The 140800-nt window shown below is 38.9% G+C and overlaps 1 protein-coding gene across 2 annotated transcripts; it reads left to right on the forward strand.

Moving 5' to 3' along the window:
• Window positions 1-3666: 3666 nt before the first annotated feature.
• On the forward strand, window positions 3667-109161 carry SPHKAP (SPHK1 interactor, AKAP domain containing; the record flags this gene model as incomplete). Of its 2 annotated transcripts, XM_082657677.1 has the most annotated exons (12): window positions 3667-3698; window positions 16503-16608; window positions 35185-35292; window positions 68709-68768; window positions 70742-70876; window positions 74988-75243; window positions 77185-80953; window positions 95444-95629; window positions 97453-97539; window positions 99796-99848; window positions 99936-100120; window positions 109018-109161. In XM_082657677.1, the coding sequence occupies 12 exons, from the start codon at window positions 3667-3669 to the stop codon at window positions 109159-109161; spliced, it is 5121 nt and encodes a 1706-aa protein (XP_082513803.1). The 2 variants fall into 2 exon arrangements, with proteins under 2 accessions (XP_082513803.1, XP_082513804.1); XM_082657678.1 differs by lacking the exon at window positions 97453-97539.
• Between the last annotated feature and the right edge of the window lie 31639 nt (window positions 109162-140800).

The following is a 140800-nucleotide window of genomic DNA, read 5'->3' on the forward strand; positions in this document are numbered from 1 at the left end:
CTCTTTGAGCCATGGATTATTTAAAAGTATCCTGTTTAGTTTCCAAAGGTTTGGATGTTTTCCTTTTATCTTTCTGTTCTTGATATCTTTGTTTCCATTTTGGTTGGGGAACGCTCTGTGTGTGATTTCAATTCTTTTACATTTGTTGAGGTTTGCTTTGTGCTTCAGATCTATCTTGGTATATGTTTAATGAACACTTGAAAAAAATATATATTCTGCTGCTTTTAGGTGGAGTGTTCTATAAATGTTCATTAGATCCTGTTGGTTTATGGTGTTGTTAAGTCATTCTATATCCTTTATGGTTTTCTGTCTAGTTGTTTTATCAGTTGTTGAGACAAAGTGGTTAAAGTCTGCAACTATAACTGTAGATTTGTCTATTTCTCCAGTCTGTTCTATGAGTTTGTTTCTTCACAGGTTTTGAAGCTGTTTTTTGTCATGTACACATTTAGAGTACCTATGTCATCTTGGTAGATTGACCTTTTTATCACTGTGTAAACTCCCTCTCTGTCTCTAGTAATTTTCTTTGCTCTGAGGTCTACTGTATCTGATATTAATATAGCCACTCATGATTTCTTTTGAATAGTACTAGCATGATATATCCTTTTCTAACTTTCTTATATAGCTATATTTGAAATGAATTTATTATATACAGCATATAATTGAGTCATGTTTTTAATCCACTCTGCCTATTTTTGTCTCTTAACTGTTGTATTTAGACCATTTAAATTTAATGTAATCATTGATATATTAGAACTTAAAACTGACTTTTTTTGTTTTTTATTTGTTTTATCTTTTTTGTTTCTATTTCCTTTCTCCCTGCCCTACCATGTGTTACTTAACATTATTTATTTCAATTTGATTTATCTATAATATTTTGAGCATATCTATTTGTATAGCTTTTCTTAGTGATTTCTCTACATATTGCATTAAATACATGTAACTTATCAAAGTCTTCTGGTGGTATTAATTTACCAGTTTGAGCAAAGTGCAGAAACTTCATGTCTCTTATGTCCCTGTATCTTCTGTCCTTTATAATACAACTGTCTTAAATGTTTCCTCTACATATATTTAGAAGTACATCAGACAATGTTATAATTTTTACTTTAACTGTCAAATATGATTTAGAAAACTCAAGAGGAGAAAGGAAACCTATTGTTTTATCATATTACTGCTCATCGTGTTTTGTTTTGTTTTGTTCCTGATATTCCAAGATTCCTTCCTTATAGTTTCTTTTCTGTTTGGAGAACCACCTTTAGCCATTCTTTTAGGGTAAGTCTACTGACGACAAATTTTCTTACTTTCCCTTCATCTGAGAATGTCTTGATTTCACCTCCATTTCTGAACAATATTCTCGCTGGATACTTGATGCTGTGTTGATAGTTCTTTTCCTCAGCAATGTAAAAATGTTACATCACTTCTTGCCTCGATGGTTTCTGATGAGAAATCTGCTATTATTTGTACTGCTTTCCCTTATAGGTAAGGTGATGTTTCTCTACAATTGCTTTCAGCATTTTGTCTTTGTCTTTAATTTTTAGACGTTTGACTATGATATGTCTTTGTGTGGATTTCTTTGGGTTTATTATGTTGGGATTTTGCTCAGCTTCTTGAACCTATAGCTTTAAGTCTTTTGCCGAATTTGGAGATTTTTTTCAGCCATTTTTCTTCACATGTTCTTGGGACTTTGTTCTTTTCCTTTCCTTCTCTTTTTTTTCTTTCTAGCATATATTCTCTCCTTTGTTCATATTGGATTATCTATATTGCTTATATTCCAGTTCACTGATTTTTCTTCTCTGTTCACTTTATTATGCTATTGAAATCATCCATTAGTGTTGTATTTTGATTACTGTATTTTCCAGTTCTAAAATTTCCATTTTTTTCTTTATGCATTCTATTTACTTGTTAAGACTTTTTTCTTCCTTTTTTCCTTCTTCCCTTTCTTTCTTTCTTTTTCTATTTCACATTTGTTTCAAGTGTGCTTTTAATTGCTCATTGAAGCATTTTTATTATGACTACTTCAAAATCTTTGTCAGAAATTTGTGACATCTTTGTCATCTTAGTTTATTGATTTTTTAAAAATTCCATTTGAAATCTTCCTTGTTCTTGGTAGGATAAGTAATTTTCTGTAAAACCTGCACATTTAGGGTACTATGTTAGGAGACTGTGAATCTCATTTGTTTTTGTTGGCTTTGGTGACACCAAGGTAGGGAGGGAAGGCTGATACTTCCTGCTGGAGTTTTCACCAATACCACCTGGGCTGGGGGTTTGGGATACCTCCTAAGAGCCTAGAAATGGTATTAATAGAATGAATCTAGGTACCTCACTTGGCCTTTGATGGCATGGGTTGAGTGGGGCCACAGGACATTTTTATTTGATGTTCTGCCAGACTGAAGCTGTTATTTTCTGCAGAGTGTCTATCTTTCTGAGCTGTCCCTTTCCTGGTCCTTTGGCTAAAGAGAAGAGGCTTTTTTTGTCTGCATTCTCAGACATTTCTGGTTTTGTCAGCTCCGAGTCTGGGACATCTGAGGCCAAAAGAAAACCCCAGGAACTCACTATCTTGTCACTCTTGGGTCCCAAGGTCTCTAGCTTGCCCACCTTCTTCTGTCCATCCTTCTGTCTTCTTATGCTTGTTTTACAATCTCCAGAGCTTTTATTTGTGATTACCAGGAGGAATAGGGCCAAGTGCATGTCCTCCATCTTCCCATTTGTGGAAGTCCCATAGTTTTCTTTAAATTTTATTTTTATTGAATAAAAAAGATCATAATCAACAGCACCCTCATCTTAACAGTCATTTGCTATTATCAATGTCTTCCTTCTAAAAACAATTGTCATTTTTGCTCAAGGAGACACTGAAGCAGAAAATACAGATTTTTTTGTGACAGCCCTTCCTTCCAGGGCCTGGTGCTGGCCTCTGATGGATGACCACTGTCATAGGTTCTGAAATCTCTGTGCACACAGGCTTCTAACAGATGAGGTATGAGTGAGTCACAATTAAGCAAAATGAGTTTATTGCAGAATTGTGAGAACAGAATCTAGTCCAAGCAAAGGCAAAATAGTTGGCAGATCAAAGAGCATTGCTCTGAGTGATGAACCATTACATGGTAGAAGACAAATAAAAATAAAATTGAGAGAGGCAGCCAAAGGGGTGGTGCACGACCAGTGGGGAATGTAGGCATTGCCAGGAGTAGAGCCTGAATGTGGGAAAGTGGGTAAAAAACTTCAGGGTTCAAACTGCTTTCCCAGAGAGAGAGACAGAGATAGAGAGAAGGGGACGAGACTTTGAGGCGGGGAGAGAGAAATTCTGTCGGAGTCACCTCTGCTGGGCACCGGGAGAAGCAAGGAAAACTCAGAAGGGGCCACTGGCAACGAAGACTGGAGTTGCCTTGGAGGAGGGCAGGAGCCGGGTAGAAGGGTTGGAGCTTTGGCCAAGCGCACTCGTAAGATCAGAGCGGACGCCTGGGAGGAGACTATCTGGCGGTCGCAGGGTGCAACGCTTCCCCGCCCGGGAGGAGCGAGGCTCAGACAGCACCTTGCCGCGGTGGTCCCAGCCTGCGCGCCTCCGTGCCCGCGCGCGTCTGTCTCTGCGCTCTGGGAACCGGGTCCTAGCACCGAAGACTTCCCATCCCTCGCCCGCACTTTCAGTCTTTCTTCTCAACGCGCCCATAGACAATGGATGGCAACTCCCTGCTCTCCACACCCAGGTAAGACCTGCTTCCCCCTCTGCCCAACCCAATGCCCATCAATCTCCGTTCTCTGCTCTCAGTCGCTCGCGAACTTGCCCTGCGGGCGCCGCGGTCTGTGCGGGGCTCGCAAGGAAACCGAGGACTCTGAACTTACAATTAAGTCCGGCCGCGGCTGTGCGAGGAGCTCTAGGGAGATCGAGGGCCCTGTCAACTGGCCCACAGGGAGCGGTGCTGGGTGAGCCTGCGAGCCAGAGCAGCACAGGGTGGGAGAGAGCTCGTGTCGGTCTCTAGGGCGGGAGTGCTGGGGAAGCCTGGAGCTTGGACTTTCTGTGGACCCAGCCTGGAGAGGTTTCGCGCCTTGTAGAGAGACAGGTTCCAAGGTAGAGATGAAAATAGGAGGGAGCAGGACCAGGGTAAAGTACCCCTACATCCCGTCCCTCTGGACCCGGGCGAGTGTCTGCGGTTGCTGGGCTGGGGAGACAGAGATGGGAGCGATTGCCCCTAACGCCCTACCGACCGGAGACCCTGGATAGAAAAGACCTCTGTCTGCCCCAGTCCCACCCGCCTCAGCTGCCCCCAACCTCCTGCCAGGCTGCGAGTTCCTCCTTAGCATCTCTGGCCTCCAGCGTTCCCTGACCACACCAGCCCTGGGGTCCGCACACGGGGGAGTCAGGCCCGCCACCTTAGACGCTGCCAGGGGGCAGCAACATGTTTTCCCTGATTTGCGTTTCGTCCTGTCTCCTCTCCCTTTGCCTCTACTCCGCGGTCCTTCCAACTCAGTCCTTTGCGAATTGAAGAAACAGATTTTAATATTTCTACCCGCATAAACCTCAGGGGTGAATTGAGGCGATCACTGGTTGGGTTCCGCCAGCCGGGCAGGTGGCTTTTGTGCCCTTTGTGCTCCGCGCGGAGCGTGCGCACCTGAGAGCACAGGATGCTGCTGCCCAGGGGTGAAGGTGTCTCACTGCCGCCTGCACAGCCCCACCTTTCCTAGGCAAAAGGGACTTCGTGTTGGCCATTCTTTTCCCCAAGCAAACGTTTAGGCAGCTTCCAGCCGCGTATCAGGCACTGGGATAAACATATGAAGCTCGAATTCTTGGAGAGCACTTAAATCCAACATCCACAGGCTGAAGCACACACGGAGCTGATACTATTCTGCCGAGTAGTCGAGCTGGCGGTGGGACTGAAGTGGGGAGTGGTAGAGGAGGATGGACACCGCTTTTCAACCCTGTTAAAGACTGCCATCTAGAGGCTTGAAGTATTTATATTCCGTAAGGAAATAGAGCTTTCCCAACTCCACAGGCATTTCCTCTTTGAGCATCCCTTCCCTGGCGGGCTAGCAAAGGGCTCTAAAAAGATTTCTAAGCATGGCCTGAAGCTGCTCAAATCTCTGTGAAGCCAAACACGGTCAAACTACCACTAAGTCATTCCATTCCATCCTAATGTATGAAAAGGACAATAAGAACCACCGGAATACTTCTTAAAACTTCAGATAGATGGATAGATAGATGATAGATAGATAGATAGATAGATAGATGGATAGATAGATAGATAGATAGATAGATAGACAGTCATTATTTTTAGTTTAAAGTGTGAGGCATTTGAAAGTCAAGCAAACTGGCGGTTCACTTTCTGCACTGTCTGTTCTACAGCCTGAGGTCTTTAGTATTGAAATGGTGAGCTGTGTGGTTCCAACATCCCAACAGAGACATTTTCGATAGGAGAGTGCTTGCTCTAAATCCAGTTTTGCTGATCAATACTGTCGTGCTCGAATCGGGATTATATATCTATTCAAATGCTGAGACATTTTCTAAAATATTAGAAACACATTATGCCAATAACTCCTTAAAATTATTTCTATTGCAGTACTTTAAAATGACCTTCTAAGGAGAAAACCAACGACAATGAAATTGCTCCGTATCTTGGAGTAGCCTGTAAAAATGTTAATATAGAATTAACATCAGCTGCAGCCAATTAAACCTTTTGAATATTACTATTTATTCACCAAGACACGTCACATTTCTACAGCTCAGTGTAATAATTCAGCTACTTTATTAGGGTCCTTATTCATATAAAACGATTCAGATCATTTTATTGCCTATTTCATTGACTACAAGAAATCCAATTTTCTTTCTATAATATTTAATTGATATGCCAAAAATGAACTAGAATTTTAAAAAAGTAGAAATATTATATTCATTGTACCACTTGTCCACAAAACTTTGAAATTTAGATAATTGATGACGATACTTTATACAAACTTTTCAAGAAAATGGCAGTCAAGGGGAAAATCAAATTGTTATAAATCAATATCTGTGCTGTCTAAATCTGAAATGTTTTCAGTGTCTAATAAAATTAAGCTGGTGATTATAGATCACTGTTTCTCTTAAGAATTATAAAATAATTTGACACTCTAACAATTGGGCAGATATGACAAAATGATTTTGTAATATATCAAGTTAATTATGGAATATATTTTTGTGTTGGATTTTAGATTTTAAATTTTTTAATGAATCAAAGATATAAATTACTGAAATTTTAATCACAGTATTCTGTGGAGATTGATCTTATAATTTTATTTGATTCATATACTTTAGAAATTTTCAAGGATGGTTTTTTAAAAAGGAATTATTTATGTTTTTTTGAGTTATCCCACTATATTACCTTACCTCTGTGAAGGCTCCAATGAGGTTTTACTTTGAATATTTTCATCTTTAAATGTGCAATGTTATGTGGATTACATTACAGATTTCTTAAAACCACTGTTTATCAAAGCTGGAAGGTGTCTCAAAGAAGGAAGCTGAGCTGTGGAAGGATGAAATTTTCCTGTGTTAGTTGCATTGTAGACCCAGAACCCAAATGTTTTCTGACTAGTAGTCTAGTTCAAGGAAGAAAAAAAAAGAGGGATGTTTTTGTTTTGTTTTGTTTTTTTAGATCTAAAAGTTTGGGTAAAGATTCTTTAGTCATCTCTTTTACAAAAAGTTTATTTGATTTGCTAAGGTTACATAACTGGGAATTGTGAAAATAAAACAGAATCCAGGATTCTCACCCAGTGTGTTCTATTGCTGTAGTACATTTTACTACAATACCTAGTTACCTCTTACAAAAGGAAAGTCGATCTCACTTACATTGGTAACTAGTGTGTGGATAGTAAAGTTGGTATTTTATTAAGTGTTATACAGTATATTAAATTATTTGATCATCACATCCCTGTGAGTTAATTATGACAGACATAATTGTCTCCACTTCCTTGTTGAAAAAACTTAAGTAAGAGGAAATTAAATGAAGAAAATAATTAGATTTTAAATCTACACAGTAGTATGCAGCAGAGCTAGGTTGTCTACAAAGTTCTTCTGACTTCAAGTTCAGTTTTCTTTTTTGTATTGATTGAAAATCCACACTTTATTTTAAATGGGGGTAGAGGGGAAGAGATCCTGGTGCAGTTTGGACAAACACTGATATCATTAGAACACATGGGGGCAGTCTAAAAGCCAGATCTTCCTTTAAAGCCAGCAAATGCTGAAAATACCATTTTTGCAAACAGAAATAATTTGTCACCTTGACCATATCTAAGCTTGAATTTGAAATTTAAGAAAGAAGTGATTTATTTTCTAAATCACTTGCATTTTTTATAATTTAGTTTTGTTCTTTTTATTCTGTTTGGCTTACTGGATTCTATTTCAGTAATAATGTCAGGTTTTTTATTGGAGTATAGGTGATTTACAACATTGTGTTAGTTTCAGGTGTACAGCAAAGTGATTCAGTTATACATATACATATATCCATTCTTTTTCAGATACTTTTCCCACTTAGGTTATTGCAGAATATTGAGTAGAATTCCCTGTGCTATACAGTAAGTCCTTGTTGATTATCTATTTTATATATAGTAGTGTGTATATATTCTAATCCCAAACACCTAATTTCCCTCCTCCATGGCACTCTGAATGAAAAACACATTAAAGACAGACTTTTGAAAAATAGCTATTTTGATTTAAATTTCCCATCAGTTGATTTTAACCAAGCCTAAGTTTAACCTGGCAATAAAGCTAAAGCCCATCAGAATCAAAATTTTGTCTCTAAGAATGTTAGTTTTATGGGAAAATAACAAACAATTTTTTTAATGAGGCAAGCAACCCAATGCTATAAACTAGAATAAAGTCCTCCATCAACAACTTTTTATTGAAAGATTATCTGTTTTCAAGTTTAAATAAACAGAGAAATTCAAGAGTACATTTACATTTCTATTTATCAGAAACTCTCAGAAAAAAATTAATCTATCACTCTTAGCAAGTTGGGGATCAGGGACAAATATCAGATTCTGTCTTAAATCTAAACTTGAGATTATTCTCTATCTTGGAATGCATGTTCTTTACAAACTCAGGGCTGATGTGGCCACATTCCCCAATTTCTAATTCTCAAGGCAACACTGCCCAGGAGATGCTATCTATTATAGAGAAAGAAACTAGAAATTAGAAAGTCCTGGTGCTCAGGACTCTGAGATCCTACATTGCTGAAGGGTAATAAACATCTGAAGAAGAGATGGAAACTGTAAAGGCAGTTTCCCATAGAAACATTATAAGAAGTCTTGAAACCCACCATGTATGCTACTTTTCACACCCTGACACTTTTAGGGGCCCCTGATCTCCATCCCTGTGGTTCCTTTAGTAAAATGTGTATCTGCTGCCAGACACTCAATTTGCAAATGAACTATTAGAACTCATCTCATTCACAAAGGGCACCTTCATCTCGTATTATTCATTTGAAGGGAGTTTTACTCTGTGATTGAAGGTTACGGCTATAAGGAATTGTAAAGAGGGGAAGAGGAAAAACTGGTGTGTTGGATATTCGGAGACCATTGGGAGATGTAGTGCTTAATTCTGTTCTGAACTTAACGGTTGTGACTGTGGAATTAATTGCTTGACTTGTTGATTCTCCACCTCCTCCTGTTTACAGTAACGTATGCCCTACACATACTGACCTTCCGGGTCCCTTTCACTTCTAACCGTCTAGAATGCCATGACCTTTATTGTGGCAGTGACTCTCAACTGGGCATGATACGGATGAGCATCTCATTCTCCTGAAATATACAGGGAAAATCAAGGTATCAAAAAAAACAAAAACAAAAACAAAACACGGGGCTTCCCTGGTGGCGCAGTGGTTGAGAGTCCGCCTGCCGATGCAGGGGACAGGGGTTCGTGCCCCGGTCTGGGAAGATCCCACATGCCACGGAGCGTCGGGGCCCGTGAGCCATGGCTGCTGAGCCTGCGCGTCCGGAGCCTGTGCTCCGCAGCGGGAGAGGCCACAACAGTGAGAGGCCCGCGTACCGCATAAAAAAAAAAAAAAAAAAAAAAAAAAAAAAAAAAAAAATTCTTGAGACCATTATTTGTTGTCACCTATTTACTCAGAGATAATATATGAATTTGCAAAGCACAGTATTCTGACCCACAGAATATTGTTCAGTTGAGCCCCTTGTTTTATGATTAATAATAAATGATCTGTTTATACTCTTTTTATTGTCATTTTTTAATAGTACCTCACAAAAAGTACACAAACTCAGGTCTGCCACATTTTCACTGATCTGAGGACAAAAAAATTATAGTGAAGTTTGTCAACCATCTTTTCTTAAAAAGAAATATTCTTCATTCTTAGATAATGTATCATAGTATCGTTACATTGTTTAAATGTCCCTTCTTTGAAGAATGAATGTGAGAGAGAGGTAGTAAAGGATTTTCTTTAAAGGTCCTTATTTGGGAAAATAAAAGCTTGGTTGCTTTATAATATTATTGTTGTTGTTATTGTTATTTTACTGGTCCAGGAGATCAAAAAAGTCTGGAATTCACCATTCTACAGTTCTTTGGTCACCTTTAAAAATTAAAACAGGGCATAATGGTGGTTTAAAAATATTTTCAGGGTTGAATAGTCATTTCCTGTAATACTTTTAGTAAAATCCTACAAAATTAATGAGGAGTTTGTAGGTCTGCTAGTCACTGATAAGTTGGTGACATATTTAATTCTCATGGATGACATGATGAGAAAGCCATGCTCTGATGTCTCCAACCCAGAAAAGAAAAACATGAGTACAGAAGGAAAAACATGTGAATTTCTTACCAGAGATGGAACAGAAGGTTACATGGTGTAGAAGAAAAACCTTGCACCAGACACTTGTTAGAAATGCAAGACATTTTATTTGAGCTACTGCAGTAGGGGAGAGAGATAACTCTTTATAGAACTGAGCTCAGCTCCAAATACAATGGGGACAATTGGGGATTTATAACCATTGGGCAGGGTGGGGGTTCAGTGGATAGAAAATTACTAAGAGGAGATATCAAGGGGAGGGGGATCCTTGCTAAAATGGCCTGGGATTCTTGCTAGAGTCTGACCAAGGACTTAGATATTAAGGGTGAAGGATGAGGAACTTAAGTAGATATCAAGGGTGGAGAATTTTACTAAACTGACTTAGCAGAATTCTTTGCTAAAACTGGGCTCAGCAGACTAAGGTCAAAATCTAGTTGAATAGATGGTTCAGAGGAACTTGACTAGAGTTTGGTCAAGGAGGGAGTGTTTGTCAATAGATTGGTCAGAAGATGAAGGTAAAAGAAACTAACATATCATGTGATTTTTAATACAAATCATTTTTAAATTAAATTTATTTAAAATTTAAAAAACAAAACAAAAACAGTTCACCTATTTCTCCCACCTACCTCTCCCTCTTGTTTTATAGATAAAGATATAAATATAGATATATAGATATACACGCACATATGTATATGTTTTTAGATTCCACATATAAGAGAGATTGTACAGTATTTGTCTTTCTTTGTCTCACTTATTTCACTTAGTATAATGCCCTCAAGGTCCAGCCATGTTGTTGCAAATGGCAAGATTTCATTCATTTCTATGGCTGAATAATATTCCAGTGTGTGTGTGTGTGTGAGTGTGTGTATCCACCCATCCATTGATGGACATTTAGGAAGTTTCTATGTCTTAGCTATTGTAAATAATGCTGCATTGAACATGGGGTGCACATATCTTTTCAAACGAGTGGTTTTGGTTTCTTTGGAGAAATACTCAGAAGTGGAATTGCTGGATTGTATGATAGTTGTATTTTTAATTTTTGAGGAGCCACCAAACTGTTTTCCATAGTGACTGCACTAATTTACATTCCCACCAACAGTGCACAAGTGTTCCCTTTTCTCCACATCCTCTCCAACACTTGTTATTTTGTCTTTTTACTAATAGTCATTCTAACAGGCATGTGGTTATAGCTCATCATTGTTTTGATTTGCATTTCCCTGATGATTAATGATGCAGCACATCTTTTCATGTACCATCTTTTCATTGGCCATCAGTATTCAGATCTTCTGCCCACTTTTTAATTGGGTTGTTCAGTTTCTTACTATTGAGTTGTATGGGTTCTTTGCATACTTAGGATATTAGCCCCTTATCAGATACATGATTTGAAAATATTTTCTCGCATTCAGTAGTTTGTCTTTCCATTCTGTTGATGGTTTCCTTTGCTGTGCAGAATCATTTTAGTTTGACGCAGTCCCATTTGTTTGTTTTTGCTTTTTTTTTTGCTTTTGTTTTCGGTGTCAGATTTTTAAAATTATCTGTGAGCTTACTGCCTATATTTTCTTCTAGGAGTTTTATGGTTTCAGGTCTTATGCTCAAGCCTTTAATCTATTTTGAGTTAATTTTTGTGTATGGTGGAAGGTTGTGGTCCAGTTTCATTCTTTGGCATGTGGCTGCTCAATTTTCCCAACACCATTTACTGAAGAGACTGTCTTTTCCCCATTGTATATTCTTGGCTCCTTTGTCATAAATTAATTGACCCTATATGTGTGCATTTATTTCTGACTCTATTCTATTCCAATGATCTATGTGTCTGTTTTTATGCCAGTATCACACGATTTTGTAGGTTTGTAATATAGTTTGAAATCAGGGAGTGTGATGCCTCCAGCTTTGTTCTTCTTTCTCAAGATTCTTGTGGGTTTTCAGAGTTCTTTTATGTTTCCAAAAACAAATCAGTTTTTGAAAGACTAACCTAAACCCCTGAGCTTCATCTAACAAGTTAATCCCTTTAGCTGAAGGTAAAAGAAGGACATTCACTTTAGCAAATTTTCATTTTGAACCACACAAATGTGTATTTTAAAATCCTCTAAATTCTAGGTTGTGACACATTGTTAAACCGGCTTTAACAAGAGCAACTTGATTCTTTGCTCTAAATTCCTTCTGATAGATGCGAGCTTTTATTTTTTTTCCGAGTGTCGCAATTAGAGGATTTAGTATTAAAGCTCAAGAGTGGATATCCTTAACAGAACTGAGACAGTCAAACCATTTACTATATTTCACTGAAAGCATTCTTTAACTGGGGAAGAAGATAAGAAATCTTGCCTTTTAGAATCTTAAAATTGTCTAACTTTCACTGTGTTTACTAGACTCTCGCAACAATAGCAGCAGGACCCCTTTTCGTTAGAATTATCCTGGGAAATACTTTAGGTTATCTTCTCAGATGTGGCTTATCTCACCATATGTCACCACTGCAGAAAATTAAGCATTGAATTCAAACACTGTTTTGTGCATAATCTTTTGAGGTCAAACAGGATGCTCAGAAAGATAAGAAAAAACAACATTAATAAATACTAATTGAGCATCCATCACTGCACCAGACACTTGTTAGAAATGCAAGACATTTGCACCGTCCTAGGTTGTAAGGGGTCCCTAATCCTTCAGTATTTACAGCCTAAAGGGGGATACAGACAAACATTACATAATTATATATCATTTTGACAAAGGCTAAAACAGGATAAGGTTCAGGGTGCTGTTGGGACACACAAGAAGAGTATCGATCTCATTTCTTGGGTTGGGTTGAGTGTTGGGAAGAGGGTGGGAAGAGGTGAGAGTGTATGTTTGTGTTTGTGCATTGGACAATGGAGGTTGGAGAGGAGTAGTGGCCTCTTTGGCAGAAAGAGGGAAGGGAGAAAGTGCAAGAAGTGATTTATAGACTGAGACTCAAATGATAGAGAAGGAATTATCCAGGAAGAAGAAAGGGGACTGAGAAGAGTGTTTCTAAAAGAAGTAATATCATATGCAACGGCTCAAGGGCAAAAAAGAATGTATATTTAACTTAATACATTAGATAAATGCTTCTCAAGCTTTAATGAGAATACGAATCACCTGAGTTTAATGTCAAAATACAGATCTTATTCAGAAGTTCTAGGGCAGGACCTGAGCTCCTGGGTATCTAACAAGTTTCCAAGAGATATCAATGCTGCTGGTTCATAGACCAAACTTTGAGTAGCAGCATATAAACAACGCAGTTTCCAGTAACTGGACACTTCACTCTGGTGAAATAACTGAATATTCCTTAAGCTATTTTCTGATGTGACCTACTTATTCACACTGCATGAATCATTAATGATTGCAGTGTGGTGACAGCTCAGGACTCGGGCAATTCATATATAACATTGCTCTACAAAGGAGTCTGCTTCTCTTCCTATAATATTTTTAAAGTCACTACTTTAAATTCTGCTTTTGTACCTTCTTTCCTACCTTCGTCTTCCTCCTCATTGAAATGTATTTAGCAGTTTCAGCACGAAACCAGTCTGAAAGGATGTGCTTAATAAATACTGTCAACACTTGTCAAAATCAAATGAAAATGTCCCAGGAAAGTATTTGCAGCCATACCCATTAGGAGCAAGTTATAAGGCTGTACTGTATCTTGATAGCAGTTCTTTTAATGTCAGTTTGAACTCATTTTAATAAATGCATGAGTTTCATGTTCTTGCCATCTCTGTCTCATCCTGTAGCAGCAAATGTTCTGCTTCTCTAGAGACAACATTTTTGCAAATACTCTAAAAATTCCATTTCCATTCCAAAGACGTGGGAACAGATTGGGCTGTGTTGTAGCCACCTACTGGAAATTTACATCCATGTCACATGATTTAAAAGATATGCCTCTCTAGATATATTTTGGATATAGGTGTCAATAAATTGATTCATAATGTGTTTCAGGAGAGTGAAAGATTCATTGGCTTTGGTGCAAGGAGTTGCCTCACAGTTATTGTGAAGTAATGCACAGATTTTAGTCCCACTATGTGACTCTATTGCCTCATTTAATTCTTATAACAATAAACAAATATATATATATATATATATTTTTTTTAATGCTATACATGCTTAGCCTTAGAACAAATGGAGTGAACCCTACAGGCAAGCAACAGTTTCAAATTCCCTTCTTCACCTTCATCTCAGACCAGGATCTCACAATCATCTTAAAGGCAGAAGGGCTTTCAGGATACATGTGGGTAGACTTGTCATTTCTTCTTCCCATTAGACTAGATCAGCAGTTAAACTTTTATGTACATAGTAATTACTATAGCACCCGCGGCTACTTGCAGTCATATACATTGTGCTTCATGGGAAAACAAGGAACTTCCATGGGTGATCTTTCACTTTTCCCGATGTTCCCATTACTCCCTGATTTTGGAGCTACTCTCCCTAAGTTAGATGTGATCCCCCTTTAGAACGATCACAGATTGTTGAAGCTCTGTTTCTACTCTGTTTTATATCAGGCTTGTCTCCACCTTACTTCTCAGTCTGCCTACTTCCCACTCTCAGGACCGATAACCCTGCAAAGAGACATGGGAGGTGTCCTAACAGTGAACCTAAGTCCTTTGGTGGCCTGGATGGAAGTGATCCACCAGCTCACCAGAGTTGCCTAAGGGACACAGTAGCAAACAGGACATGTAGCTTTGTAGATTCTTCAGCCTGAACTCCTGCACATGGAGCTTTGGCTCCTAGAAGAAATACAATTTCTCTGACTTATGGGCCAAGTTATTACAGCCCAAAGTTAGCTTGGTCTGTGGTCCTGTCTTCCACGTGAAAATGATTTGGAACCTCACCTGTTTGGTGTTTGTGTAAAAGCCAAACTTTCCTGTGGCCAAGAAAGCATTCAGAGGGACATCTGCAGTTGCGTTTGAGGGAGAATCACACTTAATAGCGTAAAAAGCTATAACCTCACGTGTGGGAAGCCTGTAAAAATACGGCTGAAAACTCAGACTCTCTATGATATTTTGAAAGTGATGTCCATAGCTAGCAGGGACCACAGACTTTACTCCAAACATGTCATCTATAAAAGAAGAGACAGACCCTGAAAAGCTAGGCAGTATCCTGGCTAAGAAGTTATAGCCAGTATCGGGAGCCAGTTAGCTTTCGCATCCTTTCCCCTTCCCTCCCTCCCCTCACCTTCCTTCCTTTCCTTCCTTCCTTTTGCAACCTTTCACCAGTTCAACAAAAATAACATGGGTGCTATCTTTTCATTTAAATTATACTCATTCTATTCCTCAAGGTGGCAATTTCTCAGAAAATAATACATAAAGTTTAAAATAAAGCAGATCTTACTTGAATTATTCTTTGAAATTTTTACCCAAATTTCTGATCTGTTACATAGCACCATCAGCAGTCATGTAAAAATGTTATAATTAATAATAGAAATACAAACAGACTACATACATGCAATATTTGACTTACGGTTAATTGCAATGCAGTGAAAGTTGACTAATTCAGAACTTAAAGCATGAGGGTTATATGTTATTCAGAAATACATTGTTTATTTAACTGATTTTCTATTGTGCTTCTCTTAAGAAAAAAATTCTATATTTTGGGTTGATAATTGCATAAAGAATCATTAGACAGTATTCCAAAAAATGTATTGCAATGAATTGTATATATTCTATGTGGCAAACAACCATGAAAATAAAACGTGTAGACTTGAGATAACAGTACATTTTTTTAAAAACCCAAATTTGCATATTTTCAGAAGAAAAATATTTAGCCTAATTTAAATACAAAACAACCCTCTGAATCTTAATATTTATAACTATTCTAAAAATATTTTCTAAAAATAATTTCAATTTATATCACATCTTGAGGCTGCAGAAATAATTTCAAATCTTTTAAAATATTTATACAGCCCCGTATATAGTCAAGCCCACCAAGATTTGACAGAAATAGGGGAAAAGGATATAAGTCTAGAATAATGGAGACAGAGAAGTTAAGATACCATCCCCAGCCACAGAGATTATAAAGAGATGACCTGTGTTTTCTAAAGCTCATGTTCGTTTCATAGTACCACCCTGCCTCCCAGTTAAAATTATGTTTTTCCCTCATTTTAAAAAATAAAATGAGTTGGGTTTGTGTTTTGTTTTGTTTTGTTTTGTTTGTTTTGGTTTTGGTTTTTTTTGCGGTGCGTGGGCCTCTCACTGTTGTGGCCTCTCCCGTTGCGGATCACAGGCTCCGGACGCACAGGCTCAGTGGCCATGGCTCACGGGCCCAGACGCTCCACGGCATGTGGGATCTTCCCGGACCGGGGCACGAACCCGTGTCCCCTGCATCGGCAGGCGGACTCTCAACCGCTGCACCACCAGGGAAGCCCAAAATAAGTAATTTTTATGTGTCCATTTTGGCCGAGCAGAATTAATGTGAAAATTGAAAGGATATTACTTGGGTTTTAAAACTGCTTGCTTAAGAAAAGATGTCAACCCTACTAGAAGTCATGCAGATGCACTGTGTCCATCCACCTACACTGGAAGGTGATGGGTCGCAATTTTATATTCACAATGGAATAGGTCATAGTGCTTCCACCAATTACAAAAGTGAAACCAACAAAGAGGCAAGCATCAATGTCAGCCGGAGGGTTTGCAGTGTTCAGCACAATCTGAAAAGATGATTTTCCATAAAACCACATCATGCTTCTTTCTTTCTGAATATGGAGATGATTCACCAGAATGTGTTCTCTTTTGTGTTTTGGGGCACAAACAGCGAGTTGGAGTCACCCCTGATGTATGAGGTTCCGGAACTGCAGCAGGGCAGCGCCAGCGGCAGCTCGGGAAGTAGCTTGGGTAGCTCCATCACTGCGTGTAAGAAGGTAACACCACTCTCCTCTCACCGATTGAACTTGAACACTACTTTAGTTTGACTTTTCAAGCACTTCTTCTAAAGCAGGAACAGCAACAAAAACACACCACAAAATCACCCACAATTTGCTCCCCAGGACAACCCCCTGATGACATTCAAAAATCTAATTCATGGAAATGATCGGAAAACTCAAGCATTTCAGAAACGTCTGATTTAAAAATTCTAAGCCTCCAGTGCTTCACCACGCCTCCAACTTTTTCTAGTAACTCTTTCCAAACATAGCCATGATTGACGGCTTCTTGGATCTCCTTGTAGAAAAATCTTCACAGGTTTTGAATGGCCCAACTTATTATATTAAGCTCCTAAGTCTATATCTAAGAAAAATTCATGGCTCCTCTCTTTTTGCTATTTTCTTAAAGGGAAGGGTATGTCTGATTATTTTATTAGGAACAGAATTGCATTTCCTGGAGTATAGATTTTAGAACTGATAAACAAGTCTTGCTTTAAGACACTTGCAGAAAGTTGTCATTTGAACAACATAAAATCATCTAATTTAATTGTCCGATTTTTCCAGCCAATCCAACTTCAGGCCCAGAAATTTAAAGCCAAATGCCCACTTCCTCATCTAATGCTTTTATCACTATTTGATGCTGAATTCCAGAGAAAAGTGTGTTCCTTTTCATGAAAACTTAGAGGAAATTACACTGGATTAGTTCATTTATTGTTAAAACAAAGTTCAATTATAAAAAGTACTTATAGCTATAAATTAAGATAAATTCTTTTACTAATCATATTGTATAAGTATATATAATTACGTATACATAATGTGCATTATATATGTATATATATTTCAATTTATTGATTACTGTACCCAGTTAAGCAGCCTTATGTATTCTCTGCTTGTGTGATTTTGTATAGTTTTTAAGTACCAAAGAAAACAAATATCTTCATTAGAAAACATATATTGATTATAAAAAATGTAGCATTAAACATAATTTTACAAAATATTTTTATGCATATATTCATAACCAAATATAAAAATATACCTGCCTGATTAATTAAGGATTCTTATTATCATGTGTTATATGATCCTCATAAAATTCTTATAGAGGATTCCGTACTATGAATTCCAGTTTTTAATGTAGAAAACTGAGGCACTACAATTCAAAATGACTTTGAATTACTTATGAAAGAACTAAAGCAGCAGGTTTTCAAGCCCTAGGTATGGTCTATTCAACTCTGTAACTCTAAATTATAAAGTCTTCACTGGATGCTATGTCTTTCATAAGGCTAAATGATTTTTAATTTATTCTAATTTTTAAATAACTCTATTTCTATTGATTAGAATTCCAGCGGCATTTAAAAGAAAGATTGAAGCCAGACTGCCTGAATTTGACTCCCAGTTCTATAATTATTAGTTGTGTGATTTCAAGCAAATTACCTCTTCATGACTCAATTTGCTCATCTGAAAAAAGATAATATTACCCACTTCACAGAGTTGAGGTGCAGATTCAATGAGTTTATAGACGTGAAATGTTTAGAACAGTGCCTGGCATATTGTAAGCACTCAAAATAATGATTACCTACAACTAATATTATTCTAAAGAATGATTTTATCAACAAGTAAGCAGTGCCAGAAAAAAAATTCAATATTGGCATTACTGTGCTGAGAGAGTTAGTACTTTATTATCTGTTATCTCAATTATGCTTATTTCCCTAGAAAATAGGTAGTCATATTCATTTTTTAAAAATCTTGTCTGGAAGTTAATGAACTAATAGAACTGTTTGGGACTGGACAGCTACTAGAAAAAGTAAAATAAAAATTCAGTCATCTATTCTAAATGATTTCATATATATATATATATATATATATATGAATTTAAAGTTTTAAATATAATTCTACTCATTCCACAATTATTTCTAGAACAACTAGTATTAGGTTGAACCATATGAAACTGACTTTTTTATGGATCAAAAATGATCAAATGGGGGCTTCCCTGGTGGCACAGTGGTTGAGAGTCCGCCTGCCGATGCAGGGGACACGGGTTCGTGCCCCGGTCCGGGAAGATCCCACATGCCGCGGAGCGGCTGGACCCGTGAGCCATGGCCGCTGAGCCTGTGCGTCCGGAGCCTGTGCTCCACAACAGAAGAGGCCACAACAGTGAGAGGCCCGCGTACCACAAAGAAAAAAAAAATCAAATATGGGTAATTCCATACAGTCCAAGCCAAATACTTTTAAAACTTTGTTACATCCTGAGGAAAGATACAAGATCACAAATGGCCCCTGGTCTGGAAGAATTTACAGTCTAGTGTGGGAGATAATACTGGTTTCTCATGTGAAAAGTCAAACAGTAATTAATAAGTTAAATAATTATGTGAGGTAACTACACAGGCATATCTCAAGATAGACGAGTGCATCTTAATTTGGACTTTGAGGTATGATTAAGATTTGAATGAGTAAAGACATTATCCAACTAAATTTAGGAAGGATTGTTACAGATTAATGCAGAAGTCAATACTTTTGAGTACTGGCAATATTTTTCTAATATTCATAGCACATTCCTTTCATTTTAAATATTCTCTTAAGCTTACATACTAATTGCATTTTAAGACAATTTAGTAGCCACATATGCCACGTGTCATACACCATGTGGGCTATAGCTGTTTTCCTTGCCTTCAAAAAAGTAGCTCACCTGTGTTTCTTCTCTTCTTTGTATCAGGAACATGGGCCCTCAGTGAAAGGCATGAATATTGAGACTTAATTCCTTTATTTTATTATTATATATTACTGCAAGCTGATTTAAGTGATCATGATTATATTTTTAATTGCATTAATCACAGATAATGGGATTGGGGAAGTGAGGATCTATATGTTCACAAATGCACTATACAAAAGTGACAAAAAGAATAAGGGCAGCTCTGTCTTAGAAGTAGCAAGGCTGTCCAGCTGAATCACCACTCTTCACAGTCAGTCAACCTTCTATAAGAGTAATATGGATAATTGAAGTATATTGGTAATTCCCCAAACTCATTTCATGTAATAGCTTCATCTTCTTCCCCATCAAACCTTCTTATCAGAACTGATATATTGTTAAATTAATCAGTGGAAGAAATGAAACAAGGCTCCAGAAGAAAATGCATTAGTTGAATAATCAGCCTCTGAAAAATTGCAAATTGACCGAATGTATTTCATGTGCCGTGTGCTTCACAGTGAATCTCTAAGGTTTTTGGGAATCCTACCCAGGTGCAATTTTCTTGTTAGGGAAAAATGGTCACTGGACACCATAGCAGTGAAAAAGCCATATCATCAGGAAAAAGACTTTGGTGGTCTTATTTGAAGGACTTATTAACTCCTTAATATATGTTTTTATCAGTAAGTCTTTCCCCAGAGCTAAGATTACCATATCATCTAGTCACAGTCTATATATACTCTCCTGGAATTTTGTGGATAGACTCCCCTTTTGCTCTCAAAAGTTCCCTGGTATGCACAATGTTATACCATTATCCCAGCTCTAGCTTCAGAATTATTCTTTCTCTTCCTTCTCCCCTTCCTCTAAGCGCTAAGAAAGTTATCAGATAAATTCACACTGAGGTGTTAGTGATTGCTTAAAATAAAGCAAAAAAATTGCAATCACAATAAAATAGTGACTGCAAAAATAAAATCTATTTTTATTTAACTACTACTACTGCTAAACTAGTTCGATTGCCCCCTCCCTTAACTGACATTGACAACTGAGCTCATTGAGCCTGGACATGATTTCAGAATTCCATTCATCACAAAGCATCAATCCATCCAAGTTGGGATGTAAGCTAACCCCTATGTCACCCTAATTTAATGAGCACCAAGACCCAGGGGAAGTTTTAATATATGTAAAATAATGCATTTAAATGATAGTATTCCAAATATTGCCAGAAAAAAATTGAGAGAAAGAAAGAGAGCTGCTGGTGGAGAGAGAATACTGGAGCTCTCCGTGGCATCTCTTAAAATTGTATCTCACACGGACATTCCCTGATGTTTCCTCCTCTCATAGGACAATTCTTCCTTACAAGACAAATGCAACCACCTTTGTGAAACTGAATCATAGGGACTTTCCATTAAATGAGCTAAATTATTATAAATGTTATCCTTTTATGTCTGTTAAACACTAAGTGAAAGGTCCCTATATTGTCTCTATAATAAATCAAAATCTGTTATCTAAAGGGAGGTAGTGAAATGTTGTGTAACAAAGCTGGACTTGGAATCCAAAGTCCTGAGTTAAATTCCAGGTTTCTCTTTTTACTGTGTGATCTTAGGCCAGTGATGTAACTTCTCTGAGTCAGATGTCTTAGGGTTGGTGTGACGTTTATATACAGAAAGTTTTGTGTAAGTCCTTGGCACATAGTTGGTGCTCAATAATTACTAGTTCCAAGTAAATAATCTTTATACAAGGGCAAAATTTATGTAAGTAAAATTTAAAAACGAATCTGGACGTAGCATGCATTGTGCCTTCATTGTGTTGAGTATCTGTTAGACTTTCCTCTAGTTTGAAAGCATTATAGTCAATGCCGTATTTCCACAATAGCTGACATTTTCAATGCATGCTTTACTTGATGGGCTGAAGATTTGTAACTTGGGATATAGTGGAACCAAGTCTCTGAATAGGATTCATGTGAGGAAAGAATTGTTGGAGAAGAATCAATACCTCAAAAGCCTTCTCTTTTTATGTCATGTTAATTAAATCCACCTTAAACTTTGACTTATCAAAGGCAGCAGGCTGATAACATTTCAGTTTCCCAGAGGCAAAGTTTGATCTTAATATGACATCTGATCAGCTCTCTGAAGTTTCAAGAGCATTCTTTGGTGTGACTGACCTCCTTTAAACTGACTTAAATTTGCTGTCAACAGTGGCACAGATACAACTGAAGAACAAAATGGAAGCTCCTTGATGTTTCATCCTACTCTGTAATATACATTTTCATCTAAGCCCATATCATTTTGATGACATGTAATTAACAAAAGCAATTCAATTAATGTGTGCAGGCGTGAGCGTACAAACTGAGAAGCTTTTTCAGAATCTGATCCGTATCTCTAAAGACCTTTTTATTAGTCAGAATTATACTGTTCTTGGCCAAAAGGTTCAGTATTAATTCTAGGAAGTACATGATGGAAAATAGCTATAATATTCTGTATTTGTAGAAACTCTTTCTTTTTTTTTTTTTTTTTTTGCGGTACACGGGCCTCACTGTCGTGGCCTCTCCCGTTGCGGAGCACAGGCTCCAGACGTGCAGGCTCAGCAGCCATGGCTCATGGGCCCAGCTGCTCCGCAGCATGTGGGATCTTCCCGGACCGGGGCACGAGCCCGTGTCCCCTGCATCGGCAGGCGGACTCTCAACCACTGCACCACCAGGGAAGCCCTAGAAAGTGTTTCTTTAAAGGAAGGAAGGGCTTTTAAAAATATATAACTAAATAAATAAAATTTAATACAAAGCCAGCATAATTGAGCCATAGCCACCTTTCTATAGAAGGAAGACACAAGGTTTTTCCCTCTGAAATGTAAATTACTCAGAGCTCTATAAATACTCTCTTCTGATCAAGCAACCTGGTAGTGATTTTCAGGCTCAGATTTTGATACCAGAGAATGGCCTATCCAAATTTTGTTAAACTGCTAGGTGTCTTGTTGTATTGCCCTCCTGCAGGAGTAATCAGGGGCATTAAAGAAACAGGGAGATTTTTAAGAAAAGAATTAGACAGTATGGACTCCCCTGGAGGTCCAGTGGTTAAGACTCTGCACTTCCAATGCAGGGATCACGGGTTCGATTCCTGGTCACAGAACTAGGATCCCACATGCTGTGTGGTGCTGGGGAAAAAAAAATATGTATCTATTATATAATATGTATATATAATACATATACATAAATTTTTTAAAAAGAAAAGTGTGTATTGTCCAGCAATAAAACGACCTTTAAAAAAAAAAAAGAAATAGTTGTCTTACTAAAAGTGGTATTTGAAGATGGTTAATATAGTAGTTCTAAAGATAATTCCTTAGAGCAAAGGGAGAGTGGAGTCTGGGATGCCAGGGGAAGCATAGCTGAAATGGATAGGGAAGCAGGGAAAAGAGAGGCAGAATCTGTATACAGGCAGTGGGAGGAGGGAAAAACGAACTCTGATGAGACACATTTGGAAGTCAAGGTCAATAGGTCTCCATGACATTGAGAGTTGAACAGAACCACGAACTCTGACTGTTTGAACCAAGACGTCCATGAGTGGTGGTGTCATTGAGGTCATTAGGAAGAAGAGCTAGGAGACAAGGTAGCGAGTTCACAGGTTCAGATTCAGCCAAGCTGCATCTAAAGAGCCAGCCACAGAATTCCCTCTGGGGGCCATTTCGCTGACTGCCTAAGGAAACTTCCTCATGTGCTGAGCCACACTGACATCCCAGAGGCTTCAAGGTTGCACTGAGGCCAGAACAAAGATGATGCGGGCTCTGGTGGAGACTAATTTCCTCTGCCTTCACCAAAAGCATGTTGAAATGATGAATGTCTTCTCTTGCCTTTAAAGCAGGCTGGTCCACACTGAACTTTAGAGAGGTGGGGCTATATGTGCTACATGGCGAGTTTATTCATTGGAAAATGTCAATTCAGTAATCTTACGTGGGAAACTTTGTTGCAAACCAGCAATTATGGCTCACTTTGCAGTTTGAATATGATTCAGCTTCTTACTTCAAAAGTCAAGACTTCTATTCAGGACTCCACACCACCTCTCCTTCCTGCCAACAATTGCTATATAGAGTACTTGAGACTCCAATATGCTAGTCTTATTCTGTTCTCTACAGCTCCGTTCCTTGAGCGTCCTTTTTGCTGTGTGTGAAGAACTCCTGGAAGGATTTTGCAGTGCCTTTCCTTTTCTTTCTTTTTTTTTTTTTTAACCAAAAATTAGGACTCTGAAAACTCAGAATAGCTTAAAACATTTTGTGGAATTGAGAGTGATGTTGCACTATTGAAACTAGGCAAGTGATCTTTTTTCCTGAATTATTGCAATTACACCAAACCTTTATATTAGGTATTCAATATCTCTATCGAAAACTGAGAGGGGGTCTAAATTTTTTTAAATATCTAATCTGGCATTCAAAACTCTCTTTTCTCTCTGTGGGCCTTTAGAATATCTTACCATCCCAGGGTTCCCCATCACTAGCCTTAAGGTTCTCATCTCTTTCCCTTCAGTCCTCCATGTAAACAACACTCTCAGCCTTGTAGCCGGCAGTAAACACCATGTTCCCCACCAGTCCTAACAGCATCCACCTTCCCTGTATCTGGCCAGGCTCACCCTTCTGATAAAAGTGCCCACTTTTCAATTCTGCCAGAATGGGACAGAAAGATTTGGCTCAGATAAACTTGAAGAGTCTTCCATAGGGGCCTTCTGGCTCATGAATCTCTGAAAATGAGCCCTGTCATGTGCATGACCACATTTACCAGGCTTGTCTCTACATGTTGAGAAGGAGACCTGCCCTAAAAGGTCCAGATGAGGGCTCACACTCTCCAGAATGAGGACTATCCAAGAAGCAGGTGTGAACCTTAGCAAATCATGTGTCCATATGCTGACATCTTAGAAGGTAGTTGTTCCCAGCAGCTTCTTCCAAGGAAGAGTCAAGAAATGAGAAATGCCACTTTCTTATAATTGCCAAAGGCCAAAGGTACACATCAGTACTCAAGGGATAGGTGGCCAAATCCACTGTCCCTTTGATGAACAGCAAAATCCGTGCTACTTACACTTTGCAGAAAAATCATACAAAGTCAATGGTAGGTCTAGATACACATCATGTGTTTTCCTACACATGCGTTTTTTCTTATCTTTTGCTTCTCCTAACATTAAAAATCACATTTCCATCACTGGTCATATCAACATGACAACATTATACTGCATCTAAATAGCAATTAAATAGCAATTAATCAGCTGTCCTCCATGTATGTCTAATTTGACTCTCTTTAAATCAGACCATTCATAAATTATACTATAATAGCATTTCCTGAGTATATCTGTGTTTGAAACTCTTGTATTTTATACTTGAGACTCAAACTTGGTTTTCCTTTTCATGTGGAGAAAGCGCTGATCAACTTTCAAAGCATTCTTCAGCCAGCCAACTGGCTGAAGTGTGATGTGGCAGAAGTAAACAAGCATGGCTTGATACTGCTGAATTGCCCTCTGTGCTCTTATACCTTTCTTGTGATTGCATTGATATACAATGTAGCTTCCAGGACAGAGTAATTGTGTGGCACAAGAAAAGCAGGGAGAGATCTGAAACTGTCTACCTAGTTCATTTCTTGCCACATTAGGATAAACTCTGTGCCTGGTTAATATACAAAGTCTTCAGATTACATACATGGGGACATTAATTTCAAAGAAGAGAGCCCTTTTGTTCGTGAAACATTTCCATTTTATACTCAGTTACTTGCATGTGTGATATTTGTCAGAAATATTTATAAATCAGTATATTTCATATTTATTTCCCAGAGGCAAGCTTAGTTCGACCAGGATTGCTAAGAGCATCCCATAGATAAGGACTCTCTCGCTATAAGAGTACAGTTTATCTTGAGGTTAGTATGTTTATAACGAGATATGAGAATGTCACCTTCTTTCTTCTCTGGGGGTATTCCCTCCCACCATTCTCCACAGTAAAGAGAGAAAGAATTGCAGATCCGCTGCTAAGCATTTCCTTCCCAAACTTCCAAACCATCTATGCCTTTGATCTGCTCCTTGACAGTGGAGAATTGCTAGTTCCAAGGCCTTAAAAGAACTCCATTGTTTTCCAATACTTTTGTAATAATCAATTACAAGATTTCCAAACTGTACTGGGTGTCATTCGTGTAATGCAAGAATGTTTCACATCCAACCAGATGATCATTGCAGAATATGTCCTATGAATAATCAAACATGATTATTCATACTTTGGAAACAGTTTCCCCCTTTTGTCAAAGGAGGCTAAATACATAAAACGTCAGGCAGTCAGCCAGAAGAATCATCATTAAAAGGAAAATGTTATCTTAACATTTAATTCAACCTTCTGAGAAACTGAGACGAAACCACTGAGTTTTCTATGCCACTTTTTTCCCTCCACACAATAATTTAATTTCCAGTTTGTTTCCTTGCCTCTTTTTAGGAGTTCAGTTTGCTTTAAATAAGCAATAGAGTTTCGCTGTGAGGTAGTGAAAAGGTATCATATCCCAGAGTGGAAAACAAAAGATTACAGAGTTCTCCAAAAAGTTCGCTAAGGCACAGATTAACTCAACATAAAATAAGTGTGTAAAATTACACAAAATGATCCTTTCTATTTCTGCAGTGTCCATTGTTACTTTTGAAAATGAAATGAAAAGTTACTTTTTCATTTCTAATTCTGTTGATTTGAGTGTTCTCCCTTTTTTTCTTGATGAGTCTGGCTAATGGTTTGTCAATTTTGTTTACCTTCTCAAAGAACCAGCTTTTAGTTTTATTGATCTTTGTTATTGTTTCTTTCATTTTTTTTCATTTATTTCTGATCTGATTTTTATGATTTCTTTCCTTCTGCTAACTTTGGGGGTTTTTTGTTCTTCTTTCTCTGATTGCTTTACATGTAAGGTTAGGTTGTTTATTTGAGATATTTCTTGTTTCTTGAGGTAGGATTGTATTGCTATAAACTTCCTTCTCAGAACTGCTTTGCTGCATCCCATAGATTTTGGGTCATCGTATTTTCATTGTCATTTGTGTCTAGGTATTTTCTGATTTCCTCTTTGATTTCTTCAGTGATCTCTTGGTTATTTAGTAGCGTATTATTTAGCCTCCATGTGTTTGTATTTTTTACAGATTTTTTCCTGTAATTGATAAAAGGGTGAATTTTATAGGGATGTGATATCTCTATGAAGAAAATGTTACCAGCAGTAGAGATGCCACTGTTTATTGCAGAGCAAATAGGTAATAATGTCTGATGAATAGCTGCCTTCGTTCTTCCCTAACATCATTCTTATCAACTCTCTGCCATCTTTACCACTCACTATGCAAATCTAATTGCCCTGCTCACATTACAATCTCTTTGTGTAAGAAAAATTTAATTGAGTTTCCTAGAAAACGGCTAGAACAGCAATAGGGGCCTGGAGATTCTTCTCTGAGGGTTGCTCAGAACTCTATTAATGCACTTTTCTGGCTTCCTTCATTTTATCGCTCCTCTTGCTTTTTCCTTCCTCATCTCCAGCACACATTCATGAAAATGAAGTGCAACATTTGAAAGGATGATTTCTTTAGACGGTGTTTCCAAATCTTTTCCACATTATTATACGTATTTTTAAAAATAATATTTGTTTGGAACTCTTGAATAAGCAGATGGCCAGAGGCGCTTGCCCTGGAATGGACAACCCAGGTTCTCTCCAGCCTCCAGACAGCTGAGAGAGTCAATGTCTCAAAATCCCAACACATCTTAACTTCTCTGAGTCTACCTGTTTGGGGTTGGGGGAACAAAAAATCTCTGCTTTTGAAGAATGAGTTCATTGTTCTGATGACATTATTCAATTAATTTTAAGCACCATTCCATCATTAATCATGATACATACATTAGGCAAATGTAGCATTTTGTGTTTGAAATTTTTCTCTTTAAGGGCTTTGATGCTTCTTAACATCGTTATACTTACAATTATCAGAAAATAAAATCTGACAATATTTGATAGTACAGAAGTAGAAAATGGGAATTTGCTCAACATAAAAATTCTTTGTAACCTTTCCATAAAATCTCTGAGGAAAACAAAAGCCTTGCAGAAATAATACTCATATCATCTAATGGGAAGGACAAGACATGCATGCACATTCCAAAATTCTGAGATAAAAAATTGTTTTCATCATGAAGAAGAAACATTTGATAGGGAAAAGGGGTTGGTTTCAATTATATCTTGATAGCTGGGAAGGAACTTCTGGGAAAAAGTTCAGGGAGCTGGTGGAAAGATATGAGGAAAAGCATGTGCATTATAAAGTCTAGAAGTTGGAGCTCTTTTAGTAAGTGGGAGATTCTAGCAGAGGGTGTGTGCAGAGAAAGTATTGGCGACAAAGCCGGGAAAACACCTAAACTGGGCATAGTTCAGTATCCTGAACATTGGAGCTTAATACCTATTCATGAAATGACTAACAGGTGGGAGCTGAATTAGGTTCTGTCTTGAATACTAGGCCATAGTTTGACAATAAGCCCATAAAATTTGGGGCTCACTGAGCAAATATGTCCTTCCTTGTTCCCCAGGGCCTGGTTTGGTTTCCAGTAGGAATAGATGGTACAATGCTAATGTTTATTGGGTCAATTAATCAATTGAGGTTAAGGGCTTGGGAGAGAATTACATAACATCAGTAATCATATTTGTGATAATAATAGCTATTTATTATTCACTATTCACTGTTTGTGAACACCTAAAGTAGTCAGATACTGTGTGTGTTTCGTATTTTTTTTTTTTTTTTTTTTTTTTTTGCGGTACGCGGGCCTCTCACTGTTGTGGCCTCTCCCATTGCGGAGCACAGGCTCCGGACGCGCAGGCTCAGCGGCCATGGCTCACGGGCCCAGCCGCTCCGCGGCACGTGGGCTCCTCCCGGACCGGGGCACGAACCCGTGTCCCCTGCATCAGCAGGCGGACTCTTAACCACTGCGCCACCAGGGAAGCCCTGTTTCGTATTTTTAATGTCTACTAAAAAAATTCCTCATTGTGAGTGCAACACCGACCTCATTTTGTAGGTGGAAAAACTGAGTCTCAAAGAGGTTAAGTGACCGCCTTAGGTTGCACAGTTAATTAATGGAAAAACCGGAATTTGAAACCAGGTTTGTCTTCAAAGCCTAGAACTTATCTCTGATTCTGGTTTCAGTAAGCTAGATGGATTTGAGAGGCAAGGGGTGAAGGAGATAGAAGAGACAGACCATTATAACGTTAACAATTGTAATTGTTAAGGACCCTGTGGGTGTCCAGCCTTCCCTAATTGCCCTTCCCAAGTATCATCCCATCTCTTTTATTCTCTATCGCTGCACCATGTTGAATTTCTTTATACTACCTACCACGATTTATAATTAAAAGTGTATGAAGTGTATTTCAGTGCTCCTTTATTTACTGCTGGGTTTCCATGCCAGATTTTAAGTTCCATAAATGTGGAGATCGGGTCTGCATTATTCACTATTGTATTACCCAGAGACTAGTCTATAGCATGTACTTAAATGTTAAGTGAATTAAAGAAAAAATTAGAGCAAAATATAAGACTAGAAACAGATAAAGAGGCGTTCCAGATGGCACAGACGTTTCAAGCCAGGGTAGGAGAGAATTGTTCTTCCATTAACTGCAAATACAGAAGTCAGGGAGTCGGGTTTCTTTTAAGGGCTGGAATTGGGGTTTAGACACAAAGAGTCCAAGGTGACAGCAGGAGATCCAAGAAAAATAACTAACAGCTAGAACTGTGAAAAGCCAAGCTCTAGAGAAAGGTCAAAGATGAAGTCGTAGACCAGTGAGTCATCCCCCCAGGCGGGAATTAGTACCCAGAGAGTCAATAAGATCTCCGAGGAAAAGGGTTGTGAGGGGTGGAACGAGCAACACGCTGAGGCCCTATGCAGAGGGGATACTCCCTTTTAGGGCATCAGAGAGGAAAGCTAGTTAGAAAGAGAGATATGTTCTCCCAACCTTCTCCAACATCCCCAGACAACTCAGACGCATCTTTCAACTTGACATGAGGGTCAAGTGCACAGTCTCAACCTTCCACAGGTTGAACTGGCTACTCCATCCTGGGTGATCTCTGACACGGATCGTCCTGATCATAGCACCTGCTTTCTCTATCACGGGCCAGTCAGCGCTTGTTCTCCCCTCTTAGAGTTTAATTCCCAAGGCACAGCAGTCATTTCGTTCATCTTAATATTCCCAGTGTCAAACATCAAAAGAGTTCAATGAACCTCTGTTGACCGAATATTGAGTGAAGGAGGAGATGAGAGAAGCGAGAGGGGTAAAATACAAATGCAGCCCCACAAATACAAATGAAGAGAAACCGCCAGGTGCTGTGCGGAGATCAAGAAAATGCTAAGATGGAAAATGTGTTTTCTAAACTTTATTGCATTCTCATAATAAAAGCCATCCCCTATCAATTGCCTACTCGGGTAAGAGGGTAGATCCTTCATGAACCTTCTCTTATTTGAGACTGGGAATAACTTTTTGAAGTGCCTGTAATCATCCTCCTGTAATAAATGCAAAAACTAAGTCCTGCAGAAGCTAAATGACTTGCCCAAGATCACTCAGTAAGTGATGAGATGGAAGAGAATATCAGCTCTGCCTCCAAACCTCTGTGACTAACCTTAAATTACTGTCTTCTCCAATCTAATTACTATTATTTTTTTCTGCCCAGCAATGTTTAGAGCTGTGTCCAGGTTACCAGGAGTCCATTTTCCCCTCCCCATGCCATATCAATACTAAATTCCTACAACTTGCTTCTCTAGATAAAAGAGGAAAGTCACTGTAGAAGAGAGCAGAACACTCTTTCTCCATCGCTTAGGACACTCATGAAATTTTAAGAGAAAATGTGCCCTTGTTATTTCAAACTATTGAACGCACAGCTTGTTTGTTATTAGCTCTTCATCTGAAATAATTGAACCTGCAGCTAAAAATAGCAGATAAATGAATGAGCCATTGAGAGCCTGGTGAGTTTTTCTCTTTCCCTCCCCGCCATCAGAAAGTGACTGTCTCAGCAGGGAGATAATATTCATAAAGTTTCAAAATCATTAAATTCTCAAGCACATATTCTTCTTTCAAGCATTCCTCTTTTTCTAATGGCTTGGCTAAACCATTACACCGAAAGCTTTTCACAGGTTAAAATTGCTTAACGTATGATTCTAAGTGGTTTATTGAAACCTGCATTTTTATTTTCTTTGCTTATTTGGCTCTTAATGTATTTGGGAGTTGGAACAGCAGAAGGAATGAAAGGAGTATGAAGGCAGAGAATTACTGAAGTTCCATGTAGAATATGGCCCTTCAGATCACAGGATTTAATTGTATACAAAGGACAAACGGAGGCTGGGAGCTGCTGGGTAGCCTGACCACACAGACAGTAGGGTCAGGCTGGAGCTCAAAGCTCCTGACCACCCAGACCAGGCCCGTGAGGGAGAGGTGGATAAATGCATAGACATGTTTGGTAGAATCCAAGGATGAGAAATTATGTGATTTTACCAGCTTGCAATGGAGCCATGCCTAATGGGGGCTTTGGGACCAGAGAGCCTGGCTCAAATGCTAGCTCTCCACTAACAAGAAAATTATTGACCCCTCTAAGTCTGAGCAAACAGAATAATAATTTTTATAATAGCAAATGTTTATTGAACACTCGCTATATGCCAAGCACTGTTTTAAGTGCATTTCACATATTAGCCCTCAAATTCTACCTCGTAAGTCTAGCAGTTTAATTCAGATAACATCTATTAGGGCCTTAGCCCAGAGAGTTCTCAATTAAATGTATTATTTTTTGGTCAATCATGAACGAATATAAGTATTAAATAATTAATAATCTCTAAATATCAATGAAATGTATTTTAATTATTGATAAGATCAAATAAACTATTTTTTAAATTATGATGAATAAAATTCACATTTTAAAATTACACCGTGAATGAATATTCTCATGAAAGATGTTCTCCTCAAAACATTTGTTCTTAAGCAATTGAAAGATTTAGGTGGCACTTTAAATTTCACTTCCTCACTCTGACATTTCTGTTTCCTCTAAAGCAAAGATGGACCTTTGAGAAGACACTTAGGATCCAAAGGATATGGAATAGCCAAGTGGGAAGTCTTTCTAGCATTTTCCACTGAGTAAGCAGGTCCATAAAGCTGTCGACTTTTTCCCCCCTCTTAGGATAGGGCAGAACAAGATCTTTGTATATGTTTAGTTATTATTTATGTTTAAAATAGGTGCAAAAAATGCCCTTATAGTAGAAGACTCAACATATTAATCTTTCTGTGCTATTTCCCTATATCAGAGAAGTTCAACACGGGAGAAATCTGTTAGGTAGCTGACAATTCTCTCAGTCAGCCTCACCATGAGACAGTCTTTTTCATGGCCTTGGGAATCTTGCAGTGTGGAAGTGTCAGGGTGATGCCTTTCGGCATTTGCATCTCTGACTCTCTGCGTTTCACCTGGAAAATATGCCAGTCCAGCCCACCACTTTTCTGGAAGACCTAAGTGAATTGTGTCTGAACTCTGCCCCCACTTAGGGCTGACTTAAGACAGGAATAATTCATAAGTTCCAATCAGTGGCCGTTGTTTTCTCCTGTTGACACACAGTTTGTTGCAACCATGATACATGTGCCTTGAATATGTTAGAATACAGAAAAGGTCCAGGGCCTAATTTCTGTGGAGTGAGCTTTGAAATGGCTAAGAAGGGATTTTTAGTCAGAGGAGTTATTAAACTGCATTGCAAAGTATTCTTAACTGGTATGTTCATTTGATGCTTCCATTTAAAACCTCTAACATTATTATGATGCAGAGTAAACGTAGTTATGTTTACAAAAATTAGAGGCACATGACGCTTCAGAAACATACCCCAAATCACACCCATCTGCAGGGGTTATGCAAGGCAGCATTGTTAAATGATTTCACTCACAGACTTGGTACCTTCAAAACCGAATTCAAAGTCCAGCTCTGAGCAGCTTGGGGCAGGAACTCAAATCTCTCTGAACCTCAAGGTCTTCATCTGCAAAATGACGATTGCCATGAAGATCCTTCTCTTTAATTCCTACCTTATAGTACTGCACTAAGGACTAAATTTAAAAGTAATAAATAAATATATGAAAAATTTAACACATTTCCCAGCACATTCTAAGCACGCAAAAAACAGTAGCTGCAACCAGTAATACTACAAAATGTTGAACTGAAGTTACACCTTAGGTCAGAATATTTGCTGAAGAAAATTTGTCTTCATCCATCTGAAATGCTTTCAATCCACTAATTTCAGGCAAAGGCTTCCAATTTTCTATTTTCCTTTGAAGTTCGTATCAAATAGTAACACTGAGAACCATGTATTGAGAGGATGACTTGTCATCTTGCATGCTGAAGTGTTTGACACTTGTCATCTCACTGAATACCCCAATGATCCCACCACCAGGTGGGTGTTACTCTCTCCATTCACGGGTGTAGAAACCTAGACTCAGGACTTTAGGCAACCACCCAAGGTCTTCCTCCTACTAATGACCAGGTTTAGATTTCAATGCAGTTAGATCACTAATGTCCAGTCTCTTAAATTCTATTCTAAATATGCTGAAAGTAAAAGTGAATGGCAGTGGAGGAGGTGGACTGAGAAGCTTTTTCTTCTTTAAATAAAGTTAGTCTAGATCAATGGTTCTCAATTTTATCTTTTTGGAATCAAAATTCCTTTGCACTCTAAAAATGTTGGGGGACCTCATGAAGCTTCTGATTGTAGGGTTTATACTTATTGATATTTTCCATATTATAAATTAAAGCTAAGAAAATTTCCACACGTAAGCGATATCGTATGATATTTGTCTTTGTCTGACTTACTTGCAGAATCAAAAAAAAAATGATACAAATAAACTTATTTGCAAAACAGAAACAGACTTAGAGAACAAACTTATGGTTACCAAAGGGGAAAGGTGGCAGGGAAGGATAAATTGGGAGTTTGGGGTTGACATATCAATACTCTGTAATAACATAAATGGGGAAATAAGTTGAAAAAGAATAGATACATGTAAACTGAATCACTTTTTTGTACACCTGAAACTAACACAACATTGTTAATCAACTATACATCAATATAAAATAAAAATTATAAAAAACAGCTTTTGCTATATACTAAATTGTATTTTCAGCATATTTTGATGAAGTCTGAAGCCACATAGAAAGAAATGAAAATACTGAAACTTAAAGAAGCTATATAAAGTTATAATTCATAGAAAAAAAGCTAAGAAAATTCTAAATATGTGTAATTTTAAAATAACAGTAACAATTTAAATAACCATATTTATTATTTTAAAATTATTTTAAAATAATAACAAACACATTACATGTTAACATACATATTTTTATGGAAAATATCTATGTTTTCCGAAACAAAACACTTTAATGAGAAGAGTAATTTCATCTTACATTTTTAGCAAATCTTCTTAATATCTGACTTAAAAGAAGACAGCTAGACTCTCCTATTTGCTTCTGCAGTCAGCCTGTTACACCATCACACCTCGTGTGGACCCTGGAGAACTCCACTGAGTACTCGTGAGATAATTCGAATGAAAAGGGTGAATAAAATCTTAGTATTATAATAAGCATAGTTTGACTTCTGGACTCTCTGAAAGATCTCAGTGACCCCTAGGGGGTCCCAGCTCACACTTTAAGAACCACAGTTTAGATAAAATCTTGGCATTGCCAACTTGAGTCTGCAGTGATAACTGAAGTTCGTCATTCAATTACCTTCTCATCAAAGTGTCTCTTTGTACTGTTCTGGAAAAGAATGATGAAAATTTGTCATCTCCAGGAATAATAAACATTGAGTGGGAAAAATATTTTAAAAGTAATAATATCACTTAGCTGAAACAAAAATGTTATAGAAAAATGTGTCAGACATATTTGGTTAACTCAACATGCAGAGACAAAAATTAATGTACTTTTATCTTTATAGAACAAAAGAAGACAATCCTTCACTGTGCAAATGAAATGTAATTGAAGTGTCATTCTATTTTTGTGGCATTAACCAAACTGATTAAATGTGTTATATTAATTAAGTGAAGGTAGTTGTCAAATAGTAGCAGACATGTACCTTAATAAAGCAGAGGGTACCAGGAGAGCATTGGAGATCTTATATAAGATGAGAAAAATCCTATACAATATTTGAATAGAGTTAAGGCACATCAGAAGTTGAGTCATTTGTTTGTTTATGAGATTGAATCTTCAGAATGTTTTGGCTCAGAAATGCAATTTTTCTTCACTGCTTTAAAATCAAAGCCCAGAAACAAGGCATTTGTAAATCACAGTCGGTGTTGTTCATTTATGTATTGAAATTGATTTTGCTTTACCATACTGCTTCTACAAGGGAAAGGGTTGTTGTAAGACACTTACTTATTCCTAATCATTTTAAAATTTAATATAGTATCCTAAGTGTTCTAGAAGAACTGTGCCCTATTTCACAGATATATTATCAAAGCTGAAGAACTAAAGAATCATAATTTCGGTAACAGTATTGTACCAAATGGAGAAACTACATTTTTTAATCGAAAATGTTCATATTGTAGAATGTAAAAGAGTTCCAACACTTAAATGAAGTTTGATTCCCTATTGCCAATTGAACCATACCCCAAAAAAATCACTTGACTGCAAATTATGCAAAAGTCACAGGTACACTGAAGTTTCCAGATGTTGAATTAGATGAGAGAAGAAACAACAGTATTCACTTCAATGTATCCCTCTAAACTGGATTCCTGGTTGAATATTTTACACCTTCTAGAGGTGCTGTTATCCTGGAAGTTTTTTCTAATATCCAGATGCTCTGAGGCAAACAAAACACTTACAGATTCTTCAGACAAGAGTTCCTCGTTTAAATAGATAATCTTGCCAATAACACTGAGAAGTTTGTCTTGGTTCCCTCAGGTTCTCCGCAGCAACAGCCTGCTGGAATCTACAGACTACTGGCTGCAGAATCAGAGGACGCCCTGTCAAATTGGTTTTGTGGAAGACAAGTCTGAAAACTGTGCTTCTGTAAGTAAACACAACTCTGGGGATGCGGGCTGAGAAAGTGGGGAGTCGGGCATATGTACTCCTACCAAGGACGTAATCATTAAGTACAAGATTTGGAAAGCATCCTTTTGAAAATACATAACTGGTTTATACAGTGTTAACAAAATAACAGGCAGAAGCTCATGATTCTTCTGTTTTGCTCATTTCAACAGGTAAATTAATCTTATCATTTCTCTGAAAAGGAAAAACGATGTTTTCATTTTCAAAACTGACTGTGTAAAAGATTCAGAAATAGCATCATATGATGAGAAATAAAAGCCTATTCAAGAGCGCTCTTGGATTCTTTTCAATATATTTTATAACTCCTACTAGTAGGTATTTTTCAACATGAAAACTGTGTAAAAATGTTCTACCATTCTTATAAGTTATAGTCATTATTTGAAAACATTTTCAACATAAGAAATATACAGGCATGCTTTTTAATGTTATATACTGGATCTGAGCTTTACGTATAAAACCCTCCTTTTCAAGGGAAGAGACGTCCTTATAGATAAATATTTCTTGTGGCTTAGAATGTAAGGGCGTATTGTTGATATGAGAAATCAACAACGTGATTTCTCCTTCCTATATGAAGTAGTCTGCTTCCTATATGTTCTACAAAACTATATGTTTCATTTTAACTGCAGTCGCCTAGCTCTTATGGGGTCATGATTACAGAGACTGGGGGAGAATATTTCCAAAGAGGAGAGAAATGTAATTCTCATGACTAAGTTGAGAGCATCAGCTCTGAGCTATTCCTGGAGGTGAGTTGCATGCCAGCATTTCTGTTAAAAGGAAAAAAAAGGGGGCTTCCCTGGTGGCGCAGTGGTTGAGAGTCCGCCTGCCGATGCAGGGGACACGGATTCGTGCCCCGGTCCGGGAAGATCCCACATGCCGCGGAGCGGCTGGGCCCGTGAGCCATGGCCGCTGAGCCTGCGCGTCCGGAGCCTGTGCTCCGCAACGGGAGAGGCCACAACAGTGAGAGGCCCGCGTACCGCAAAAAAAAAAAAAAAAAAAAAGAAAAAGAAAAAGAGAAAAAAGGAAGCTGAAAATGCGATGGAGGAGCTTTTTATATATAATGAGCAGAACCAGAACTGGCAGACAGAGGATGTATAACATTTCACACTGCAGTCTCATAGCACAAGGAAAGCAGAGTCCATTCAACAGACTTAATTCAATCTCTGTTTAGGCAAAATGATTTTGATCCTGCTATTTTGGGGATTTTTCAATCCCTTGTCCAGAAAACCAGTTGATGCTTAAAAATCTTTGGCGAAAAACGAAAAAGGATTTAGGTGGCAAGTAATTTAACAGCGATACCTTCTTTGCAAATTCAATTCTGAGACGAGGTGGAAAATTCAGGCATTTGCTGATATGGATCTCTAATTACACAGCTTTGAATTGTAAAAGGAAGAGAAATGGAGAGTAAAAGCTATCAGCATCTACACTCTAGTCAAAGTTGTCATCAAAGCGGCTCCTGTATTAAGGAGTCTGCCGTTTGGAGAAGGCACCAAAGTTGGGGCACAAAAAATGGTGTAATAAAGGGCAAAGAGGTCTTTTCTAAACTTTTTATTTTTGGAATCTATATTGCAGATCTACAATTAGAAATGGTAAATTTATAGCCAAATTTAAGATTACCATTGGATTTTCCTAAGTATAAGAAAACTCTACTCACACGCCCCCAATCCCAATGAACTCAAATTTGAACTTAAAACTGTATGACTTTCTTCCTTAATTCTTTGTCCCTTTATAGTTTCAGATGACATCAGTGAGCTTGAGCTAGCGGATTCATACTGCCCTTATGGTTCTTTCTATACTTCCCCAAAGGGGAAAAATCTAAACACAAGTAAAAGGCATACTGGAAGGTTAGTTTTCCTGCAAGAGTTTATAATAAATGAAACTGACACAAATGTTAAAAATTGTCTATGACTCTAAACTAAAAAAATTTCAGAATTCCTATGAAAAATGAACACCAATCTCTCAAAAAGTATCTTGTAGTTACTTTTTCTTAGTTTCTGAGTCCTTTCTCTCTTTCTTACTGGGCACAGATTTCTAGGGTGAGGAGAAGAAACAGAATCCAGAGCTGGACATTGCTGAGGGGAAGCTATTATCTAGAGGAAAACAGAGTTGATCAACAGCAATGCTTGACAGGACAAGGATCTCTTGATCAAAATAGCCATACACGAGGAAGGAGTCACTAAAATGGTCAGGGAAAAAGTGCTTAATTCCTTTTCAAAACAAATTATCCGCAAAAGGATAACAATGAAGTTGTAATTTAAATTAAAAAAAATAGAACTGTATTTTAAAATAATATCTTCATTAAAGTTTAATTTAAAAAATTAGTCTTAGGAAATAATCCCAAATCTAAATCTATTAACAAAAAATCACAACAGATTCTGAGGAAACTGTAGCAAAGCTTTCCCATATTTTATTGCTTTATACTCTATTCATAACTCTGGGGTACCCCACTCTATGTTCATTGTTGCTTCTTTAACTCATTTCTTCCTGATCAAACTTAGTAGCCAACTTTTTTATATCCAATTTTGATTGGCTTGGTATCCATCATGCTGAACTCCAAGTATCTGGATTTGCAGTTTCTTAGAAATAAGTGCCTCCGAGGACCAATGTTTTCTGAATTCAAGATGTTCATTTAGAATTTTTATTGAGGGACAATCTCAGGCATAGAAACCCTTCAGGGTGTTATGGGCATGGGTCAGTACAGCTGTTTGTTCTCAAGCATCAAACAAGCTTCAAAAATAACTTTTGGTCATTATCTCAATAAAGAACTGCTTTCATTTCACAGGTAAAATGAGGTGTCTTAGTGAAGAGCAGTTTGAAGCTGTCAGAAATGGGCATTCTGTAATGGCCTGTATGGGAAAGAATCTAAAAAAGCGTGGATATATGTATATGTATAACTGATTCACTTTGCTGTACAGCAGAAACTAACACAACATTTTTACGCGGGCCCCTCACTGCTGTGGCCTCTCCCGCTGCGGAGCACAGGCTCCGGACGCGCAGGCTCAGCGGCCATGGCTCACGGGCCCAGCCACTCCACGGCATGTAGGATCCTCCCAGACCGGGGCACGAACCCGTGTCCCCTGCATCGGCAGGCGAACTCTCAACCACTGCGTCACCAGGGAAGCCCTAACACAACATTTTTAATCAACTATACTCCTATAAAAAAATTTTTAAAATAATAAAATTTTTAAAAAAGAAATGCTATAGGCCAGCCAAACATGAAGTCTGACTTAGAAGGCCCCTGAAATTTACCCTTAAATTTTTTTCAAAAGATATCAAATATGAAAACTGTGGTTTTGTTTTTGTAAATAGAGTTCTCCAATCAAACTATACAATTTTATTTCTGATTTGCCATTCTGAGAAAAAAATCATATACCAACCTTCACCGTGTTCTTTTTTTAACCTAATTATTTAAAAGGGAAATGTGGAGGAGGATAATGAAATTGGAAGCCATTGTTCAAACCCAACAGCAGAAGCATTATCTTAGTAGAGGTCCTTGACATGAGTGGTAGGATTTGGACTTTTCAGGACCCTTGACTTTTTTAAATTAAAAACTAATTTAGGGCTTCCCTGGTGGTGCAGCGGTTGAGAATCCGCTAAATGCAAATCGAAACTACAATGAGGTATCACCTCACACCAGTCAGAATGGCCATCATGAAAAAATCTACAAACAATAAATGCTGGAGAGGGTGTGGAGAAAAGGGAACCCTCTTGCACTGTTGGTGGGAATGTAAATTGATACAGCTACTATGGAGAGCAGTATGAAGGTTCCTTAAAAAACTAAAAGTAGCACTACCATATGACCCAGCAATCCCACTACTGGGTATATACCCAGAGAAAACCATAATTCAAAAAGTCATGTACCGCAATGTTCATTGCAGCTCTATTTACAACAGCCAGGACATGGAAGCAAGCAACCTAAGTGTCCGTCGACAGATGAATGGATAAAGAAGATGTGGCACATATATACAATGAAATATTACTCAGCCATAAAAAGAAACAAAATTGAGTTATTTGTAGTGAGGTGGATGGACCCAGAGTCTCTCATACAGCGTGAAGTAAGTCAGAAAGAGAAAAACAAATACCGTAAGCTAACACATATGTATGGAATCTAAAAAAAGAAAATGGTTCTGATGAACCTAGGGACAGGACAAGAATAAAAACAGAGATGTAGAGAATGGACTTGAGGACACGGGGAGGGGAAAGGGTAAGCTGGGACGAAGTGAGAGAGTGGCATTGACATATACACACTGCCAAATGTAAAATAGGTAGCTAGTGGGAAGCAGCTGCACAGCACAGGGAGATCAGCTCAGTGTTTTGTGACAACCTAGAGGGGTGGGATTGCGGGGTGGGATAGGGAGGGTGGGAGGGAGATGCAAGAGGGAGGGGATATAGGGATATATGTATATGTATAGCTGATTCACTTTGTTGTACAGCAGAAACTAACACAAAATTGCAAAGCAATTATACTCCAATAAAGATGTTTAAAAAACAAAACAAAACAGGACATGTTAATGGATTGAATGAAGGAAAGATAAGTCAAGGATAAGTCCTACGATTTTGGCATAAGCTCCTAGGTGGATGGAAGTTTCATTTACTGTGATGGGGAAGACTGAGCGGGGTGGGGGGGGGCGGAAACTGGTTGGAGGTAGGAGGAGGGGGTGATGCTGGGTGTCTCTTACTCATTCAAGTGGAAATCCAGCCTGGTAGCTGGATTACAAGTGGGAGTTTTTGGCAAGATCAGGAGGAGAGAGAAGAGATTTGAGGGTCTTCAGGGTGACCCTCAGAAAGTAGAGAAGATCAGTCACACCAGGAAGAATGTGTGGATGAAGAAAGGAGCTTCGGTGCTTTGTGACCGCCTGGAGGGGTGCGATAGGGAGGGTGGGAGGGAGGGAGACGCAAGAGGGAAGAGATATGGGAACATATGTATATACATAACTGATTCACTTTGTTATAAAGCAGAAACTAACACACCATTGTAAAGCAATTATACTCCAATAAAGATGTTAAAAATATATATATTATTAGAAAAAAATTATACTTCAATTTTTTTAATTTAAATAAATAAATAAATATTTAGTAAATATATGTATATCTTTGCACATTTTCAAGTTAACATAAATATTTTATCAAATGTTTGATTATTTTTGCAAGAAGTAGGATTTCTAGTATATTGCAAAAATTGGCATTAAAACAATCTCCTATCTCAAATGTTTAAAAAAAAAAAAGAAAGGAGCTTATAACTGAGAGCTGGGGTTCTGATAAGCGCACATACAGGGATCTCTATCTTTCAGGGTCCCCTCAAAAGCAAGAGATTATTTGTTAAGCGCGTGAGTCGAGTTTCAAGTACACAATGAAGTATTTTAGTGGTATTTTTGCCACTAAAAGTACAGACAGATGAATAGACCTGAGTGTAATTTTAAACCTGGGTGTTCAAACCATTTTTCAAATTTTTTAAAATTCCTTTTGACAGAAGAATGCATTATTATAATAGCTCAGATTTGGTTTGAGTTTCCATTTTCATACAATTTCTGCAATTACGGCAAATTTCCTTTGAGTTGAAAGCCAATCAGTCGAGAAAAACCAACAGCAATAAACAGTGTTTCTCATTAAAGTACCTTTAAGCTTCAAGGATGTTGACTACATAATTTAGATATCTTTTTAGCAGAATTGTTTGGTTTAACTTGTCTTTCTTAATCCATTTTTCCAAAGTCCCAGGAAAACTAGTTAGAAGTAATAGCGTTAATTTTTTTTTCATAACTTAGAGACTGAAGTTTAAAAACAAATAAATAAGAGGAAGAAATACAAAAGTGGGCCTGGCTAATGACCACCATAGGATGTCTGTTTTCAGTTCCAAGCCTCTGGAGTACTATTTCCTCTCTTTTATAACAATGAGACAAGCTCACCCTAAGCCTTTATTAGGAAATGAGAAAGTGCTGCAAGCAGAATTCCTGCCCTTCCATCCTTGGATATTACACTCTTTTGAAGGCCAGAGACAGCCCTCACTGTATATTCCAGACAGTACCTGGCATGTCCGCTGGTCCATAGCATCTGTGATGTTGGTGGAATTTAATTGGATTATCTGGAGTCATTCAATGTACTTGCCAGAAGCATCTGAATTGGCTGAAAGGAGTGAAGGAAACTTTGCCCATTGCTAAGTTATGCCTCAGGCTTGCTTTAATAGTATACAATGTGTTTAGCAGACAGTCTGTCAGCAGTGAGTAGGATAGTTTTGCTAAGTACCCAGGGATGAATTCTTCTGGGAGGGTCTCTCAACCTTCAGCACCATTGCCCTATTAAGCTGGATAATTCTTTGTCGCAGGGGCTTTCCTGTTCATCATAGGCTATTTAGCAACATCCCTGGCCTCTACCCACTAGATGCCAGTAGCACCTACTCTCCAGTTGTAACAACCAAAAATGTCTCCAGGTATCACCAACTTCCCCTGGCTGGGGAAGGTGGGCAAGGGGCAGCATCACACCCAGTTGCAACTGCTGCTCTCAAGTTTCTGAAATTTTAATCTCTAGTCTCCCCTAAGGTACCTCCTATTCATGTGTTTCAAACTGAGCTGCCGCCTCACTCTTGCACAGACATGGAAAGGAAACAGCCTCTGCTTCCCCCAAAAGATCCCAGTCCTCTTGTAGCTCTCATCAAAGGCCATGTGCACTAGGAGGAAGGACTGAAAGTGAAAGGCTCACGAGACAGTCAAAGCCGCTTCAGGACACCTGCCTGTAGGTCAAGATCAATTAGTTTATGGCCCTAGCTTCTACCACAAAACAGAATTCAGTACCACTTGGACGTCCCAGGCAACCAGTTTTTAGACTGGGATGTATCATTTTTACTTATAACTTATTTTCTTTCTTTTATCAAATATAATGCAATTTCAAAACAGAACATTTGAGAGCAGTAAGAAAGAAAAGCTCCCTAACTCTACTAGTTAAAGGATCTACTCTTGACACTGGTTATTTCCTTCCACACTTTTCCCCACAAGCTAAAAAGATCAGGCATGTCAATTCACCTTGATTTCAAATGCTAATACAGGTCTTGTGTTGAAGATCTTCTAATATTTCAAAATAAGTCAGAAATCTAGTTTTCTACAGGAAATCTGATTTCTAAATGTTGGCCAGCAATAAAATTTTCTTTCAAAACAGACCACCCGTATCAGATGGAATCAGCTCGTGGGACTCGTTTCTGACATCTGTCATTTCACCTTGTGTCCACCTGGCCTCATTCTTGTTACCTGCTAACTTCTATTTGCATTTGAATTTAGGATCCCTGTCACTAAACAATCTCTTAAGTGCTTTCCAGCTCAAAAATTGTATGAGTCCAGGACCAAGTACATTACTAGAACTTCCTTTCTCATTACCTGAATTAGCTTATCCAAAATGTTACCACTCTCCACAAGCAGACAATACCACCCTCTGTGGCCTTATTCTCAGAGGATGATTTAGAAAATACAGTCTTACCTAACCTGGAATATAAAGGACAGTGGACATGAATTATACCAATTTATTTATATGTGTATATAAATATATAATGTGTATTCTATTGAAATATATATATAAATACACATTACATATATACACTATATACACATTATATATATTATATATATATATATATATATATATTTCTGTTGAAATGTTGTTCTGGTAAGTAAGCAATTGACTTCATGAAGACCTAACAAAGAAAAAATGGTCCAAAAGATAAAAATCAATCCTGTAAGTACATTTGCACCCAAACATCCAATTCAAGGTCCTCCACCGTCTGCCCTTTCCAAATTTGCCTCTCAGTCAGCCCTCACTTTCCCTCACTACCCTTTCCCTGGGTTCATTAGAATACTTGCCATTCTTCAAACACCTATGTCCCTTTGCCCATTCTGTTTCTGTACCCCAGGCTGCCCTGGAACCAGCCTGCTGCCTCAAAAATTCTTACAGACTTGTCAGTCAATCTGTGTTTATACAAAACAGTCATTTCAAATTTTTTGTCAACTTTTAATCATTACTTATTCAGGACAATTTGGGGGAAAATATTGCATTATGTCTTTCAGATTAATTCCTGGGGGACTTAACTAATTTCCTGCATTACTGACTTCACTGGGAACTGACAGTTAGTTTGTCAATTATTTCAATATTGTATTCCTTCAAAATTGCTTTGTCTTAAAAGAGAACAAATGTCATCATTCTTAATGAAAGTACTCTTCTCCACAGCATTCTTACGTGTACACATATATTTACATATATACTTCTCCTCCTTCCTTAAAAATACTTATGTTACTCCATATCCTCTTTAAAAAGCAAATAGTAAAACAAGCAAAACACTTCCCTTGACCTTAGCTCCCTGTGAAACCACTCACCCTATGTTCCTTCTTCTCTTGACCACCAGACTTAAAAACTAACAAAAAGTGTATTGTCTCTGGCTAGTATCTGGCTACTATCTGGCTATCTTACCTTTCTGCTGAAATTGCTCTTATTTGTGACAGCAGATCCACTAACATGTTGTCACTGCTTATGTTCCTAAGGTTTGAGCAGAACACTAACTAAACATATACCCCCCCAGCTTCTGAAGACTGGCTATTTTTTCCATGGCTTCAGGAACATCATTCTCTCTTTTAATTATTTCCTTACCTCTAGGATCATTTCTTCTTTGTCCTATTCCTGGACTTCTGCTCCCCACAACCTTGCACTTAAATGTGGCTTTTCCCAAAGGTCTTTGCAAAAGCCTCTCACTGGATCATTCATCCTTACCTCATGGCTTCAGCCACATCTTTATACCAATGACCACCATCTGAGGACTACAGACTTATTTCTAAGTGCCTGTTAGATACACCCACCTGAAAATCTAAAAAATAACCCATAGTCAACATAACTTGGGTATTATCCAAAAATATGTTCCTCCTCCCAAAATTTCTATTGATAGTTGTGTAATCTACACCTTTTCCCAAGCTATAATCCTCCGAATCACACTCATCTTATTTTTCTCCCTCACGCTTCATCTCTAACTGGTTATCAAAAGTTGCTTTTGGGCTTCCCTGGTGGCACAGTGGTCGAGAGTCCACCTGCCGATGCAGGGGACGCGGGTTCGTGCGCCGGTCCGGGAAGATCCCACATGCCGCGGAGCGGCTGGGCCCGTGAGCCATGGCCGCTGAGCCTGCGCGTCCGGAGCCTGTGCTCCGCAGCGGGAGAGGCCACAGCAGTGAGAGGCCCGCGTACCACAAAAAAAAAAAAGTTGCTTTTATTTTTCAGTTCTGGCTGTGCCTTTTCAGCCCCACTGTCACTATTTTATTGTTTAATGCCCCACATATTTCTTCTAAATATTTAATGTGCAAAAATCTAAAGCAAACACAGAAAGCAAAAATCAAAAAAACAAAGAAGTCCTTAGCAACCTTAAAAGTCCACTGATATCTTGGTATCTTTTTCTCCTGAATTCCTTTGTAGCGTCAAATGTCTAGACTTACTTTAAGGTTCCAGTGGTACAAATAATTACATTACCAGTCCCCTACTCCCACCCTCAGCGTCATATAATTCCTCCAGGGACTGCTGAGTCAATTCAGTAGCTAATTCAAGACCATGACTCTAATTTTTAATTGAATTAAAGATGAATTCCAAGGGAATATGAATATGATTCACCACTGTTATCCTAGTTTTTAAAGTACTATGCTAAATGACAGGCCAATGAAGAAGCACTTTGACATTGGTACTATTTGACACTGGGAACACAATCACAGTATGGATTTGACAGAGCCTAGCGGTAGCACCAAAATAAAATAGCTCTTGGTGAGTGTATTTACATCACATGTTAAACAAACAAAATGTACTAGAGTTCTCCTATTCTGCCAAGCTAAGTGACTAAAGTTCCATTGGTGAAATTGCAGAGCCCAAGAGCTGGAATAAACCTGAGAGGATATATTGTTCACTCCATTCACTTTTCAGGTGAGAAAACAAAATAGCAATGAGGAGGAAGATTGCTTAAAGCCACAGATTAAATTAATAGCAAAGCCAGGGCTTCCCTGGTGGCGCAGTGGTTGAGAGTCCGCCTGCCGATGCAGGGGACACGGGTTCGTGCCCCGGTCCGGGAAGATCCCACATGCCGCGGAGCGGCTGGGCCCGTGAGCCATGGCCGCTGAACCTGCGCGTCCGGAGCCTGTGCTCCGCAACGGGAGAGGCCACAACAGTGAGAGGCCCGCGTACAGCAAAAAAAAAAAAAAAAAAGCTTGTTAAATAGCATTGATTTTTCAACTTTAAGGAATATAATTTCATCATCAGCCCACAAAATAGACCGTGAAATGTTACCCTTGATACTGCATGAATTGATTCACAATATAGTTGTTGGCTGGAAGCTACTTAGACATTAAATGAGGTCTGGCAAAGGATGATAAAAGTCAAATAGCTAAAACTGAGTCGTTCTCTCTAGTACTGACTGCATAGCAAACCCAGTTGTCTATTTATGTCACTCATTTGTTCCAATAAATTATATTATCAACCTACAAGAGAATTTAGTCATGTATCCTTGAAATCACCAGAATTTTGTGTATTTTCTATCATGGATAGATATATCTATATCAAAGAAAATTCTCTGGTCACTGCAATTTTCATCTAATAACATTAATAATATGAGGCTGGTGCAGGCTACAAAAACTGATATTAAAATTAAGGGCCATACTTTACTTATCACAACAAATTCTCAAGTGACTTGCCTATGTGACCTCAAAGGTTCCTTCCAATTTTGAAGCCTCTTTTCAAATGCTTATTCATTGTTCTTGACAGTCCAGTATTGGAAGAAAGTGATATTTTGCTTGATTAGTGAAAGCAGCATAATTTTCCTACCTTTACTTTTTTGCACTGACCTTCAGTGTGGTGTTCTATTAACTCAGCAGAGTGTTGCTGTTCTAATGTTTTAGTCTGTGAAAGCACATTCCGGCTGAATTTCTTAAGAGGCAAAGAACTAGGGATGTATATTTGGTTTACGTTAGTAACTGCAAAGGGAATTCATCAATCAGTGTCACAGGCTTTGAGCTATTCTTATGACAACTCAATTTTACTATTTTTTTTTCCTTCAGTAACTTTGTCTTAAAGATGCCCTCTTCCTTCTATCCATCACAACCCTTTCTCACGCTTCTTATGGGCAGAGATCTCTTTGATCTAAAGAGAAGTTATTCGAAAGTGGGAAAGCAAAGAATTGGACTTGAGCCCTGTTCATGTGCCTGGAAACTGTATGGAGAATTGATTTGCTTAGGCAAAGTCCACTTAGGTTTTTAGTTTATGAAAGCACTTTCACAACTAATCAATGGTGAACATTTTAGAAACTCCCTAAAATGAAGCCCCACAAGACATTTCAGATGACACAAAAATATGAATTCCTGTGGTGCATGAAAATTTACATCACATCATTTGTTTGAAAACAAAACCAAAAATATGAGTAGCTTATAATTAATAATATTTATGTATGAATATTTTAAAAATGTGATACTAACAGACTGATGTTTTCTTTTTTTCTTTTATTTATTTTTTAATAGATCTTTACTGGAGTATAATTGCTTCACTATACTGTGTTAGTTTCTGTGGTATAACAAAGCGAATCAGCCATATGCATACACATGTCCCCATATCCCCTCCCTCTTGAGCCTCCCTCCCAGCCTCCCTATCCCAACCCCGTAGGTCAAAGACTGACATTTTCTTAGTGTGTTGATGGTTACGAGAAAAATTCATGCAGGCTTTAAGCCCCTTTCAAATCAGCTGTGCAGACATTTACTTGCCTTCTTATTTGTAGTCCTACTATTATTAACGTCATCTCTTGTTTAAATTTTTTTTATTTTTAATACTAATTATCCATGCCAGGAAGCCATTAATAATACACGCTGCCCATGCAAGATGAAAAGGGCAAATAATAATATTTCACCGAGTTTTTACAGAAACCCTATGAAATAGCCAGAGTAGGTATTATAAGTAAAGAAAGGTGTGTGAGTGTCGAAAGGTTAAATGTTTGTCCAGGAACATAGAGTGATGGAGTTATTGCCTGAAATCAGGTCTTCCAATTACATTTGCCAAGCAACAATTAACTGGGAAAGTAAAGTCTTATGATTTCATATCCTTAATTTTCTAGAGAAGCAATTGACAAAATACAGTCCTCAAGCCAAATCTGGCCCACTGTCTGTTTTTGTAAATAATTTCATTGAGACACAGTCACGTCCATTCTTTTATGTATTGTCTATGGCTGTTTCCCCACCATCACAGGAGAGGTGAGGAAATGCAGCAAGGACTTTTGCAAGATAAATACTGCTGCTTTGCATTATTGGTTCAGTACGGATAAAAACAAGACTATTTCTGTTCTATCCGAGGAATCTCTCAGGTCTGTTATACATCAAGTATTTGAAGGATATTACTTTTCACCATCAAGACTTTAATTCATTGATCTCTGCTTCCCATTACTTAAAACCATGAAATGTTCTGAAATTTTTATCAAAATGACATTTCCATGACTGTTTCCCACAAACTCGCTTATTCTTGTTTCACTTTAGTGTAGCCTTTTTGTGCCTGACCTCTTAGTGGCTTCCAACTTAACTACTCAAAGTGTCCTAAGAAATTACATGTTTCATAGCATTTTCTCCTGACTTACGTTTGAGAATTAGACAGAAATATTGCCTTTTCTTTTCCCTCTGAAGAGTAATCTGGCATCTTTTAGGAGAACAATATTGCTTCCTGCATAAATCTAGCTTTTGTTTTTCTCAAAGCTGTAGTTACTGATCGTATTTTTAGTTCTGTAAACATTAATTTACCATCCCATTTTACTGTAGCCTGTTAATCACAACCTACCAGCAGTCACAAAAGCCATGGTCATGGTCTTTGAGAAATATTTGATGTGTGCTGGGCAATTCAGAAAAAAGAACAAACACTGGTCAGCTCTTTAGAAAAGGAAAGCAAGTCCTTGGTAATTCAAAGAGGGTGTGATCAGAGGATACATTTCCCTATTTCTGGGCCTCAGATTTCATGAAGTAAGTTAGCAGGGGCATACGCATACACACCTGAGCCCTACCTAAGTCATTATTAATTTGAAAACCAGACATATCTGTGTGTACCAAAAGACAATGTACTAAAAGGTTACTACATCCATGGCATAAGAGAAAAAATGCAGGTGTTATAGAAACCTTTTCACCTTTGAGATCCATTTTATTGATGATATTCTGTAATTTGAATTTACTTCCATAATTACGTGCTTCCTACCTTAATGAGCGTTGTGCTACTCCCTGGAACCACAGTGGTGACTGAGATAGACATAGTCTCTGCCCTCCTGGATCCAAAATTTTCTTGGCCTTGGAATAGAATGGCCTCATTTTTTATGATAACATGTGTTATAACATGCTGAACAGAAACTGACTGGCAGGAATACTTGTTGAAAGAAAGAGAAAGAGAGAAAGAGAAGGAAGGAAAGAAGGAGGGTTGGAAAGAAGGAAGGAAGGGAGGGAGGGAGGGAGAGAGAGAAAGGAAATAAAGCAGTCAGGCAGGCTCAAATAAAATGAAGGCAAAGTCATATACTATAGGGGGTACTTCTGAAGACGTCAATAACTCAAGATTAACTTCTCATGGACATTAACATAGAATATAGATAATGGATGTGAGATTATATCAATTACCCCATTATAGAACATTTTTTACATTTCAATGCACTTTTTAATCACAGCATGTATTTACAGTAATTTTTGCATTGCTAACACCTCTTTTCAAATGGTCAAAAACTACCACCTGCCTCAGTGCAGACCATTGCTTGGCTTGAGGTCATAGGGGCACATTATAGAAATTTCAGCCTTAAGGTTAATCTCCAGAAGTTTATCTTTGTCCAGCTGTAGCGTCATTTTTGCAAACTGAACAAGATGTCTGCCTTGATTTTTTTCCCTAGTTTTCTTAACATTGTCTCTACTATTTCATAGAGCTGTTCTCTCCTAAGTTAACTATACGTCACTGGAAATGGTCCTCTGGTCTTTCCCATGACACCACATCACTGTTAACTTCAGATTCAAAGGTATTAATTTTATGCAAAAAAAGAAAAAGATTTTAGATGATGGTAGGAGTACCTGCTAAAGTAACATATATCAGAATCACTCCCAGAGTGGCTAAGAATTATCTTCTCTGGTCGGTTTGTGTTATCGTGAGAATTCATCATGGCAGAACGGATCATTCTGTCGCTCCAGACAGCTCTACTAGCCGAGAAACATGCTCTCTTTTGCAAGGGTGCAGAAATGAGTGTGACTTGTCTCTGTCAGAGCAATGTGCAACCTAGAAACTAGAAATGGTGTGCTCATCACAGCCCTGGGATCTGAGTCTACTGCCCGCGCACAATGTGGGACTCAGGGTGGCACCAGCTGGCCTGGAAGGCATTTTCTCTGGAAGGTGGAGGGGAACTTTGCATGGACAGATTCAAACAGGTCGACTGTGGTTTTAAGGGGACAGAGGGTCCCCTTGGATAACCTTTTTAAAAAAGGATAAACTTCCAAGAGACACAAATGATCATTTTCTAGAAAATGAATTACCTTGTGTCAAGATGAGACCCACGGGAGAGAGACAAGAATGGAAGGTGCAAAAAGGATGCAACCTCTGCATGATGACGAGGTCAGCTGTGAGCATTGGGATCACAGTCTTGGAAGTTTCTGGACACGGGCATATTTCAGCTGGAGGTTAAACCATATTTCATTAGAAAATCAGTTGGGGACAAAATGCAAGGGAAAACATGAGATAAATGAAAAAGAACCACTTGGAGCTTCTCTGGATTTTATTTAATTGCCTAATTACTAGAAAAAAAAAGTTAAGCATACTTCTTTCCTTCTTTCTGGCACTACTACAGGTTTTTTTTTTGTTCTTAGCCTCTAAAGGCATATTTAAGTTCTGCTGTGAATTATGCCCTTCCAACCTAAGCAGCAGGGGCCTCCTGGGATAAAGGATGCTATCTGAAGCTTCACGCCTCTGCTCCTGAGCCCCTCCAGCATGTATCATTCTGACTCAAAAGTCTTTACACAAACTATTCACACTTCTCCAAACCCTCTCTCCCCTACTTTGGTGGCTAATAAGCTCTTCATTATTCATGTCTCAGCTTAGTCAGCGTCTATCTCTCTCTCCCTGAAAGGCTTCTGGAACTTTGAGGTCTGCAACTGTACCTTCTACACCCATGTATCGTCACCCAGTACTATTCCTGGTACTTAGTTGACTCACAGTGAGAATTTTGAGTGCAAGTAAGGAAGTCATCTCTATAGTCTGGGGTTGGTTTACTCAGGGACAGATTCCTCCTGAGCGTCCCCTGAGGCAGCTTTGCCACAGATCCAAAGAGCATTCCTTCCTCAAATCAATATACTGCCTCTCTCCGGAGAACTATTATAATAACCCTACTTGGGCTTCCCTGGTGGCGCAGTGGTTGAGAGTCCGCCTGCCGATGCAGGGGACACGGGTTCGTGCCCCGGTCCGGGAAGATCCCACATGCCGTGGAGCGTCTGGGCCCGTGAGCCATGGCCGCTGAGCCTGCACGTCCGGAGCCTGTGCTCCGCGACGGGAGAGGCCACAACAGTGAGAGGCCCGCGTACCGCAAAAAAAAAAAATAATAATAAAAATAACCCTACAATTACGCTATAACTAGAAAGTAAATGGTATCCCTTGGAATTATATTACAGGACACACTTGAACAACCATATCAACAGTCTTAACAGGAATCACAAACAAAATTAGGGGAGGGGGGCAAAATGAAATAACTGAAAAATCACTGCCAGAAATTAGAATTCTCCTTTGATCATATTTCTTCTTTTGGCAGTTAACCTCTGTACTCCCATTTGTAGCCAAACTTTTGAAATAGTTTAGACTCATCTCTTCAGCCCTCAGCACTCCATGGATAATGTTCTTTGCCAAGTTTATCAAGGACCAATAGACCATTTTCAGTATTTACCTTTCTTGAACTCTTGGCAATGCTGGTACCTCCTTTCTTGAATGAGTGTCTGTAAGGACTGTGAAAGCTGAGATTTTGTCCTACTTTCAAGCTGACTGTTACTGTTAAATTACTGCTTAGAAAAGACATGAGATTTCTGGGTCAGAGAAAAAGTACTTTATTACTCACAGCACAGCAGTAGCCAGAGTCAGTATGTTTATGTTTGTGTCAGTTTTTCTTTCTTTTTTTTTTTTTGCGGTACGCGGGCTTCTTACTGTTGTGGCCTCTCCCGTTGCGGAGCACAGGCTCCGGACGCGCAGGCTCAGCGGCCATGGCTCACGGGCCCAGCCGCTCCGCAGCATGTGGGATCTTCCCGGACCGGGGCACGAACCCGTGTCCCCTGCATCAGCAGGCGCACTCTCAACCACTGCGCCACCAGGGAAGCCCTGTGTCAGTTTTTCTTGCCTCCCAAGAACCACAGGGACGACACAGGTGGGTCCCAGGTATATGCCATGCACACAGTGAGTTTGCATCACAACCAAGGTATGCTGAGCGTGGAGAATCCGCTGATTTTATAGTGAGCCGCAAGCAAGCTTACTCTTTGTTGGTGGGGAAGGGAGACATTACTTCATCTTTTGAGATTGCTTTCTACAAACACAAGACTGTGAAATGGCCCTGGGAAAGAGCATTCGGGGCCTTGCATTTTTGGTGTAGCCAGCAGGAGCGCACAAGGATGCTCAGAGCTCATGGTGGATCACCTCTGCCAACACTGTCTTCTGTCAAGCTCTGTAGCCCCACACTTTCCTGGTTCTCAGGCGACCCAGTTCTCTTACTCTCCCCCTATGTGAGCATTTTAATGAGTTCTCTGTTGGTCCCTCCTTTCTTCTTGTTCTGCATACTCTTCCTCTTCATGATTTCGTGCTTTAATTAACATCTGTATCAGGGAACACAAACTCAAATGCCTACAGGGGTGAGGCAGGTAATGTAAATGAGTGACACACACCAGGAGGAAAGCCAGCATCTGCCAGAAATAGAATCACCTGCCATTCATTTTTACTGAACAGAGAGAAAGATACTTAATACAAACAGGATTGATACTGAAAATAACTTTAAAGTCAAAATTTTTTAACTATATACTCTAAAAATAGAAACATTGCATTACTACATTTTTATATCGTGAGTTATTAGAACTTGATCTGAAACTAAACATCTGGAACTTTTTCTTCTGCACAAGATGTCAATGGCAGGCTTTACATTTCAGTTTACAATGTGCAAGACCAAGTTCAGTCATGGTTCCTCTAGCTGGGTGTGATATCTACTTTTATTGCTTTCCATAATGGAAAACAGCTGTTCCCAAACACAGGTACTGCCAAGGCTGGATACACCTGTGCTTCTTATACTTTAGGTAATTCCATCTTGGAAAGATAGAATTACTGTGTCCCAAAGTCATCATTTTTAGATTCCAGTACTTATGATTTTATGATTCTGTATTTCAGTAATATCCAATTCTTCCTTCACAATTGGAAATATTAAGAAAGAGAAATTGAGCAAAATTAATTAAATTTACTTGCAGCTTAACATCAACCAGAGAAATCTTTTTAAACATCAGCCTTCAAAACCATGGTGTGAAGAATGTGGTTCCCTTTCATTTGGGAAACTGATTTTAGCATATAAAAGTGGGCCAGGGCTTCCCTGGTGGCGCAGTGGCTGAGAGTCCGCCTGAGTCCGCCTGCCGATGCAGGGGACACGGGCTCGTGCCCCGGTCCGGGAAGATCCCACATGCCGCGGAGCGGCTGGGCCCATGAGCCATGGCCGCTGAGCCTGCACGTCCGGAGCCTGTGCTCCGCGACGGGAGAGGCCACAACAGTGAGAGTCCCGCGTACCGCAAAAAAAAAAAAAAGTGGGCCAGGTTATTCCTTCCCAAATGGCATCTGCAAATACCTACTTTCAGGATTACTGGAGCAGTGAAATCATGCATTTTGGTAGCTATCCAGTGATTGGAAGAGTTGTACTGGCAACTTAAATGGCCAAATCTTTAACACAGCCATGAACCCATGAATAAGTCGATGTTTTGAACAGTTAAACTTCTCAGCACTTTGTCATATGAAGCCATCAGAACCATGTAGTACTGCATGTCCAGTTCATTCAGAAATCTCATCTTGACTCAAGCAATGGGAGCTTATTGAGTTGATGGAGTTAATTGCAATGTTCATAACGTCATCTAGTGTTAACTTCTTAACCAAAACAGACAAACAAAAACTAGTTCATAATGTACTACATGAACTAAAATTCTACATTCTTGAAAAACGTTACCACCTGGTATGTTAGTTTTCTAATGTCTCACCAGTTTTGACTAGTCTACAATAAGCTGTTCAACTTCTCTCAGTAAAGTAGCTCATTTCCTGGTATTATGCCGTCAGGAGAACTATATCCAAAAGTTCTCCGTAAAATCAAAATGATCAATACCGAGAACAAATAGAATTAACTGGTTGGTACTACATAGACAGATAGATAGATACATAGACAGATAGATAGATAGATAGAAATCAATCTGTGCTTTGAGCAGATGCCACAAATAACTTTTTCCATGTAAATTATATAGTAAAATAGCTGTCCTTCAGCATGCCAAGCAACATTATTTCCAGCTAGACTTCTGTTTGTAAAACTTGTTTCTGTTCAGAACACATGATTTTTGCTACACTCAATAGACTATTTAATAAACCTGTCATCTGTAAAAAGCAATTGCCCAGACAAGTTATTTCCCCTAATGTGTAACTAATTCCACAGAAGCATCAGTTATTTTACTCACATCCAAAGCAAATGCCTTAAAAATTTCAGTGCGTTTTAACAGATCACCAGTTGTTTCATCATGCATCTTTTTTTATACCTGTGTAGCTCTTTATGATGGATGTTTCATAATATTATTTTATCATTTTGTTTTGTTTCTTTTAAACACGGATATACTCTGCATATCAAACATGGATCTAGCACTAACTTCCACAAAGAAATGGGCTCTCTACCATTTTTCTTAAAACTCACAGTCTTGGCATTTTTATTTCCCCACTTTTAATAAAGACATGGGTACAGAGATAATTTTCTCTACTATTAAAAAAATTACCATGCATAAACCAATGACATGGCGTTTACCATGCTACCTCACTGTTCAGGATACAATAGGAAGTGATGGAAGACTCGCCACACTTAAAAGGATCTGGGGGAGACTGTCATATGGAAATGAAAGCTTTTGTCCCAGAGATTCTCTAGAGGTTGGAAATCCAGAGTTTTTATGAGAAATCACTCAATTGTTTCGTGTTACTTTGAGTTCACTTAAAATACTACCAATGCACACTAAACACATTTCCTGGCTATATTGTCTAATTCTGGAGTGAAAGTACCAGTTTGCAACGTGTGAATGGAACTGGGTGACATTCATTATACCAGGGCTAATAAGGCCAGAGTCTAGATTTGGTCACTATGAGATCCATTAGTTTTTCAAGGAAAATATTTTTTTTCTTTTCTTTTTCTTTTTTATAGAAGCCACAGCTAATACTCTTTTCCAAAAAATTCATGCCTTGGATATTCAGAATGTAAATACCTTGACCCAAATATCACAGCTATCGCCAAGCAAAAATCCTTGTTTGGATCACATATTGTAAACTTCTGTTTACCAGGTCAAGGGTAAAATTGAGACTCCAACTAGAAGTACTAATATTAATAAATAATAATAACACAATAATAAAGCTAATTGACTTAAGCTTTTATCCATGGAAATGTCTGCGTGAGAAGTTGCATAATGAAAGTGTCTGCTACCGCATTAGCTCTGAAGGTCTCAGCTGGACACCTGTATAAATTGCTTAAAAAACTCTTTTTCTAATTAAGTTATGTCTAAGTATCAATGTTTGAAGCTCTGTAGAAATTTAATTCACCTTCTTCCTAAAACTATTTTTATCATCAAAAAGGAAAACAGAAACCTTGGATGGGAGCAGTTTATCCCAGTGTCTCATACTATGTTGAATTAAAGTGGTGGGAGTGGGCATCCTTGTCTCATTCCTGATCCTAAAGGAAGTGCTCTCAGCTTTTTTCTTCATGGAGTATAATGTTGGCTGTGTGTTTGCCACATACGGTCTTTATTATGTTGAGGTATGTTCCCTCTATAAACACTTTGTTGAGAGTTTTTACCATAAGTAGATATTAAATAATGTCAAAAGTTTTTCCACATCTTTTGAGATGATCGTATGATTTTTATTCTGCAGTGTGTTAATGTGGTATAGAGCATTGACGCCAGTAGGCTGTGGTCAGCATGCATTTAACTTCTTCTACCTGGTGGGGTTTCAGTATCTGCAAAACAACTCAAGGATATGCTCAGAAAATTACCTATAGACCTTGAGGAGGAACTAAAGGTCCTTGACTTTGTTTTATGACTAAACTGTTATTATTTTGTCTTGCTTGACTGTTTTCCTTTGTTTCTGCATTTTCTCACTTTTCTGATTAAATTTGCTCTTTGGAACTCTGGGAAGTTGTAAAAGGCTAAAGGTTTTCTATACACAGGATGCAGGGGACAAGGGGGTGGGTGGTTCCTGCTCAGTTTCTATAAGATAAAATTTACCATCCAGTCCATATAGTAGCACCTGAATGAATGTTCTTTGCTGTATTTTAAGTTTCATCTCATCTAACAACAAGAATTGGAGGATAAAGTAGCTAATAATGAACCCATGTTTCAGATTCTGCTTTTCACAAGAAAAAACTTTTCTTTTCTCTCCCAGCCTTTGCACTCACTGGCTGGAATACGTAGCCAGCACATGCAGTTTCTTTTGCAACACCATGATGGCAGTTCAGTCTTGCCACTTGTATAAATCAGTTTAGAAAATGCTTGGAGAAGATCATTTTTTCAGTCACATTAAAAAATTGCAGAAGTGAATAAGCAAGGAATAAAATATGTTATAGTCACTGTGGAAAACAGTTTGGCCTCTTCTTAGAAGTTAAACATACACTTACCAGACAACCAAGTAATCCTGGACCTAGAATCTGTCATACAGAGTGAAGTAAGTCAGAAAGAGAAAGACAAATACCGTAGGCTAACACATACATATGGAATTTAAGAAAAAAAAAATGTCATGAAGAACCTAGGGGTAAGACAGGAATAAAGATACAGACCTACTAGAGAATGGACTTGAGGATATGGGGAGGGGGAAGGGTAAGCTGTGACAAAGTGAGAGAGTGGCATGGACGTATATACACTACCAGACGTAAAATAGATAGCTAGTGGGAAGCAGCCACATAACACAGGGAGATCAGCTCGGTGCTTTGTGACCGCCTGGAGGGGTGAGATAGGGAGGGTGGGAGGGAGGGAGACACAAGAGGGAAGAGATATGGGAACATATGTATATGTATAACTGATTCACTTTATTATAAAACAGAAACTAACACACCATTGTAAAGCAATTATACTCCAATAAAGATGTAAAAAAAAAAAAAGTATCCCTGAAGTATCTTGGAGAGGTAAAGTTTGGAGTTATTTATTCGTTTGGTTTAATTATTTGCATTTTAAAATTAGGTTCACTATCATTTATTCCCAGTGATTTTAAGTGTTTAAATTGCCTTTCATCTACTCTAAAATAATTGAGCTACTAAGACTACAAACATCAATTTCTACACTTTTTACATTTTCTTTGTGCAAATATGTATGACTTTAAGAAGAGGAAAAAGGTAACTTTATTACTTTAAAGGTGAAAAATGAGAAATAATTTTATGGAAGTTTAGTTGAAGAGTTAAAACATAAAATTCTACAAAATTTAAAACCATGCAATATTTCAGTATGCAATTCATGTTCAGTTTGTCAAATCTATAGCATTTCATTCTAATGCCATAGTCAGAGTTGAACTGTCTCATCATGCCTGGAGGAAGATTTTTGTCAATTAACTGATTAACGTTTCAATACTGATGAAAAGCACATTCTCAACTGACTTTTTAAATGTTTTAAAATAAAGCTAAGCCATGTATCCTTTTTTACGCTGTACTGAGAAACTGAAATCATGCATTGGCTTCAAATGGTTGATCTGTATGTGTAAAAGTTTGTGTTTACTCATTCTCATTAAAGATCTTTATTTCTAAGAATAGAGGCTGTTTTCTCTCTAGATCTATAAGTTCTCTCAAACAGCACTATTCTTATTAAGGAACTAAATAAGCGATGATGATTAAGCAGTAGTTAATGTTTTTAACATGGCTACATTTCTGCTGTAAATTACAATTTTTTTTTACTTTCATATTCATGAAATGGTTCCCTATTTCATGTCTGTTGCAATCATCTACTGGTTTTATGACACATGATAACAACATAACAGTTGCAGGTATTCAGATGAATTAAGTCATAAACACCTCTGGGAACAAGAATGAAGGCATTTCTTAATTAAATGTTTTATAGCCCTGAAAAATAAGGTAACACATTGTACTTGTATATATTTGGTTCCAAACATAAGAAATAAAGGTTTAGAAAAAATAATTTAATGTTTTTCATCAATAAATAATGTTTACATAATCGAACTAAAACAAATATTTATATCAGGTAAATAAGATTTGGGTAGCAGAGGAAGTAGCTACACGCAAGGAACCAAATTTTCATTGCTTTACACTCATAAATAGCTGTTTTTTATAAGTATTCTACCTCAAATTATTTAGGTTATTTAGGTTAGACCTTATGAAATTTTTTTTGTATGAAAAAAATTAAAGAGCAACAATTTCAAATAGTTCACCCTTACAGACTATAACACAGAAAGCAATAAAGTGTCATCCAGTTTGCTCCGATATTGTTTATTTTGTATTTCATCTAATCTTCACAGAAATTCTGCAAATCAGATATATTTTATTATCCCCATTTTTTCTATGGCTTATTAAGACTACAAACTGTTAAGGGGTGAAGCCAGGATTTGAAGCTAAGCTTGTCTGTAGGCAGAGCACATCCTCCTGTCATTTCTGCACTACTGTGCCTCAAAGATGAGAGAATGGTCCAGCCAGATATGGGGAGCACATTGTCCCATTTACTGTGTCTGGAATTTCCTCCATTGTTATTTGGTGAAACCTATAAAATTTTAATATTCTGAACAATGACTGTGTCCTCTACATGAAAACAGGATTGTTTTGAAAGCTTTGAGAATTAGGTGGCTTTCTGCTGCATAGCTTACTTATTTCTTCAGTTCTTTGTTGTTAGTTCTTTTATTATGGCTGTTCATAGACTTAGAGGAACTGGTTTATTCCTGGCTTCCATGATTCAGGAACTGTCCTGCTCCCTCAATCATTCTTTTGCTTAGAGGATGCTTATCCAGATTAAGCAGAGTTACCTTTTGAACTGAAGGCATCCAAGAGAGTGGTAAGAACTTATTAAACAAAAAAACAGCAGTTTGAGCACAATGAATTTCAAAGAGTGAGATGTGTAGAACCATCATATTTAACTTGATTACAGGTAAGAATTTCATGTTCTAGTCATGTTTTAGGATCAGCAAACAGATCTCATCTCCCACCTCCTGAGGTGCTGTTCATCAGAAGACATAAATCCTCTGACTACTCCCCTCCCCTACACATGCTCCGTGTACCCCAGAAAAAAAGATTTTCCCTATTAAACATGCTAGTGATTGCTGTGTGACTCTGAAACTTGGCTTAATTACAGTAGGCAAAGTGAAGACTTGAGAAATCATCTTGGTCAGAAAGAAAACAGAAGTGTGCTGATGAGTAGAAGATACACCACCATCAACCAAGATGTCTATAATAATTCATCTACTTGATAGTTGATCAGCATTTGACTCTTCTTTGCCTGCATTATCCCAGGGCATGACTCCTGAGACTTCAGGAATGTATCTCAGCTCTTTGTGTATTAATAATCTAAATAACCTTTGTGAGAGAAGAAGTAAGCAAGATGGAACCAAGTCTAATGTAGTCTTTGTCCTTTCAATCTGACATAAAAAAAGATAAAACTTCCAGATAAACCCTGTTCTAAGGGAAAGTTGACTCATCCCTCCCCCCACCATCTTTGGGCATCATTTTTCCTTAAGATCACTCCTTTTTATTCGGAAGACGTGACAGGAGAAAGTTCTCATCGCCAAGATGAGAGATGAAAAAATTACAGTCAAAAATCATCTTATCTTATGATTCCCAAGTCCTCAGTTACCAGGGGAGATTGTGAAAAATTCATATTTCCTTGGAAACAACCCAAATATCCATAAACTGATAAATGAATAAATAAAATGCAATATATATATGTGTATATATGTATATATACACACAATGGAATATTATCCAACAATAAAAAGCAAACTATTTTTACATACGATGACATGAATGGACTTTAAAAACATTATGTTGATCAGTCACCAACAAATATATATTTTGTTTCTAAAACACATGATTCTTGTTACACTAAATGTCCAAAACAGGCAAATATATAGAAATAGAAAGTAGATGACTGGTTGTCTAGGGCTAGAGAGAGGGTATTTGGGGAGAAGTAGAGATTGACTGCTAATAATACATTTTCTTTTGTGGATGATAAAAATATTCTAAAATTTATTGTGGTGGTGGTTGCACAACTCTGTTGATATATTAAAAACTATAGAAGTGGGACTTCCCTGGTGGTAGTGGTTAAGAATCCGCCTGCCAATGCAGGGGACACGGGTTCAATCCCTAGTCTGGGAAGATCCCACATGCCGCGGAGCAACTAAGCCTGTGCGCCACAACTACTGAGCCTGCTCTCTAGAGTCCACGAGCCACAACTACTGGAGCCCCCATGCCACAACTACTGAAGCCCGTGGGTCTAAAGCACATGCTCCACAACAAAGAGAAGCCACTGCAATGAGAAGCCTGTTCACTGCAACGAAGAGTAGCCCCCTCTCGCCACAACTAGAGAAAGCCCGCGTGCAGCAACGAAGACCCAACACAACCAAAAATAAATTAATTAATTAAAAAAAAAATAGAAGCATACACTTTAAATGGGTAAGTCATATGGTATATGAATTTTATCTCAATAAAGAGTATCTTTAAAATGGAAATTTAAAACAAATACCATATGTTCTTTATCTGGTAAATGTATATCAGATATTGCATATCAGTTTATCCTCTTGCTCCAAAAGCAATGTCTTTTAAAACAACAAAAATTGTGGGAAAATAAACAATTAATCTTGAGTAGCATCCTTATTTTTAATTTTTTAGGTTAGCAATAAAATTGGCTTGATGTATGGCTAGTTAAAATATCTGTCACTGTTCAGAAATCTCTATGCCTTTTCCTGTGTCTCTTAGCACAAACTGCTTGAATAGCTACCCCCAAACAGCATTTCAAAGTTATTTTTAAAAAATATTGACAATGAAAAAAGCAGAAAGGTTTGACTGTCTCAAGTGTAAATAAAACTTCGTATTTCATTTTGTGTGATTACTTCAATCATTTCAAAGCAATAATAACTGGATACCAAAGCAGTATCATTCCAAATAGTCAAGTCTGTCCCAAAATGTCTGACAGCTCTGTGACATAACAACATTGATGTATAAATTGTCATTTTAGTTATCATCAGCCTAAAGTACTAATAGGGAAAAAGCCATATTCTTGAAAAGATGCTTTTGGTCCTGGATCTAGCTGAAGACTTTTGGTTGGGGGAAGAAAGGAAGCAATTTTTACTTTGAAAGATTTGTGGATCAGCATTTTAATACCACCAAATTAAGAGATCTTATCATTGCCACATGGCCAGATGGTTGCATTGTTAGAAGCTGCAGAAATAAGGAATTGGTTTTCTTCTAAGATAATACATATGTATATATTGGTCATAGTAAACATTCAAATGCCTAGATGCCAAAGGCAATTTGACATCATGTTTTTTAACATTTTCTAAGCAGGATCTCCATAAGAATGATTTCCTTAATAGATTTTAGCTGAATTCAGGAGAGATGAAAACATACCTGGGAAAGAAAATCAAAGGTCCCACATCCTGGGCTAAAACTCCATTGTCATATATCCTTTTGCACAGGATTTGCCTTTAGTGAGTGCATCATGCAATGGCATTTCTCGACTGTTGCATTTGACTCTCTGAACAATCCAAAATGTTGACTGAAATGAATACATGATAAAATAAAACTGTCCACATACAATGTAAGTTTGAGTCTGACAATCATCACCAGTTCTTTTTCTGTGGGTCAATTCAAAGAGTCAAACATGAATTTTTTACGTTACATATAGTATTGTTTTTGTTTAACTTAATTTGTATTGAAATAAAACCATTAAATACAGTTAACTTACAAAAGTTGTTATGAATTACAATCCACTTAAAATTATTGTTTCTTATTTTAATAAGGTTAACCTCTTTCTCATAGTAGTTTTTTACCAAAATATATCTTATATCACTAATAAACCGTCATAGTAAAATTTTATTTTTAAACAGGTCTACGTGGTCCTCCATTTATGAAACTAGACTTATAGGTAAAATAAACAATTGAGATTCCTTGACTAAATAATCTATAAAAACTAAACAGAGAAAACAATGTATTGCCTACAAACATTAAAATGTTAACTATTTATGAATACCTTTGAAGAATATTTTATTAGATTATTTAAAAGTCAAAATTATAAAGTGGCATCATTTTCTCAGTGATTCTTATTCCGATAACATTTCATTTTAAAACCATAATAATGACAGAAGAGAGGCTTTGAATTTAAAAGTTATGGACAACCACAAAATTAGCCTTTAGGCAAGAAAAGAGATGTTTGTGTTCTCTCGGTGATGATGTTGTGTTTTCATCTGCTACGGCTGAATATGTTTGCAGATGCTCTAAACAAGGGCGTGTGCAGACACAGAGTGGAATGTACTTTAAATGAAGAGAAAGGAACTTTCAGTCCAAGAAAAACGTTACTATCTTTTATGTGTATTTATTACCAATTATGGTTCTCAACTTTTTGCCTATTTCTATTTTTTTTTAGCAAATCCTTATTCACGGGATAAAGAAGCCAATCTAAGCACTTTAAACAATATCAATAGCTGGATTAATATTAGCCCAGTTAATTATCCGATAACTTCTCTATTTAATCCCTTGCATACTTGTTGGAAGAAAACTATGCAATAAATAAGGAAAATATTTATTTAAAATAACTTATTACTTATGTAATAAAATTATTACACCTATCACCTGTGACAGTGCTTTCACTTCATTCATGCATGTACATTTATCAGCAAGGATTTATTGAGCACCTATCAAGTGCCAAGTTATGCTAAGCACTAAGAATACAGTAATGACCAGGACCTGCCCTCATGAGCTAATAATCCAGTCAAGGCTGAAGGAAATGAACTGTGTTTAAAAGCAAAGGTAATTAAACAAACATGCCTACTTTAAAAAAAAATCTTTCCCTGTATCATTTGACATATTTGGATTTGCACATTCAGGCATTTTACAGTTAACTCAATAACATCACTCCAGATTGAGACAGAGTCAACACAGAGTAGTTACGTCTTATTCCTAATTGGCTGATGTCTCAGACATACAGCCTCAACCTCCCTGCCCACGGTGCTCTTTCCAGACCCTGAGGGACCCCTTTCAATACTCAGCCCATTAAACCGTAATGAATAATGTCCCAGGCTTTAATATTTTAATCACACATAACACTCACCCTAAGCCTCTAGAAATTTTAACTTCCCATTACCAAGTTTCCTTATATCCTCCTGTAATAACATGGAAGCGGCCTCGTTTGTAAGAAAGGAAATACCTAACTCTAACCCACAGGTCTCCCTCAATTCTTACTGCACAGGAACTGTATCACAAAATTATGACTTCCTCTTTCATTTGACTCTTTTTAAAAAGTCTGCTATTATTACCAGAGTCTTTTATTGTGCAGAAAGAAAGGCATTTTGTCCACCCACTTTGATCACACTCTGGAGTTTCTCAAGGAAGCTTCTCTCGCCTTGGACTTCACAGCCTCTGTCTTCTCCCTCTACTCAGCCTGTGCTTAAAACAGAGCCTCTTAGCATTACCCAACAGGTGCTGATCAGGGGAAAACCATCCATGCACTGTTAGTGTCATTTTCCCTCTTCTGCTTTTAAATGTGTCCTGCCTGCCTTCCAAGCTTACTTCAAATCCAGCTTCTCTGAGATGCCATTTGTGATGGGTCCCCTTTTCCCAACTTCCTTTACCAGCACACAGGCCTGTCACTTCTGTAGCACTTCATGTTCATCGTGTTAGGGATGTGTTCTGCTTTCAGCAGACCATAACTCCCTGAGAGAAAGAAAAATACTTGTTTGTCTTCTCAGCACCTGACACCAAGCCATAAACCTCGGAGACGTAGAGCACGTAGTCCCCTCATCAACCTACACAACCGCTACCCCATACCCACCAATCCCCAGCCCTTCTGGACAGTCTTGTCTTATACTCTCCACTTGGAGTTCAGCAACGGAAGATGGCTAAATCTCAAGTAAACAGCCCACGGTCATAGAGGGTGAGCATAAGCTAAGAGCATTCTCATCACAGAGAACATTTCACCATGAAGTGCACTTACTGTAAAACTATCAAAGCTTAAAATTTAGGACTCCTTGGTTGCATAGAACCCACTCCCAGGTACTCACATGGTTGTATGTTTGTGTGATTTTCAAAGTGAAGACATTTTAACTGCAACTGTCTCCTCCCATTCAGACTCTCACTACATCTTAGCTCTTCTGGTGTGGAGGGTCATCAGAGTGACCACAGACATGTGTGTGGTCTAGCTTAAGGGAAATTGAGTAGATTAGTGTTTACATGAGATATATTTATGTTGCTTGAGATCACTTTCATGTATAGTTAAGTGACTGCTAGCCATCCACATGTAGGAATGGCTTCCTGAATGCCCCCATCATGGACTCAGCCAGACATTGCTGCTTGAAGATTTTAGATCAGAGACAGTTTCACAATATGAGGTGTCCTACCATCCCCAATACCAGAAACATAAAATAGTGAAGAGAAAAGAAGGTTTATGTGCCAGAAGCTAGTCTGTGGAGAACTCTTCCAGTCACCAAACATGTAAAATTATAAATACGAGACGGGGTTCTCTTTGGTGCCTAGAAAACACAGAAGTCCTTTCCTGGTGGGAAATTGGATAATACAGCATTGAAAATTATAAATGAACCATGAACTTTTTTTTCTTTTTTAACAGGACTCAAACAAAAGAGAATTTATCCAAATTTTTATGTTTGTAGAGCACAAACTTGTAATGGTATTAAAATGAATGAATATATAACAAGCCATATAGGAAAGAAATTATGTAGTGGTTTCTCACTAAATTTGACAACACCTGGAAAATGTATAAGATATTATCAATAAAAGTTTGCGAAGTTGAAAAAACTTAAATCAACAGTATTAAAGACTAAATTATCTTTCGATTCTCTTTAGAGAAAATGATGTCGTAAAACTGCTTTTATATGAAGAGATGATCAGAGTATGGGGCCAAAAATGTAGAGAAAAAGGATCATGGAGGTGCACTGGGCAGTTTACTAATTAAAATATCATTTTTCTGAAAGCTCTCATGTTTGTGGTATTTGTCAGTCTATTTTTATTTTTTAATTAAATTTTTATTGGAGTGTAGTTGCTTTACAATGTTTTTAACGTTTTTATTGGAGTATAATTGCTTTACAATGGTGTGTTAGTTTCTACTTTATACTGAAATGAATCTGTTATACATATACATATATCCGTATATCTCTTCCCTCTTGCGTCTCCCTCCCACCCTCCCTATCCTACCCCTCTAGCTGGTCACAAAGCACCGAGCTGATCTCCCTGTGCTATGCGACTTCTTCCCACTAGCTGTTTTACATCTGGTAGTGTATATATGTCCATGCCACTCTCTCACTTCGTCCCAGCTTACCCTTCCCTCTCCCTGTGTCCTCAAGTCCATTTTCTAGTAGGTCTGCGTGTTTATTCCCGTCTTGCCCCTAGGTTCTTCGTGACTTTTATTTTTTTTTAGATTCCATATATATGTGTTAGCATACAGCATTTGTTTTTCTCCTTCTGACTTACTTCAATCTTTTTGACAGACTCTAGGTCCATCCACCTCACTACAAATAACTCAATTTCGTTCCTTTTTATGGCTGAGTAATATTCCATTGTATATATGTGCCACATCTTCTTTATCCATTCATCCGTCGATAGACACTTTGGTTGCTTCCATGTCCTGGCTATTGTAAATAGAGCTGCAATGAACATTTTGGTACATGACTCTTTTTGAATTATGGTTTTCTCAGGGTATATGCCCAGTAGTGGGATTCCTGGGTCATATGGTAGTTCTATTTTTAGTTTTTTAAGTAACCTCCAAACTGTTCTCCACAGTGGCTGTATCGATTTACATTCCCACCAACAGTGCAAGAAGGTTCCCTTTTCTCCACACCCTCTCCAGCATTTATTGTTTGTAGATTTTTTGATGATGGCCATTCTGTGAGGTGTGAGGTGACATCACATTGTAGTTTTGATTTGCGTTTCTCTCATGATTAATGATGTTGAGCATCCTTTCATGTGTTTGTTGGCAATCTGTATATCTTCTTTGGAGAAATGTCTGTTTAGGTCTTCTGCCCATTTTTGGATTGGGTTGTTTGTTTTTTTGATATTGAGCTGCATGAGCTGCTTATAAATTTTGGAGATTAAGCCTTTGTCAGTTGCTTCATTGTCAAATATTTTCTCCCATTTTGAGGGTTGTCTTTTGGTCTTGTTTATGGTTTCCTTTGCTGCGCAAAACTTTTAAGTTTCATTAGGTCCCATGTGTTTATTTTTGTTTTTATTTCCATTACTTTAGGGGGTGGGTCCAAAAGGATCTTGCTGTGATTTATGTCATAGAGTGTTCTGCCTATGTTTTCCTCTAAGAGTTTTATAGTGTCTGGCCTTACATTTAGGTCTTTAATCCATTTTGAGTTTATTTTTGTGTATGGTGTTAGGGAGTGTTCTAATTTCATTCTTTTACATGTAACTGTCCAGTTTTCCCAGCACCACTTATTGAAGAGGCTATCTTTTCTCCATTGTATATTCTTGCCTCCTTTATCAAAGATAAGGTGACCATATGTGTGTGGGTTTATCTCTGGGCTTTCTATTGTCAATCTTTTTAAATTTGAGATTTTTTTGTGATTTCTTTTCTCCTTCTAAATAAATAAATATTCATGTTCACATCTAATTTAGAATTTTGAATTTCATCATTCTTTTTCTAAAAGAAGGTCTCCTAAAATTGGATGTACATCAGGCCCTAAAAACCTCCCCGACCACCAAGCTGCAGAAATATATACAAACTAAATAAAAGCAAGTGGTTGGTTTATGTCTTGCTTTGTTTTGGTCTTGGCCCAGCTAGCAAGTATGGACGGTTTCCTCGGAATATAGGTAGAGTTTCACATTGTAGCAGAAAATTAATGAAAAAATTGTTCATCTTCAGAAACTAAAGACAATATTGGAGGGCAGATAAGTGGTTATTATAGATGCTTTTCTTTGGTCTCTCTGCTTTGCCCTCTCCCACTGGGAAATAAGATAATAGAGCTTTGTGATGCCCAGGGGCCAGGTAATGCAACTTTCTTTAAGGTGAATGGAAAATTGTCTAATCAATTCAATAACTGTCATCCCAGCTGCATGTGAAGAAAAGTCCCTGAGTACTAATGGATATTGAACCAGTTTTCCAAGGGCAAAGTAACTATCATTATATGAATATTCTCAAACTCCTCTAGATCATGAACCCCTTCCAAGCATCACCTACTATTTATGCTTCCATTTGCATTGTCTGCAAAAGGACTCAGGCCTGAATCTTCCCTGTTTACCCATCTTATTAACCCAAAAGAAGAGAACCTCTGAATGAGAGTGAGGGTGGCATTTCATGCCCTTCCTTGCCTCAAATGCCCATTGAGTTATTCTTAAGAAGAAATACTGTAGGATGCACTGCGAAGATATTTTGAGCCCAGGAAACTTGAAGAAATCTCCCAATACTTGGGATAAAGACAGTAGAGATCTTTACACTTCAGCAGTATATAACCATTTTAGTTTTTAAGGCCTTTCCCAAAATCTTTCAATTATAGTTCTTTTTCCCTCAAAAAGAAAAAGAATGGACTCTAAGAAACCATGACCTCAAACGACTAACTGAAATCAGAAACCCCCATATGCTTGCAGGCATCTACTTAAGTCCAAACGTCTGACTAAATACCCAGATAATTAATGTTCTCATCCAGTTTTGTATGATCAAATCGACATGTTAGGAATAAAAACCTTTGAATGATTTTTAGTAAAATATTGTAAAACTTCATTTGCATGACCTCATTTAACATGAACCTTCCAAGACCTTATTTCTAACACTTTTCTTATCCAGGACTTTGCTGCAACCAGACTCCCTCCCTGCTTCTTTACAGGGCATTGCTCTTTCCTACCTCCAAATATTACTCATACTATCTGACCTCCCAGGGACGTCAGCCTCTTTCCTTACCCACCAAAATCCTATTCATCTCTCAATAACGTATCTCGTCTCTTTGCAAATTTTCTTAAAATTTTCTTCTCACCGTTCCCATCTGAATGCCCATGGTGGTTTGTTTAATCTATGTGATGTGTTTAAATTGTACAATTCTTTTACTGTTGCTCTGAATTATTATTTAATCTTGTAGCTGTTGTTTTCATACTCTTACGTATTCAAACACTTATTTAAGATAGCTACAGAAGAGGTAAACTCTACAACAAGATGAAATACATTAAAATTAACTAAAACAATGAGACAGAGAAATCCATTGATCGTACATGATATGAACAGTGGTGGAGAAAGGGAGCAGGAAGTAAGAGGAAAGAGGGAAACAGCAAGAAGTGTTTGTTGCAATTATAAACAGAGGTTGAGAGTATTACAAATCTTTTTCCTATTTCATGAGATTTGACAACACTTTATAAACCTGAAGATTTTCTTGGGACTGTTACACTGGTTCCATACAAAGGGACTTTGTTTTGTTTGTCAGGCCATGAAAGACGGAGGGCATTTGGTGGGATCAGTTGGAACTATGAGTAGGAATTGGGTGCAGACGCCCAAAGGTAAGATGGCTGTCTCTAGGCCAGATCAACTACACAAGATATGTACGACTCTCTAATCATTTGCCCCAAACTAATTCCTGCTTTCTTCAAAAATGACTGTCATGGGGCTTCCCTGGTGGCGCAGTGGTTGAGAATCTGCCTGCTAATGCAGGGGACACAGGTTCGAGTTCTGGTCTGGGAGGATCCCACATGCTGCGGAGCAACTAAGCTCGTGAGCCACAACTACTGAGCCTGCGCGTCTGGAGCCTGTGCTCCGCAACAGGAGAGGCCGCCATAGTGAGAGGCCCGCGCACCGCGATGAAGAGCGGCCTCAGCTTGCCACAACTAGAGAGAGCTCTCGCACAGAAACGAAGATGCAGCACAGCAAAAATTAATTAATTAATTAATAAACTCCTACCCCCAACATCTTTTAAAAAAAAAAAATGACTGTCATGTTTTTCACTTAATTGACAATATTTGCCCTCTTTCCCAGGTCTGCTTTGTGAACCTGGACGTGAACAAGGATGCATGCAGTACAGAGCACCTGCAGCAGGTAGCACTGGGAACTGGGCTCTCTGGGAACTCACTTCAAGGACTGGCTGTACTGATGAGAGAACTAACATGACTCCACTTAAATGATGCTCACTTTGTAGGAGACTCTTTAATTAGGTGGTTTCATCACAGCCCATCTCCCTGACCCCTTTCCTGTCACTTTCCTACACAGCTTGCCCTCCTTATATTTGTGAAACTTGCTTTTCCCAGTAGACAGATGCTTTCTCCTGCCTGCCAGTGCCTAGGAGTGGCTTTTCTACTCTTCCCTTCTCCACTCTCAAACACTCTGTCTGTGATGACTTTTCCAAGGTTTTTGCAAAACCCGCTTGATACCAGCTAGCTCTTCCCTCTGCTTTGTCCTTCCTGCTGCTTTCATCAAATGTTTTATATCTAACCTCAGTTTCCTAGCCCTATACTCATCTAGGACTCAAACTTTTTGCACTCTGCAGCAGCTAAATGTTCCAAGCTCATCCAAGGTTGTAAGATCCTGATGTAAATCCTTGACAGCATGCAACAACTTGAAGGCCCACTCAATCCTTCGGAACTAGAGCCTGTGGTTACAGTGGGAAGGATTCATTCCCAAAGATGAAGATGGTTTGATTTCACTATTTGGTGTAACACTCTTTAATGAATAAAAGCACACCATTTGCCACTTGATTATCACACTATGGTAGACCTGCAGTTACTCAGTTACTCCCGCAATGTTCTCTTCTTGATGATGTTGCACCTGAAGTTCTCCAGCTCAATTGCCCATACAGATTATTTATTATTGACTTCCACTGAGCTCCAAAATAGCACTCATCAGTGTAGTACTGGAGAGATCGTCAAAAGAAATTGTACATATAATTTCATTTGATGGAATTATGGTGCAGAGTACATCAAAGAGAGAGCAGGAAGGACCAAAGCAATTGACATCTTAAGAACTGTGTTTCCATCAAACTTTATGACATAGAAAAGACGCATTATAACTTAACAGCATTTTTTCCTACTCATTTCTCTGATTAATGTGATCTTCATGAAAACAAAACTGTTTCAGCAGTGATCTTTGGGACAGCTATTACAGTATTTAAATATGCAAATAGATTACAGATATTAATTTTTAAATATATGTGAAATGGAAATTTGGTAATATTATGGAAATCACATTTTTAGAATCTATAAAATGCATATGTAGATGTGTATTTCTAATTAATCTGTGCTGTGTATGAATCTCTTAGTATTCCCTGCTTGTGTTCTCAGGTTTTGATATTCTTTTGTTTGATATGTAAAAGAAAATTAAGTATATATGTCTACCACAATAAAAGACTAAAGCAAAAAGAAATAAAAAGAACATTGTATTTAACGCACTTAGGTGTGATTTGAGACCACCTTCTGCTATGCCTAAGGGTATACATAAACTGAATAAGCTACATAAAGGTGTTCAAGGAACTCATCTCATCTTCTCTGGATCTGAGGCTACTTATGAGTGAAAGGAAAGTAATAGTGGTACAATCCATATAGGGGTGTTGCAGTGATTGAAGATAGTAATGTAACATATGTACAGTCCTTAATGGTGCCTTGTAATCAATACAAACAGAAAAATCAATGTTAGTAATTATTTTATTATTAATATTATTGTTGACTTTATTAGAACACATCATTATTAGTTAACGGGTTTCTTATTCAAGGATTTAAAGGAAAAAGTTCCCAAACTATCATGTATAACTGTGGTGTCACAATAATCATTAAGTGTTTCCTTCGGAAAACTTAGAAGTAAAAATGTTTAAATCTTTATGTTTAGGAAATTTTCTATTCCCGTCTAAACCTTATGCTTCAATTTTATACAATCTCTTCTAGTAATAATCTTAATAGATTAAGTAATCTATATTATGCATTGTTACTGAGTATATTATTTTTGCAAGTAAAATAATTTTGGGGTAGTATTTTGGAAGTGAAAATAAAACATCTAAGCTAATAAAGATTCTTGTTCTACAGAAATTGGTCAATGTCTCACCAGATCTTCCAAAACTTATCAGCTCCATGAACGTCCAAAAGCCAAAAGAAAATGAAATTGTCCTCCTAAGTGGGTTAACATCTGGAAATCTCCAGGCAGATTTTGAAGTTTCGCAGGTAAGAAATATAAGCTCTTGATAACCTATTCACTAGTAATAAGTTATCTGTGGTCAGCTCTTGACACAAATCAGTACAAGGCCCAAATAGATGCTATACATAGACTCTCATAGCATAAGAATCAAAAATGTCCTTGTATTCAAGAATAGGCTTTACTTGTATTTCTCTTAAATATTGCCCCTCATAGCTTGACAGAGTTTTCCTTACATCAACTCCTGACATGTGTTATCTTCTCAAGTTTATGGTGCTGAGTTGCACTTAAACTAAAGCAGACACACTAGGCATTGGTTGGTTAGCTTGGTTTTCTACAAATCTACCGGATAATCAAAAACAGAATTGTCTTCTGTTTCAGGAACAATAGCCAAATTCTAATTCATACCTTGTGGTCCTAGAATCGCACAATTTCTTCTTTCCAAATACTATTTATTTCTTAGGATATATCATACCAGCCAAGCTAATAAATATAGGATAGGGCTTCCCTGGTGGCGCAGTGGTTGAGAGTCCACCTGCCGATGCAGGGGATGCAGGTTCATGCCCCTGTCCGGGAGGATCCCACATGCCGCGGAGCGGCTGGGCCCGTGAGCCATGGCCGCTGAGCCTGCACGTCCGGAGCCTGTGCTCCGCAACGGGAGAGGCCACAACAGTGAGAGGCCCGCGTACCGCAAAAAAAAAAAAAAAAAAAAAAAAAAAAAAAAAAAAAGGATAGCAGCCCCAAAGATGGAAATGGAGTTTCCTAGGCCCAGAAATGAAGTTCCCAGAATAAAAGAAGATTACTGAAAATAAAGTAGAATTTAAAATACTATTATTATCATTCAATCTACTAATGTTCATTATTAGATATATCATTATAACACTGAAGAAAACTTTAAAATTTTAAATTGGTTAACCAATTTACAGAAAAACACATGAAAGATTTCTAAAGACATACTGTATAAAAGATCGCAAATTTTCTCAAATAAGGTATGTTGATAGTGATAGCTCCAGTTTAAAATAATGAGCATGTGTTTTCCTCTAACAAATTTCTCTTCCTTGTGTTTTAGTTTTGCTGGAACGTTTTTAAATCTTCTTTTATTCTTTAATCCTTCAAAATATCAAAAAATTCAGAGGTCCATCCACTATTTCTTGCCGTACTCCAGATACTTAATGAAAATCTACACACAGCCTGTTACAATTTGCTCATCAAGCCTAGAACAAAATTCTTCCTCGTCAATCTAATGACACATTTCCTTAGTGAGAAAAATGAATTGTTGGAAAAGAGAATAAACAGCTCTAAGTATCCTCTCTTTGTACTAGGCAAAACCATGATAACCAAAAGCAATTTTCAAAGCTTAGTTTTAAGAGTGGTTTCGGCACCAGGCCTGTCAGTAACGATTTCTAATTAAACTCTCCGTGAGGAGAGTTGGAAAGAACACAGGAATTGGAGTCCAGCAGACCTGGATTGCATTGCTGGCTCTTTCACGTTATATTTCTGTGACTTTGAAAGTATCGGTCAGCTTTTCTGTGCTTCTGATTTCTCATCTGTAACAGAGCAGTAGCAACAGACACCTCATAGAAAATTGTTCGCATTAAAGGTCATAAGGTATGCAGACACCTAGTAGACTATCATAAAAATTATATAATAATATCTGCCATTATTTTACAGGCTCCATTGTTTGCCATCATTTACCTAAGACTCTCAGGATGGTTATTTACTTTCAAGAAGATTGTAAAGAAAATACATTTTCTTCCTAAGGGTACCACAGCGGTGTAACATTGAATGTTTAATAACAACCTCCTTTCCCTAAGTCTATCTTGAAGTATTATTTAACTGCTCATATTGCTTTCTTAACATTTCTTTTGATTCCTACCCCATTTCACTTTGTTATTTATATTTAGGCTAAATGATAGGAAATGACAATATGCAATAATCTTGACCTGCAAATCTGACAACTTCTTACGGTTCAACTTTATTTTTATTCATGTCTGATCTACTGGGAGTATGTTATGCTCCAACCCCTAGAGTAATTATTTGATTCATGTTTGTACCTCCCAGCATACCTTGCATATAATAGGCACTCAGAAAGTATCTATCAAATTTCACTTTAGTATATTATGTCTGAATTCAGTGGAAAGAAAATTAATCAAGCCAGCTCTCATTACTCTATAGCAGTGGGTCCTCACCATTTAGGGGAGCACAGATCCTTCGTGAATTTCATAAAAGATATAGACCAATACTTCTCAAATGTTAATGCATGTTGGAATCACCAAAAGATTCCTTGAAAATGCAGATTCTGATTTAGTAGGTCTGGGGTGGAGTCTGAGATTATACATTTGTAACAAGCTCCCATGTGTTGCTGAGGCTGCTAGTACACTACCCACACTTTGAAAGGCAAGATTATGGACCACCTTCCTTGAGAACAGACCTAATCACATAAGCACAGAGATAAGTTCTATTTCTGAGCCCCCTAGGGATCCCTGGACCCTTAGAGAATTACTGAATTTTTCATTTTATAATCATCTATCCTAGAATTACTCTAATTATAATATGCAATCGAAGAGATTGATAAATGATATTTATGTCAGAAAAAGATAAACTCCAGAAATACAGTATAAATGTCTACGTGTATGTGTTCCTCTGCATATACACATCCTCACCGCTCACACACACACATACATTCAGACTCAAGGATTCTAAAATGTCAAGTTAACTAGGATGAGACTTAAGTAACTCCAACCACAGTCAGCATGTTTTAAATAATCCCGTTGACATAAAATATTTCCAAACATTTTGAATTCCATTTGAGATAAGTTTATTTCGCTTCCCTTTGTCCACTAACTGTTGTTTCCATTCAGATAATTTTCTCTTAAAAATTACTATAAATAAGCATATTGTTCCTCTTACAGGAATGTTTTCATTTTTGTAATGCACAAGACATGTCTGTGATTTACTAGTAATCTGTGCGTGGGCAATCGAAACATTTTTTTACTGCTATTCTAATGAATAACACTATGAAGAGTGAAAATGTGTCGCAGAGAATAGGGAGAGGGTCTGTAACCCTGGAACTGAACAGAATTAACAGGTCTCGGTGGGACACCAGCCAACGATTTGACCTCCTTCACTGCTGTCCCCATATGCCCATCCTTTAGACAGAATTCGTTCACTTCCAGGGGATTTCTTTAAATCTCATTTTGGCTACTTCTTCAAATGAACAATACAAATTATAAAGTTTAACTGTAATTGAGAAAATACTTGCTGTCCGTCTGAAATACTGGCAGGAGTTGTATTGAATATCACCAAGGCAGAAAAAGATATTGATCTGAGAACCTGGGATTCAATTTAATCAAGAGGGGTGCCCAAGACAGCCTGAACTTTCCCCTCAGCTTGGTTAAACTTTAGACAGCCTTCCTTCTGACTCCAGGCCCTAAACCTCCCTTTTCTCAGAACATTTACTTTAGAAAACATCGTTATAAATTACTTCTCTGCCCCATTGAGATGTAAATTGTTTTAAAAGCCTTTTGCCAGTTTTACAACCCAAGAATGTCTTTCTGAGGGACCTAGGACCCATCTCTTTGAAATGTAACCATCAGCAAAGCTAGTGTCCCTGTCTCTGTGGAAGGGTGGGAGCCTGACTTCTGTGGGCACTTTGCTCCAATTTGCAAGACTACTTTCAGCATGAAGATACAAGAAAGTTTACTTTTCCTTAACAAACACAGATGGATGTCAATCTTCCTATGCCAGCTCTTAAGAACCCAATTGCCTTTTGTTTCAGTGGAGTTGTGGTCCAACTCTGTTCTGGCCTCTCTCTCCTATTTTAATAACTTTGAGTAAGGTCTTCAGTGCCTGGTAAATGTTGCCCAGGGCAATTTTTGCTTTGACAGGAGAGAACAAAAATATGTGATATAATTAGTCTATTTTCCACTAAGTCAAACTTTCTCCTGGGTACCCTGTGTTCCCCAAGCACCACTTGAATTTTTTTCAAGCAGTTCATCAATAAAAGCCCAGAAAATATTCCAAATATTTTAAAGGTCCCCATTCCTTCTAACAGGAGAGACTGATAGAAGAAGAAAGGTCAGAGGGAATGGTTTTATATTTTCTCTTTTAACAAATGCCTTTTTCTCTCTCTGCTTTCAGTGTCCTTGGTTGTCAGATATCTGTTTGGTCCAGTGTGCAAGAGGGAACAGACCAAACAGTACCAATTGCATCATCTTTGAAATCAACAAATTTTTGATTGGTCTGGAACTGGTGCAGGAGCGGCAGCTCCACCTGGAAACAAACATCTTAAAAGTGGAGGATGACACAAACTGTTCCTTGTCTTCAATTGAAGAAGACTTTCTTACCGCATCCGAGCACTTGGAGGAGGAAAGCGACGTGGAAGAATATAGGAACGGTGAGAACTTTCCAATAAAACGAATGTGCATCCTGAAATTAGTCACCGTATAAAAATGTCTGGGTTAAATTTCAGAAAAGTTTCAGGCCACATCAGTTTGGCTGACACATCACAACCTTCACTTAAGGAGTTTAAAGAGGGAGAGAGAGTAAGAAAACACTAGTGGGGATGCTGACAGAGGCACTTTAACAGATTTAATGGTTAGATGGCCCCATTCTCCCTAAAGATGCCTTAGGGATGCTGAAGGAAATCTATGTGTTTTTAAACAAAATCCTCCTGCCTGCCAAGAGATGGAGACTATCACTTGGAGGAAAGTTAACGTCCCTAAATTTTCCATTAAAACCATGTATTAGTTGAAACTGAGTTAGATTGACCTGAATCCTAGCACTGCCTCTTTGAGGCTGTGAAACCTGGGGCCAGTTATCCAGTCTTTTTGAGTCCCTGTTTCCTTGTCCACAATTTGGGAGTATAGCAGTGCTCTTAGCACTATTATATTTAACCATATGTTTGTTATATATATATATCATTTAACCATACATATTTATTATATTTAACTCTTATTGTTGTCAGTACAGAAGGAAATAACCCAGGAAAGTGCTTAGCTTCCATTTATTCATTCTTTTTTTTTAATTAGAGTATAATTGCTTTACAATGTTGTATTAGTTTCTGCTGTACAATGAAATGAATCAGCTATATGTATACACGTGTACCCTCCTTTTTGGACCTCCCTCCCACCCACCCCATCCCACTCATTTAGGTGGTCACAGATCACCAAGCTGACCTCCCTGTGCTTTATAGCATGTTCCCACTAGCTATCTATTTTACACATGGTAGTGTAATATGTCAATCCTAATCTCTCAATTCGTCCTACCCTCCCCTTCCCCTCCGTGTCCACAGGTCCATTCTCTACGTCTATGTCTGTAGCTCAGTGAACAATGGGTTCCTCTTCCCACAGAGGAAGGGATACCCCATATGCTGTTGCCACTGTCCTTGGGGCAAATCCTGTGCCAACTTTAGAGTAACTCTTTCAACAAGGCCATGATTTAGGTGACCTGAACGTCCTCCCTTCTCCTCCTGTACCCACTGGGAAGCTTCAAGACACAATTGTCTGTGTTACTTTCTCCCTGAAACATGGTGACCAGCCCTCAGCTCCCAAATGCCCTCCCGCACTCTAGCTAGCACTTGCATTTGTACCCCGCATTGAAAGCCACTTTGTTGAGTGGCAGTCCACAATGAAACTCAAAAGACTTTTCGGATTCATTTTTCTTAAAGAAACATTCAAAATGCTATTTAAAAAAAAATAAAGATACCTGATTCTGTAAAGCATCTTTAGGAATTAAATGTTATTTTAGACTCATGGAAACCTGCTATCTAAAATGTAATAGCAGGTATATTATACAGCACTTAAAAGAAACAAGCTATTCATGAAAAGATAGGAAGGAAAATTAAATGCATATTAGTAAATGAAATAAGCCAATCTGAAAAGCCTGTATTCTAGATAAAGCAAAACTATGGATACAGTAAAAAAGATCAGTGGTTGCCAGGAGTTTGGCAAGGGTGCAGATGGTAGTCGAAGGGATGAATCGGTGGAGCACAGAGGATTTTTTGGCCAGTGAAACCAGTACAACACCATAATGATGGATATATGCCATTATACATGTCTAAACCCATAGAATGTACAGCACCAAGAATGAACCCTAAGGTAACTGTGGACTCTGGGTGATTCTGATGTGTTATTATGGGTTTTTCAATTGTAACAAATGTACCACTCTTGCGGGAGGAGCTCATAATAGAGAAATCTACACACGTGTGGAGGCAGGGGATATATGAGAAATCTCTGTATATTGTCTCAATTTTAACCTAAAACTGCTCTTAAAAAAATGAAGTCTTAAAAAAGAAAATAAATAAAAAGTAATAGGGCCCTCATTTTCTCTTCACTAGGTTATGAAAATATAAATGTCTCAGACAATGCTTTGGAAAATAAAAAGCCAAAGGAAGCCACTCAGGAGGAATGGAATTACAAAAAGGAAAAGTTACTTTATGCTTTGGAAGATCAATATGTTAGCAAATATCATACACCATTGATTAAAACAGAAGGATCTCTGGGAAACGTGGCAGAAGATACAAGTTTGCAGAGTCTAGATCCCTCAACCAAGCCATCAGAGTGGAAAGGTGAAGTTGTGGGGAATGATAAGCCATCCACAAATGATTATTATTCAGAAAATTTTAAAGGTCAAGAGGGAGAATCACAGGCACTATGTATTCCAGGCAATGCTTATTTCTCGAGGATGGTTAAGAGAGATGGACCTTCTGCATGTGGTACTTTCTCTGAGCATGACAGCAGTTTAGACCCAGGAGACCATGAAGACGGGACAAACTCTATTCTTCCCATAAAAGATGGAGAAGCCACAACCGGCGAGTATGCTACGAATTTAGCAGAATCTGTGCTGCAAGATGCTTTTATTCGATTATCTCAGTCTCAGCCTACGCTGCCCCAGGACTCTGCAGTCAGTGTTTCTCTAGGAAGTGCACTGCTCCCCAGTGGTTGCTCCACAGAAGATATCGTGGTCCCTCGGTCATGGAATGAACTCCCCAAAATTGTCATTGTTCAGAGTTCAGAAGGCAGCGTTGCTGGCCCTGAGCCAGGTATCTCCTCAGGGCCCAAGACACAAGTCTCACTTGAAACTTCAGGCATCCTTTCTGGAGAGAGCTCCAGCAAACACCCCCAGAGTGCTCTAGAAGTAGCATTAGCTTGTGCGGCCACTGTGATTGGAACCATCTCCAGTCCACAGGCCACAGAAAGATTCAAAATGGAGCAAGAATCCCTGGTTTCAAACCACCCACTGGGAGGAAATGAACCAGTGCAAACTCAGTCATCTCAAGTATTCAAGGAACACTCCATCAGCAAATATTCCTTCCCATCTGCTCTGTGTGGCATGACTCAGGTGGTAAGTGCTGTTGCTGTCTGTGGCCTGGGTGAAGCAGGAGAGGCGAAGTGCCCTATGGCTTCAAGTGGCTTCTTGTCTGCAGCTGAGGTGTCTGCAGCAGTCCCCCCACTTTGTGGTTCAGTGACCGGGAAGAGCATGGAGCTGGGGAATGAAGCCATTGCAGAGGCATTGCTCAAGGAGGCCACTCTGGTCTTAACAAGATCTGATGCCTACAGCAGCATTGGAGACCTCATGCAATCAATGCATAGGAGAATCACAGAAACTGTTTCAAAGCCTCAGACCTTGTGCTCAGAAAATGTCCTTGGGAATGAACTGGCACAGACCCTGTCTAATGTTATCCTGAAGCATTCCATTGATGAAGTTCACCAGAAGAATAAAATAATCGACCCCAGCAATGGCAGGCACTCATCTGAAACCCTGGACGCCTTAATGGAAAGTACAAATCAGCTGCTCTTCAATGTGATATGCGTCACTTTCAAGAAGATGAGCCGCCTTGTACAGCTTGGTGAATGTCCCACCATCCTTTCTAAGGAGACCGTCAGAGGGAGGGAAACCGAACTAGACTCTCAGCCAACTGATCAGGCCACTTGTCAAGCATGGACAAAGGCCACTGACTACGCCAGCAGCCATCCACTTAGCAACCTGCAGAGCACCAGTCTTGTTATCAATGATCTTGTAGATGATGAGCGTCCAAAGCAAGAAAGCAAGAGCCCAGAGAAGCCAGGCCTCTTCCAGAACCCCACACTGCAACCTGAATTGTCCTGTATTCCCAGAGAGTCTGTTAAAACATCCCCCAAGGAGATATATCTGAAGGGAGTGGTGGAAGAGGATACAAAAATCCCTCATCAACAATCCAGTCACAATGAGAATGAATGCAGAGCCCCTTCAGAGGGAGAAATGACACCGAGCGTCAGCAAGTACATCAGTTCCCAGGACGTTGAGGACAGCATCAATCCAAATGCTCCAGAAAAGTACAGTTGTGCCTCACCTCTAAACAATGAAGTTCAAGGTAACCTGTCTTTGTTAGGGAACGATTTGCTGCTTCCTGCTCAATCCCTGCTACCGGCAAAACACCCAGACATATACTGCATTGCAGACTTTGCAGAAGAATTAGCAGAGACCATTGTTTCCATGGCAACTGAAATAGCAGCGATTTGCCTTGACAACTCCAATGGAAAACAACCCTGGTTCTGTGCATGGAAAAGAGGGAATGAGTTTCTGGTTACCCCCAACGTATCCTGCCGATCCTTGAAGAGGAAGAAAGAGAGCCAGGCCGGTGGGGCCACTGTGAGGAAACACAAGCCACCACGACTCAGCGAGATCAAGAGGAAAACAGATGAGTACCCGGAACTTAAAGAGAAGCTGATGAACAGGGTTGTGGACGAGTCGATGAACCTTGAGGACATCCCAGATTCTGTAAACACTTTTGCAGACGAAGTGGCAGCCAAGATCGTGAACCTCACAGAGTTCTGTATGGTGGACGGTGTCTGGCAAGCCCAGAGCTATCCTCGGAGTCGGTTACTCAGTGGAGACAGGTGGAACCGGCTGAAGGCCTCCAGCTGTGAGAGCATTCCAGAGGAGGACTCTAACGCCGGGGCGTATGTGAATAGCCTGGGTTTAATGAGTACCCTAAGCCAGCCAGTTAGCAGGGCCAGCTCCGTCTCCAAGCAGTCGAGCTGTGAGAGCATCACCGATGAGTTTTCCAGGTTCATGGTGAACCAGATGGAAAATGAAGGAAGAGGGTTTGAGTTACTGCTGGATTACTACGCAGGCAAGAATGCCAGCAGTATTCTGAACTCAGCTATGCAACAGGCCTGCCGGAAAAATGACCACCTCAGTGCGAGGCCAAGCTGTCCCTCAAAGCAGTCCAGCACCGAGAGCATCACCGAGGAGTTCTATAGGTACATGTTGAGGGACATTGAACGAGAGAACAAAGACGGTGCCTCCTCCGGACGAAGCAGCCAGGACTGGACGACTGGCTTGCTGTCGCCTTCTCTGCGATCCCTGGTGTGTTACAGACAGTCATCCATGCCCAACAGCAGATCCCTGGGCGCCAGGCTGATGGTGAACGTGCCCATCAAAGCCAACTCCTTAGATGGCTTTGCTCAAAACAGCCAGCAAGATTTCCTCAGCGTACAGCAGGGGAATAGCTCTTCCTCATCGGGTCTCTGCAAATCTGACTCTTGCTTGTATCGGAGAGGTGGGGCCGACCAGATCACAGACATGTTAATTCACGAGACGTGGGCAAACTCAATCGAAGCCCTCATGCGGAAGAACAAAATTATAGTGGACGACGCCCGGGCAGCTGATGCTGAGCCTGCTTCCGGTGACTCTTCCTTGCAGGTGGAGAAGTGTGCAAGCAGATTGGCTTCGAGCAGAGTGCAAAGTGGGCCAGCTCTGCTTGTTCAGGAACCTGTTGATTGCCCGAGGAAAAACTCCATTACTGAAAGCAAACATCCCCCACTGTCGTCTCCAAGCAAAGCTGCGCCTCTTGCAAATCACAACAGTTTAGATTCTAGAAAGGAAACTTCCTCGTGCCAGGATGCTGTCCTTCTAAGCCACACCAGGCGATCACTTTGCTCAAGGGAAGTGCCTTTAATTCAGATTGAAATAGATCAGAGAGAAGAATGTGTTGGAGAACCTGAACACGTCCTTTCCAAACGCAGCCCCCTAGAGGAAGCAGAAGAGTGTTTGAAAGAAGAAAAGGTCCCACATGTGGCGAGGGGTGGAGACACTACTGTGAATTCCTGCCAAAACCCTAGGTGAGTCAATGACCTCTTAGACGAGGTAGGGTGCATGGGACTGGAGTTTGCATCTTAATTAGTATTTATTCTAAATCTTAGGGGCTTACTGACACAAGAACTGAATTTCTGAGATAGTAATTGACCTCCCTGGGTTACTATGCACTTATAATAGAAAGATGGAAGGTTTTTTAAATAATCTCTAAAACAAATTTGATTTATATATATAACAGAAGAAATGAGGTATCATTCTCCCCATTACAATTAATCTCCCATAGAATGCTACCTTCTGAAATTAATTCATGGCAGTTTTCAAGCAAAATAAGAAAATTCCATCAACTTGTCCATTTAAAAACAGTTAAATGTAAATAAATTTTAATATTGGAATCTGACATTAAATATTTTGGTATCATTTTTCTCCAGGGTCTCTTAAGTTTTTCTTTTTTGTCTTATTCTAAAGGTCTTTGCAAGGACACCATGTCCCAGAGTGCTGGCCCTTTAGATGCATGGTATACCATGGTAGCATAAGTGCAAAACAACATCATCAGCCTTAGAAATTTGAGAGCTGAATCTTTTTCCAATACATAAGGACTAAGTATTGAATATATTTTTCTTTGTGGAGCAATATAAAGAATTGTTATGAAACATGATCTCCACTAAATAACCTTGAAACCATCACTCTAAGCAATTTTGCTGATCTCTGCCTCAGTTTACTCACCTGTTGGGGGGAATAATAGTAATAATTACATCATAAGAAGATTCTTAAGGTTTAAATAAAGAAATGTACACAAGCCCTTACCTCAGTGCCTAGGCCATTATAAACACTCAATAAATGTTTACTTCATGGTTGTTGTTGTTTGGGGTTAAGGTATATGGTTGCCTTTATTCCAGGAGATCTTTTTCCCAAGAGAAACCTGTTATGAACGGCGTGAGAATTTTATTAAAACTACAGAATTCTCAGGATTTGCAAAAGGGGAAATTAGTTATATTTAGATCACATTTTCTAAGCTCAGAGTTGTTATCAGGGGATTTGACATGTCAAAATAGCTAAACATGGAACTCAATTCCCTGTGAAAGACTTCCTACCCTCTTATACACAAGAGAGAGGGAAATGATACAGGCACTCTTGATTGTTTGGAAGTGGGAAGGTGTCACGTCCTGAAGATATTTTTAGGCTATTCTCTGAGGGACATTTTCATAATTCTTACTAAAAACTTCATAAAATCTCAACATGATGAAATAAAAATCACATTCTTACTTTTTTACTTTCTTGTTATTTGAAACAGAATTCAGAATTCATCATGGCAGGCCCAAATAAAAATACCTATTGTATTTTAGGCTCGCACATTTGTCCAGGTACCAAATTATATCAATTATAAAGAGCTTAAGGGTGATTTAGGATAACCCAGTTCTTGATTTGGGGGAAAATATTATCCTACTGGTGAGCAGCGATGTGTTCTTAACTCAGCCACCTTCTCTGAGATTTTTGAAAAGCAATTACCTAACTTTTTGGTAATTTGAGACCACAAGGTAATAAACACCAAACTGAGAATTTTGAGCATTCACATGTTGCACTCACAGACCTAACATAAATTTTTTAGAAATATATTTTATGTCGTGTATTCATTTATATTTGCTTCAAGAAAAATAATTATTCATCCAACAAATATTTGCATGCTCACCTGTGATACACACTGCCCTTGGGGCTGCAAGCACAGAAGAAAATAGAGATTTAGTGTCTGTTTCCATGGCTCCTGCACACCAGTGCGAGAGACAGACAAGATGCATGGAAAAACCCTTTGGAAAAAGTGTGTGATGTAGAGTGTGATGAGAGGAGAATAAAAAGAGGAATGTGGTAGAGAGTTACCTTTTGGGGGAAGTGGCCACTTAAGACAGGATGTTGGCATTTGAGACGAGACCTAAAGGAAGAGACAAAGGGTGCCAACGAAATGAAGAATTGAACTGAAGGACTTGTATCTCTAGCATTGTGGTGTTCTAGCTAGAAACTAGTCCACCCACCAGAAAAAGGACATGGTAAGAAAACATATCTTTCTGAGCAGAGCTCAGAGTAGAAGAGAAATTCCCCTGAGCATTTATAAACACAGCTTGCCTTAATGCATGTTTGGGGTTCTAATTTGCACCATCTGTGTGATATAGGAAACCACAAACTGGTAAATTACCTTAAAGCAATCTTAGGTTAACAACACTGTGAGACCTTGGCAGAGGCAAAAATAAATCTCTTGATATTTAATCCCAAGTCTCAAAGGATTTCGATAGATAATGCCTATCAAATATAGGCTCAGAACTTCAAATTTCAAGATACACAGGAATCAAGGCACTATAAGAAAGACTCACAAATATCAAAGTAGAATTATCGCTAGCAAAGATTGCAGACGTGGGGATGCTCAGATACAGAATATAACATATTTTAAATATTTGAAAAGTTAAGGTATACAAAACAGGAGTGGGAAAAAACTGCAATCAAAATAGAATGAGGTAGAGTTGGGCTTCCCTGGTGGCGCAGTGGTTGAGAGTCCGCCTCCCGATGCAGGGGACACGGGTTCGTGCCCCGGTCCGGGAAGATCCCACATGCCGCGGAGCGGCTGGGCCCGTGAGCCATGGCTGCTGAGCCTGCGCGTCCGGAGCCTGTGCTCCACAACGGGAGAGGCCACAACAGTGAGAGGCCCGTGTATCGCCAAAAAAAAAAAAAAAAAAAAAATAGAATGAGGTAGAGTTAAAAGTCAGTTAATTACTACAAGAGATAAGTATAATCATTGAAATTAAATATTGCTAGATATGAACATAATTATTTAACATTAGATTATTGGAATCAAAACTTTAATGGCATATCTGCAGAGAAAACTATAACAAAAGATAAATGTGAAAGGACTACTCTTTCCACCCATGATGGAGTAATTGAAGCTGAACTTGTTCTCCCTCTGTAAATAACTAGAAAAGTGGACAAAATATATGAAACAACTGTTGTCAGACATTTCACAACAAGCAGCATTCTGAGATAAGGAAAACAAACATGGTGAGCTTTAAAAATAGTCCAACTTTCTGCCTGGATTCCCTTTTTTTTTTTTTTTTTTTTTTTTTGCGGTACGCGGGCCTCTCACGGTTGTGGCCTCTCCCGTTGCGGAGCACAGGCTCCGGACGCGCAGGCTCAGTGGCCATGGCTCACGGGCCCAGCCGCTCCGCGGCATGTGGGATTTTCCCGGATCCCGGCACGAACCCGCGTCCCCTGCATCGGCAGGCGGACTCTCAACCACTGCGCCACCAGGGAAGCCCCTGGATTCCCTTTTCAGACAGAAGTACAAAGAGGACAAATCTGAGCAGAACTCAGTGGTCACTCAGCTGAAGATTGAGAGATTGGAGGGCGCTATCAGAGAAAGAACTCCAGAAGTCTGTAGAGGGCTCCCCTCGAGTCTGTTACTGAACCCTAAGCCATGCATGTATAGGTGAAACCCCATGAAGCTAGAAAGCTGTAAGCTAACAATGCCACAGGCTCACACAGGACTAGGAAAAGTTTAGTTCCAACCAGCCACAGTGGAGAAACCATGTTAAACATATGCAGGATTTAGCAGAGACCCTGAAAGAAATCATACCGTAGAATTAGGGCTAAACTATCCCTGAAAAATAAAAACTGATCTAAGCTTGCCCTAACAAAACTTGAAGAGAAACATTGAAAAATCAGGCTGAACTGAAGCTAATTTAACCTAGAATGAGTCCAATAGTCTTTAAAGAAAGACAACAAAATTCAGCACTCAACAATATAAATTTTCAGCTTAACGTCCAATTAAGCTGAAAGATTTTACACATTCAAAGAAGCAGAAAAATGTCACCCATAACTGAGACAATAATTATTCAATATAAATATACCTAGAAATTACAGAGATGATGAAATTAACCAACAAAGACTTTAAATAACTATTATAAATATGCTTCAAAATTTAAAGTACACGTGATTATGAAAGTTGATGAAAATGATAAACTTATAAATCAGGAAGTACAGTGAACTCTAAGCAGAACAGACAAAAAGAAAACCACATCAGTGTACATCACAATCAAACTATTAAAAACCAGTGATAAAGGAATAGTCTTAAAAGCAGCCTAAGGAAGAAGAAACCTTACATACTGGAGAACAAAAATAAAAGTTGCAGCTTTCTACCGCAAAAAATATAAACTAAAAGACAAACAATGACATCTTTACTGTGCTGAAGGAAAAATAAAACTCCCAACCTAGTGCTTTTTACCTAGTAAAAAATAAAGGTTATTCATGAATAGGAAGACTCAATATTGTCAAATGCCAATTCTTTCTAATCTGATCTATAGATTCAATGCAGTCCCATTCAAAATCCCAGCAACTTATTTTGTGGATGTTGATAAAATGATTCTAAAGTTTATGCAGAGAGGCAGAAGATCCAGCATAACCAGAATATTAAAGGAGAAAGACAAAATCAGGCTGACACTACCTGACATCAAGACTTACTACAAAGCTTACAGTAATCAAGACTGTGATACTGGTAAAAGGGTAAATAAATAGGTCAGTGGAACAGAATACAGAGCTCAGAGATAGACCCACACAAATATAGCCAACTGATCTTTGGTAAAAGATCAAAGGCAATACAACAGAAAATAGATAATTTTTTCAACAAACAGTGCTGGAACAACTGGACATCCACACGCAAAGAATGAATCTAGACACAACTCTAACACCATTAGCAAAAATTAACTCAAAATAGATCATAGACCTACATGTAAAAGGCAAAACTATACAACTCCTAGAAAAGAACGTAAGAGAAAATTTAGGTTACCCTGCTTTTGGCAATGACTTTTTAGATACAACACCAAAGATATGACCTATAGAAATAATTGATAAACTGGACTTCATTAAAATTAGAAACTTCTTGTCGGTGAAAGACACTGTCAAGGAGACCAGAAGACAAGCTGTGGACTGGGAGAAAATGTTCCCCAAGACCATCTCTGACAAAGGACTGTCATCCAAAATTTACAGTGGCAAAAGACTTGAACAGAATCCCCATCAAAGAAGATATACAGATGGCAAATAAGCATATGAAAAGATGCTCAATATCATATGTCATTATGCAATTGCAAATTAAAACAAAAATAAGATACAACTACACATCTATGAGAATGGCCAAAATCCAAAACGCTGACAGCACAAAATGCTGGTGAGTATGTGAAGTAACAGGGACTCACAGTCATTGCTGGTGGGAATGCAAAAATGGTACCGCTACTGTGGATTACAGCCTGGCTGTTTCTTACAAAAATAAACATACTCTTACTATATGATCCAGCAATCATGATTCTTGGTATTTACCCAAATGAGTTGAAAACATATGCCCACACAAAACACCTGCACACAAGATTTCATAGCAGGTTTATTCATAATTGCCAAAACTTGGGAACAACCAAGACCTCCTTGAGTAGTTCAATAGATGAATAAGCTCTGGAACATCCAGACAGTGGAATGTTATCCAGCACTAAAAATAAATAAGCTATTAAGCCATGAAAAGACATAGGGGAAACTTAAATACACATTATTAAGTGAAAGAATCCAATCTGAAAAAGCTACATACTATATGATTCCAACTATATGACGTTCTGGGAAAAGGCAAAACTGTGGAGCCAGTGAAAAGATCAGTGGCTGCAAGGGGTTTAGGAGGGAGGAAAGGATGAATAGGTAGAGCACAGAGGATTTTTAAGGCAGTGAATCTATTCTGTATGATACTATAATGGTGGATACGTGTCATTATACATTTGTCCAAATCCATAAAATGTACAACACCAAAGTGAACCCTAATGTAAATGGTGGACTTCGGGTGAAAATGGTGCATTGATTTCGGTTTATGAGTTGTGACAAATGCACCTGGTACAGGATGTTGATAGTGGGGGAGGCTATTATGTACACGTGTGGGCAGGGGACATGGAAACTCTCTGTTCTTTCCGCTTAACTTTACTGTTAACCTAAAACTGCTTGAAAAAAAATAAAGCCTATTTTAAAAAATAAAGCTAACTAGTAATTTTTATACAACAGAATTTTAGAGAATATGCCAATAGGAGATTTGCACAATAAGAAGTGTTAGCGGAAGTTCTTAGGCTGAAGGAAAATAATGCTGATTGGAACTTGGATGTACACAAAGAAACAAAGAATCCCACAAATACTAAATACAAAATATTTTGTTAATTTTAAAATTTCTTTAAGAGAGAATTATTTAAAACAAAAAATATTGCTTTATGACATGTGGGACTGAAATACATGTCAATTATGGCACAAATGATAGGAAGAGGAAATGGAAGTGTAAAAGTCTTCCTGTCTAAGTGAATTTGTATAATGTAATCTGAAAATTGACTGTAACAAATTGATGATGCATACTGTAAACCCTGAGATAACTACTAAAAAAGTAAAACAAAAAGCCAATAAGTCAATACTGGAGATAAAATGGAATGGTAGAAATTACTTAGTTAATCCAGAGAAATGCAGGAAAAGAGGGAAAAGTAACAAAGAATAAATGGGACCAATAGATAATAATTTAAACCCAGGCATATTGATAATTACATTAATTTTTTAATGATCAAAACACTCCAATAAGAAGCAGAGATTGTCAGACTGAATAAAAAGGCAAAACCCTACCATAAACCATCTATAAGAAATGTGTTTCCAATATAAAATAAGCGATAGGTTAAAACTAAATGAATGGAAAAAGAAATATCATAAGAATGATGGAGTAGCTATATTAATATCAGATAGAATCAACTTCAGGATAAGGAATTTTGTCAGGGGAATTTTATCAGGAGTAAAGAGGGATATTTTATAATGATAGAGGGGCCAATTCATCACGAACACATGGAAAATGTATATATGTAATCACCTAAATAATAGAACTCCAAACTACATGAAACAAAATCTGATCGAGCTGGAAGGAGAAATAGACAAATCCACAGTTACAGTTGGAAATTTCACACTCTTCTCTCAGTAACTGATAGAATAGTAGACAGAAAGTCAATAAGGATATACTACAAGACTTGAGTAACATTCTCAATCAACTTGACCTAATTAACATGTATTAAGGATGCCACCAAATGGCAAAATATACATTTTTTTCAAGTACACTTGAAACATTCACCAAGATGGACCATTAGGCCATAAAACAAGTCTTAATAAATTTAAAAAGAATTTTAAAAAAATTTAAAAAGAATTAAACTCATATAGAATATGTTGTCTGACCACATGGAATTAAAATAAAAATCAGTAACAAAAAGATGCCTGGGAAATCCACACCCCAAAAAATTTTGAAAATATTTCTAAATTATAAGTTGGTCAAAGAATGTCACAAGGGAAATTAAATTTTTAATTGAATGAAAAGGAAAACATACCATATAAAAACGTATGTATACAGCTAAAGTGCTTAGGAAAGAAATTTTTCTTTATTTTTTATTACTTTTTTATTTGTTTAACATCTTTATTGGTGTAGCATTGCTTTACAATGGGTGTGTTAGTTTCTGCTGTACAACAAAGTGAATCAGCTATATGTACACATATATCCCCATATCCCCTCGCTCTTGCATCTCCCTCCCACCCTCCTTCTAGGTGGTCACAAAGCACTGAGCTGATCTCCCTGTGCTATGTGGCTGCTTCCCACTAGCTATCTATTTTACATTTGGTAGTATACATAAGCCTATGCCACTCTCTCACTTTGTCCCAGCTTACCCTCCCCCCTCCCCGTGTCCTTAAGTCCATTTTCTATGTCTGTGTCTTTATTCCTGTCCTGTCTCTACATTCTTCAGAACTTTTTTTTTTTAGATTCCATATATATGTGTTAGCATACGGTATTTGTTTTTCTATTTCTGACTTACTTCACTCTGTATGACAGACTCTAGGTCCATCCACCTCACTACAAATAACTCAATTTCATTGATTTTTATGGCTGAATAATATTCCACTCTATATATGTGCCACATCTTCTTTATCCATTCATCTGTTGATGGACAGATGCTTCCACGTCCTGGCTATTGTAAATAGTGCTGCAATGAACATTGTGCTACGTGACTCTCTTTGAATTATGGTTTTCTCAGGGTATATGCCCAGTAGTGGGATTGCTGGGTCATATGGTAGTTCTATTTGTAGTTTTTTAAGGAACTTCCAAACTGTTCTCCATAATGGCTGTATCGATTTACATTCCCACCAACAGTGTTTGAGGGTTCCATTTTCTCCACACCCTCTCCAGCATTTATTGTTTGTTGATTTTTTGATGACGGCCATTCTGACTGGTGTGAGGTGACACCTCACTGTAGTTTTGATTTGCATTTCTCTGATGATTAGTGATGTTGAGCATTCCTTCATGTGCATGTTTGCAATCTTATATCTTCTTTGGAGAAATGTCTATTTAGTTCTTCTGCCCATTTTTGGATTAGGTTGTTTGTATTTTTGATATTGAGCTGCATGAGCTGCTTGTAAATTCTGATTACTCCTTTGTCAGTTGCTTCATTTGCAAGTATTTTCTCCCATTCTGAGGGTTGTCGTTTTGTCTTGTTTATGGTTTCCTTTGCTGTGCAAAAGCTTTTAAGTTTCATCAGGTCCATTTGTTTATTTTTATTTTTATTTCCATTGTTCTAGGAGGTGGGTCAAAAGGATCTTGCTGTGATTTATGTCATAGAGTGTTCTGCCTATGTTTTCCTCTAAGAGTTTGATAGTGTCTGGCCTTACATTAAGTCTTTAATCCATTTTGAGTTTATCTTTGTTTATGGTGTTAGGGAGTGTTCTGATTTCATTCTTTTACAGTTTTCCCATCACCACTTATTGAAGAGGTTATCTTTTCTCCATTGTATATTCTTGCCTCCTTTATCAAAGATAAGGTGACCATATGTGCGTGGGTTTATCTCTGGGCATTCTATCCTGTTCCATTGACCTATACTTCTGTTTTTGTGGCAGCACTCTACTGTGTTGATTACTGCAGCTTTGTAGTATAGTTGAAGTCAGGGAGTCTGATTCCTCCAGCTCCATTTTTCTTTCTCAAGATTGCTTTGGCTATTTGGGGTCTTTTGTGTTTCCATACAAATTGTGAAATTTTTGTTCTAGTTCTGTGAAAAATGCCATTGGTAGTTTGATAAGGATTGTATTGAATCTGTTGATTGCTTTGGGTAGTATAGTCATTTTCACAATGTTGATTCTTCCAATCCAAGAACATGGTATATCTCTCCATCTGTTTGCACCATCTTTAATTTCTTTCATCAGTGTCTGTAGTTTTCTGCATACAGGTCTTCTGGATCCTTAGGTAGGTTTTTTTCCTAGGTATTTTATTCTTTTTGTTACAATGGTAAATGGGAGTGTTTCCTTAATTTGTCTTTCAGATTTTTCATCATTAGTGTATAGGAATGCAAGAGATTTCTGTGCATTAAGTTTGTATCCTGCTACTTTAACAAGTTCATTGATTGGCTCTACTAGTTTTCTGGTAGCATCTTTAGGATTCTCTATGTATAGCATCATGTCATCTGCAAATAGGGACAGCTTTACTTCTTCTTTTCTGATTTGGATTCCTTTTATTTCTTTTTCTTCTCTAATTGCTGTGGCTAAAACTTCCAAAACTATGTTGAATAATAGTGGTGAGAGTGGACAACCTTGTCTTGTTCCTGATCTTAGTGGAAATGTTTTCAGTTTTTCACCATTGAGAACAATGTTGGCTGTGGGTTTTTCATATATGGCATTTATTTTGTTGAGGTAGGTTCCCTCTATGCCTGCTTTCTGCAGGGTTTTTTATCATAATCGGTGTTGAATTTTGTCGAAAGCTTTTTCTGCATCTATTGAGATGATCATATGGTTTTTCTCCTTCAATTTGTTAATATGGTTTATCACATTGATTGATTTTCGTATATTGAAGAATCCTTGTATTCCTGTGATAAAACCCACTTGATCATGGTGTATGATCCTTTTAATGTGCTGTTGGATTCTGTTTGCTAGGATTTTGGTGAGGATTTTTGCGTCTATGTTCATCAGTGATATTGGCCTGTAGTTTGTGACATCTTTGTCTGGTTTTGGATTCAGGGTGATGGTGGCCTCATAGAATGAGTTTGGGAGTGTTCCTTCCTCTGCTACATTTTGGAAGAATTTGAGAAGGTTAGGTGTTAGCTCTTCTCTAAATGTTTGATAGAATTCGCCTGTGAAGCCATCTGGTCCTGGGCTTTTGTTTGTTGGAAGATTTTTAATCACAGTCTCAAATTCAGTGCTTGTGAGTGGTCTGTTTTTATTTTCTGTTTCCTTTCTGGTTCAGTCTGGGAAAAATGAACAAACCTATAAATTTCCCTCAAAAGAAAATGGAAACTAGTGTTTTAGATATAATCACTATTCATTCTGAATCCCTAGTTATGTGACATGGGATATGAGATTTACTGTAAATAGAGTGGGAAATTGAGATAAAATAAAATATGCTGACAGATTCATTTTTAAGCTGGATGTTTAATGTCAATCATTGAGATTTAACTTCTGATTTAGTAAGGAATATCCTATAATGAATTTTTTAATAACATAAGGTCCTAATTCAGTAAGGAATTAGTCCAGGAAATTATTTTTTAACCAAGTAAACAAATGGTTTAGGAGCCCTCCCCTTTGTGCTGAGTATTTGCCTCATTTCCACTTTGGGGAATATGTATATTGTTTCTATTTGTCATCAGTGAATTAACTTATCTTTCATTTGAATTTAGTTAAATTCAGTGAATATTCCTTTGGCTACATCCATTCTTCCCCTTTCTATCTGCTCAATTTAGAAAAATCTCAACATTTTTGAAAGAAAAATCAAGCTTATTAAGGATCTCTTTTCACCAAATGTTAGCAACAGATCACACTAGAAACAGCCACACCTCAAAACGGCACCTGTACAGATACTTTGAGAAGGAATCTTAGGGACAATATTTGGTGTGCTATTACCTATGTAATTCATTCATATATCAAGGGGATATTTAATCACACCAAAAACATTATACATTTGAAACTCTACACTCTATACTAGAACTCATTTTAGCAAATACTGTAAAAAGTACAACCATTTTTGGAGAAAGGATAACAGCACTAATTCTAAGATTGAGGAAAATTATGTAGATCTTTCTGTAACCGATCAAATGTTTTGCATAAAAGTGATCAAGTGTCTTAAGTTGTATTTCCTGAGAACAGACCTTGAGAAGGAGAGTTCAGGCAAATATATATAATTTGTTAAGGAGTGCTCGCCAGAGAAAAGTGTACATACATGGGTAAGAAGGAAGGAAAGACAAGAGTGGACAGAGGGAGATGGTCCCCCCCAAATATGTTTGCACCTGAGGGCACAGCGCATCCTATAGGAAACCCTGAAGCTGGGATGGTCTGTCATGTTTAGTGCAAATTGAGGCAAGGGTGGACTTTTATATCTCTGTGTCAGCTGGTCATTGGGGTGCTCAGTGGGATAGGGTATAACCCTGGCAAGGCGATTCCCAATCTGAGGACAGCTCTCAGTGTGGACTGGTAGCTGCCATTACTCTCTACAGCCAGTGCACAAGGGCCAAGAAAAGCATTCCAGTCTCCACTCACCGAGTTACCATATTTTTCATTGTCAACTGAGAAATACACTCTTGCTTTTTGTTTGCAAACATTAATGTCCTTCTCTTTATGCTATTAGTCTTTGATGAGCCTGTGGAGAAAAGTCTCCATGAATCTGTTCACATTTCTGTACATTTGGCTTTCTGAGCAAAGAGCACTGGCACCTGGACTGAAGGTTGATCAAATACTAACCCTGAAGATAGAGGCTTCTAAAGAGATACAGTGATCCATTTCCCTGGAGTTGTTTAATTACATTCCAGGGTAGTGCCATCTCCTCCTCTCCACAGAAAAGATTTGAATGTGTTTCTAATCTAGAGCAAAGTGCTCTCTCCTCCATCATGTCTCTCTCTCTCCCTGGAGAAAAAGAGAGGCAGATGTGTCCAGGCATGATAATTTTGAGGTTCCTCTCCTGTGGTGCAAACCTCACTACAGGTGCAGTATGCAGTAGGGAATTGGGGCACAGAGAATGAATGCCAGCTGCTCTGTGAGAAAAGAAGTGGTCTGATCTCTAATCCAGAGCACTTGTGTGTGTGTGTCACTGTGCCAGGCAAACAAATGGAAAGTCAAGCTTATTAAAAACTTGCTTTCACCAAGTGTTAGCAGTAGAGTGTGACAGAAACTGCCACACCTCAATACCGTAGTTATTCAGAATGCCGTTAGCGTGTAAGAAAGATCTTTCTCATATCTTTCCACATAAGACTTAACAGGTAGGGCTATCTAAATTTGAATATGGTTGTACTTATGAAGCTAGGCAATTTTAACAATAACATATTCATCTAAAAAATATTTAATGTGTTCACAGCTCTACTCCAAATACATAAAAAAGTAAAAAAGCTCTTAATAATGTATGGTATATACACTAGACTGCAAACTAGGGAGCATTAAGTGCTACCAAAAAGAAAGAAAGACAGACTAATTGCTTTGATCATTCAAGAGAGAGATGGCCCTAGTGAGAGAGATTAAGGACGACTTCAGGGAGGTGAGAGCATCTTGGCTAAGGAATGGTAAGAAACAAGGATCAGGAAAGAATGTTATTAGACATATGATTCTTAATGAATTATATAATTTACTAATAAAGAATAATATATACTTACATACCAAGCACTAAGATAAATGCATTAAATGATTCTATTTTCTAGCTTATTTCTTCCAAAAACCATTATGAGGTTAGTATTCTTATTTTTCTTGGAAAGTTTTATTAACTTGTCCAAGTTGAATAGACGACATGTGGTAGAAGTGGAAGCTACAGCACTGGACTGCAGGAACAGTGCTCAAAGCACCCTGGTCTCCAGCATTTGGTCAGAGGAAGCAACGGGACAAAGGTCAAGAGGCAGGAAATGTATGGCACATTTGAGGAGAAGCAGAGAGTCTGCTTTTACTCAGTAATGAACTAGAGTCAGACAGATAAAACTGGATAGGCAAGGCAAGACCGTGAAGGAAAGAGTTTAGCTTTAGGAAGCTCTTGAAGGTTTTTGACAAGAAAGGCCAAAGATATGCCTTGAGAACGTTAATTAACATTAACCTGGCATGTGTGTGAAGAAGGTTTTGAAAGAGGAAGAATAGTCATGGCTGAACTGTTAGGATGCTGACACAATATAGTCCAGGCAAGAAGTCAAGGTTCAGTGCCCAGGAGTCTCAAAACTTGAGATCCGATGTCTGGTACCAACTCTTGTTGTAACTTCAAGTAAATCATTCCACCTCACTGGGCTTTGGCATCCTAATCTACAGGAAATCTGTGAGGTTCCTTCCAAATCTAAATTCTAGAAATTTAGAAAGACATCAATTAACATAACTACCTGAGCACAGAGACAGAGATAAGTATGTGAGAGAAACTTTAGAGATGGGACTGAAAACATAGCAAATGATTGAATGTAAAGGTCAAGGAGAAATCAGAAGTTTTCTGCAAGATTTTAAGCCCGGACACTCAGAAAAGTCAATGAAATAAGAAATACAGGAAGAGGATGGGAGGGCAATTAGAATTTGTTTTATATAGGTCGATTCTGAGATGTTAGTGAGACAGATTGGAGATGTTCCGAAGACCAACTGAGGAAAAGAGCCCCAGAATCAGGAAGAGGGGCCCTGCCTGGAGCTCAGATTTGGAAGCTATTTTCACAGGCAATAGATGAGACTGCATAGGGACAGACTGGAAAGGAGGGCAGTGAATCAATCAGAGCTGGCTATACTATGTTTAAAGGACAAAGAGAGAACCAGGTTCCAGGCATGGAGTGTCCAGAAAGGCAAAAATTCATAGGAAGCCAACGAGGAAAGGTTTCAAAGAAAAAAGCTTGTCAGATCAAAGGTTAAATGCTTGATATAAAAAGGTGCTCATCCAGAAAAGTGATGCTGACATAAATCAGAGGTTTCAGAGGGAGAGGATGGGGTTAAAAAAAAAAGGCGGCTGCAAGTACAAAATACGTATAGAGGCATTTACAGGCAAAATGGTTTTGTAAACCACTAGAACTGGGCTGGGTGTTGTTCTCCCAACATCGTCCATATGGAACTTGCATTAGAATCACCTGGGGTGGTTGTTTAAAATGCAGGTTTCTGGGCCTTCCTGCAGAACCCCTGAATCGTAATCTCAGGGGAAGGATGCTCTGGGTATATTTATTTTAAACACCACTGCCCTTCAATAATTCTTATGTATGCAGGCCAGGTTGCTTCAACATGTTTTTTAAATGAATGGAGGGAGTCAGTAGAAAGAGATCAAATGAAGAAATAAGAAAGCTGATAGAGAGTAATCCTGAAAAGGCAAAGTGGGACCTAGGGCATCGGCAGAGGATTAGCCTAAAAGAAAGTTTCCATCTATGTCCTAGGACATCCTGCTGACTATGGCAGAGATCCATGCTCAACAGAGCATGCAGTGAGGTTCCCCTGAAAAGGTCAGTCTTGTGCCTGCACTCTTAGTAATATCTTACCCTCTACAGTGACAGCCCTGATGCCAGAGATGTACCAGAGGCTGAAGTCTCAACAGAAGGCAGAGCCCCCGATGAGTTCTCCAACCCCCCCGGCAGCAGTGGAGAGAGCACGGACAGCTGGTCCCAGCTCGCCAATGAGGAAGAAAACCCAGATGACACCAGCAGCTTCCTGCAGCTCAGTGAGCGATCCATGAGGTACCTGCTCTTTAAATGACTTACCAGGGAAACAGGTCTCAACACAGATTCCAGAAATGCATTTTAAGCATTCTCTGCAAAGGGTCCCTAATAGCACAAAAAGAAAAGACTGCCCGTCATAATTTGTGCTGAGAGCTATCTTAATATCCAGTTATGGTTTCAACTAGCTTGGCCAAGGTTGAGAGTCATCTGTGTTCCCTTCTCTGCAAGCTCCAGCTAGTGCATTCAATGATGACAACTGTGAGTTTTTAAAGAAGAGCTGCTATTACACCTGGTGTGTTTGATACTTTCTTTCTGGTTCATTTGTATTTCAGATGCAAGACAGGCTGGGTTTACATGAGGCGTTTCCATACTGTGTTGTGTTGTTTGGCCTGACTGTTCCTCCCCTTTCTCTGCCTGCCCTCTGTATTGTTGCTCTAGAAAAGCTAGAGAGGTGCTAAAGAGAGATCAGATTTGGGAGGACCTGAGCCAATCAGGAGACATAAACTAAAAACTAGTCCTTTGTGAGGTGAGAATGAAAAGAATCTTCATGTTTCTACCCAAAATCTTATTTGATACTGGGCCAACAAGTCCACAGACTTTCCAGAAAGGCCAGTTGGAAAGTGGGCTTCCGATGCATCTGGCTGTATGGCTCCTTGAAAATTTTACTTCTGACAGTTCAGTCTGTTTAGACTTAGGAAAATTTCACAATGTTAAGCGATTTATCTAAAATTTCAAAAAACTGGTGGGAAATGTTATCCTATAGAGATAGAAAGCAAAGAGAATTTGAATCTCTGGACTTAGCATAAGTTTATACAGTTAATTACCTCCAGAGCAATGTTTGAGTCATCAGATTTCAATCAGTGAAGACATTCAGTACCCCACACGAAAACCAAGAACGGAATTTGAAATGAGGGGATTTAGTTGCTTATTCATGGAACTCCTGACGGAAGACTGTCCCATTACACGATACCCCAGCACTCACTCTTTGAAAACCTTACTTGAAGAGACGTCATTGGAAAATAGAGAAGGTATGAGGAAATATAGTGAGTTTGGTGAAATTGGATGCATTCCATTTTACAAGAACCTAAAAATGGGCTTAACTATTCTGTGTTTCAGTAAACAAATTCCAGGCTAGTAACTAGACCATATGTTGATTGTGCATCCTACAAAAATGTTGCAATATGTGATCCCTCCTTCTCTACAACACACAAAGCATCAGGTGTTGCTACTTCTCAAAGATTTTAAGATAGAGTTATAAAACTCTGGCATTGCCCAACTTTGTACTTGTAAATTCTGTAGTCCCTCAGGAAAAAAAATGAGACAAATGCAGGTCCTGTGGAATATCCCTGACAAAAATCCCCCGAATGGCAAAGGGAAAAGAGAACATGCATCGCTGGTTTCTGTCAAAAGCCAAGAAGCAGGCAGATAAGCATTCCCGTATCTTCCCCCTCAGCCAGCGTTCTCAGAAGTATCTTAGTCTCTGGAGGTATACTCAAGGAGTCTCTTGCTGATGGATAGACATGCTTACTGTCACTAGGATGGGGAAGAAAGGAGTCATGCTGGTTGTCACCCACTAGGTGTGGTCCACCAGGTATGACCACTGCAGAAATTACGAAACCTTGATGACGATGATGATGATGATTGGCTTGAGCCAAAAATGTCTTTTGTTGTGTTTTCCCCTGATTTGGTCAGAAATAAAGATCAATTTAGGAGTCCTAGACACTAAGCAGTATTCTTCTGGGGACCAAAGGAAGAACCTCTTAGAATGGTGGAGCAGCAGTGTCAGCAGTGTGGCCAGGTTGTGGACACTGGCATTAATATGTAAACTTTTGCTTTGTCAGCAATGGCAACAGTAGTGCCACTAGCAGTCTTGGCATTATGGACCTGGACATTTATCAGGAAAGCATGCCATCTTCTCCCATGATTAAGTAAGTAGCCACTGAGATGCAGTGATTGTGAGACCACTACTCTGATTCCATCTGGCCATCCATTTTGATCATTCAAGTTGTTCCCGACCACTGGTTTCATCATGTCTGTCCTACTGAGGTTCCCAGACATGTATGGTTTCATGTCACTGGAGTAAGAACTCAGGTCTGCAGTAGCCTCACCCTTCCCACCACCTGCCTTCTGGATTTCAATTCTGCCCCCTATAATATAATCGTTTATATATATATATATATATATATATATATATATATATATATATATATATATATATATATATATAAACGTATATATAATATAATATAATCATTTTGGATAATGCTTATCCATATAATCAGACATATATGTCATTTTACCTAGTTGGTCACAGAGAAACAAAAATCCATTTAAATTGTACTATGCCAACCAGCAAAGACTATTGTTCAATAGAATATAGTGTGAATGGCTTTTCCTTTACTTGTAGACACCTGGGATTATTGCCACTAATGAGTCTAATACCAAATGGCACCGTGGTGGAACGTGTCATTTTTATATATGCTCCCCACAATATGAGGACCTTCTAAAAGACCAAGGGAAAAAAGTACAATATGTGTGTCATAAAATATGGTGCATAAAGGGAGGGCAACATGAGGTCAGGACTATATCTAGAGTTTGTGATTGTCCTGGAAAATTAAATGAATTGAAACCTATTTTTGACCATTATGACTTATTATTTGGAGATTTCTGAAATTTCAGAAAAATGAAAATAAAGTATAGGACTAAAGTTGCTCCCTGATCTATTTTTTCAATTATTATCTATAGCTAAATCATTTTTATTTCACTACTTAATCAGGTATCCTGCCTGCGGGAATATTTCTCAGTGATTAAAGGTCGCAGTGCATTCTTTATTGTTCCACACAGCCATCATTCACAGGTAGAGATGAACATAAACATTATCTTGGGTTTGATTTGTTTTTTAAAGGAGGCAAAACAAACAAAAACACTTTGGGGTAAATTTATTTTTCTCCTACAGGAAACATTTGTTTAGGTATTTTGTCCATCTTTCTCCCCAGTATGAGCCTAGGACCCCACAGACTACAGATAGAGAAAACCAAGACCACCTCTACCCATATCAGCATTCTGCAGCTCCATAGTAGTAGAAATTGTACCTACCATACGTCATTTCACTTATGTCACTTGGACAGAGATCTAGCAGAAAATCTAGACCCTTGGGAAATTGGCCATTCTTCTACAAATTATTAGGTGTTCATGAAAGAACAATTACACTTTCTCTCGACATCAGGAATACAATGGGATTAGCCAGATCTTAGCAGTAACAGAGAATATAAGGGAGAATCCTCTCGCATAGAGACACATTTTTAAGAGCACCTGCAGTTTAATTTCTAGACCAGACAAAAATACAGAACAACCATGGGCTTCCCAAGATGGTCACTTCCTTTCAGCTGTTGGGTCATATACTCTTATTTTAAAAGCATTAATTGAGTCCTCCCACTATTTACAAATCTCCCTAATAAGTACTCACTATGTGAAAGCACTTCAGATGTTGAACATGACTATATTTAATGAAATCCTCACTTCCATTATGAGTATCTAGTTCTAAACCACCCCCAGCCTACTACATCTTCCCAGTAAAAAGAAAGAAAAAGAAAATTTTCAACTAATTGAGATATTTTGTCACCCTTATTAAGTTCTAAAGTTTGTGATTGTCTTTTCCCTTATTTCAGGTCAAAGAACCAAGTATAGGTAGAAAAATATTTTCCTAAATGAAAATGCAAGTTTATGTTGCTATCATAGTATAGAAAAATATCATTGTCTCAAGATGGAAATATATGGTTCTGTAAATGACAAGCAAATACAGAAGAAGGATAAGTCCTCAAATCTGATCTAGATACCTACAAAATCCTTCCTTGACTGTTCAAACCTGTGAAGGTTTATGGAAAGGAGGTCAAGAAGAAGAAAAATTGCATCTCTCAGAGTCTCCCACACCAATTATCCCAACTAAAACCATGCAGTTTATCTAGCCTTTATTTTAGGAGTAGTGTTATTCATTGCAGACCCAGTAGTCCTACGTAATAGCCACGTTGGTATTTCCCTAGTATTGGTTTAGTTTATTCCACAAAAACAATAAATATATGAAACTTCTGAAGCTTTTAGATCAATAAGACACATCACCTCATCTAGCACTTACAGCTTGCTCTTCCTAAACATTACCAACCATATATTGTTGTTTTCTCCCAAAGTGAATTAGTAGAAGAAAACGAGATTCTTAAAGGACAGTCAGAAAACATAGAGGGTAAGCCACGTTCTCATAATTTTGAGACACAATTTGCCTGTGATCTTCGTATGAAAAGTATAGTAAGGCAGTTGTGTCTGCATTCAGAACGTGCCTCTGGAATGCCAGTGGGAAAGGCCAGCCACCAGGGGAGCCTGCTGGTGATCAACTTTGACCTGGAGCCAGAATGTCCTGACACTGAGCTTCGAGCCACTCTGCAGTGGATAGCTGCCTCTGAACTCGGGATCCCCACTATCTACTTTAAGAAATCTCAAGAAAACAGAATCGAAAAGGTACCGTGTTCCCTGTTTGTATACCATAAGGCTTTGTGTTTTATCCCTGCTTAAAACTCAGTAAATGCCCAGTTAACCCATTTAAATTTTTTCCTTGACTTTTCACCTTAAAATTGTGATTAGAACTTTGAAACCTTCCACCTGCATTAATATAATCATGATAATTCTTTGACCGTCAGTTTGTCTTAGCTAGTTGGTGATGATGAAAAAGTAAATTGAGGAGACAGGATAGTTTTCTAAGAGTCTTATTTTTGTGTGTGTTTCCTCACTCTGGAACCAACCTCTTCATAACATTCATTTAAATAAAAAGTAGAGAAGGAAAGGCAAAAAGGATTCTTCAGTTAATTTTAAGTCAATCAAAAGGGAGGCTGTCTGGTGAACCTAATCTAATTGAATGAACCCATTAAAAGCAGAGAGTTTTCTCTGGCTAGTGGCAGAAGTAAGAGAGACTGACAGCATGAGACCATGAAGGGACCACATGACAAGAAATTGGGCAGCTTCTAGAAGCTGAGAGTGGACCTCAGCCAATAATCAGCAATGTGAGGCCACCCTGATAATTAAACTATGGCATGGCGTCAAAGAGAAGGCATTTTTAGTTCCCTATGGGACAGATTTGCATTGGATGGGCTTTCTCATTATTTTCTCCACCTAGAAATATAAAGCTAAGAAATAGATCCCTAGCCAACATCTAAATTAATAGCAACTCTAACTCCCTTTCTCTAAGACCAGCCACTTACTGTTGTAGAATCTCAGTTATTAAGATTAAAGCAAGAATCCATCTACCAATGTCTTCAAGCTCAATTTTCCATAATTTAGAAGCATGTTTTTAAAAAATTCAAATTAATAATAATGTTGCTATATTGGTTTTCTATTTCTGTGTAACAAACTGTCACAAATTTACTAACTTAAAACAACAATACCCAGCTCTGTTGTCAGAAGTTTGGGTGACTTCCATGCTCTCTACTGAGGGACTTACGAGGCAGAAATCAACATGTCAGCCTGGCTGGGCACTTATCTGGAAACTGTAGAGAGAAATGAGCTTCCGAGCTTGTTAGGGTTGTTGTCCTAACTGACTTCCTTGTGGTTGTAGGACTAAAGTCCCCATTTCCTTGCTGACTATTGGCTGAGGTCCACTCTCAGCTTCTAGAAGCTGCCCAATTTCTTGTCACACAGTCCCTTCATGCTCTCATGTCAGTCTCTCTTACTTCTTCTGCCACTAGCCAGAGAAAACTCTCTGCTTTTAATGGGTTCATTGGATTAGATTAGGTTCACCAGATAGCCTCCCTTTTGATTGACTCAAAATTAACTGAAGAGTCCCTTTTGCCATTTAAGATAACATAATAAGGGCATAATTATCTCATTCTATTCATGGTACTGAGGATTAGGGCAGAAAATCTTGGAAACTGCTTCAGGATACTGCCTATCTCTGCCACCGTGCCTTTTTTAATGTCTTATAGTCACTTCCACATACTCATTATACTTGTTTGTCAACAATGCTGTGAAAAGAGCAGAATGGATATTATTGTCCCTTTTTTACTGATGAGCAACTCAGTACTCAAAAGCTAGTCCATGAGAGAGTCCTCAGATAGTGATATTTGAGCTTAGTGGTAGAACCCCACTTTCTCCACAGATACCTGTCAGTAGTGCGTCTCTCTCAAGTTAGATTGCCTTTGAGTTACAATCTAGATTTTTAAAATGTGTAACTGCATTTTAACCCTCACTGCCAGAATCCTACAGCCTGAAATTAAAGGTCCTCTACCCTTTTCCTCAGGCACATGGTAATTAGAACAGCGTATCTATGTCTGCATCCCCAGCCAATGGGATTGGCTACTGAAAAAAATCGAGAAGGAGACCTAGTTTATTTTCCATGCCCTCTTCCACTTCAGCCTCTCTCTCTAGCCAGTAATTCATATTTCTCTTCAGGCCTAGAACTGCCTACAGCTCTACGCTCTCTGGATCTAGATACGATCCTATGCTTGGCATACCTTTATTTGCAAGGTGATGAGTGGTTTGCTATTTAATAAGTTCTCCTTCCACCTTACCATCCAGCCTGCCTTGTGCAAAGGATGCAGTGAAAGAGCACTTCACTTTTGACCCCTCCCTCCTGCCATACACAATCCCAAGACCCCCTGCCATGGGGAGGAGAACAAGAACATTCTCAGCCAGAGTACATTCTCAGTTTCCTGGAAAAATGAAAGGCAGTTTGGTTTCCAAATTTATCTCAAGCCTCTCCCTGAATAAAAGCATTACCTGGTGCATTTTCAGATGGTCTCTTAATGGAGTAGATTTTTATACAATCCACCATTTTGAAGAAACAACATAACACTCTATGTGAATATATGTCTCATAAATTCCCCTTAGATGAAAGGACAAGGAGTATGTCATTAACACCTTAATTATGTACATGATGTTTTGACACAATATTTATTTATCCCCACTGATTTTCAGTTCTCAAAGAGGATGCCTGTCTTTGCTCATAACTATTTTTCTGAGAATATAAATGTTCCACTAGTGTTATCAAGATAAACATTAATGATGTTTCACTCCTGTTTAGCATCAGTTCAAGGAGGTTATTTCCAAGTAATGTAATTTTATGGACTGAATCTTCTAACAGTTTTTTTCCGTGTCAGTTAGGGTTCTCTACACATAGTGGCTTCTCCGTAAAAGGGCACTTGCCTGTGCCCAGTTCTATGACAGAACTGGTGAAATAAAGCAAACCGTTATGTAAAATTTTGACATCCTTTCTTTTACTGATAACGCATTTGAAGACCTCATTCTGATTGTTTTTAAATTATTCAGGAAGTTAAGTGGCCATTTTCAAGTGGTGTGGAAGAGAGATTGTGGCTTCCTACCGAGGAGGCTGTGTCACTTGAGAGCAGCAGTGTCTCATTAGCTCCTCATTGGCTTGGAGAAGATTAAAGAAATGTCTCTGTTAAGTTCAGCAATGACATTCCCCCACTGTCACTAGAGTATGAAACACCGTTCACAGATACATACCCTGAGTCCCTATCTGTGTAAATTCTGAATTTTTTGGATAAACTAATTTAGCCAACACACCTCCCTTGATGGTGGTCTCAAGCATGAACTAAAATGACAGAGGATATCATGAATGAATACTGAAGCAGCTCATCCTTCCCACCACTGCCGGTGAACTTGGCCTTGGAGTTGAAGGGCACCTAATGTCAGCTTATAACTACTTCCAGCCTTATTTCTATTCAAAAGGCAAATTCCAAACATTCTGGGTGCCCACTGTACTGTCACTCCTCTCCGATAAATGACACCTTTTCAAGCTTTCTCTTTTAGTGTTCTGTCTAATCATTAAAATTCCAAGTCCACTTGAATGTCGTACATTCGGAACATTCATGAAAAGTTTATCGAATATGTACAATATTCCAGCCACTGTTCTAGGCTCTGGGGACACAGGGAACAAAAGAGACAAAATATCCTACCCTTTTGGAGTTCACATTCCAGTCTAGGAAGGACCCAAGGTAGGGAGAACATAAACCAAGAAGCTCAGGTTGTAAAGACCAAATGTGAAAGTGATGGGAGCTTATTCTGGACAAGGAAAACGAGAAGCACACTGAAACAGTACTTCTCACCCTGTGACCATGAGCCAAACGCACAGAGTCACCTGGGACCCTTATTTACAATTCATATTCCTAGACCCCTTCTTGGAACTCACTTTCTAAGAGTGGGGCCCAGAGATATGCATTTTTAACATCTTTGCTCAAGTACAGTGATGCTAATGAACACCAAAATTTGAGACTCCCTTCCATAAGAAATATCTTGAAGGAGTGGCAGAATTTGAGGTGGCTTTAAAGTATGCTAAATTCCAGAGGAAAGACTGCTGAGAATTCCAACACCTTGAAATCTAAAACAGTTTGTGAATTTAATTCACAATGACCTTGACATCAATTAAATTTAATCTACTTAATTCAAAGCAGGGATGGGGGGAATCTTAAGAGCAATTGTTTTAAAAAACAGATATCAACTAGCTAATTGTTCTGCTTTTTTTTTTTTGCGTCACGTGGGCCTCTCACTGTTGTGGCCTCTCCCGTTGTGGAGCACAGGCTCCGGACGCGCAGGCTCAGCGGCCATGGCTCACGGGCCCAGCCGCTCCACGGCATGTGGGATCTCCCCGGACCGGGGCACGAACCCGTGTCCCCTGCATCGGCAGGCGGACTCCCAACCACTGCGCCACCAGGGAAGCCCTGTTCTGCTTTTTTGAAGCCAAAGCATTATTTTCTCTAGCTCTTTTACTTCTGTTTAAATTCAATGAGCTTCTGTGAGCTAGAATGGGCTGATGACTGGCCTTGCAATAAATCAGGTGCCTTTCTCATCTTTAAGCTCATTTTGAGAATTACTTGCTTTTCTTGAAGGCAGTGCATAGAACAGAATGTGCAAAGAGGAAACAGATGTAAACTTACCTTCCTAAGAAAGTGGGAGTCAGGAGAGGAGTGGCCTCGCCTTTAATTTCTTATTCTTTTCCATATACAAAGCAGTGGGAAGAGAATGAGAGAGAAAACGTTGATGGCATTTACTGTTAACCTAACTTTCCCCAAAATACTACACTTTAAGTCTCAGTTTTGAAAAAAATACATGACAAAGGAAGGAAAAATAAGGAAGAATTAGATACTGTTTTAGCTCAGGCTGCTCTAACAAAACACCATAGAGAGTGGCTTGAACAGCAGACATTTTATTTCTCACAGTTCTGAAGGCTAGGAAGTCTGAGATCAAGGTGCCAGCAGATGCATTTCCTGGTGATGGGCTTCCTCCTCTCTGTGCCCTCATGTGGCAGAGAGAGAGCTCTGGCATCTCTTCCTCTTCTTATAACGGCATAAATCCCACCATGGGAGCCCCATCCCCATGACCTTATCTAAATCTAATTATCTCCCAAAGGCCCCCACCTCTTAATGCCATCATATTTGTGTCTTAGGGCTTCAATCTATGAATGGGAGTGGGGAAGGGGGGGGAACACAAACATTCAGTCCATAACAGATATTGTCTCTTCGTTTGTGAATGTAAGAAACTGTCTGCCTTGAACTGAATATTTTGTCATTGTTCTCAAATTCAGTGTGTGCTAGGATCACCTGGGGAGCTTTTATAGACCCCAGTGGGTGAGCCAATTAAATCAGACTCTCCTCTCGGGATGAAACCCAGGCTTTGGGGTTTTCTCGAGGTCCCTGTGGGTTCTAGGGTACAACCAAGGCTGAGAATCACGACTCTACAGGCCATAATTGCAGGAGCAATATAAAGACCAGCTCACTTGTGCTTAATCAAGTGGAATTCACCTTGGAGCAAAAGAAGGTGTCTGCTTTCAGAAACCTAAGTTGAATGTTTTTAAAAATCCATACGACTTGCAACAACTCCCATAGATTCCACCATATGATTTGGTAAACAATTAATCTAATTTAGTAAATGCACCTGAGAATATACAAGGCATCTACCATGTGATACTTTTCTTCAAATGAGTCTACCAATGATACGCCATCACAGGATAGAAATTCTTCTAGTTACCTAAGATGAAACATTTGTTCATGGAAGTGCCAACTATGATACACAGGAAGGGAACCTAATTATTATTGATTGTGAAATAGCAGGAAATGAAAATTGGAAATTGGAAAGAAAAACTCAGATCTCTGACACACTAAAGCTGATTATGAAATTCCCAAGTCAAAAACATGGACAGATACAGTGAAAGATCTAGAACCAGCTGCTAAATAGAATGCAGTTTTTCAAGGCTGTAGTAATGAGCTGGAAATGTCCTTTTCTGGTTTCTTCACAATCTTAGCTTCATTTTTGTCTAGAATTTTTTTTAAATGAAGGAAGAAAAGAAAGTGTAAGACCTTCCCTGCTCATCAGCCCCACAGATGGTTCAAGGTCTCGATGTCTGAGATGAAGTCATCATGGCCTAAAAGCATGCTATATTTAGTGGGGCCAGATCATTTTTGAAAATTGCTTTATTGGGATATTGGCCTGGATTTAGAAATCATGAGACAGATTCTAGCGTGTGACCATTCGACCTAGGTGATGGGGCACTTTGACAACTTTGGCCAGTCAACAACATATTATGGTCATCACCACAGTGGGAGACCCTGCTTCAGCAAGCCCCAAATAGATGGAAAGTAGCTAATCTTGGGCTTCCAGAAAGGTCTGAAGCAGACAGCCTTCTGGGAAAGGTTTAGCCAGTATTGGCATCGGCTCTAGAATTTTGATTCTTTCTCAGAGCAATACCTGCGAGATAAAAGTTGGGAATAAGATGGTGGCCCAGTGAACCAGTGTGTATAGAAAGAAAAAAGAAAAGTGCTAAGGCTAATTTTCTATTTCTGTTTACTTTATATTGACTGTTTCTTTATAAGACATGTTAAGGAAGAGCAAATACCCTCAAGGGATGAGTCTAGCCTAAGACCACTTATGACCCTGGAGGGAAATCTTGAAGCCAATGAATTATGAGCCTCTCTCAGTGAGACCTCAGAAACTTGATATTCAAGTCCTCTCCACTAGGAGCATCTAATTTCTAGACTTCCAGTAAGAGCTGGGAAAGTCTGATTAACCAAATCATGCAAAGACATCCTAGCTTTTCTCCCCCTTTCCCTGAGGCCTTAAGTTTTTACCACTTTGTCCAATAGAAAACATGCCTGGGATCTTTCATACACACCAAGAAACAAGTAACAGCTCACAAAATTATTTTTACGCCTCTCCGTAAATTACTAGTAATCACCTGTAATGTTCCCCTTTCTGAGGGTATTCCTGTTTTGAGCAAAGCCTTAACCTAAAGGATTAAGCTGTCTAAAATTTCAGATCTAACAGACAGAAAGCTAGGCAGAATTTTGAGGGAAACCAGACAACTAATAGTCTCTGAAATTCTATCACTGAGACTGATGGAGCTGATTGGCACTAACATTCCATGGCTGTTACAGTGACCAGTGAAGAGAGGTCCTAGGCACCTTACCCCCACAATATACATGCCCACTCCCAGGCACAGTGTGATGAGACACCTGTCCCATGACCAGCTTTGACTCTCCTCCTTGCCTACTACCATTGCACCAGACTAGGCTCTGCCCAGCCTTTGCCTAGATCCATGGCCCCCCAATCATCTTTTTGGAGCATCCTATCAGTAGAAAATTATTGAGTAAGAAGCCCCAAGATGTGCATGCTAATTTTTAACTATATATGTGCAAATACATTATATAAAACTCAAGAATGAATATTTAGACAAGGTTCATCTTCAATGATTCTGGATGTCACTCCATATTTCAAATAGCCTTCTTGATCATTTTGAATGCATTTGATGCATTTGACTCACATTTGGTTGTTCATCCCTTTTGTCATTCTGCAAATATTTATTGAGCCCCTATTAGGTGCAGACACTAGACATAAAGAGGTGGCTAAGACGATGTCCTTTCCTGGGACATTTACTCTCTGTAATACAGTTGCCATCGGCTTCCCATTGGTCTCCTTTTTTACATCATCTTTTAGATGATGTTTATGTTTCCATGTATTAAAAGTTAAGCATTTTATTTTCCAGCCTAGAGAATTGCTTTGTTCTGATTAAGCCAACAGAAGGCGAGTGAGTACAATAAAGCACTGATTTCTGTAACTGTGCAGTAGTTGGTGCCGCCACAGCTGGGAGAAGACACGTAATTTAGTAGTAGCTCTCTATAAGACAACTTCTCAGCAATTGAAATGAATTAGCAAATGCAAACTGAAGAGCGGGGAGGAAAAGACCAGAAAAAAGTTAGCATTCCACTTTCCGGCTGATCTTGAGAGTCTGAACAAATGCGAAATGAGCAGAGGAAAGACATTCTAGAAGGAAACATTGAAGAAATAGTAACTAAACTACAGCCCTCATCTTTTTTAACAAATAGGTTTTTCTTCCTCATTAAACGATACCGGATTCCCAGCTTATCCTTTCTCCCAGTGTTCCAAATAAATATCAATGGCTTATTCTCTTACGACCAAAATGCATGTGGTGCAATAGTAGAAAGAGCTTGGGCTGGAGTGTTAGAAGACCGTGCATCCTACTGCCAACTTTTCATCTCACAAACCCACAGTTTTTCATCTTTAAATGCCTGCTTTACAGGGTTGTTGACCGAATTAAATGAGATAACATGCATGAAAGTAGATACTTCCTGCAGGTTTGGGCTCTTATAATCATTAGTTTGCTTTATACGTATCTGACTAAGGAGTTTGAGAAGCCTTCATTCTGGGCTTCATCCCACGGTTTCACGAAGGGAACCATCTATAATGCTTTTCCCACCTTCCCACCCCCAACTCACAATGCACCTGTAGTCATAAACTTTCTACGTTGTGGCCAGCTGAAGCTGGTACCATTCACCAGGTGACGAATCTAAGATGTTTCCTCGATCTGTGCTTTTCCTGTTCCAATGGAAAGCCAGTGTCTCTCGAAACTTGATGAAGAGGGAGGGAAATGTTCAAGATGGACTGAGGAACCGGTAAATAACCCTACCCAAAAGTGTAACACAGTTTATTTGGCCTAAATGTATACATCCAATGAGAACTTATCTGTGACACTGACAGAAGGGACTGGGAACCATGCTCTACAGTCCTGTTAGAGAGAGTCCAACCCCGAGGAAAGCAGATCTGAGGAAACTCTTCAAATATCTAAAAGATAGACCGTGGCAAGAAGAATTCCATGTAGTCTCCCAAAATCGAAAGATGGCAACTGCTGTGAGGAACACTTCAGTTCAGTTGAAAGAACTCGCTAATTATCTGAACTGTCTAAAAAGAAAATAGACTGTCCTAGAATATAGTGTGCTGTCACTAGAGATATTAAAAAATAACCTGGAGAGCCACTGGCTTTGGAAGAGCGTTTGAACGATATAACTTTGAGGACCCTCTGTGATATGTGAGCCTAACCCTGTGCTTTACTTTAGTTTCTAGATGTCGTGCAGCTGGTTCATCAGAAGGCCTGGAAAGTGGGAGATATCTTTCATGCAGTTGTTCAGTACTACAAAATGCGTGAGGAGCAGAAGGATGGGACCCCGAGTCTCTTTGACTGGCTCTTGGAACTGGGATAAGGCGGCTCTGCCTTTAGGGTACCCCTTCCTTCATTCCAGCTTAGATCACAGTGGTTTGCTCTAAATTTTCTCAAAACATCACATCACATTAACAGAGCTATGAAAAAATCTGCTGTTCAAGTCTGCTGCACAGCGAATAAATCTGAGGAAAAGCAAAATACCAGTCTGTACAAATCAATACAACCGGTGGGTGAGTTCAAAGGAGCTTGTATTAGAATGGCTGGAAAAAAACAGAATTTTAATGGGCCCAAATGAAAAACTTATAACTAGGCCCAAACTCCAGGAAAGTTGCACTTACATATTTTTAATAATATAAAATGTTATGTAATGTCTCCAATTATGTGAATCGACTGGAAACAAAGTCACTGGTCAAAATCATTTTATAAACTCTGCTGTAATGTTTATTTTACTCTTTTGAGCAGATTAAGGGGTCTGTCAGCCCAGGTAAATACTTAAGATATGGGCAAGACATTTCCAAAACTTTAATATAAAAGCTTTCCAGCTTCAGACCATTATCAGTGGTTATTAACAGAAATGCAAGAGTATTATCAGTGTCCTCTACCAAGGTGATTTCATTTATCCACTACAGCCCACTGATAAATATTCCACATCTCCCAATAATATCTGGGTTCCTAGCTAATCAGAAAACGATTGGTGTTCAGCTGAGAGAGAGAAAGATCAAAGATTGTCTTGTTTCCTTCTATATATTACATGAGTAAAATGATTACAGAACTCTTACCCAAAGGGAAGAAGCTTTCTTACAAAAGAGCATCTTTTGAGATTAAATCTGCTTGTATATTAAATTATATAAAATCTAAACTTTCATTTTATTTTTATTGTAAATTATGAAGAGATTGTTATCTTAAATAATATATTGAGCTAACCTTAAGAGGTTCATAAAATATGAAGAGATTATTGTCTTAAGTCATATATTGACTCTTGAGCTCTGTGGTTTCATTATAAAAGTACCCGTATGGCAGACTTGCTAGTCTTATGACATTTATAATGATGGATGCAGGATTCGACATAACCAGTTAGGATCATAGACTTCCTGATTTAAGGATACTAGCATTTAATTTGAGAGAAAGAAAATATTATCACATTTAAGTATTTTAAAAACAGGGATTTACTCTTTTGAAAAATAAAGGTATCTAACTTCTCCCCAGTAAGTCTTCTTTCCCTTCAACTAAATGAGCTAGACTGGCTTTTATCTTCTTGATCAAAGAAAGTGTTTATTAAAGATTTCCTGAGATACTATGCTCTTACACTATTTTTAAGATTGTGAAGTAATTTTAAATGTGAACAAGACCCCACCCCATCAATGCTGGCCTTGTGTGTCATCCACATTGACAAGAAATTGACATTTCTTGAAATGTCAAGAAAGCTTCATTGGAAACTCTATTTCCTCCCTACCACCCACGCCAGGAATCCTTTCCAGGACTCTTTAGGCATTTATTATTAAAAATAGTCCAAATTTAGATTGTATGTTTAATTTGACACATTAAACAAATGTCAAATCTTAACATTTATCCACCATCTCAAACTGAAAGTTCTTCATGGTATTAAATGGAAAAGGATATGTTTATTTTTTACACAACCCCAGAATATTCTGTGTAGATTTTTGTTGTGCTCAAATGAATGTTTACTTATCCTACAAAGCACAAATACTGAATTGTAATCATGTGATGAAATTATATTTGTTGTACCTAAAGTTGCAAACTAATCAATAAATTTTTGTTGCCAAATGGTTGATCATTTTTTCTCCAAGAGCTTAAGCGCCTCAGAGAAAAAAATAGTCACAGTGAAATTGGGTGAAGGTAGATTTATCCCTTAGACAAGTGTTACAGTTCCACTTTCAATTTTTGAATAAGAAAATATTCTTTGAATGGCCATCATCAAAAAATCTACAAACAATAATGCTGGAGAGGGTGTGGAGAAACGGGAACCCTCTTGCACTGTTGGTGGGAATGTAAATTGATACAGCCACTATGGAGAACAGTATGGAGGTTCCTTAAAAAACTAAAAATAGAACTACCATACAACCCAGAAATCCCACTATCAGGCATATACGTTGAGAAAACCATAATTCAAAAAGAGTCATGTACCACAGTCGTCATTGTGGCTCTATTTACAATAGCCAGGACATGGAAGCAACCTAAGTGTCCATTGACAGATGAATGGATAAAGAAGATGTGGCACATATATACAATGGGATATTACTCAGCCATAAAAATAAATGAAATTGAGTCATTTGTAGTGAGGTGGATGGACCTAGAGTCTGTCATACAGAGTGAAGTAAGTCAGAAGGAGAAAAACAAATACCGCACGCTAACACCTATATATGGAATCTAAAACAAACAAAAAAATGGTTCTGAAGAACCTAAGGGCGGGACAAGAATAAAGACACAGATGCAGAGAATGGACTTGAGGACATGGGGAGGGGGAAGGGTAAGCTGGGACAAAGTGAGACAGTGGTATGGACATATATACACTACCAAATGTAAAATAGATAGCTAGTGGGTAGCAGCTGCATAGCACAGGAAGATCAGCTCCATGCTTTGTGACCACCTAGAGGGGTGGGATAGGGAGGGTGGGAGGGAGACGCAAGAGGGAGGAGATATGGGGATATATGTATATGTATAGCTGATTCACTTTGTTATAAAGCAGAAAGTAACACACCATTGTAAAGCAATTATACTCCAATAAAGATGTTAAAAAAAAAAAGAGTAAGGCTAAGAGCTAAGAAGGGCCAAATTATTGGGAGCTTTGTAGATGGCTAAGTTACAGTTGAAGGTAGCAAAGGACTAATATTTTTTAAATTTGACTTTTAAAACTTACTTTTTCTGTTCTGTGGGCATTGGGTTATCTTGTGCAAAACTGATAGCAGGAACACCACTTAGCAGAATATTTCACCCCACTGTATTGAGGCATGCTACCACCTAGGCATAGTGGGTGAAGAAATTTAATTTCGTCCATTGTGTAAATAACGTGTATCCCAAGCATTTGGAAGAGTGTTTGGCACATAGTACTCAATAAATATTTGTTGAATGAATAATAAAGTGAACTTACAAATGAAAAAAGAAAATATTCTTTGACCAAGTTAGTTAGGATCAGTAATATTTATGTAAATCAGCATTTCTCAATCTTAGCACTACTGGCATGTGGGGCTGGATAATTCTTTGCTGTGGGGATCTGTCCTGAGCATTGTAGGATGTTTAGTAACTCCCCCTCACGGGTCTCTAAAATTCTCCTAATATAGCATTTCCTGTGGGGCAAAATCACCACAGGTTGAGGACCTTTAGTGTAAATAATGCCTTGAAGAGGCAGAGCCTGAGGCTCTAGGAGGAGTTAAGGTAAAGGACGAGGTCTCTGTAGCCCCTAGTGTGGAGAACCCCAGTAGGAACATGAGAACCAGGCATTCTCCCCCTACCCTCCCAAGACTGATGGTCTGTGGCCTTTACAGTAAGTCTTAACAACAGGAGAACGAGTCACAAGACAAAAAGGAGTCTACAGACCCGGGGTAAACCAACCTAGATGCAAGTAAACTAGAGGTAAATTTTCAGTCTTAGAAGTAAATGGACCAGTGCTCTTTGAACTCAATAGAATTTATTACGACAAGGATATATTGTATAGCAAAAAAAGAAAAAAAGGAATATTATTCAGGTAATTAACAGTAAGGATAATAACACATCTACTATTCTCAACAGTTTCATTAATTGCAATTTTTATGGTGATTTTCCAAAAGGGAGAACTAAAATACAGAGAACCTAAATCATCCCTACAATGCTTAAAACAATGAGTGGCAAAAGTGGAGTCTGTTTTCCTAATATCTATATGAAAACTGGACGATAGCGTAGACATAGCTGAACAATTGTGTCAATATTTTAATTACAATCTGATGTTTTCCAAGTACAAAGTCATATCCGGTAAAAATCACAATGCATCTCTTAAAATCAAAATTATTTTATTGAGATTAATTTATGTATGAGACTATAAGCATGTGTGTGTACTGATATTCAGAAACTTAGACAATAAAACAAATATATTTTCTTTTTTCTATAGGATAATTATGCTTGCAAACAGAAACACTCATTATAAACACCAGCCCACATAAATAAAAACATATTCAATCTCAAAAAGGATTAGATTTTATAGAAAGTATTGAGATTCCTGAGCACTTTATTTTATTCACTAATAAGAAGGCTTGGATATGCTTAGGTAAAGGATTCTCCAGTCAGCCAGAGGACAATGTCAAATAAAAATAAGACTCTGGGAATTCCCTGGTGGTTCAGTGGTTTGATCCCTGGTCGGGGAAGCCGCATTGGCGCAGCCAGAAATAATAATAAATAAAAAGAAATAAACAAACTCTGGACATTAATAAGGAGAGACTTTATTGGAAAGCATTATTACAAGAAGGGGAAAGGGACTGTTGCAGCAGGAAGGAAGGAGGACTGGTGTCTATTGTAAAGATAAGCTCCAGCTGGGAGATCTAAGAGTGTCTTGGGGGTTGGCAAAAGCGGTTTTCTTTCACAGAGCAGAGTAAAGGACTAGAGAGAACCAGGTGTGGAAAGTGAGATGAACAAGGTGAACCAGTGCAGGTGGCGGGCACGATGGGACAGTAGATCAGAGAACATGTTATCCTGGGCTCAGCCTATTCCCAAAGGGGCTCTTTAAGGAGAGGCTGTATGCTGGACCGAGCTGAGGATGGGTTAAATTTCAGCAGCCTGGAGAAAGCGGAGAAACTTAACTAAAGTTTGGTTAACAAGCGTTTTGCTCTAGTTGACCAGTGGGTGCAAATATTTCAGCTAATCATTTATGAGACAAAGAATGGAAATTTGGAGGGTCTTTGTGAACAAAGGGGGCGTCCATGAGTCCGAGGCTCAGAGCTCAACTCCTAGGAGCCAGTCAAAGGCAAGACCTGAAAACAGACCTCTTTTAGGAAGAGGTGTGCAGGGTGTGAGCACCCAGGCCTCCCAGGTTAACCATTCCCTGTACTAGCACATCGCCATCTGCCTTCTAGCATGGTAAGTTGAATACTTGTGTCTCCATAGATGACTGTATGCTCTTTGAGGATGGAGCCATCTTTAACTCACCTGTGGATTTGGTCAGAGTCTCTATCACAATGCCTTGTCCAAGGCAGATGTCTAATTGAACTGATAAAGCTAATGGGCCTTGGGTAACTGAGGCTTTGGTTTACATCTAGTGATGTTCAACCATTAGTTCAAGAAATACAATTTTACTTTAATGTTCTCCTTAGTTTTCCAGAGACCTGGTTTATTAAGAGTCTCAAGACTTTTTATAAAATTACTTTTGGACTCATGCAGGTGAAACTTTCTAAAAGTACTTGCCTTTTATTTTAGTTGCATTAGAACATTTGATCACAGAAAGGAGAATGTTTTCCTTCTGTGGTTTGGGGATGAATTTAAGTGATATCCAGGACATTATCAGCAAGACTTGAAGGCCAATTGAGTGCAGACAGATCTGAACAAAATGCACAGGAGGAAGAATCTTTGGACCTCCCTTCCTATCAAGAAATACTGTCTGTGCTCAAACAAAAAAAAATGCTAATCCACTGTTATTGTTGCAAGAATCCTTTGACCACTTAAATTTTTCATTTTCTGAAATAATCCCCTCAGAAATGCCCCTTCAAAGCCTCATACCCAGTTTCACTTCTTTTCAGTTTTCATATCTCCTTCTTATTTCTTCCTCTTCTGTCCTTCAGAATGGCTTTTCATTTAATATGTATCAACAATTATTTGTTTGCCTTTGGAAGGTTCCCACTGCTTTGTTGAACTCTGTCCCGTTTTCTACTTTACTCCCTGCTCTGCCTGTTTCTGGTACAGAATGCTGCAGGAACTCCAGATTCTACCATGATGCTCTGAGCGCCACAAAACCCAGGTGCAAAGATTGTTTCACAGCAGATTGTGTTGTGTCTGAGCTGAACCCCTGGCCCAAATCCTTATACACACACAACCCTTCCTTCTCTGTCACATCACAAACAGTAGCATGTGGCACAGATAACGTAGGAGCATACATTCTGTTTTCCTTCTTACAGAGGAAAGCAGAATGAATCAAATCACCATTTGTTGAGATAGAATAAAGATGGATGGTACCAGGAGAGCCTCTAGTTTTCAGTGCACTGGATTCTTCTCCATGGTCACGTATGCCATTTGTGAAGGTTACTCTCGCCTACTCTTTCAAACAACGGGACAGTTAATTTAAACCTAGCAACATTTTTAGTGAAAAAGGCAGTAGACCACATATTGACCTTTCGTGACACCCACAGAGATGTCTAATAAAGCTTCACCAAATTAGTTCACTTATTTCCTTCTTTCTTAATTTTTGACATCAGCATCTCCTTTTAAATTTTTTTTTTTTTTTTTTTTTTTTTTTGCGGTACGCGGGCCTCTCACTGTTGTGGCCTCTCCCGTTGCGGAGCACAGGCTCCGGACGCGCAGGCCCAGCGGCCATGGCTCACGGGCCCAGCCGCTCCGCGGCATGTGGGATCCTCCCAGACCGGGGCACGAACCCGTTTCCCCTGCATCGGCAGGCGGACTCTCAACCACTGCGCCACCAGGGAAGCCCTGTTCTTAACATTTTTGTGGTACAGGTTTCTCTGAAAATCTGAGGAAAAGTGCACATACACAATGCATGAACGACCTGTACAGTTTGGGGGGATGCAGTTTTCATAATCCTGCTGTAGACTCTATATGTCTAGAAAGTAGAGCTCATGTCTTCTCCATTTGCTGTCAGCTTCTAGACCCTCCCTCTGGTGCCTAATCTATCATGGTGTCTAAGCAATCCTTAATACACGTTCATTTAAAGAAACCCCATCCTCTAGGAACTCATGTATTTTGAGAAAAAACCCATAAAAGACTCAGATTCTAACCTCAGAAAATGTTATTTAAAGACATTTTTTGTATGGAATATGTGCACGTTAAGGAAAGAAAGAAAGAAAAAGAGGAAGGGAGGGAAGGAAGGAAGGGAGGAAGGAAGAAGGAAGGGGAAAAGAAGGGGAAGGAAAGGAGAGAAAATGAATTTAAAAATCTATATAACTCTTTAAGAAATCTACTACTTTTAAAGTAGTAAAATTCTAAATCCAGCAGAAGTACAGAGTTGAGTTCACATAACATATGTCATGGCTAATACACAACAAGATAAATGTTCACACTGGCTGTTTAACGCTTCAGCGAAAACCCTGGGCCGCATTCATGGCTCCTAAAGAGGTGTCCATTCAACTCCAAGAGCTTCTAGTTTCTCCTCGGCTCCTACGGGATGATTGCCTGATGTTAATCCCCTAATCAAATCATGTGAATTTGTTCTTCCTTCATGTAGATTTGCTGAAAACAGTGATCACAGTTTTAACCACCTGCCACTCAAAGCAGATGTAATGTATTACTTTTCATTAAAAATGCACCAATTACAATTGTTAAGATAGTAAATTTAATATTTTTTACCATAATAAAAAAACCATTCAAAAAATGCATCAGTTACAACAGAACTCCTATTCATAGCTCTGAAAAAATAATAAGCTGTAACTTCTTATGCCCGTAACAGCCTCTTAGTATCGAACTAAGCATTTCTTGACATTCCATCATAGGCCTTTCTAGGCCCAGTATCCAACTCACAGAAAAGAAAGCCAAGAAAAAGAAATCCAGCAGAATGTCTGGCATTCTGATAGGTGTTCATTCCACGAATATTTATTTGGGACTAGACATGACACAAGGAAATGCAACAGAGAAAGACTAGTTCCTTGGCATTTTAGAATTTCCATTCTAGCAAGGATTACAGATGACAAGCCATAATAAAAATACAGTATATATTGGGACTTCCCTGGTGGCGCAGTGGTTAAGGATCCCCCTGTCAATGCAGGGGACACGGGTTCGATCCCTGGTACGGGAAGATCCCACATGCTGCGGAGCAACTAAGCCTGTGCGCCACAACTACTGAGCCCTCACGCACCACAGCTACTGAAGCCCGTGCGCCCTAGAGCCCGTGCTCTGCAACAAGAGAAGCCACCGCAATCAGAAGCCCGCACACCGCAACAAAGAGTAGCTCCCGCTCGCCACAGCTAGAGAAAGCCGGCACACAGCAACAAAGACCCAAAGCAGCCAAAAATTTTCTTAAAAAGAGGGCTTGCCTGGGGGCGCAGTGGTTGAGAGTCCGCCTGCCAATGCAGGGGACACGGGTTCGTGCCCCAGTCCGGGAAGATCCCACATGCCGCTGAGCGGCTGGGCCCGGGAGCCATGGCCACTGAGCCTGCGCATCCGGAGCCTGTGCTCCACAACGGGAGAGGCCACAAGAGTGAGAGGCCCACGTACCGCAAAAAAAAAAAAGAAAAAGAAAAAAATTTTTAAAAATAAGTATATAAAATAAATTTAATTGAGCATATAACATCAGTGAAAAGTGCCAGAAAAACATAATTAAAAAGCAGAGTGAGAGTTAAAGAGTGATGGAAAGTATCCGTTTAGAGCATGCCTAACCCCAGAGGTTCCAAGTTCCTCTTTAGGTAAATTTGCAAGTTTTTAAAGAAGTTGAATATTATCACTTGAAATGTTTCCTCACCATTTATTTACTCACTGGTCAATATAAACACATAATTTTTGTACTAAGTAAGGAGGTTGTGACAAAGTCAGCTGTTGTCTACACTTCAGCAACTGAGAGATACTGAGCTAACCTGTCACCATCACAACGTTGACAAATGCCTCTACTGGGTGACGGTGAGAACAGGGTTGAAGAGTTAACTTTACTCCAAAGAGCAGAATTATTTACAAAACAGAAACAGACTCGCAGACACGAAAACAAACTTATGGTTACCAAAGGGGATAGCATGGTGGTGAGAGGGGAGGAGAGATAAATTAGGAGTTTGGGATTAACATATACCACTACCATATATAAAATAGATGACCAACAAGGATCTACTGTATAGTACAGGGAACTATCCTCAATATCTTGCAATAACCTATAATGAAAAAGAATATATAGGGAATTCCCTGGAGGTCCAGTGGTTAGGACTCTGCATTCTCACTGCTGAGTGCTGAGGGCCCAGGTTCGATCCTTGGTTGGGGAACTAAAATCCCACCAGCCAGGTGTTACAGCCAAAAAAAAATTTTTTTAATAAAATTAAATTTAAAAAAATAAGAAGAATTAAAAAGAATATATATATACATATATATGTATAACTGAATCACTTTGCTGTATGCCTGAATCTAACACAACATGGTAAGTCAACTCTATTTCAACAAAAATTTTAAAAAGAAAATTTTTTTTTAAAAAAGAGGAGAAGTCTGACGGGAGCCAATATATCCCTATTCTTTGGGGAGTTTTTCCTCTCACTCCCATGTTTCTCAGACTACGATTTTTCCACTTTCAACTAAGATCTCAGTACATTCCACCCTGGCGTTTTCTGACCTGTGTCCAGCTCCCGCTGCGCCCACCCCCATCCCGGCATGTTGTATTTACTTGCCCTTCAGGAGCCCATGGGTGGATGACTCGTGAGCACACTGTTGCCTGAGGCATGGAGCCTCCTCTTTTAGAATGTCAAGGGCAATACCGTCATCCTCAGAACTCCCTGACTAATGAATATATAACATTTAAAAATAAATGAATTTATCCTTGGGAGAAAATAAATTTTCCAGACTCAACATTGGAGGTCTGGGTAAGCGCTTAAGTTGGAGGATAGACGTCCACTAGCATCTGACTGAAGTCTGAGCCTCAACTTATGATTCTCGAAACAGAGGGCAGCCTTGGCATTAAGCTCCCCGGTGCTAATTCACCAACATTTTACTAATGACTACTCCCTCTCTCTTTCTTGTTCAGGTCCATGTAAATCATTTGCGCATGGAAAAAAATTATGGCCCTAATTTTGCAGGTGAGAAAATTGAGATTTAGAGGTGTGAGGGGACCTAATCAAGGTATCAAAGAATAATAAGAAAAATAGCATTTGCTCCATGTGCCAGACACACATTAAGTGCTCTACGTATATTAACTTATTTAAGCTCCTCAACAGCCGTATGAAGTAGGTATTGTTATTATCATTTCGTTATTGAAGAATCTGGAACATGGAAAGAAGAATTAGCTTGTTTAATGTCACAGAACTAGAAACAGGATTCATCCCAGTCAGATTAACTCCAGAGCCTGCACTCAACTTCTGCTGCAAGGTTTTAAATTGGCATAAATTGGAGGCATGAGAAGTGAGAAAGGTCAAAAGACGGACAAGGCAGAGGGAAAAAGAAGCAGAGTCACAAACCACTAGTCATCCTTTGTCGGTTCAATCATATATTTTCTCAGCTACCATTATGCCCCCCAAATAAAGAGAGAACAAACGAACAAAACTCCGTGTTACTTACTTGACATTGACAGAAATTAAGGCTGGGAAAGTGGAGTTGATGACTATTCAAGAATCTGGGTTAACTATTTAGAGTACCCCATGCAAGGAGACTGTACTTCTAGATCATTCACACAAGCTTCCTCCAGGTAAAGACGTCACGTAACTGCAAAATGTAAAGATGTCCTCAATCTGGATAAACACCAGGTTATAAGATGTTTTCCAAAAGTTTAAAATGGCAATAAAATTTTCTCTTCAACCACCAAAAAGAAAAACAAAAAGTATTTGGCTTCTCTCACAGAGCTTTCAGAAGCATTTTTTAAATGTTATGTTATAGCTAACTTTTTAAAATGTTATATTAAACATTCTCAACCAATAATGCCATACGATTCATCTGTTCAAAATAAAAGTTAGTGAGCTAAAGAGCAGAATTGTTCAATGGAGCCCAGAGGAATTGCGTGCCAGCCAAATTTTCAGCATGGATAGAATGAACATCACAGAGACACACTGGGAGATGAATTTTTAATTCTGTTTTTAGAGCTTGACTCCAGAAGATGGCAAGAAAAAAAATAAGAGTGTTTTCAAAGAAACAGATGCCAAGGCTGACTCATGATGGGTCTGGGGATTAGAGGAACCTCTCTTAATGCAGGCCGTGAGGAGAAGGGTAGGCATGATTGAGTGACCACAGCATACAGTCCTACTGGTCACCAATTACATGCTGGAAGTGACACCTGTCCTTTCCTTATCTGGGCATGAGCAACTTCCACTGACTGTGAGGAATGGAGGAGATCCTTGGCATGCAGCAGCTCAAAGAAAACTTGTCCACACCGCCCAGGGCAACCTGGGTCATCGTCAAATGGAAGGAGATGATTATCACATATGGTGGCCCCAATGTAGTGGAGAGTTTTGGTGGCCTATTCAGCAGCCTTCCTCTCCTTCTTACCTGACTATATGCAGGAATTCATGTTCCTCCACATTCCACCCCAGGGCTTGGATGAATGCAAGCCTGACTAAGTCCATTGGGGCCAGCCTTCCCTTATTAGAATCCTTATCAGTTCAAGGGTAGATTTGGGACCTAAATTGCCTAAACTGAAGGGAAGCAATTGTATAGAGGGTTCTCTTTCTCTCTCTCTCTCTCTGTCTCTCTCTACCTTTCTCCAGCTCCCAAGAAAAACTGAACAGGAAAGCATTTCCCTGGCTGCTTCTGGCAGCCAACTTGCCGATGTAAATGGTTTATTAAACAATCTGAATTACATGAGACAAACAAAAACATGATGCATTTTTAAGTTTCTTCAACTACTAGGCCAACTGTGTTTTGTCAAATATCTTTTTGCCATCCTATTACAAATCTAGGGCAGATCCCACAGTCTCTGTTCTCTTTCATTACTAAAATCTCCAGCCAGTCTAATCCAATTTGTAGCCTGGCTCTTGTGTGTGATTTAAAGCTCTTATTCCCTTCTGCTAAGCCCCAGCTAGGCTTTGGCCTGAGGAGCTTGAATTTAGAAAACAGACAGTGTCTGCTATTTTTTTGTTCTTCCTCCCCTACTTTTTCTGGTTCTGTCTTTGCCAATGCTGGGCACTGGGGGATGGAAAGGAAGCAGGGCAAATGTTTCTCTCTTTATCTGGAGTTCAGCTGCAACGCTCTGTTGACTATGATTGTTTCTCTAGTTAATATCACCCTATTGATAATACCCTTTTTGGGGCAGGAACACAAACATCTCCTCTCCCCATGGGATACATATGTGAGTGTTTTGGAGAGCCCTGTGGGGTCACTGTGAATATGCCTCTGAATAGAAGACACAACTATAATTTCAGCTTTACCTTTTCTCCCTGCAGCCAGTGGCCTTCCCCCATGTGGTCTGTCTCTCTCTCTCTCTCTCTCTCTCTCTCTCTCTCTCTCTTTCTCTCCCTCTCTCTTCCCGGCCCCCATCCAAGCCTCTTGCTCTTGGTTCCCAATACCTCTTACCCAATAGACAACCCCATGGGTAGGGTACCATCAAAACAGCTCAAGCACAGTCATCTACCACTATGTCTGCAATAAACTTAGGCGAACTCATCATGCCGAACAGTAAGAACCTTATCTGCACCGAAGCTGTTCCTCTTCCTCTCTCATCTAAGCTGAGTCTTTTCTGGAATTTTCTTCTTCACTCAGATGTGCTTAGGGTAAAATCATCTAATCAGCTTTCCAAACAGGCAGCCATTCAAAAGTAAGTAAATCAGAATCCCTTCCTTACAGGGTGATCTTGGTTAGTCTTGCTGCCCCCTCCTGTGATTTCAAGGAAAGGGAAGGAAAAATACCCCCCCACACAAGTGGGACATGGAAAAAAGCACAGGCTGATGACCCATTAGTCATGCAGCCAAGAACAAAGGGGGGGTAGCTGAAGTGGCTTGAGGAATACAGCTCTGAAGCCATGTTCTTCTCATTTCTAGAGATCAATTTTTCTCATTTCTAGACACAGGATTTCAAAATTGGCCAGTTAAGTAGGAGATGCCTGTTCCTTTCCTTCTTCCTCCCTTGTTGGAATAATTAAAACCAAAGAAGCAGGACGAACTACATAATTTGCAAGCCTCAGTGCAAACTGAAAATGCAGGGCACCTTGTTCAAAAATCGTTAAAAATTTCAAGATTGCAACAGCAGAGCCTTAAACCAAGTGCAAGTCCTTTCTAAGTGTGAGGCCTGTGTGACTGCCCAGGTTACATGATCCAGTGCACCCAGAGCCAGAGCATTAGGCCAAAGAGGACCATCCTTGAGCCTTAGTATCTCATGGAGTTTGCCTTGTCAGGTGTTGACCTTGCTTGGGACCCATCACGCCTTCCTTCTTTTTTATTTCCCCCTTTTGGAACAGAAATGTCTATACTATACAGGTCCCAACATTGTGTTTTAGAACCATACAACTTGTCTGGTCTCACAGGTTCACAGCTGGAGAGGAATTTTGCCTCAGGATGAATCTTACCTCAAGTCTCATTCGTATCTGATTTAGATGATATTTAGATGAGATATTAGTCTTTTGACTTTAAAGTTGATGCTGAAATGAGTTAAGACTTCTGGGTCTATTGGGATGGAATGGATATCTTTTTTCATGAGAAAAGGACATAAATTTGGGGACGCTACAGGCAAAATGCTACAGATTGAATATTTGTCCTCCCAAAATTCATATGTTGAAGCCTAAATCCCCAATGTGATGCTACTTGGAAGCAGGGCCTTTGGTAGCTAATTGGATCATGAGGATGAATCCTTCATGAATGGGATTAGTGTCTCTATAATGGAGACGTGAGAGAGATAATCTCTCTCTCTGCACTCAACCATGTGAAGATATAACAAGAAGATGGCCATCTGCCAACCAGGGAGCATCCCCTCACCAGACATCAGACCTGCTGGTGCCTTGATATCAGACTTTCAGCCTCCAGAATTTGAGAAACAAATATTTGTTGTTTAAGCCCCACAGGTTATGGTATTCTGTTACAACAGCCCAAGCTGACTAATACAACTTCAGAGAACTTTGATGCTCCCATCTGCCTTTCTATCATCACACTCACACACACATTTTGAGAAAGAGAGATAGCATTGGATAGGCATAGAGTTACAGTGAGATAGCTTGAGGGTTCAGCTGGAGAATAATGACTTTGAGGTTCCATGTGGCCTGTGCCTTAAATCCCAGATCAGATTTGGAAAAGCAGAAATGGAAGTGGTGTTGGGAAAATAATTTTAAGCAAAAGGAAGAGAGTAGGCAATGGGATGGGGTCTCAAAGTCAAGACAATATAGGACACAGAGATGGGTGAATGGAGTACTTATGATTTGGAAGTGGTTGGAGCCAAAATTTGGAAGGTCTTGAATGTACAACTAAGATGTAGGATCCATCGAAGCAAGGTGGTGTTTTATGTGCATTTGTTCTGAAAGTAGGTTACTTGTATTTTCTATTATCTAGTATTCTGATTATAGGCAAATTATTGCTGAAATTCCAGTTGCTTAAAGCAAGATATGGATTCTGTGATTCAAGTCATACTTTAATAAATGACAAGCTTCTGGTAATGCCTGCTTTATTCATGATAGGAAAGGGCAACAGCCAAAGGACTGCTAGATTTGGAATAAGGGAGTCTAGCCTTGAGACTCATTTGTCACTGATCATCTGTGTATCTTTGGGAAAATCACTAACCTTTCTGAGCCTCAGTTTATTTGTCTATAACATGAGCATCAATATACATTCACCACAAGGTTGTTGTAAATATTCAATTTGACAACACTCACAAACATGCTTTGTAAGCAGCAAGGCTCTATCCAAGGTACAGTGTCAATGGAATTCCTGAATCCTTGATTCTATTTCGCAAAGGTCACACCAATTGATGCCTGCTTGAAAATGACGTAGAAGTCTGCTGAGACAGAGTTAAAACAGGCTAAAGTATTTATAAATCTAGTTTTCAGCTGGGCAAAGTATACTTTGACAGGTGATTCTCAGGGGAAGCTTTCAACTGTCAAGTCCATGGGCCCATGAATAGAACCCGTAATTGAGGGTAGTCAACTTTAGCTTGAAGTACAGTTGCTAAGATCTTGGAGAGCATAAGTCTCCAAGTTTTTTTAATAAAACTTTTATGTAACATTTCTGCATTTATACTCTCCTATTCCCTATATTTTCAAAGTCTCATATCTCAGCTCCATGAAAATACAGGTTTCTGTTTTATTTTGAAAGAAAGTTGATAATGAAGCAGTTATGTAATCATCCTTCAGTGTGACACAGCTATGGTCTGGTTCCTGTGGTTTTGTGGGCACGAATTTTTAGACACTATTTACTCCAGCCATAACAGTTCCTTTCCATTACCCCACAAGTGATCCATGATCTTAGAGAACCTTACACCAGCTGTTTTCTCTGTTTGGAACATACATTCTCCCATCATGGATTCTTGATAGTGGATCTTCTAGCATCTATTTTTCCCATGCCATTGACTCCCAATTTCCATCCTTGTATCTGCTTGTTTAAAGGGAAACTAATACCTGCCCAGCCTCCAGGGGTTGGCATATGACCTAGGCTAAACCAATCACTGCTTTCTATTTCATTGGCACCAGTGGTTGACTTAGGGGTTGAAATACAACTGAGCCTAGACAGTTAATCAAGGGTTGATTGACTATTAAGGTCTAACTACTCTAGATGTATCAGGATAAATGGGCTTATTTGCTTTTATTTTTCCATTTTTCTAGCTTATTCACTAAGCATTTGTTTCTTGCTCTGTCAGACTTCTAAGTCTTTCAGTCCAGACTGCCTTAAGTTCACTTTGTATCTTATCCATTTCTTTTTATTTATTTCAGTCGTGGTTTGGTTCAAACTACCCAGCTCACCATTACCTAAATCATAAATTCAGGGGATGGTAGACTAAGAGAGGTCAGAATTCTCAAACTTTAAGGCACATACAACTCATCTGGTACCTTGTTAAGTGGTGGGATTTTCAACAGGAATGCAGATTCTGGTTCAGTAGGCCTAGGGTGAGGACCAGAATTCTACATTTTTTTTTTTTGCGGTACGTGGGCCTCCGCAGCATGTTGGATCCTCCCAGACCGGGGCACGAACCCGTGTCCCCTGCATCGGCAGGCAGACTCTCAACCACTGTGCCACCAGGGAAGCCCAAGCAGGCCTTTTTGTGTTCAAATCCCTGTTCTGTCATTACTAGCAGGGTCATTTGGGGCCAGTTATTTAGCTTCATAAATTCCAGAGAGTCTGTGAAGACTAAAAGCAACAACCTTTACAAATTACTTGCCACATATTAGATATTTAATAACAATTTTAAATATCTTTATTTTTTCCTTCCCTTATTACCAATAACTTAAAAATATAGCTGAATCCCAATCACAGCTTTATCCAATTAGGATTGTGATGATAGATGATCTGGAATATTTGGACAAGAGTTGCTCAGAAAATCAACAACACTATTGCATGAGAATTCAAAGCAATTGGAAATGTAAGTTCTCTTTCTTCTCTTCACTCCATTTTTAGAAAACTGATGCACCAGGCTGGGAGCAGTGACTTACTTGGTCACACCATTCCAAAGTTGACATAAACAGACTTGGGATAATTAACTAATAATTTTTTTTCTTATTGAATAACCAACGGAAAAGATAATCCTTCCATATCCTCAAAGTAGGTAATCCTCTGATTCTTTTTGATCAATTCATAATTGATCAAAAAGTTTTATTGTTTAGAGATGACACAAATGACAAAATATGAATATAATTTTCTCCTATATTCCCACTCTAACCAGTTCAGACATATTTATTAATAATCACTGGTGAAAACATAATTCACAAAACAAATCTTCCTAGAACAATAGTGCTTTAATTTACGTCTGCAATACCACATGTGGTGCTTGTCCGGCATCCCTGGAAATAATAATTCAGCATCACTGTGCTACGTTTAGGATTAGAATACACTTTAAATACTGAAAAATACATTTTTCAAGTTACCCTCTCAAAATGCCCTCAATTAATGAAATTCTGAACTCAAAGAAGAATGCTTTTTTATAATGGGAATTATTAATGTAGGCTTAGGAAAAATGTGTTTGATGACAGATACTCGGTTGAGTATACAAACATCTACAGCACCAGCATTTCCATATAGGATGGGTAGTTTCAAAGGAAAAAGAGTTTATCTTGAAGGGAAAACATACTATTAAATGACACCTCACACAGCTGGGTTTGAGACCTGCAGAAGCTTGCAGGTCACTGGTAAGATCCTAGAGAGGCCCTGACCTCAGGGCTATCTTCCCTTTCCCAGGTAAGCCTCCATTCTTCAGAGCTATGCTGATCTGGGACCTGCTCGGGAGAGTGCTGGCCAGTGGTATTTATCTGACTAGGGAACTGCATTGGTGATTCACCACAGAACTTGGCCAGGTTATTTGCAAACTGACTTTTTAACTGGGTAATCTCTGAAAGGTCCTTTTGCTTTTTTATTGGGTCTGAAGAGGTGAGGGTCAGTGGTACTCTGTGGTATCAAAGGAGCTTTTCTTTACTGATGCTATCATTGTGGTTGGAATTACAAAGCTCTCATGGCTGCAGATGTGGGTGTCCCAGCTCTGCTCCTACAACCCAGAAGTCACAAGTCCGTGGAGCTATAGACCTGCAGAGCTAATGAGCTGAGAAGCACCTGCCCAGATAGAAGGATTCGACCCACTACACACACACACACACACACACACACACACACACACACACACACACACACACACACACACATTGAAAAACAAAGAAAACGTGGTATGTGAGTTCTCCAAACCATTTTTAAAGTCTTTGTTGAATTTGTTACAATATTGCTTCTGTTTTTCATGTTATGCTGTTTTGGCCACAAGGCATGTGGGATCTTGCCTCCCCGACCCGGGATCAAACCTGCACCCCCTGCATTGGAAGGCGAAGTCTTAACCACTGGACTGTCAGGGAAGTACCTCTCTGAATATTTAGTATGTCCTTACTATATGCCAGTTATTGGGCTCAAGGGAGAGATAGGAAACCAAATCGATTAGATCTTATTAATGAGACATCCAAAGGGAACAGCTGCCCTGGAGAGTCACCTAGACCCATAGCAGACTTTGCATAAGTGAGAAATAAATCTCTGTTTTATTAACTTCCTGAGAAGTGAGGGGTTTTATTTCATTGTAGCTCACCGGTATCAATTCTAATTAATGATTAACACATAATACTTGCCCTCAGTAGGCTTACAGTCCAGGAAGGTGATGTCAAGTATTTCAGTGGCTTTAATAAGAACCCATTTTTTTAACTAAAATAATTATTTCTTTCTAATTTATTATTTTTACTTCCAAAAGTGATGAAAAGATCATTTCAATATCAAAACACATATAAAACAGGACAGCTAAAAAAGTCAAATCTATTTAGAGCAGTTTTTCTCAACTCTGGCTACATAGTAGAACTGCCTAGCAGGACATTTTCAAAACGTCAGTTCCAGGGCCCTAATCTCCAGAAATTCTGATTTAATTGGGCCATAGGAGGGCCCAGTCATTGGTATTTTTTAAAGAGCCTGAGTGTGGCACTCAAGAATTTGATAGTTGATTAAGCTCCTGGGGTAGGTTGTCTTTTAAGTTCAGCCTTAAAATTAAATATTAAATTGAAATCTAAGCTTCCAGCTAGACAAAGGAATAGAGAAATTTTTTTTTCTCCTTCCTGAATCTTATCATGATACTTTTCAGTGATTTGTTTCCCGTTCTTTCCTGTGATGGTCAGTCAGTTTTATGTGTCATCTTGGATTGGCAACAGTCCCCAGCTATTTAATCAAACACTATGTAGCAGTTGCTGTGAAGGTACTTTGTAGAAGTGATTAAAGACACAATCAGCTGACTTTGAGTATGGAATATTATCCTAAATAATCTGAATGGGCCTGATTCAATCAGTTAGAAGACCCTAAGAGCAGAACTGATGCTTCTCAGAAGAAGCAGAAATTCTGCCTGTGAACAGCAGCTTCAGTTTGTGCCTGAGAGTTTCACCCTGATCATCCAATGCCCTGCCCTGAGGATGTCAGACTTACCACAATCATATAAGCCAATTCCCTGTGATAAATCTCTTCATATATATCTCCTACTGGTTGAACTTTGACTAATACACTCCCCAAGTCCCATTAAATTGTATATTCTACAGACAGAGGTATCTGTGTTATTCATTATGAATCCCAGCACCTAGCATCATGCTTGGTGCATAACAGGCACCAATGAACACTTGTTGAATGAATGAACAATATGGTTGGAGAAATAAAGCGGGCAACATAAAGAGTGGACCATGAAGCATAATAAAGGCTGTGGAATCCTGCCCAAGGAGCAGGAACCTCCCGCCATGGAGATCAGGGAAGATGTGCAATGAGCTGATTTTGAAGGTTGGAGATCGGGGCAGCAAAAGTATAAAGACTGGAAATGGCATACTCAGACACATTGGATGAGCTGGACGAGACAAAGAATTCATGTAAGCAACAGATGAACATGAGCTTTGAAAAATAGATCATGACCAGATTTCCATGATTAAATGCAGAACTTTATTCTTTCAGCTGATGATCTCTCTCTCTCCCTTAAAGATTAGAAAACCTTTCTCCAAATGCACTATACTTGTAGGCTAAAATCAGGAAGAAAAACAGTGGTTTTTAAAATTATTTTCCATTATGGTTTATTACAGGATATTAAATATAGTTCCCTGTGCTATACAGTAGGACCTCGTTGTTTAGCCATCCTATATATAACAGTTTGCATCTGCTAATCCCAAACTCCACGTCCATCCCTCCCCCACTTACTTCCCCCTTGGCAACCACAAGTCTGTTCTCTATGTGAGTCTGTTTTTTAATGAAAAAACAGACTGGTTACAGAAAGATGTGGAAGACAGGGTTTTGTGTGCCCAGCTCCTTGCTCACTGGCATGGATGCCTTTAAGGAAACTCTAAAGAACGACTAATGTTCCACAAATATCATTTGAAAATCAGTGTTAAAGTAATTGGCCATATCAGTCTTCATTCACTCTATCAATCAGTCAACAATAAATCAGTCATTAACTGTTTAGAGCACTCTACTACACCACATTCTGGAGAAGCTCAGAGTTGAACACAGACCTGTCTTCTGGTGGTAGAAACAGCTTGAGAACTTTCCAGGCATGACTAAGGTCCTAAGAGGCAGCCTTCCAAGGACTTTGAGGTTTATTCCAAAGACAATTTGTCTCTGATAGAGGAGACAGAGTTTTGTAAAAACTGTGGCTCTGTGCTTACTAGATTTTTCTCCTCCTTCAACTTGTACCAGAGCCCTGGGGAGAGGAGGCAAAAATAAAGTGCTCCGTCACAGAAATATCTAAAACATTGGGGCAACGGCAAAGCTGCTTCATAACCCACGCTGCAAACTGCAACACAGAGGCAGTGCCAAAAGTTAGCAACTTCACGTGAAGTGGAACAGATTCTAAAAATGGGATATAAGAGAATGTCATCTATCAGATGAGAGAAAGGTGAGGGTCATGGTGGCAGGAGTACTTGTCACCTTGCCTGCATCCTGTCTTGAAAGAGGCAGAAAGTCCGACAAATCCAAAATGGCCCAAGGAGACTTTAAAGTCTATTTGCTTGGTCTATTTTGAAGTGCAGGCTTTCCGCTTTTTTTCCCAACCCCTTCATTTCCAACACCCTGGACTCTTTCCAGCCAAAGATCTTCTCACTACCCAGAAGGTCTTCTACTAAGAAAGTCCTCTAAAAGACTTTCAGTTTTCTCTTCTCTTGGTGGTTAATTTCTTCATCGTCTGTCTTTACTCATTGCATTGCCCATACCTCACAGCGCACCAATACAATTATTTTCACCTGCATTCTTGAGTTTGAACTCCTGTTCTTGTGTCCTGGTCTCTCTGCAAACCCCAGGCCAGGACCAGTTTAGGATGTGCCTTCTGCATACCTGTGCTGTGTGGCCAAGCACCAAGGGTGAGAATCACACAATCACAATGCAAATGGTTACAACAAATCCACCGCCTCCGACCTCGGCTTTCAGTTTTGCCCACCAGCCCTTTGTGAGTCTCTTCATTGATTATCCAAAAAAAAAAAAAAATTGTCAACATCCATCTAAGTCTCTAAGCACCTCATTTTCAGCAGATGCCCTTGGTTCAGCAGGAACCAAGATCGTTAGGCATTAATCAGCTAGGTCTTTGTGTTGCTACTGCCTGACACTCACAGCCAGGCCTTGTTGTTCTCATAAACAACTTCACAGAACATCGACATCGGAAAAGGCCACTCTGTGTTCAGGGTGGATCATGAAAAAAAACAAAACTACTCTATTTTGTCTGAACACAGACAAAATATGAGCATTGTTCAAGCCACAAAAATGTGGTAAAAACCAAATGTCCCCTTCTCCTAGGTTATGTGACTGACAGCTGCTCCTTTACCAATTACAACTTTAGCCTTGCATAAAATTTATGAAGATATCCAATCATAGAATTACCCCACTTCCTGACAGCATCCAATCTAGAGAAAAGTCCCTTAACACTTCCCCAAAGAACCTAACACAGGCCAAATTTTATAATAAATCCTTTCTAACATTCTTTTTCTGAAACACTCCATGTTTCCCCACGGGAGTGCCTTCTCTCTCCAAGGAACAATCACCCCAAATTGTTCAAATACAGGCATATCCTTGCTGGTCTTTGTCATTGACAACAGTAATAAGATTTACTGTTATTATCACTTTTGTTAGTTTCTGTGCTAACATGTGCTTTACATGTGTGATCCCTTTAATTATTTGATGACTGATGATTTTACCCACTGTAGACATGAAAACACTAAGACTGAATGAAATTTAAAAGCCATCCAGGTCACAGATCCAGCATGATGGGTGAAGGAATTCAGGAGTCCAGCTCAGGAGCTCATACTCTCCAGGATTTTAGAAATGACAAACTACAAAGTTAGCAAAACCATCCTCTTTCCCACATCCTCTCCTCCAGTCTCAGAACAGGAGCTGGTTCTCCTTTCACTGTCAACACTTCCCTGTCTGTTCTTTGACCACCTCTTCTGTCTCCTTTGATACCTGGTTCCAGCAAATTTTCTTCTAATTTTTCAACCTTTCTTTCTCCGCTAGAATCATTTCCCCAGTCTAAAATCATGCATAAGCTTCCTTCATCCTAAAAGCAAGCCACAGTTACCTCCAATGATCCCATGGCCCCTTCATCTTTTTCATCTCCAGCACATGTTCTGGAAACTCTGGTCTTTATTTTCAAGAATAATGACTTAAAATTATAAAATAAACATGCATGAATCGAATTGGGAGGAAGATCTTTTCTACCTTGGAGGAGTGAAGGTGGGTAGGAAGAATAATTCAAGAAAAAAGAAAATATCTGGGGTATATATGAAGCATTGGAGGGAGGATTTCCAAGCTAGAGATACAGGAAGAGGAAGTTTAGGGTAGGTAGGTTCTGTAAGCTGAACGTTTGTGTCTCCCCAAAATTCGTGTATTGAAAACTAACCCCCAATGTGATTGGTATTAGGAAGTAAGGCCTTCAAGAGGTAATTAGATCATGAAGGTAGAACCCTTATTAATGAGATTAGTGCCCCTATAAAAGCGAACCCACAGAGGTCCCTTGCCCCTTCTGCCCTGTGAGGACACAGCAAGAAAACAGCCATCTGTGAACCAGGAAGCAGGTTCTCACCAGACACCTTATCTGCTGAGCCTTGAACTTGGACTTCCCAGACTCTAAAACTGTTAAAAAAATAAATTTCTGTTGTTTATAAGCCATCTAATCTATGGCATTCTCTTACAGCAGACCAAATGGGCTAAGACAGTAGGTGAAAGGAAAATCACAGGGAAAGGAAAGTCTGGCACGTCTATGAGACCTGATGAGTAGTCTAGTTATCCGCTGTATCAGTCTGCTCAGGCTACCACAACAAAACATCACAGACTGGGTGTTTTAAACAACAGAGAATTATTTCTTACAGTTCTGGAGGCTGGAAGTCCAAGATTAGCATGCAGATAACCATCTTCTTGCTGTGTCCTCACATGGTCTTTTCTCTGTGCACGAGCTGTGTGTGTCCAAATTTCCTCTTTGGACACCAGTCAGATTGGATTAGGGACAATCCTAAAAACCTTAACTTCATCACCTCTTTAAAGGCTTTATCTCCAAATACAATTACATTCTGAAGTGGATTAGGACTTCAACATACAAATTTTGGGAGGACACAGTCCAGCCCATAACACCTGGGGAATAGGGGAGCAGGGAAGATTAAGGCCAGAAATGTAGGTTAAGGCCAACTCACAGATGCCTTGGAACATAAGAACAAGAAATTGGAACTTCCAATTTTTACTCAGTGAACTATATGAATGCCTGACCTGATATCCTTACCTCACTGGACTGTTCAAAGTTGAAGGCGAAACCCACTAATATGACTCATTTACTAATAATTATTTCTATATATTATAAGGTATATTTTGTAGCAACTGAATTCCCTATAAAGAGGCTTGTTTTCAGATATATAGATTCATATACTTCTATTTATATCCTCCTCCTTCAAACCAAATGTAAAAAGACCCTAGAGATATTTAAAAGATTGTTTGAAACAAAATGCGGACTTATAGCCAATGCTTAAAAATGTTTTTGATTAATACTTGTAAGTAAGCATCAGCTCAAATGCTTAAGAAAGCAGCTGAGGCTATTCTAAATATAGGCCAACTGCCTTCCCCAAAGGAGTCAGTAAAACCTGAGTGAGTGGCTGAGAGAAGCACATTTAGAAGGGAAATCTCTGTGCTGCAATGTAGGCAAAGGGCCTTCACAAAGGCAGAGAGGCTGCCCTTGCTCTCACCAAGGACAACTCATGCAAGATCACTTTTTCCATCACACAAGGCAGCACTGATTCCATCTCTCAAAGGAGAAGTGGAAGGTCAAGGACACTTATTAACTGCCAACTATACCACAAGCCCTGGGCTAGTTTTTCTCCATGTGCATTATCTCATTTCATTCTATTATTTTCTTTCCATTTTATAGATGAGGAAACAAACTCAGAAAGGTAAAATGACTTGCTCATAAGAAGAGAATAACAAGTTGAACACTGTCTTATTCCAAAGTCCACTCTCTTTGCCACACACCACGTTAAGTGGGTTTTCTCTACCACGACCATGTAGGTTAAGGTATCATCAGCCTTTGTTTGAAGCCCACCATCTGCCCTCTGCAGGAGGACCCCAGGATGCGATAATGGTTGTGCGCCACTCTCAAGGATCTGTTTGAAGACACACCTGGACAAAAAAAAAATCTCTCAACCTGCACATATACAGCAATTTATTAGGTTGAACCATATGAAATTACTTTTTGTAAATCAAAAGTTGTCAAAATTTCATATGGTTCAAACTAATTGTTTATTCATGGTAATAACCCAAGAGGCAATAACTATAACCACTACTCTACTTAATGCTGGAGATTTTCTAGCCTAGGGAAGAATTGTTATTTTCTTCTTTTACATGTTCTTTTGCTCCAGGCACACCTAGAAAACAAGTCTCCTCTTGCCTGGGGGAAAACACCCAGTGTCTTCCTCCACTCCAGGAATACGCACTTCTCTGGGAAAACAGGGAAAAAACCACATCTTCACTGAACAGAACTTCAGGCAGTCCCCCTTGAATTGCTATTTCCATAATTAAGGATGAGAGTGTGTCCTAGAAATATTTGCAAATAACAAGGTGTATAAGATGAAGAAAAGTACTAGAGCAGGAACCACACCACAAAAGATTCCAAGGGAATCATTGCACGTGCAGCATAAACCCACACCCAAAATATTACAGGTCAACGCACTGGAGGTGCCGGTGGGAAGTGTGTCTGTGATCACCTTTAATGAAGGGGCGCTGGCTTCTTTGATCGACACTATGAGTAATTAAAATTCAAATTTAGGGTCATTTGTCAACTCCTCCAATATGTATGAATCACTGAAATTTTAATAAGCACGTCCGAACACCCTGGGGGAATATTTCCACTTTTAAGATATTTTTAAGAAAGAAGTATTTAATAAATTTCCTCTAATTTTTCTAACACAAACATCTTATCTTCCCAAATACTGAGAGGAGAGTTTCAAGAAGAATTTAGAAATTCCACTTAATTAATGGCATTTGCTTCTTCTTCCTCCTCAACAGTGACTCCTATGGCTGTGAATGCTGGATGAAACTTCACTTAGAAGTTTACAGCTTTGCAAAGAGGGAAAAATACTGAAAAACTGGGCTAATTCAGAGCCATGACCAATACATGTTTATCAAGCTGAACTAAAACTTTATTCTCATTCCTGAATCCGTAAGAATTTATGAGAGATGAACACTCAAAATATTTGCTGCATTTATTCTACTCCCCATCAGTTTCCTAGGAGAAGGTAAATTGGAAGATTTTTATATCTATTGCAGAGATGCCCCAAACCATAATAAATTTATGAGAAAATTTGCCTTGAATATGCAAATTCTTTCTTAAGTCCTTTAAATCCAAGTCACTGAAGCAGTGTCTACAGATAATGTTAGCTACCCATTAATTACATGTTCATGAGGTATCAGGTTCTTTATGTGTCTATTAACTTATTTAATCCTCACAAACTCCCCACACACTATTATTAGTCCCATTTTCTAGATGAGAAAACTGAGTCAAGGAGCGTTTGAATTCTCAAGGTCCCACATCCAAGTAGTTAAACAGGATATTAAAACAAGCATTTTGTTTGCAGTCTATGTTTTTAATCACCAAAATACTGTCACTCATGAGAAACTGGCTCTAATGGCAGCCACTCACCCCACCAAATAAGAACCTTTATGACAGTGTAATGGCAACAAAGCACCTGCTCCCCCAACATCTTCCAGGAAGTGGCCACCACAGAAAACCCTCCACCCGCAACACTGAGTAATCCTTCTTTCTTTGGACATGTCCCCAGACCGCTTTCTTGTCCCCTTTGCAGGTAACCAAGGGCTGCCAGATATACCTGAAGGCCAATTAGAGAGTCACCCCATTTCCAAAGCTGCCACCTTAATGGAGCACTTGTCAACCAGAGACTATCTCAGTATTTCATCTTTCTACTCTGTGAAACTGACTCTCCTTTGAAACTTGGAACTCCTTCTGAAATGAAAGTGACAGCAGATGGTTTCCCGTCATTAATAATTAGCCTGTTTATTTAGTCTCAGACTTTTTTGTCTTTGATAACCAAATACCAAACCAGTTTCACCCTTTTGATTTATAATTACATTAAAATAATAAAATTCAAAGTATTCACAATCCTTAGCCTCTTAACCCACTGAAATTACAATCAACTTTATTAAAACCTAAAACAATAGATCAAGTATTACTATCAAAAGACATAATTGAATGTTGGATTCCTTGATAGATTGTGTCATTATAAAATAAATAATTATAACTTGGTTTCCAATAGAGGGATCTATAGAGAAAAATAGAACTATCTTTTATTTATTATTACTGGTTGGTGTTCTCATAAATATATGGAAAACTGTCCCTACACTGCATCAGGATCGATGAGCTATGTCACTTGCCTCAGATATGCCAACATGGTCCTAAGCTTTAAGCCACACCACACTCTGAGCATTGTTATATAGCCCCAAGTAACCTGATCTGTAAAGAACAAAGAATAAAAAGTTTACTTTTTACACTCTTCATTTGCAGCTAAAAGAACTTATTTGCCAAAAGATAAACACTGCCACCTGCTGAGATAAGAGAATACAAGTGTGTAAACTTATACACTTTTAAAACTCAGCATTTCCTACTTTTCACTAGTGAGAGCAGTAGAAAGTGTGTTCTTCATTTCTCAGCAAAATACAAGGTCATCTGACTTGTTGTGGTGATTACTTGATTAGATCTCACAGTCCCAAGAAAATAGTAGTAAAGGCAACTTTTGTTCAGAGATTCACCCAACATTTCCCAAAAGGTAGAATAGATAAGTCTGTCCTCATTGTATTTACAGCTTCCATATAACTTTTCTAGGATTTCCATCTCTTGCATACTGCAGATAAACTCATTTTTCAGTTCTAGGTAAAACTCCAAACTCAAGAGGAAATTTAGGAATAGAGAGAAACTGATGGTTTTGCCTTGCCTTGCAGAATTTAAGGAGCCCCCGACATGCATACGCACACACAAACACACACAACTTAATCATTTCCCCTCCATGTTCTAAGCCAGTATCCATCCTGGGGATTTCTTGTAAATACCAGGGTGTTTAAGAGGGAAGAAGAAGGTGTGGGAGGGGAATAAAAAGGGGTAAAAGACTCAAAGTTATACCAGCTCCCTGGTGGAGCCTTCCAGATGTTATGATGACTTGACCTCAGAGGCCCGTGAAATTCCACTGGATTTACCCTAAAAGAGTAGGGAAATCCTAAAAGTGGCATTCCCAAACATAGACTACCCTCGTGTAACCAAACCAAAATCATAAAACATCAAGCCATAAATTTTTATGAGAAAATTTTTGAGAGCTTTTCTAATTTCAAGAGCATCAAATACAACTCCCTTTCTAGCTCAGATTTTATGTTATAGTAAGAGAGTGTTTTCCTATCATCATTCAATCATTATCATATGATCTTGGGGCAAGCCACCTTTTCCCTCTCCTAAACATGTGTTATCAGCTCTAAATTTAGGTTCTAATTATTCCTACTTTGTTCCTCATCAAGAAATGAACTGATTTTTGCAAAAGTCTTGTAAACTGTAAAACATATAAACATTTGGAATTTTTTCTGTCTATTTTAGAAAGGAATAATCTGATAGAGCAAAAGGAAGCCAATATCATTTAGAAGACTGTTTCAGTTTCTAGTGTAGGGGTAATGAGATTATAGATTACAGATTAAAATGGCAGTAAGACTGGAGAGCTAGGATTTGTTTTTTAATTGAGGAAAGTGTTTATGATTGGGTGGGTGGATAGAGAAAATAAAGGAGAAAAAGCGAGAGATGATTCCATCGGTAGCAGAAATAGAACTGCTAAGATGGTATCTAGCATGTGGAAATAACAGGGAGAGAAGTAAGAAGTTCTCTTCTGGATTTGATGAAATGAAAAGAGATAGCAAGATACTTAAACTAAGAAAATAGTGTCAGCCATCTGGCAACTAGGAAGAATACATAGGACAGACGCCAACCAGGATGGCAGAGGGGAAAGCCCCAAATGCCGGGTCCTCGGGTCATCATGTCACTGCACAGCCAACTAGGGGACTAACTAACCTTGTTTTAACCATGTGTTTTGTTACTTACAGACCAAACTGAGGTAACCGTGAAGTTAAACAAAACATAAAATAATCTTGGTAAGATAACTAAAATTATTGTAGGAATTCTGAGTCAGTTTACAAACCTGTTTTTGAAAAGGAATATGTCTTTTAACATCGTAATAGCTTTTTTTTTTTACTTCAAATCTCATCCCTTTCGAGACCCAAGAAAGGTAAATTAAGAGTAACAGAAGCAGTGGAAAAACATAGGATAATAAATTCACTTGTAACTTAAAGATTATAGATGTGTTTTTAAGTGGCCATGTAAGACTTTCATGTATAAAGAGCATTGCTTAGTTCTAAAAGCATTTATTTTGCCTTTAAATAAGACATTATGCTAAATCATGAGCTACTGCAGTTTTAGATATGAGTTGTTAGAAAAGATATTCCATTTTTATGAGCACAATTCACTCATAAAATTCTATATGAAATCTAAATATATGAGGATAGATTAAGCCATAATCATCTATATTAATGATCGCACGTCTCAGCTCCTCTGTGTGAAAGAAAACCTCTACAAGTGTTAGCGCAACTTTGCGTGCCCAAGGCACAGCGAGACCAAACAAACCAAAACGTCGGAGTTTGGAGCCACGCAAGGAGACGGGTGGCTCATGCCCTACGAAGCCCTGAGCTCCCCGAAGGGTTTCAGCAAAGCGCTTTTAAAAGCCAGGTTGTCTATTTCTAAAGTGCTGAACCATGTTACATTTCTCACGAGCAGTGAGTGAGAATTCCAGTTCCTCCATGTCTTTGCCAATACTTGGTATGGTCATCTTTTTATTTTTTTTATTTTTTTTAATATGCTCCCATTTTCTTTGGGTTTACTCTGCTGTTTTTTTTTTTTAACATCTTTATTGGAGTATAATTGCTTTACAATGGTATGTTAGTTTCAGCTTCACAACAAAATGAATCAGTTATATACATACATATATTCCCATATCTCTTCCCGCTTGCGTCTCCCTCCCTCCCACCCTCCCTATCCCACCCCTCCAGGCGGTCACAAAGCACCGAGCTGATCTCCCTGTGCTATGCGGCTGCTTCCCACTAGCTATCTACCTTACGTTTGGTAGTGTATATATGTCCATGCCTCTTTATCGCTTTGTCACCGTTTACCCTTCCCCCTCCCCATAGCCTCAAGTCCATTCTCTAGTAAGTCTGTGTCTTTATTCCTGTTTCACCCCTAGGTTTTTCATGACATTTCTTTTTTCTTAAATTCCATATATATGTGTTAGCATACGGTATTTGTCTCTCTCTTTCTGACTTACTTCACTCTGTATGACAGACTCTAGGTCTATCCACCTCATTACAAATAGCTCAATTTCGTCTCTTTTTATGGCTGAGTAATATTCCATTGTATATATGTGCCACAATAATTTTGCTGAGTGAAAGAAGTCAGACTAAAAAAACAAGTGTACACTGTATGATTCTATTTATATAAAATTCTAGAAAATGCAAACTAATCTACAGTGACAGAAGGCAGACCAACAGTTGCCTGGGTGTAGTGAGGGGCCGGTGGGAGAAGCTATAAAGTGGCTCAGGGAAACTGGGGCGGGGGGAGGGTGATAGATATGTTCATTATCTTGAGTGTGGTGATGGCTTAACAGGTGTGTTCATATGTCAAACGTTATCAAATTGTATACTTTAAATATGTGCAACTTACTGTCAGTTATACTCAATAAAACTGTTTAGAATTTTGGAGAATTAAAAAAAAAAAAAAAAAAAAAGCCAGGTTGGGGCAGGGGCGGGTGTCGAAGCGTATGTGACCAGCTGGGCACAGTTCTCTGATTGGCTGACAGTGAGGTAACAGGGTGGTATCATAGGGGTTCACATGTTCGGTCCTTAGCCTCCAGGAGGCCTGGGGCTCTGTGCTCAAGTTCATCAAGTAGTTAATGTCTTCCATTTGGTGGAGGCGGGGAGAGGGAGGTGAGTCACATCTGTAAAACAACTCAGGAAATGTGCATCAAATACTGCTACCTAGGTACCGCAGAGAGGAGCTAAAGCAGAGGATGCGGGAGAAGGCCTGTCCTGGGAAGGCCCCATAGGGTCCTGCTTGGTTACAAAGGGACAATTATTCCAAGACTCTTAAGTGTTCATTGATAAAAATTTGATTTACAATCCTCCCTAAGATACCTCTAATACATTAAACAAGTTATATTTCAACTATGATTTCTGAGTAAACACTGTTCTTTCCTGAAAGACGTGTTTATATATGAAGCACAGTTTTTTTTTAAAGATGACTGCTAAGTTATTGATCATAATAACAGGAAACATTATCCTCATGCTTGCCATGTGCCAGATATTCCTAATCCTCAAGACAACAACTATTATTGTTACCACTTTCCAGATGAGAAACCTCATAGTGGTGAGGTAACTTGTCCAAGAATGAAGAGTTGGAATGAGAATATATACATAGACAATCTGACTCCAGACCCTACACACACTTCACTGTACCTTACGATACCCAGATGAAAGTAAAGCCGGTATAGGTAGTGAAAAGTGCCAGAAAAGAAGCTTTCGATTGCCAAGGCTTCCATTTCAAAGACATCCATCTCAAATAAATGTATTGCCAGCTGTACGGCACATACACTAGCTAAAAAACCCAGATCAGGGGCTTCCCTGGTGGCGCAGTGATTGAGAGTCCACCTGCCGATGCAGGGGACACAGGTTCGTGCCCCGGTCCGGGAGGATCCCACATGCCAGGGAGCGGCTGGGCCCGTGAGCCATGGCCACTGAGCCTGCGCGTCAGGAGCCTGTGCTCTGCAACGGGAGAGGCCACAACAGTGAGAGGCCCGCGTACCGCAAAAAAAAAAAAAAAAGAAAAAAACCCCGGATCAGGAGCCAGGCCACTTCACCCATGGACTTCCTCTTTCAGAAAGCCCTGGGTGACCTAGAGAACGAAACACCTGAGTGACCCCGACTCTTCCCTTCCCGTGTCCTAATTCCCACCCTTATGTTTTAAATTCACCGATGAAGTGTAAACCCGTGAACCCCCATGCTTCCCTCCCTCCACCTGACCTCCTGTGTGGCCCTTGGGTGTGACTTGTACCCTACAAGACTTGTGTGTAATAAACCTTGTTTTTTTTTTCAAAGTTCCCTAATTATTGTTGCTGAGGTGCTCTTGCAATCATGTTACCAAGCGCAAGCTCGTTCAACAGGCCAGTAAATCGGGGGAGGAGGTGTTGGGGCAAGGAGTAATGGCTTAATTCAGAAAGCTGGAATCCAATAAGATGGCTGCAGGAAAGAAGAAATTAACATATCACCTCCCCCAGTCTGGCAAAACCAGGAGATATTTGCAAAACTTACAGCCCTTTTTACTTTACCTCCTCACCTCCCCCTCTCCCTGTTCTGTAAAAGAAACTAGCATCCAGACCCTGGGATGATGCTTCTCTAGGACTCTAGTCTGCCACACACAAAATGGACTACTACTCAGCCATAAAAAAGAAAAAAATCTTGTCATTTGCCACCACATGGATGAGGCTTGAGGGCATTAGACTAAAATTAAATGTCAGACAGAGAAAGATACGTGCCATGTGATCTCACTTATATATGGGATCTAAACCAACTAACAAATGGAAAACACTGAACTCATGTGGAGAACAGAGGCACAACGGGTGAAGGGGGTCAAAA

Source organism: Grampus griseus, assembly GCF_964374135.1.
Source record: "Grampus griseus genome assembly, chromosome: 7".
In the NCBI taxonomy this organism is placed as follows: Eukaryota; Metazoa; Chordata; class Mammalia; order Artiodactyla; family Delphinidae; genus Grampus; species Grampus griseus.